We start from the raw sequence: 144,179 nt of genomic DNA, 5'->3' as shown, positions 1-144,179 counted from the left end.
GGTGACATAAATGAAAATATGTTATTGTCTAGGAGCTTAAACGTAAATGAATTACTAAATAGGAATATCTACACAATATCATAACCGAGCCTACCAGAATTACTGACCACACCAGTAGTTTATTGGATCCTATTATTATCAGTGAAGATATAAAAGTCATCGACAGTGGTGTAATTGATTTTGATAGTAAAATTAGCGACCATAGGGGAACTTACATTGAAATAGACATTTATTTGCGAACAAAATTAGCATATAAAAGAGACATTTCATGTTTTAAAAACGGTGACTATGATAAACTAAATTCGCTTATTGAAAATACTTGCTGGAATGAATTATTTAGTCAAAATTCAAATGTTGATGAAGCATGTAATCTGTTCTATAAATACTTGAATAAATATGTTAAAATATGCATTCCAACCAAAGTAGTAACCATTCGTACAAAGGACAAACCTTGGTAAGATTTCAGTTTAAGACGAGGATCCAGGAAAAGAGATAGATTAAGAAAGAAGGCTAGAAAAAAAAAAAAAGTCATAAGGAAAACGACATTCGGGCCTATAGAAATCAGAGGAACAAAGTAAATAACATGAAATGTCACGCTAAAGAACATTTTTACTCAAACCTCGATGAATTGCTATCAGAATTGCATGCAGAAAACAAACCCTCTTACTGGAAAGTTTTACGTTATGTTGTGAAGAACTCTGACTCAGCTTACAACATAGCCGCTCTTAAAAAAGTATGATACGGACGAACACCCGACACTTTTTACTGATATTGAGAAACTGAATAAATATCTATATCTGATGTCTATGATACAAGAACAACTTGCCCGACTCCACATTTCGTACAGAGACAGAGATGAACAACATAGTCACATCTAAAATGGAAATTGAAGACATAATACAATGTTTGCCTCTGAACAAAGCCTCTGGACCGGACAAGATTTGTCATAAATTATTAAAGAAAACTGTATATTCTATAAGTGAAGCATTGTGTTTACTGTTCAATATGTCCCTACAATCAAGTATATTTCCATCAGTGTGGAAAAAAGCAAACGTTATGCCACTATTTAAGAAAGGTGATCACACTATCGTTTCTAATTATAGACCGATATCACTCATTAGCTGTTAAGGAAAATTGTTTGAGAGAGTAGTGTTCAAACATTTATATAATTACTTTCATGAGAACAAATTGTTGTATAAGAACCAATCTGGGTTTCAGGCTGGTCACTCAACTGTCCATCAACTAATAGATCTTTACCACCAAATTTGTACAGCGCTAGATAACAAGAAAACTATTGTATTGTATTCTGTGATATATCAAAAGCCTTTGATCGTGTATGGCACAGTGGGCTTGTGTACAAATTAGAGAGGTATGGTATAAAAGGCCAATTGTTAAAATGGATTACCAGTTACGTAAGTAATCGTAGCCAAAGCGTACCAAGATAAATGAAGGCTGGCGTGCCACAGGGGTCCGTGCTTGGTCCTTTACTCTTTATTGATTATGTAAATGACATTGCTGATAAATTAGACTGTATGACAAGACTGTTTGCCGACGATACATCGATTGGCATGTCATCCAATGATAACTGTGTACTGGAACGTTCCTTAAGCACAAATTTAGCAATCTTAAGTGAATGGGCGAAACTTTGGCTCATAACTTACAATCCCGAAAAGACTAAATCGGTTCTATTCTCTCGCAAAGACAGCAATGGAGGTCTAAAACTATATTTCAACGGAAAAGAAATCAGCTCTGTAAACAGTCATAGGCACTTGGGTGTTATACTTGAAGCCAGTGGCAAATGGTATTGTCATATAGATACCATAATTAAAACAACTTCCAAGATGATTTACTCAATGAGAAAACTCAAACATCTACTTCACAGAAATACTATTAACAATATATATAAAATGTTCATAAGACCACACTTTGAATACGCATGTGAGGTTTGGGATGGTTGCACCGAAGAACAAAGTGAGAAATTAGAACAATTACAATGAGAAGCTGCACGCATTGTAACTGGTCTACCTAAATATACCCCCAGGCATTCATTATATTACAAAACCGGTTGGGAACCCTTAGTTGAACGTAGAAAGAAACGTAAACTTTGTCTTTTCTTCAAAATTAATCATAACATGGCTCCTTCCTATCTAACAGATATTCTACCCAAAACCGTTGCTGCAAAAAACTCATACAGTCTCAGAAACTCTGAAAACATCAGTGTTCCTCTCACAAGACTAAGACATTCGTGTGAATCCTTTTACCCATCGTCTATCCGATTGTGGAACTCTATTCCGTTATCAGATCGAAATTCTACGATTTCTTGTTTCAAAAATTCGTTACAAAAGCACCACCCAACGTCACCTGCGTACTTCGCTTATGGAAAAAGAAAATATAATATCTTACACACAAAACTGAGATACATGTGCAGTCAATTGAATTATGATTTATATAGAATTGGTATAAAAGATCACGCGAACTGTACATGTTCGAATACATGTGAAAATGCATATCATTATCTCGTGGAATGTACATTGTTTAGTCATCAGCGTGAAATTATGTTAAACAGCCTTAGAAATATTGTTCATAACATAACTGTTGAAGTACATTTACTGTTATACGACAATGCAGATCACGTTGTTACAGAAAATGAAGCTATATTTAAGGCAGTACAACATTATATACATGTATGTACAGCTAAAAGATTTGTGTAAAGAACTGTTCATTCAACAATGTATATATATTATATCTATCTATCTATCTATCTATCTATCTATCTATCTATCTATCTATCTATCTATCTATCTATCTATCTATCTATCTATCTATCTATCTATATATATATATCTCTCTCTCTCATCTATAGTGTTGTATGCATATTAAATTTGAAATTGTTAATTTTTTGTAAATACCAGGGAGAGGGCATTCTAAGTTGGAAGAACTTGTCCCCCCATCCCGTTCACTCCTTGTGAATGAATATGTTTAAATCAAAATCAAGGGTAGCACCATAAGTAATAGTGTGGTATCACGGTGGTACTCTCCTGTTATCGCCCCCTGGACAATGTGTTACGGCGTTCTGTCCACTACAGACCGCCTCCGTGGTCTAGTGGTAGAGCGTCCGCCCGGAGAGCGGAAGGTCCGGGGTTTAAAGATGGTAAAAGATGGTACTTGTTGTTACCCTGTCTGGCGCTCGGCATTAAGGGGCTAACACAAGGACTGGTCGGCTCGGAGTCAGTATACTGTGTCTGAGTGGGGTATTCATGTTAAACTGCGGCATGGTATCTCAGTGGGCTAGCACTATAAATCGGCTTCAGTCCGGACCAGTACAAGCAGCCACAAACACACACACGTGCATGCACGTCTCTATATAAGTGCAATAATCTTGGACGCGACGTTAAACCCAATTTCACCTCACCTCACCTGTCCACTACAACACCTTTCATGTTATACCAAGGTAGTCTGGATTGAACCCGAATTCATCTCAGGGTATTGAACGTGACCATCGCCTGTTCCCAAAGTGCTACCATGGCTATACAGTTGGTTGGGATGCAATGGGACGATCGGTCATACGTGGGATGTTATGGAGCACGCGTGTAGCGACCAGAAGTGGGATACGACCAGAACTGGGATAAACAGTCCACAATTTCGTAAAACCCCATTTACTGCGGTAATGCTTTCGGTTAGCTCTAAAATGTATGGCGATATATATGCGGAATATGGTTTAGTCTATGCTATTTTGGGGGACAATACTGAATATGAATATGACCCACATTAAATTCTTCACTATAAATTGGAAACATCTTGAGTGTTTTGTTATTTTGTACTTGTCAAATATTCACACGCCTTTAAGTGCGACAATTCACATTCATGCACAAATGCCACTGTATATGTACGATATTTCTTTTCATAAAGTATGTTACTTGTTTGAGGTAGCTTAGTTCAGTAGTTAGATGTTGCTTCGTGGAACAGATGTTGTGAGCTTATCTTGCAAGGGGAGCTGTCGATTGGTTTCTTCCTCCATTGTGAACTGCATTCGTGGGTTTTGGGATTTCAGATGGTCCAATAGAGTTCTGGGGTCATTGTTGGGATGTAGGATGACAAAGGTGTCATCAACTTTGCGGAACCAGCAGAGGGGAGTTATTGGGGATGTTTCCAGGGCTTTTTCTTCAAGGTGGGTCATAAATATCTCGGTGATCAAGGGTGATAGTGGGGATCCCATTGGGAGGCCGTGGGTTTGTTGATAGAAGTATCTCTCCAGGTAAAGTATGTTGAGCTGATACAGGAGTGTATGAGTCGGGTGATGCTGTCAGTTGTTAGGAGGGTGTCTAGGGATGGGAAGATTTCTAACTACTGAACTAAGCCACCTCAAACAAGTATTTAGACAGAATAACCTCTATCATGAGCAACTGGTTCAACAGACGATAAAGAACACCACCAAGAAATCTCAGAAATCCCCACCCCAACAGTCTGCACCCTTTTTGATCAGCCTCCCCTACTTTGGAACAGTTAGCGACAGAGAAGTCATACCATTCAGAACACAATTTAAGCCACAGGGAAACCACCATCCAGCCACAAGCTAGAACCACCACGAGCAGTGTACAACATTCCATGCAATTGTGGACAAGCTTACATAGGAGAAACATCTAGGCCCCTCAAAACCCGAATAAAAGAACATCAAAGCTCAGTCTCAAAAGATGACTCTAAATCAGCTCTATCAGACCACATCCGTGACAACCCAAGCCACAGCATTCAGTGGGAGAGAGTCACAACCCTCGCCACCAACCTCAAAGACTTCAAGATCAGGAAACAAGAAGCCATCAACATCAAAGAATCCAGCCGTCAATCAACCGTGACCAAGGCTATTACATACCCCCTGGCGTACCATCAACTCATCAAAGACCCCAATCAGCCATAATCCCGTTGTTTATATTACTGGCTTCATCCTTTGTTTATGTCACTGACTTCACCGATGATTGCCATCACTACCCTTGTGTGTACATAACAGGTTTCTCTACTACAGTATAACAATATCTACTCTACTGTATAAACATTGCCTCCTACTTGTATATATACTTGCCAACCACATTCTGTAAATCTACCAAAGAATAATAAACTACCTAAATGAACACCAAATTAAAAATCTTAAACAAAACTGCAAACTAAACTTAAAATACCCAAAATAGACACAACACTAGCTAGCCAAATAAATAAACAAACCGACCCAAACATAGCTAAAACTACCACACTAGCATACATACACGAAAATTGGCCAAATTGGTGTCAAATTTACACGGACGGATCCTCAGATTCGACCTCCAAACACACAGGTTTCGGAGTCCATACCACACAACCAACTAAAACCACACAATCCTCCCGACTGCCAAACAACCAATCAATATTCACGGCAGAACTAATGGGCATGGCCTCAGCTCTCCATAATCAAGAATCCAAAAACCACAAAAAAATCCTTATACTTACCGATTCCCTAAGTGGACTGCAAGCCCTCCAAAACAAAAATACCCAAAACCGACCTAAATTAATAAATCAAATACTTAAAAGCTCCAACGACCTAACTAAGGCAGGCAAACAAATAACCTTCTTGTGGATACCCGCCCACGTAGGAATATACGGTAATGAAAACGCCGATAAAGCAGCTAAACTATCCCTCAAAATCCAAGAAATAAGCTTAAACTTACCCATCTCAAAATCAGAAATTAAAAGTGTAAACAAGCAAAAAATCACAAAAAATGGCATAACCTATATCTAAACTCAAATAGCCAAATCAAAAAGTGCTCAGCAAACCACTAACCAAACCAAAAATTCTCCATCCATCAAAAAAAATCGACAGAGTAATCACTAAACTTCAAACAGGACACACCAACCTAAATAACCACCTAAAATTAAAAAAACCCAAACACTACAGGTAACTGCCCACACTGCAAACAACCAGAAACCCCAGAACACGCACTCATCCACTGCACACACTATCTAACACATCGAACCGCATTACAAACCACCCTCAATCTAAACAAGGCTCTCACTCTAGAAGCAATACTAAACCCACAAAATAAACTAGAAAACTTCAAGGCCTTAGGCGTATTCTTAATAAAAACGGAACTAATAAAACGCATCTAAAAATACAATAATCTACCAAATCAAAATCACATAAACAAACAAACATCCACCATACCCAGCTCCCTTAGTTCTCCTCCCCAACCCCATCGGCATCTATTCCAAATCTCAAAATTCCCAAATTCTAGAGAGCAACCCCTAAACCCCCCTCTTGGGTTGCACAGACCACTTTCGCCCCTTTCGGAAACACATTAAATGGCCTGGCCGGGCCCGTATGCGAAATACGCATCAGTCGGAAAGCGCACGTTAAATCTCCAGAGTAAGAAAGTAAGTAAGTAACTTGCTTGATAACGGTGTTTGAAGAGATTTGTCGCTTTATTTAATTATATTTTTTTAATATGAAAAGGGTTTTGTCGCTTTCATTTTGCCGTCTCACATCTCACAACCTTCACGTTAAACTCCCTCAAAGCCATGCTTAAGTTACAAATGCAATGCGGCGATAAAGTAATGGTTAACGACTACGCAACATACACAGGACACTGCAGTGTACTGTAGGTGGTAGCGGTCAGTGCAGAGCATTCCATTTAAGAAGCAGAATGACATAAATAAGCCGTATTACACTTCAAAGCTATGGACATCGCATAGTTATGAAAATGCTAAAAGATTAATGTAATAATGAACTGCTTCAGGAATTTAAGTTTAGGTAATATGGAAAAATGTAAGAGATTGATTTTATAGTGTCTTTTTAGTTTCTAGTGTTTTCATATATGATACACTGTCACAAACAAACAGTCCGTATTTATTTTTAAATATATATTTGAACGCACTGAGAACAATTTGCGGTGCAGGTCGCTGTAACAGTCATGACAAAAAGTATAATGAAACGAAACCAATTTTATCGCAAGTATTTCGCCTGAATATCTAAATGAAGTTTTTCCTTTTCTTGTCTCAGCAAAACAGTAATTTTATTAACCTGAGATATACATGTAGATCTAATGTCCAGACAATCAACTCTAAGCCCCAGAGATATGTTAAACCGTTTCTACCTGTCACAGAGTGACTTAACTGCACTCTGGACAACGCAATGTTAAAGAATTGTAGCTTCTGAACAACATCCCTTTTGTACAGTATTGAGAACATATCGTTTAGGAAATCTGGACTATTTAACATGATGTAATCCATGCGTAACAGCGGTCAGTTAAACCATTGTCTAACACAGCATTTCACATTATGACATTTATAGCCTTAATCCATTTTCCCCCGGCCGTGTCTGTATTCACATCCATAAGCCCCATGGCCAGGGCAACGCCATTGTCTCTTTGTCTGTCTATTGTTGTCCAATAGTGTATATATATGTTTACATCTTTACTGTTAGTCAGTCTGGTATTCCAACAGCACCTGTATGTACAGCCGCGAGTAGGATACGCCTGCTTGCTGGACTTCACTTGTAGTTGTTGAGTTGGAATCTCCGCTCGACATATTTCTATTAGTAATTGTATTTGTTTGTATTATTGCCGACTAAAGAAGTTTGGACTCAACGTATTCTTCGTCTTCAATCTGAGCTTATTTCCCCGTCAACATACGCGTTGACATACCCAATACGATAAGCTTGTGGAACGCTATGCACGGGAAGTGTATTGACGATTGGTCACGAAGAAAATTTATAATCATTTCCCCTAGCTTAAACAACACACTTGCACTTCGGTACTATTCTTGTTACCTTATTCATTGTTGCCACAGGCTCTGTTGTAGCGAGTGAAACGCTGATAAATCTAACTGACATGTATGGGGGATATAAGACTGCTTATGTTGTTATCATTTTGAAGGTGCTAAACATTTTCCATTTACATACAAATACTAAGCAAATATCAGAAATAATATGCATTTTTACACCCATGGTTATAATCTGAAAATGATTTTCAATCGTGACTCAACTCATATTGAAATATTTAAATCAGTGCTCTACTTTAAATAATGAGAACTAACTTTTTTATATTAAATGTTGATATTTTGCAGATTCCATTAAGTAAACTTACGGTATTCGATCTAACCATATGCATTTAGTTATGTTTAGAGTTAACATGGTCATTTTACCAGCTCTAAGCCAAATGATGCATACATTTTAAATGTTCGTCACATAGGCCATGGAGTAAGCACAGAGACGAGGTTAACGTGGGTGGAACGTCGGGGGAAAATTAATAGCCATGACCAAGCCCTGTGAATATTTCAAAATATGCTTGTCGTTTGTTAGACTTTATCGCAGTATAAAAGGGACCCAAACACTTGCTCATATCTTAATATCCGAAAAACGCTTGCTGAAAACATTGTATACCTTACATATACACTTGATCAAAATATTGAAGAGTAATGAAGTAACAATTTCGTAGCAAACGTATGTTGTGTAAAATAGATAGTTGTCAACGGTATGTTTGCAAATTAATCTTTGCATATCCCAGGAATTGGCGTTGTTTCAGTTTTGACATTTAATCTCGCTCTGAAGGCATAGACGTGCAGAATGAATGGAATCTCTGTGAGGTTGTGAGTATTATCATCTGTTAGGGTGTACGTTTAGCATTTCGAATCACCAACCCTCCAGAATGGAAACTTCATGCATGTTTTGATACTTATCTTTTTAGGGGAAAGGGGTTGTGGCTGAAAATTATTTAACAAGGACATTTCTTAGGAATATGGAAATTGTTTTGTCGCTTTTATTTACAAGTTGAAGCAAACAGATGTAACAAAATAAAAGATGATGAAAGGATGTGTAATTTATGCAAGCAACATGACTTTGATGATGAGTATCAATATTTAAAACAAAGTGATTTCTTGGAAGGGAAAAGAATGTCGTTAACCATGGAAACATTTAAAATAGCCAGGAATATAACAAGAGCTTTAAACGTAGATTGTGTAGACATCTTAAGACCAGAAAACCACACACCTATTGTTTACAGGATGCACACTTTACATGCAGGTGATATGGAGACACAAGTATATTAATGACACTAAAATGAGTGCAGAATTAGTTTATATTCAAAGTATAATTTGACTTTGATCTTGTCAGAGAAAAAAGTACGTTGGTAAGGAAAATTATCACGCACGCCAGACTTAAATTTTCCTTCAAAACACCTACGCTAACACACCACCTAACACATATAGTACGGTCCAAACCATGAATCTGCCTATTTCCTGTTTCCTATTTTCTATTCGAGGACGTCGTGAAATTGTCTTGTCGAAAGTCCAACCCAAGCTATAGATTAGATCATTCACGATATCGAATTACACTACAATTGACTGATACTGAATACACCAAACTGCTGAAAAAGTAAGGAAGCTGAATTGCAATATACCAAATACATGGGCAGTGATAGCATAAACGTATTTAACTTAAATGGAAAACTGTCTTGGGAAACACTTTAACCGATGTTAAAAGTACAAGTATTAAATCGTAATATCACAAAATGAAAAGGAAAGAAATCAACAAATTTTAGCACAAATTTTGCTAATGAACCTGAACTACATGCTAATTGCTCATTTAGATGCAAATAATACCAAACATAGATATAACAAAAACTAAATAAGATGACGTCACTAATACGAATATCGAGGGTTTTATCATTTGATCAAAGGGCAATGGACTGAAAATTGGAGAAACCAACTAAACATATTTTTGCCCATTGAGAGAAAGACGTTTTTAAACAAAGCACTGTTGAAACTTGAAACCAAAAACGGGACAACTGTATCAAAAACAAAATAATTCATCAACCAAGTACAAATGTATTAAGATATTACCAATATCACGAGGATTTGGAACATTTGGTACACCTAAGCCTAATACAGATTAACATAATAGCAAAGAGGGAGAATTAACCCATAATGAAGTACCAAACGCCCTCAAACATAAAGGAAATGAAAATGTCCCGGACCATCGGGTTATTCTGTCGAATTCTCTTGGAAAGACGTTAAAATTTACTTTAGCATAACAAAAACAGGGACATATTAGATCTTTGCCTCAAAGCGTTGAACCAAAACACTTTCTCAAAAATTGGTAATCATTTACAATTCAGGGTTGTAGTCAACAAACAAGCTCTCACTATTTCATGCAAATTGAGTGAGTGTTGGGTGCTACCGGGAGGACAGTACATGCTCATCCTTTTTCGCTAACTCTTAGTGCCATTCATATATTTTTCACATATAATTCACCGCTTTATTGCTTTTTACGCCAATTATTTTGTTTGTTTGTTGTTTAACGCCGCACTCAGCAATATCCCAGCTATATGACGGTCTGTAAATAATCAAGTCTGGACCAGACAATCCAGTGATTGATATCAAGCGCATCGATCCAAGCAATTGGGATACGATGACATGCATGAACCAAGTCAGCGAGCCTTACCACCCGTTGGTGGCATCTTACGACAAGCATAGTCGCCATTTACGACAAACATGGCTTGCTGAAAACGGTCATGGCTACCCCTTTACGACAATGGAATCTGTTTCGGCGGATAAGGGAGACTGGTTATTCTCCGGCGTTGACCTTTGTATAACCATGAATAATTAACTTCACTCTTCGACATCCTGTTGGAAGTCACACTTTTCAGATCATAACAACGCCAATACATGCCGGGCACAAGAAACGGTTCTCATGAACGGCACATATGATCATGTTAGTTCAGGTTCGAGCGGGAAATCTCGCTATTTAGATCATTACAATGCTAAGACTAACTGCGGTTGTCCAAGAAACGGTTCTCACGACCTGCATGTATGAACATGTTAATTCTGGTTCAAGTATATTATGACTGGATAAATGTTTCATGTTATAATGAGACTATAAAGTCGGTAGGACTGCCATTAAGATTTGTATACATTTTGCATTTACAAGTGGGCAGAGACGAAAAGGCTGGGTGTGGTTTGAAATGGCAATTCATTTAACAAGAGAAACCACATCTTCTTAAAAAGACATTATTCTCTGGACAAAGTGACGTCTTTATATTAGTCATGGGCATGTGACAGTCCCAATAGAAAATCAAATTCGTTGTATCTAAAGATTTGACACCAGATCATGTAACCGGATCCTTCAGTGAATGTGCCTTTGAGATCATATGACTTTAAAGTGCTATTTGGTACATTACAAAGAGTTTTGAAATGCTTTCAAAAGCGACTGTCGTCAACTACACGGATACATGCCGCGCCGAAGGCAACCGATCCACGGCAACAGCGTCGTGACTCACAGTATTATTAGATTTTTTGAGAATCAGCCTTTATATGTTGAATGAGGTTTTTGTTTTTGCTACTCGTCCTTACAGTCTCAGTCTCCTCTTATATTAAATCTTAGTAGGTATCTGTTTCCCTGATATTTCATGTTCCTATGTATGTAATGGAGCAAAGGAAGATTGCAAGATAGACACAATTTTATGGATAACAACTTCTTTAATACTGTAAAAAGCGACGTTTCGGTATAGATCCTTATACCTTTGTCAAGCAAGACTGAATGAGGGACATAGTGCAGAATATATATAGCAAGTGGAGGATTAACAGTAGAGGATTAACAACAAGGGCATACATGAGGGGGATAACACAGGTAGGTGTGACAACAAGGATGATGCTATCACAACACGATGGACAGAAAACACATAGCTAGAAGCCAATGGGGCATGAAGCCAATAAACAGGTGATTATTGTTTGATGAGTTCATAGTAGGCGGATGGGATGAAATAGCCTTGATCTCTGTTGATTGATGGGTTGTGGCGGCGAATGTGGACTGCTTCTGTTAGTTTTCTTTTGGTGAAATCAGTATTAAAGAAGTTGTTATCCATAAAATTGTGTCTATCTTGTCATCCGCCAACTTCTAAGTAATGCCTATCAAACAAGTTATAGGAAGATTGGTCTTATACTTTGATAAGTTAAGCAAGAACTTTAGACATGGCAATTAAAACATAATCTATGTGTCATAATCCCCAGGCTCCAACTAAAACAAAACACATAGCTCATAGGAGCTGAATACATTTTGTTCCCATTCAACTACTGCAGGGTCTGCCTTGATAAAGAGCTCATTGTCTTAGTGAATCATGATAGACTCACAATATGTGCATTGTAGCGTACGTGGCATTCTACTGGGGAATTACGGGGAAATATTTTACTCATTAAGACCTCTTCTTAATGACGAATACATACACATCCACTCGATAATTAATGTATGTGACACAATTATATTCTCAGTTAGTTCTGACCGTTATTCACCATCAAAGAAATATAGGTTGTGATATTTAAAGTTTAAATTTGTCATTCAAAGTCGGTATGGAACGTTTTTTGTACAGGTGCGTTGGCTATTTAAACTCAGTATGGAGCATTAGTCATTACCAACATAACATAAGGTGTGTTATATTCGTTCTTAAAACCTATTGGGTGTAATTTTCCAAGTTTCTGCACATGAATTTACATTGCCTATACTAAAGTCTTGTTATGCTGCATCATAAGAACATATGGTCCTGTGCGTCTGCCGCCTAATACATTAATATATGCCACACACGTTAAAACCTCACAGTGATTAATTATTGATTATATTCCGTATAGTCATAGTGTTACATAAGGAGAAAACATTTCCCGCGCGTCGGTCGAGATATTTGTCCCACACAGGAGACACCGTCCCTAAACAGTACATTATGCAGTAGCCTTACATAACAGTCATGCCTTTGCACTGGGAGAGCGGTATTCTAATACATGCATTAGTAACCTAACGCCAATATTAACGAATTGTTCTACTATATTCTTCAGCTTTATATTCAGTGAGAAGTGATTACAGTTACAGACTGAGATTATATTACGATGTCACTATGGCATGACGTCACAATGCAATACAGTTACATTCCATCGAGCCGTATGATTAATTTGTGAATTTCATTATATATGTGCTACTGTACACAAGTGAATCTCACCATATATCTACAAAATATGTGAGACTCACGCCGAATCAATTTATAGCATCTTCTGAGTAATATATTTGCCAGTAACGTCTCTACAGACGAGTGTACCGACGTCAAGGTGAACGTTACATCAATCATTGTGTCATGGAAGAAGATCGGTTCGGGGGCGGCAGCGTTATGGTATGGGGTGCGATTACAGCAAGACAGAGGCCCCTTTTTTTAGTGGTAGAGGGAAATCTCAATGGACAGCGCTACCGCAACAAGATCATCGGCCCTGTTGTTCTACCGTTTTTGCGTCGTCGTGGTTGGTTGGCTGGTTGGTTGGTTTGTTTGTTGTTTAACGCAGCACTCAGCAATATTCCAGCTATATGACGGCGGTGCATCGTCGTCGTCATGACCCAGGCATTACCTTTCAACATGACAACGCCCGGCCTCATATTGTTCGACTTGTTCAGGATTCTCGTCAACAAAACAACGTGAATGTCATCTCCTGGCCGGCTGGCTCCCCTGATCTCTCACCAATCGAGCACACGTGGGATGAGATGGATCGGCGCCTTCGACGTCAACCACGTGTTCCACAGACACTCCAGGAACTTCGAAACATGCTCCAGCAGATGTGGACAGATATCCCACAGGACTTTGTACGACGCCTGGCCCATTCCATGAGACGAAGATGTGTTGCTTGCATCGCAACCAGAGGTGGACACACACGCTATTGATTTGTAAATTGACATTTTGGCATGTTCATGTTTTTTTTAATGAAATCACGCATCTTATGAAGTCAGTATGGCAAATTAAACCATTTGAACACTTACAGGAGTCTTTCATCTGTTGCAAACCGAAATTGTTTCAGATTTGGTAAAAATAATAATTTTGCATTAAATCTTATTCAATGTCACAGGAACTTTGATTGTTCAGTATACATCAATACATATGACGTCCTCACAAAGAATTGTAGTGACATATACTTATACGGTAGCTTTTGTTCAGTATACATCATTACATATGACGTCCTCACAAAGAGTTGTATTGACATATACTTATACAGTAGCTTTTTTCAAGACATGGACACATCTGAGTCATCTGTCAAAGCATGAACCAAGGCAATCCACCTCTCTAGCAAAACAGTTCAGTGAACCATTATTTCTTACGGTGTTCTTTTTTTCTATTTTGAATATGTCACTGGCAATTTTGATGTAAACGTCGAGAGACAAGCTATGTTTCTTTATGCATGAATGCATCTTTTGGCCAGAAACAAAATGTGCTTCAAAGGATAATTGCTGGAATTATTGAAACAAAATAAAATCTCATGGAATGTTCCAGTAAGGGAAATACTACTTGCTAAATGTAGGTAGAGAGAACATTTTCAATTTTTACCCAGAATGGGGTTACAGGTTCACATTCAATATACACATGAAATAGTCTTTCTTGTTCATACTCACAATAAGAGCATACATCCTTATCTACACCTTTCATGTTCAACAGCTCTCTTTAGTATAAATAACCCAAACAATGAATCGAATTTAATGAATTTAACAATGCACATGTATTTGGTATTATAAACCGCTAGTTTGGCACAGATATGTGTCGGGTACTTTCAGGCACTGAAATTATTTCCTACGGGTCTGCATGAACAAGTGTTAGGTTTACTACCAAGGACCATCAGAAATATACCCATATAGGTATACACTATATACAACGTATGGTCACATGTATGATCAATAAATAGAGGATTCATCACGAGTGTTTTTTAATATGGGAAATATCAAGCGAGTCTTAGTTAATCGGTATTTGCCGAGCCTTTGGCGAGGCAAATACCGATAAACGGGACGAGGTTGATATCTCCCATATTAAAAAACACGAGTGATGAATTCTATTTATCATTTTCACACTTTTGCTTCCAAATTAAGGAATAATTGCATTAAACATTAACATCAGCAACTTGTCGAAATCTTACGTATAGATCGTGCGTAGTGATACATGTTTTCCATAGCCATGTAAACCAAAATAAACAATTCGCTGAGAAAAAAAGTTCCTCGGATTATTTTAAACAAAATACTTGAACAGACTTCTGCAGAATAATTGAAACTTTAATAACCGTAACAACAACGATTCTGTGTAATCTGATTATATCTCCGGTGTTACTTCACTTATAATATATAGTTTCAAATCAAACCGCTCGCTCTTCCGGTTATCTAACTTGCATATCTAATTTGCATACTTATGTCATTGGGGTATGACATACATGTTTTTATGTCATAAGCTTATGTCATGGATAAATGCTTAAGTTAAATGATAAATATTGATATCTCATACTGATGTCATTCATTAAAAAATGTTCAGTGGCTTGGAATTTGTTTCTCTCTGGCTGTATTTCCATAACAAGTACACTCTGTCGATAAAGAGTATCACAATAATTACTGGTATACGGTAACTTCACCACAACAAGCACGAGGTATAAGCTTCACGAGGATTTATAAAACAATGACTGGCCAGCGAGCCTGTATAGTTGATGTAAATGTTGTGCCCTTTGAGATTTCAAAAATTGACTGTATGTCTGCTCAAACTATGCCTTTACCAACAAACAAACCAAAGTAAGATATTATATTCTCTAGCAATAACATCAGATCATGTGTTACAGTATCAGAACCCTTCATTGTTAGTATCAAACTTCAAAATCATATACTGAGTCAAATTAAAAACTTCACATTTTTAAAAGTAATTCCATATATGATACACAACGGACACATGTATCAGAGAAGGTAAATTTTAATCATTAATGTCCAAAGAAGGATTTTAATTAACGGTGGTAACCATAATTTGTTCCAAGCACCAAGCACGGTATTCGGTAATAACATCAACAGTTTAAATCATAAGTCCCAAGCACTAGAATCTGATGGCACACAAGTTCAGTAGCGTGTATGACCACCATGTGTGTTGACAACTGCCACACAACGCCTCCTCATGGACCTTGTGATGCTTGTGAACACATGATTGGGAAGACGACGCCAGTGTTGCTGCAAAATGGTGCCAAGATCTTGCAAATTCGGTGGTTGGTTCTGGAGAGTACGCAGACTTCTGCCAAGAGCATCCCAGACGTGTTCGAAGGGACTGAGGCCATTGTCTTGCTTGAGAACGGTATAATATCGTTCTGAGTGTATATTTTATATCCGATATACATACTTTCATTTTTAATGGTAAAGTAGACACAACTTCTTTAATACTGTAAAGGCGACGTTTCGGTATAGATCCTTATGCCGTTGTCAAGCAAGTCTTGTCAAGCAAGTCCTTATGCCGTTGTCAATCAAGTCTTGCTAGTAAGCTTACTTACTTACTTATATTGGAGATTTTACGTGCGCTTTCCGACTGCAGCGTATTTCGCACACGGGCCCGGCCAAGCCATTTAATCCGAAAAGGGGAAAAAGTTGTTTGGCAATCCAGTAGGGGTGTTTTAGTGGTTGCTTATATAGAATTTTGGAAATTTTGAAATTTTGAAAAAATGCCAAGAGGGTTTGGGGGACGAACTAAGGGACCTGAGTATGGAAGTTTGTTAGTTTGATTATGTGGTCTGGTTTTGGTAGTTTATTGGGGTTTTAAATGCGATTTATTAGTCCTGTTTTGATTAAGTATATGCCTAAGGCTTTGGATTTTTCTATTTTATGTTGTGGGTTTAGGATTGCTTCTAGAGTAAGAGCCTTATTTAGATTTAGGGTGGTTTGTAGTGTAGTTCGGTGTGTTAGGTAGTGGGTGCAGTGTATGAGTGCGTGTTCTGGGGTTTCTTGTTGTTTGCAATGTGGGCAGGTTCCTGTTGCGTGTTTTCTTATTATTTTGAGGTGGTTATTTAGGTTTGTATGTCCTGTTTGGAGTTTAGTAATTACTCTGTCGATTTTTTTGGACGGATGTAGAATTTTTGGTTTGGTTAGGTTTTTTTGAGAACCTTTTTGATTTGGCTATTTGAGTTTTGATATAGGTTATGCCATTTTTTGGTGATTTTTTGTTTGTTAACACTTTTAATTTCTGATTTGGAGATGGGTAGGTTTAAGCTTATTTCTGGGATTTTAAGGGATAGTTTAGCTGCTTTATCGGCGTTTTCATTGCCGTATATTCCTACGTGGGCGGGGATCCAAATGAATACTATTTGTTTGCCTGCCTTAGTTAAATCGTTTGAGCTTTTTAGTATCTGATTTATTAGTTCAGGGCGGTTTTTGGTGTTTTTATTTTGGAGGGCTTGTAGTCCACTGAGCGAGTCGGTAAGTATTAGGATTTTTTGTTGTTTTTAGATTGTTGATTATGAAGGGCTGAGGCCATGCCCATTAGTTCGGCCGTGAATATTGATTGATTGATGCTAGTAAGCTGATAGGTCAGGTAGATATATACCAATGCAAAAATAACAACAATAACAGTTCAACAATTAAGCAGACATCTAATTTCCTTTAATTAAACCAATACTAAGAACTAACCAATTTGTAACAGTTACAAACAATGTGAGAAGCGATCATAGGCTTCTTTACACCTTAATTATTAAGTAAGATTTATTTACTAAACAAGATTTACTTGCACATTCCAAACAACTAAGGATTAACAGAATGACCAAGTCAAACAAGAGTTGTGAGAAGTTGTCATAGGTTGTAAAAACTTCACTTTGAACCTCTATGCCGCTTGGTCTAGATTAGAGCTTGGATTAGTTAACAGCCTGAGATGGACAATGCCCATTCATATAATAGGGGTGTGGCAATTAAGCATTTGAATTATTGTAGGCGAAATGAGGTGTAGGCGAAATGAGGGCAAGCCGAACGGACATCTATTGTCTAAATTATGTCTCGCGGCATGCTTTTACAACCTAAGTGAGTTGATATCAATTATTAAGCAAGTTTGCGCACTATAACTGCATTATCATACTTCTGGTCGAGGTGATATGAGTGATAATATAGTAAAAAATCTCTTAAAATTAACAGTATTAACCCATTGCATTCATATTCTGCTCTCAAGTTTGAAATGTTATTTACTATCAGTAGCAAAGAAGAAATCTTACGGTTCCATTAATTGTAGATTTTAAAGGCATTATCCCACTTCTGGTCGAGGCGATATGAGTGACAATATAGTAAAAACTCTCTTAAAATTAACAGCATTGACCCATTGCATTCAGATTCTGCTTACAAGTGCGAAATGTTATTTACTATCATCAGCCAAGAACAAATATTAGGATTCCCTTAATTGTAGATTTTAAAAGCAAAATCCCATTTCTGGTCGAGGCGATATGAGTGATAATATAGTAAAGAAATCTCTTAACAGTATTGACCCATTGCATTCAGATTCTGCTCACAAGTTTGTAATATAATTTACTATCATCAGCAGCTAAGAAGAAATCTTAAGATTCCATTAATTGTAGATTTTAAAGGTATTATCCCACTTCTGGTCGAGGCGATATGAGTGATAATATAGTAATAAATCTATTTAAAAAAGCCTTTAAAATCTACAATTAATGGAATCTTAAGATTTTCTTTTGGCTGCTGATAGAAAATAACATTTCAAACTTGTGAGCAGAATCTGACTGGAATGGGTTAATATGTCTAATTTTAAGAGAATTTTTTACTATTATTCATATCACCTTGATCAGAAACGGGATATCAAAATCTGCAATTAATGAAATCTTAAGATTTCATCTTGGCTGATGAATCCCATTTCAAACTTTGTGAGCAGAATCTAAATGCTATGGGTCAATATTTCTAATTTTAAGAGATTTTTGACTAAAGTACTGTCGGAAATGCTAGAAAACTGTTTTTTGCCAGTTACAAAAAAGCGATATAATTTTTCACAGACCGTTGTTATTGAAATATCGAGTAGCTACCGATCACCCTACCTGTGGTTTAAAGTATTTCGGTCACAATGAGTCCTATCGACAAGTTTACAGGAGACAAATTCGAACGAAAACAGGAAGTTTACATTTGTTTGAAGGCCAATGATGGCAGTCTGAAACGGACTATAGAAATATGCGCACGTGACTCCGTTATAATGATAATAATGTAGTCTTCATAAAACATCTAATCCACACACAAAATTCATTTTGAGAAAATTCTAGATGTGCATCTTCTAAAATGACAAAACGACGCTGCGTTAGTTTTGTTAACATTGATCTTGATGCATGTTAAATTACACTTGCATAGCCATAACCATGGAACACGATATGGAGTCTGTACTGGGAAATGTATACAAGTTCTTTACGCTTTAGAGAGATAGAGGGAAACCATTTATTAATTTAGATTGGGTGAATTACCGAACTGCCCAAGCTATTGGGTTTTTAATTCATACCATAAAGTTTACGGTATGATAAATAAAACAAAACAGGTATAGGGGTGGTCTCAAAAAGGAAACTGGGGCGTAAAAGGATATTAGACAGCTTTGACACAGGGTGATTAGGCATAAAGTGTACAAGCTTCATGGGCAGAAGGTAACCCTGACTTATAGTAGCATTTGGGAGGAATTAAGATACAATTAACGTTAACTGCACTAACCAGTGCTCTCCTAGAGATGGGATTCGATACGCTGCGCGCTGCGATGACCGAGCACTTTTCAGAGGTAAATATTCCATCCTGTCTATGAGGTCACATTATCTCCGAACCATTTATAACTATCACAATTAGGGCGTCCAGATAATTTATCTTGATGAATCATTCCACTGACTACATGTGGCTATCGACAGATGGACAAAAAGCACCCATAATCCATCAGGTAAAGGTAATTGGGTCACTGTTTTGCACGAGACGACCCATGATATGGGGCTTATTGATGGATGTGTGCTAGTTTTCGAGGCGAAAAAGAAAACTGGTGATTTTCATAAGGAAGTAAAAGGAGGTGATGTGTTCATAGACTGGTTGGAACTTCAGCTATTGCCCATTTTAAACAACGTCAGTGTCATTGTCATATATAACGCCAGTTAATATAACGTCCGGGAATCAGATACTGTCGCCCAAACCATGATTAGTCTGAAGGCGACCATACAGGAATATATGACAGACCATATGAAACCAAAGTTCAACTCATGGAGAAAATTCGGCTGAATAAGAACCTTGTCAAGTACAGGACATATGTGCTGTCGGCACAACACGGTTATGTTGTGAGCTCAGCCCTGTTGTGCCCATCTTGGCTAAGTGTAACGAGTTCGTAGCAAGACATAACACAACAATCAAAAGTACAGATTCATATTCATTATCAGCAGGTAAATGCTACCTCCAGAAACCATATGCAGAACAACAAATACTCCCGGATTCCAAAACCGCATCCTTCCAATGATCATCCCGTTTCATAGCTCTAACTATTCCACCATGTTTCCAAGCAAATATAATGCAATACATATCCTAAATTGCTACCCCATCAATGCATGTCAATTAAGTACAATAACAGCAATATTTTGAGACCACCCCCAACTCGGTGACATTTGCACCTGGGAGAATGCACGGGACGGTGTGAGGTCATTACCTCTGGACAGGTGTTAGGTAATTACCTCATGTTATAGGCCATTTCATACATGGATGACAACACACGAATATCTTCTAAGTTGATCACCATTTTACCTCTCATAATTCTATTGAATGGTTCTGTACATTTTATCTATGTCAGGTTGTATAAAGCTGTTTTATGTATGTACAGGAGTGAGACGTTAATAAACTATTGTCTGTCTGTCTGTCTTTAAAAATACATTTTAAGGGTAATCACAGTGTCAGGACAGGCTACATTAGGACAATTTGCCTTATTTTGATATATGCTCTTTTTATAGTCCTATGACTCGTATTTATGAAATGAAGCCAGAAAAGCAGTATTTAAAATGATTAATCATGTCCCCTCGACCAGAAATGAGACAATGCCTTTAAAATCTACAATCAATTGAATCTTTAGATTTCTTCTTGGCTGATGATAGTAAATAACATTTCAAACTTGTGAGCAGAGATCTAAATGCTATGGGTCAATATTTCTAATTTTAAGAGATTTTTTACAATATTATTACTCATATACCCTCGACCAGAAATGGGATATCACCTATAAAATCTACAATTAATGAAATCTTAAGTTTTTTTTCCTGGCTGATGATAGTAAACAACATTTAAAACATGTGAGCAAAGCCTGAACGCTATGAGACAATATTTTTAATTTTAAGAGAATTTTGACTATATTATATATATTATTCATATCACCTTGACCAGAAATTGGATATCACCTATAAAATCTACAATTAATGAAATCTTAAAATTTCTTCTTGGCTGATTATAGTAAACAACATTTAAAACCTGAGAGCAAAGCCTGAACGCTATGAGACAATATTTCTTATTTTAAGACAATTTTGACTATATTATCTTTTTCAACACCAGTCAACCAGAAGTGTTTACTGCTGGGACACCGAGTTCCCAGTGACTCTTGTGTGATAGATGAAGCCAACATTTATCAAAGAAAATATCTGCTTGTAAAATATCTTTGCTACTACATGTTATACACCATTTGAAGGGTCTGATCCTATGGTTCATAAATAAGGTTATGTTTTTCACATTATTTAAAATAATGCATTTACAACTTAATTAAGTTCGTTGTAAATATAAAATGTAAGCTAACACGTTGTTAACATCCAGATTAAGGACCAAGGAAGCGAAAACTTGACGATTTTCGGCAAATATAAGATTTAATAAAATCCACTTACCTATTTCTGTTTTATTTTCATTGTTTACGTAATTGGAAAATCATTTTAAAAATAATTATAAATAGTATCTGTCATCACCCATTTCCCCATAACAGCGGCTGTCCGCTCAGTAATATGAAGAAATAACCTCGTTTTCGAAACTTCGTATGAATAACACGTTCATCGAAGAATGGCATATGACACATCGCTGGAAAATTTATTATTAAAGAGGAAATCACGATATATATTAAAAATATGGAACTTCGTGAATATATCGTGCTAGGTTACGAGCTGTGACAAAGATTTTTCATGCATATATTTTTGCATTAAACATCCTGTCCGAGCCGAGAATTCAAGGCGACGAAAGCCCAGATGTCATTTGACTTCATCTACACGCTCGAGACATCGCCTGTTTTTTTGCCCATAGTTATAACAAGCGATTTCATTGGATTAAAATTGGTTTCTAAAGACGCTTTCTTGCCGAAATCTGCTACAAGGTTCGTGATTGGTCAAATTTGAGCACGTGACCTAAGGCAGCCAATCAAATTACAGCTGATACCAAGTTCGTTTTTGATAATTTTCAGTAGTTGACGAAAGCTTTTTGTTAAATTGTGTTATTCTGAACGTTTTAAGCAGGAAATCACGATATATATTAAAAATATGGAACTTCGTGAATGTATCGTGCTAGGTTACGAGCTGTGACAAAGATTTTTCATGCATATATTTTTGCATTAAACATCCTGTCCGAGCCGAGAATTCAAGGCGACGAAAGCCGAGATGTCATTTGACTTACATTACACGCGATCGCACGAAAAGATGGAAATAATAACTTAGATGTAAGTTTGATTACTTTTTGATATATTTTTGTTGATTTTATTTATTACTTTGTATAATATATTTAAAGATTTGTTTAAAACGTCTTTATTTTGCTCTTTGATGTTCGATGTGGACCCGTTGTCGAAAATTGTGTCCGAGAATTTTATTTTCAATAACATTGCGGGAATTAGTGAATAATTCTTTAATTTATCGATAATAAATATACCGGCCTACGGTGTCTGGGGACTCAATGCTTCTTGGTGTTGAAAGATATATTAATTAAGCCTATTATTCATATCACCTTGACCAGAAATGGGATATCAGCCATAAAATCTACACTTAATGGAATCTTAAGATTTCTTCTTGGCTGATGATAGTTAATAACATTCCAAACTTGTGAGCGGAGATCTAAATGCTATCCTGAGTCAATATTTCTAATTTTACAAGATTTTTGACAATGTTATTATTCATATCGCCTCGACCAGAAATGTGATAACGCCTGTAAAATCTACAGTTTATAGAATCTTAAGATTTTCTTTTGGCTGCTGATAGTAAATAACATTTCAAACTTGTGAACAGAATCTGAATGCTATGGGTCAATATTTCTAATTTTAAGCGATTTCTTACAATATTATTACTCATATCCTTTCGACCAGAAATGGGATATCACCTATAAAATCTACAGTCAATGAAATCTTAAGATTTTTTCCTGGCTGATGATAGTAAACAACATTTAAAACCTGTGAGCAAAGCCTGAACGCTATGAGACAATATTTCTAATTTTAAGAGATTTTTGACAATATTATTACTCATATCCCCTCGACCAGAATCGGCATAAATGTAATACTTTCAAGAATGAAAAAAATCTTGATAGTATTGTTTTCTGATGATTGTAATTCACATTTCCAACCTTTGCGAAACACGTACTTTGATAATAAGCTTTGCATATGAAACAACATAGTTTTAACAAATGCTTCGTCCACTTCACAACTGTAATAGGCTAACTGATCATCATGGATGAACTGACTGCACAATGTATGACATTGTGCCAGATCTGTACCTGCCTTGATGGAAACCACAGAAAATAAGTAAAAAGTAAAGGTATAATCACTTACCTTGACGTTCTCGCTTAAAAGCTTCAGCCACTTGGCAACCCGTGAAGATTCCGGGGTAGAATAGGCCTTCAGCAACCCATGCATGCCGTAAAAGGTGACTATGCTTCTCGTAAAAGGCGACTAACGGGATCGGGTGGTCAGGCTCGCTGACTTGGTTTGATGCATGTCATCGATCCCAATTGCGTGGATCGATGATCATGATATTAATCACTGGATTGTCTGGTCCAGACTCGATTATTTACAGACCACCGTCATACAGCTGGAATATTGCTGAGTGCGCCAGTGCAAGCCATGCACGGGTAGCTCCGCTAGAAACCAACAGCAAGTAACAAAAAAGAGGCGCCTAGCTGTTATAGTTGCTACATTTCGTTTTCAACTATCTAGAGAACGTTCTGAGATCATGGGCGTGTCGGTGGAGGTATGGCGAGCACGTATTGGCACTTTCACCCACCCGCGTGGGTACCGACAAGTCGGCCATATTGAGACGCGGTATACACCAGGGACGAGATGGACGCCCGGTAATGTGTTGGGCTATCGGCTCTTAGCTACATTATTGGTCACCTACACAGTCTTTATTCTTGGAAACTCAGCAAACCAAGTGCAAACATTGTTACTGCTGTCAGGAGATATTGAAGAAAATCCCGGACCTGCTAAGGTAGATATTATTGCGGTTAAGGATGAGATTTTACATGAACTTCGTTTAGTGCGAGGCGAGTTAGCGAGAGACATTAGAGACGTGAAGTCAGACACAAGGAGGCTTAATGAGACTGTTCTTTCAATTAAGCATGACATAGAGGATGTTAAAGCTAGGCAAGATATATTTCGTTTGGATTTGGATGCTGTAGCTTAGAGAATTTCCAATGTGGAGGGGGACGACACGAGATCAATATCAGGTCAAGCATTATCAGCCGAAGTAAGTGATAGAATTGAAAAGCTGGAGAATTCCTTGGATAAATTGGAGCAATATAGCCGAAAACAGAATGTGCTAATCTATGGAATCTCCCAAAAATCCGGAGAAACTTTACACCAACTGAAAGAAGAGGTGTGTGAGGTATTTAATGACCATGCCCGTGACAGTGACAGTGACTGTAAGTTCACACCAAGCGATATTGTGAATACTCACCGTCTTAGATCAAGTACAGTAAATCGCCCCAGTCCGGTTATTGTTCGTTTCACGTCGTTAGACTTGAAAATCAGGGCGATTGCGCTCCGTCCAAAGCTTAAAGAGAATGGTTACGGAATCGCAAATGACTTGACTATAGCTCAACGGAAGACGCTACAGGAGCTACGACGTAACAATAAGCGCGGATATTACAAGAAAGGGGTTCTTGTGGTTGAACATATGCAGACTACAGATAGACGTCATGAGTCTCCACCAGGCCACCCAGACACAGACCAGGCGACTTCAAAGACTCCGCCCAGGGCGGGTGTGCCAGCTAGTGTCCGAAACCCACAGAATGAAGATGATTCTCGCAGATAGGGGTGTGGCCAAGGCCGTAACTGTAACTCTAATACCAGACTAACCACTTCTTTTGTATTCTGGAACATTGCTGGACTACAATCGAAGCTCCACGATACTGACTTTATCTCATTCATACACCAATTTGATGTTATCAGTTTATGTGAAACATGGTCATCCCATAGTGATAGTCAACTATGTTTCCCCGGATATATTACTCACTCCATCCCAGCAGAGCAAATATCATTTTTTGGGCGACTGTCAGGTGGTCTGGTTGTTTTGATAAAACAACACCTAGTCCAATATGTGAAAGGTTGTGTGACCGGTCCCAACGGAATTTTCATCGTACTGGACAAGCGCTTATTTTGTTTGGGAAAGGACACCATTGTAGCTTGTGTATATGTCCATCCTGAGGGCTCAACCTGGTATAAATCGGCTACAACGAAGTGTGGTATAAGTTTATTCTTTGAATCACTACTTGACGTGTTACAAAGATTTGGAGACTGTAGTATTTTGATTGGTGGCGACCTTAACTCTAGAACTGGCACAGATCCCGACGGAATTGAATGTGACATTGCCGAAAGGCTTGGGATTGATGATTTTTCGGACATTTATGATAATATTGATATTAAGAGATATTCGTGTGATTCAAAAGTTAATAATTTTGGTAAAGTGCTATTGAATGTTTGTAGTGCTTTAAATTTATATATTTGTAATGGCCGATGTGGTTCGGACGCTGGGAAAGGAGACTTTACATTTATAAGTCATATTGGGCAGAGTGTTGTTGATTATATCATAACAGGCCCTGACTTGTTTACATCATGTGACCGCTTCGATGTCCTATCTAGGTCAGATTCAGATCATCTGCCTGTTGCGTGTTCATTTGTGTCACGTGATATGGCTTCTGTGGGTGCTAGCTTATGTAATGCACGAGATGTGCGTGACAACTACCGTTATGTGTGGAATGAAGATAAAGTGGCAACATTTAGAGATGTATTACTTTCTGACAAGTCAGCTTCAGTGTTTGATCAGTGTAATGAACATATTTTATCTGGAAAATTTGATGATGCTGTAACTTTATTCTCAGATTTATTAGGTAATGCAGCAGAATGTATGCGTAAGTTTTGCCCATCTGCTTGGTTAGTCGATAAGCAACCTTGGTTTGATAAAGAGTGTGAATTTCTTAGATTTGAAAAGCAAAGACTGCTTAAAGTTTATAGACTACTTGGGGATCATTTGGCACTTTCAAACTATCTACATGCAAGAAATAAATATACAAATATACTCCATAACAAAAGAAAAGCCTACCAAGATAAAATTCTTAGTAATATGGTGACAGGTATACACAACAGCAAAATATTTTGGTCACAATTGAAGCTACTCTCTGGTGAGGGAAGGAGACGCTCTCCTAATATAGAATTAGGAGATTGGTATCAGCACTTTAAGAACTTATTTGGTGAATACTCTTCTTCAGAGGTTGAGGAGAATTTAGTTTTTGACGATGTTAATTTTGACGAAACAACTCAGAGTATTCTTGATTCCCCTATTTCACAGGATGAAGTGCTTGATGCGATTACAGGATTGAAAAATAATAAAGCTGCGGGAGATGATGGACTGATAGCAGAAATGTTTAAGTCTTCTCCTGATGTTCTGGTTCCTTTTTTGACATTCTTCTTTAATGCTATATTTAATTCTGCATATTTTCCCTCATCTTGGGCTGTTGGCCACATTGTTCCCATATATAAGAAAGGCGATGCCAATTCTCCCACTAATTATAGGGGTATCACTATTTTAAGTGTATTCAGTAAACTTTATATTTCTATTTTAAACAGAAGACTTCAGTTTTGGTCGGAATCTTATGATAAACTAGTAGAGTCTCAGGCTGGTTTTAGGAGTGGATATTCCACAACTGATAATATTTTTGTTTTATATTCAGTAATAGAGAAATATTTGGCTAAGAAACGAGGTGTGATTTATGCCTTGTTTGTTGATTTTGCCAAAGCCTTTGATTCCATAGATAGATCTAAATTGCGTATGGTACTATACAAAAATGGTATTTCTCCGAAAATGTTCTGTTGTATACAGTCAATTTATAAACAAGTTTTGGCATTGGTCAAATACAATAACTCATTTTCTGATATGTTTAGCTGCAGTAAGGGAGTTCGTCAAGGATGTGTCCTTAGTCCCATTTTGTTTGCCTTGTTCATAAATGATCTTGCCATAGATATTGAATCCAGTTGCGCACATGGTATCCAATTTCATCCAGATGTAGTTCAATTGTTTTTATTACTTTTCGCAGATGATGTCATTCTCATAGCAGATACTGTTTATGGTCTCCAGAAAAGAATCAATGTGTTAGAATGTTATTGTAAAGATTATTCATTAACAGTCAATATTGATAAAACTAAAGTAGTAGTTTTTAAAAATGAGAGTGTTCTTTCAAAATATGAAAAATGGGTTTATGATGGAAAATCGTTGGAATGTGTAACTACATATAAATACCTTGGTGTATTATTTTTTCGAAATCTATCTTGGAGTGCACATATATCTAATGTTGTTAAACAAGCTAAAAAGGTTTTGTTTAAGCTTTTGAAGTCCCTACAGCTAATTAAACCTACTCCTATGAATATTTTCTTTAAAATTTTTGATGCTAAAGTTGTGCCAGTACTTCTTTACGGTGCAGAAGTTTGGGGTTTATCTTTATCGTTTTGCGAGGAGATTGAAGTTGTTCATACACTTGCTTGTAAACGTATTTTAGGAGTTAAGTCAGCAACTTCCAATCATGTTGTGCGTGGAGAGTGTGGGAGATACCCTTTGTATATCTATGCTTTCAAAAGATGCTTGAATTATTGGTGTAAGATTTTAAAGATGCCCGATTCGCGTTATCCACGAAAAAGTTACAATATGCTTGTGCAGCAGGCCATAGCAGGTAAGACTAATTGGGCCTCTAGAGTTAAATTACTTTTGTACGCCTATGGCTTTGGCTATGTATGGGAAAATCAGCATCTTGTTATTTCTATTTCATTTATTGATGAATTCATACACAGATTAAAATGCTCTTATGAACAAGATTGGCATTTTGCTTTGACCAATAGCCCCAAGTATTCATCATATCTTTGTTATAAATTTAGGTTTAGCAGGGAATTTTATTTATCGGTTATTACAATCAATAAGTTTCGCGTTGCACTGGCACGTTTTAGAGCTAGCTCCCACTCGCTCCACATAGAAACCGGGAGATATTTTGGTATCCCAAGACAGCGAAGGTTATGTATGGTTTGTAAAACAGGCTATGTTGAGTCTGAATACCATTTTGTATTGGTTTGTGAAAAATATTATGCTCTCCGAGTGACATATATTCCTCAAAAATATTATGTAAATCCATCAATAGAACAATTTTACATACTTATGTCGTCTCTGCATCAGTCAACAATTAGAAGTCTGGCTTGTTATATTTACCACGCTTTTAAGTTAAGGAATTCATTTTTGCAGAAGTAATATTCTTTATCTATGAATGCCTTGCTGTTGTGTATTTAGGTGTACACAGTTGTTTTTTTATACATGTCTGGTGAACCGAATTGTACTATGGGCCGCTGGCCCACTCATGTACTGAATAAACAGATTAAACACAAACAACAAACCAACCAATCAGCCACTTGGCCTTCAACCAAGGACCGGACGACAATTTTGATCAAGTTGTGAAGGGAGGATAACTCTTACTGTTGCTTTGTCTTGCAAATTTTAATGTCAATGATGACAGAGCATGAGATAACAAGTTCAATTCTCTATTAGTAATGGTTTTATGAAATATATGTTATTTGTCTTAAGTTGGTAATTTTGAAGCCTTTCTAATTATTTCAATCATATTAAATGATATTATTTAGATTCCATATGTATCAGAGACCATAAAATATTTAATGGTCTCTCCATATATATGAGGACATTTTGCTGGCAAAATGGTTATGAAAGCTGCAATGTATATATGTCAATAAGCTACCAGGAATGGTTCAATGAATTTCACCGTTAACTCTCTCACATTCCGCATCTGCTATGCCTTGAAGCAGTAACAAGCACCACCAACATTTAAAAAAAAAAAATAGTTGCTTTTATTATCATGTACACAATAATCAAATGGAGTGGTTTTTAATAATTGTTACCACAAAATTCTTGCATAATAGTGATAATAATATTTACAAAAAATTACTTTGGGACTTGATAATACAAATAAAAATACACGCATCAGTCGCCAGGGGGCTGTGAGGTATTGGGGCTTAGAAATCCCTTGAATAGTACAAATGTAATTGTACCCCTTTTAACTCTGTTGTATATCATATTCTCTGTTTGGTGTTTAATGACACACTCAGTAATATTCAAAATAATAGTATAATAATATTACTGTACGTACCCTCCTACATATATAGTGTGAACATCATCGCCTTTTGTACAATGTCATGAGTGTATACTCCTAGATATTTTCCTCCTGTGTTACTGTGTATGAGAAGAATAATTAAAATAATCTTGAAAAATAGCATAACACAAACATCCTAGGAACTTGTATTATTACACTTATATCCCAACCAATGAGTGGCATAACATCTTTAAAATATATAAATTAGAGAATAATTTCATTTTCATTTGGCTTTTGCTATTTCATAGGAAAACACTGTGTTCAGAAGTGGCCAAGAAAGCTATTTAACAGAAACTTTACTCTATTATTAAACATGTCACCACCTCACGAAGTTTATGATATGATAGACAATCAAATAATACATTTGGGAGTGATATCATGGTTAGAAATTAAACATGGCAATGGGTAGTAATTACAGATAATAAGCAACACGACCATTCTTATAGGAATTACATTTTGTCATTTGCGATCTGTATAAAAAGAAGAAATTGTATTCCGCTTTAGTTCCGCATTACCACTTTTATGCGCTGCTATATTTAGCTACAAATGACGGATATCTAGTCAGTAGCACTGCCATTCGTGACCAACTCGTGTTATTCCGGGACAAGCCGAATAGCGACTCGTGCCCTTCTCATGGCCATTTTTGCGACCGGGTTCCGTCTTAGCGCAAACGGGCATATCTAAAACAATTGACAACTCGTTGCGCAATGGTTCACGTATATTTCCCCATATATTATATATATTTCAGATGCAATTTAAAGCACATCTGGACATGCCGAATTATACAGTATGATTGAACACATTTAACTGTGTCTTGGGTATATTTTTAGATGCAAGACATATGTAAAAATAAAATTATTTCTGAGGGACTCTTTGACGAAGAACTTGAAATCATACGCGCATTCTGATTGGTTTGTCGTATTTTCGCACATAACATTCATCGATAGGGGGACGAGTCTTCTTGCAGGTTACGGAAAGGGGCGAGTGGTGACGAATGTAGCACTGCCACTGGCGCACTTTGCAGAACGGAGTAAAAATAAAAAACTCAAGAAGTGCAGATGATTTTGCTCTTATTAAATGTTTGTCAATTAAACACATGGTTGCATGTGACAGATATAATTCTCTAAAGTGTTTATCCCAGTTCTGGTCGTATCCCACTTCTGGTCGCTACACACGTCTACATTCGTGTTGTACAAGTGACTGGTCACCTGACAAGTCTTCTTCATGTTTAATGTCACTCGTAAACACCTTTATCACCAATGCCTCAGTTCAGTTACACAAATCAATTCTCTTGAGATAGGTGTTACTAATCGAGGTTCACAAAAGCAACGCTATCGTCAATTACACAGGAAAATGAGGTTATCAGTAACAGATAGAATAGGTATATATACGAACGACAAGTAGTCACACATCCACTGTGTAATATATTTTATTATTACTTGCCCGTGAAGAGATCACCTGTTTAATAAACATACAGCTGTATTACACATTGTGTAATACCAAAACGCGTGCTTATGTACTCCCAGAACACGTTTCACGAACATATAGAAGAAGAAGAAGAAAAATAGTTTATTTAAGTGTCCAGCGGTGTATACATACAATAGTGAGTGAGTGAGTGAGTATGGTTTTACGCCGCTTTTAGCAATATTCCAGCAATATCACGGCGGGGGACACCAGAAATGGGCTTCACACATTGTACCCATGTCGGGAATCGAACCCGGGTCTTCGACGTGACGAGCGAACGCTTTAACCACTAGGCTACCCGACAGCCCCGTATACATAAAATAACATCAATTTATACAGGGGGTAAAATATATTGAAAGCTCTCAACACCCCTTGGCTTATTCAATGACATTGCGTGTGGAGATGATAAATCACTGAGAGGAGCTGATGCACACACGATGACCCCAGCAACCTTGTTGCTAGGCTGACGTCACATGGCATTGTTTCGCCGATGGATCTTGCAACAAAATTCCACAAATTACGTCATCGGGTATTGTGACGTGATTGTAAACTTTGCGGTGCAAGGCCCCGTTCCACAAGGCGATCGAATGAAGCGCAACGACAGTCGTCAGTCTAAGTTAAAGTATGTGCGTTGCGATAGTCTTAGCCCTACGATAATTTTGTGAATTCTAAAGGTGGACCGTTGTATGGTATTAAATTCATCCGTTTCAACTTTTGACGTGTTTGAAGTATTATTCTGTTAAACTCAATTGGACGATGCCGTGGATCGTGTAGGTGCCAGCCTATTCATACTCAACAGTATAATTCTAAAAAAACGTTATAAATGGCAAGTAATAAATAAAATAATAAACTCGCTCCCGTGTAAAACCGATTTCGCTCGTCAGATACCAGAACTATTCACTCGTTTCATAAAATTGGTATTAAACGGGAGCTCGTTTAGTATTCTATATTTATCACCAATGCCTCAGTTCAGTTACACAAAACAATCCTCTTGAGATAGGTGTTACTAATCGAGGCTCACAAAAGCAACGTTTTCGTCAATTACACAGGAAAATGAGATTATCAGTAACAGGTAGAATAGGCATATATACGAACGACAAGTAGTCACACATCCTATGTGGTTAAATCATATTAAACTTATGTTCATTGACTCAGGTCTTGTTTTTTTGTATGGGTTGGTCGTGAACTCAGCGAGTGATCCCCCATTTTGAGGGTTTATACAATAATATTATAAATGATGACTTGCCTATCTGTACGAATTCAACCCTGCGGTGCTTGCCTGAAAATCGAGCTTGAAAACAAAGGCATTAAATAGAGGTTCCGTGACACTGGTTCGTTTTGGTTTTAACAATGTGTGTGTGTGTGTGTGTGTGTGTGTGTGTGTGTGTGTGTGTGTGTGTGTGTGTGTGTTAAAAACAAAACGAGACCCAGACCATCCTCTCATAATGTTTCCGCAATTTATATTTCCAATGTTGCCTGTACACTTGCAAAAGGACTCAGCAACGCCCCTGACTCACGGTATCGTAGACTATTATTTTGATGACAGGTTAAAGCTAAATGCATATATATAAGCTACTCCATGAAACCTAGGGCTTTTGTGTGTGTGTGTGTGTGTGTGTGTGTGTGTGTGCGCGCGTGCGTGCGTGCGTGCGTGCGTGCGTGCGTGCGTGCGTGCGACAATACTGGCAACTAATTATGCCCTTGGTTTCATGGAGTAGCTTGTATATAGTGCATTAGCTCGAAATATACATGAATTTTGTCTATGGAGGAACTTTGAACTGACTGAAAACTGTTCGTGGTATTGATGTGAAGAATGAAGTGTTTTTTAAACACTATTTTGACCATTGTCGGTTAATCATTGTACTCAATATTTCCTGTGCACAACTGTTTTGTTCATCGTAAAGGTAGTATAAATTAGGAAGTTTTATTAAAACAAGAGGAAATATTACTGAATAATATTACTGAATTTAAATAAGAATAGTTGCTCCTAAAAGGAGGTACATATTATAAATAATTTAAGAAGTGACCCGCACAGTAATTAGTTAAAAACAAGCAGTGACCATAAATATATATTTCAATATGGGTGCTGTGGTGGCCATATTGAATATCTGATTCGAGCAAACTCAGGTGTTATTATTGCTGGAGATAAGCATGTGAAATCAACGTCACTGATCCGCTGGTTTCTGAGGAGCTGCATATGAAGACATGTTTTGATCATGGTCAAAATGCAAATGTCAAGCAAAAGTCAAAATGTGAAATATCGCGAAATAAAAACATATATTTTAAGCCCCACTACTATCTAGGCAATGTCAGCACAATTTGAAAGAAAACGGCTGAGTAAGAAGGTTTAGTTTTCAGCAACGTCGATGTGCAAATGTATCAAGGTAAACATATTTTAGCCCAACGACTGACTAAACACCCTCTTGAAGACGATCAGGGGTCATCATGGGTAAACACAAGCATGTGACATGACAGCTCTGTTGTTCCAGTCCATTGATCTAGGGAGCAGTTGTTTACGCGGACATAAGGTCACATGACTTTGAGGTCAGGTGAGCTGAAAAGGCATAACAAATATAAGGTATTTGTTACCTACTTATGTGCATGTGTTTTATAGTGGATGATAAACATATACATAAGGAAAGTATACTCTAATGTTTAATGATGGCTTAAAATTTGACGGTGATGTATTTGTTGGGGTATTACTGTTGTGTTTTGTGTAAAGTTGGCAATGCTTCGGTGATTTTTTTTAGCTTAGTAAGGTGTTGATTACGTTTGAAATGTTTTGCTCATACTTTCTTTGTGGGCAGTTTATAGTTCTCCTTTTGTGAAGAGGCTGGTGTGTAAGGCAGTCGGTGTGAAGGAATTGCCTACAACCAGGAAAGAACCGCAGTTGTCATCTTTTATCATCCAAAACTGGCTCCCACAGGAGATATCGCTTGGATGAGATCAAGCGATATCTACACTGTAGATATCGCTGCAATGAAATTACATCACAATGCTTTGCAGACCATTGTGACATCACTGGTTACCATGACGTCACAATCAAATGACATCACTAATAGCTCTGCTACTGAAGCTGTTAGCAGTACTTTTTACACTGAAGACACTGCTTATTACTGTCTACAAATTGAAAAAGTTGGAAGAATGATGTTGGATGATAAAAAGAATCTCACCCTCGTGTCTTTTGACATCAACTATATCAACACGAGTTGATAAAAGTGGAAAAATTCCGAGGCTTGCCGAGGATTTTTGCCACTTTTATCAACTCGTGTTGATATATTTGATATAAAAAGACACGAGGGTGAGATTCTCTATATAATTGCCGCAAAACATTCATAGAAAATAATATCATTGGTGACACGTCTAACGGCTAAATGCTTGTGTGGTTTGTTTTCTATTTGGACACAGGGTTCTCAACTAATGCAGCCCCGCCTGTGGTATGTAAAAAAATGAACAATACATTACAACACATTATATGCAACATTTTATTTATGCAGCATTTAGCCGTTAGACGTGTCACCAATGATATTATTTTCTATGAATCAAATGACATCACTAATAGCTCTGCTACTGAAGCTGTTAGCAGTACTTTTTACACTGAAGACACTGCTAATTACTGTCTACAAATTGAAAAAGTTGGAAGAATGATGTTGGATGATAAAAAAAATCTCACCCTCGTGTCTTTTGACATCAAATATATCAACACGAGTTGATAAAAGTGGAAAAATTCCGAGGCTTGCCGAGGATTTTTGCCACTTTTATCAACTCGTGTTGATATATTTGATATCAAAAGAGACTCGGGGGAGATTCTCTATATAATTGCCGCAAAACATTCATAGAAAATAATATCATTGGTGACACGTCTAACGGCTAAATGCTTGTGTGGTTTGTTTTCTATTTGGACACAGGGTTCTCAACTAATGCAGCCCCGCCTGTGGTATGTAAAAAAATGAACAATACATTACAACACATTATATGCAACATTTTATTTATGCAGCATTTAGCCGTTAGACGTGTCACCAATGATATTATTTTCTATGAATCAAATGACATCACTAATAGCTCTGCTACTGAAGCTGTTAGCAGTACTTTTTACACTGAAGACACTGCTAATTACTGTCTACAAATTGAAAAAGTTGGAAGAATGATGTTGGATGATAAAAAAAATCTCACCCTCGTGTCTTTTGACATCAAATATATCAACACGAGTTGATAAAAGTGGAAAAATTCCGAGGCTTGCCGAGGATTTTTGCCACTTTTATCAACTCGTGTTGATATATTTGATATCAAAAGAGACTCGGGGGAGATTCTCTATATAATTGCCGCAAAACATTCATAGAAAATAATATCATTGGTGACACGTCTAACGGCTAAATGCTTGTGTGGTTTGTTTTCTATTTGGACACAGGGTTCTCAACTAATGCAGCCCCGCCTGTGGTATGTAAAAAAATGAACAATACATTACAACACATTATATGCAACATTTTATTTATTTCATATGATATATAATTAAATCAATATTCAATTCAAGTTTAAACATGATCATTTCTACAAAGACAGAAGTGTACAGGAAGATATGGATTGATAAAGAAAAAATGTCTATGTTTATAAATTGTGAATGTACTAACGGCGATTGAACGAGTTGAATTAGTCTACCATTTAATTAGGGGTATGAATACAAGTATATATTTCTCAGTACATGTCACTCATGATTAAATGTCGCATCCCTTCCTTTCTATAAAATGATAAAAAGGAAACCCTCAAACAGAAACAATGGGTGTCAAAAATCTTTCGAAATGTTAAAAAAGAAATGGCGAAATTTGATTAAATGTTTTTTTCACGCCCAATATAAGTCATCTAGGTGTCAAAAATAGCATGAATATATATATGAATGTGTAACTAACTTAAAAGAAAAAATGTTCTTCGCCTAAGCCCTAATTATTGTGGATATTTTCATTCGGGATCACATCCATCTCTCCTCGGAGGTTTTCTTCCATCATCTGTAAAAAGGCAACACCATGCCAATTCAAGAAAATTCCTAATTATTGGTTAAAGGTACAGGTGTATATTAGGTACGCATCAATTTATCTTCAGGGGCGCTCCGATAATATAATTATGCTTTCATACAAATCTGTTGAAATCTGTTAGTATTATGATGACATGAAGATAATATTTAATCACGTCATCGTCATCATTATAAAAGGACGTGTTCAATTTGTTTCCAGGGGCATTATTATTAACACCGCATTTTATAGACATATTTCCTGTATCCGTTCATGTAGTTGTTTTCACAGTGTAATCTTGTTGCTATATTTGAGCTTGTTTCGGCAGATTATCGAATAAACTGATGTTTTGAATTTAGTGAATATATCTTCACGGTGCTAAGGACACATTGGCTGTGCAGAGTTAAGTCCCTTAGGTGTGCCAACAACATGATCCCTAATTGTGTTTCTAGGTTTGTCAGCACCATACCTGTGCTCGTAGCTTTCACAAAAGTGGTTAACGTCTCGAAGACCTGCACAATCTCGAGCTTTCCACCCACACCCAGCTTACATGCCGTGATTTGATTGAAATACTTTCAAAACGGCATCAAATCCCAACTCACTCACTCACTCGCAATGCTTAGAGGTATGATGGAACGGTAGTTCACAGTCGTCTAAGAGGGTGTGTAGGGTTGCGTCTTTTAGGGTTTCCAAGATTCATCCTTATTAATATCATCTTTGTTTGTCAGCACAATACCCGCGCTCACAGATCTCAACAAAGGTGTAAATGACAAGGACTTGCCACACTGATTTATCTGTTACCCATTCACTTTCAAAGTATCAATACTTTTTAATAACAACAGAGTGTTCCTTCACATCAGGCTCGGCAGCATTTGGATAGTTGCTGGTATCAAATTTCGTACGAATCATTTAATAAACTGGAGAGGGGTGGATAGTTTTCGTTCGACACAGAATATATTTTCGGTCACTGCCTCAAAACATACATTTTTTTCTCTGACAGGAGGAGAGATGTTTTTAAGGACGCATTGTTTTCACGGCATCCAAGACCAAAGCGAACAAAATGTTGGAAAAAGCGAGGCAATGTTATCTTTTTACAGTATTTTCTCAAATTCCCCACTCCACCTGCTTCAGAATATCAAATAGTCTGTCCGATAGTAGATATGACGGCAACAACGCTCATACCTTTTTCTGATTTAGGAAGGCGTCTCGTTTCGCCCTCACGTAGCAGAGCTTTGTGAAGGCGGCTTCTGTAGTCATGTTCCAACCTTGGACGACTCCCAACTCTTTGAGGCCCTGGTTAGCGAAAACAAGCAATTTGGCTGTGCAATGTAATTAGTCAGATATTCTCTCTCTCTCTCTCTCTCTCTCTCTCTCTCTCTCTCTCTCTCTCTCTCTCTCTCTCTCTCTCTCGGTTGCAGTGAGAAGCTGTTATTCAAGGGGATAGTTCATTGAGATTGGTAAGTCAAAGTATATTCAGAGCTCGCTTATTTCATCATCAAATATTCTGTACTCCGTGGACGTTTTGAGTCTGTATGAAAGTGAGGTGTTCAAAGATTGGCCTTTTTCGTAGTGTTTTTTAAAGTGTCCACCACATCCCTTTGGATAGTTCTGTTCATATGTGAAGGGAGGTAACTCCAAATAAGGATATATAAAAATGTAGTATATATCTTAAAAGCGATTAAGAAATATGTTTGCGTTATTTTCAATTCAGATTGGGTGTGCATATTGTGAAAACACACAATTTATGGTTGATTCCATAACGATGTTCGATTCAGAAACAAATCTACGGAGTTTTGAAGATGTCTAAGGTTAAGTTATTCCTGAGTGGGTATGATTGTCCGCCGCTTTAACAATATCTAACCAATATTACGGCGGGAACTACAAAAATCGGCTTTACACTTTTTTGAGTCGAATCCGGGTATTCGGCCTCACGAGCGAACTCTTTAATCAATAGGCCACCCTACCGCCTCGCATGTTCTTGACCTCCCTGTTAATCGAGCAAGATACAACGTTGGCTAACTTCAGTGAACAATTCTGACCTTGGACGCCGCGTAGGCTGACGTCACTGACCCCTTCAGACACTGAGTCACGTTGACAAAAAGGCGTTTTGTATCTTCTGTTCCTTCTTCGTCTATCAATGCATCGACGACCTTGTTATCGACATTGCCGGTCCCAAATGTCAGCAGTACCACGCCACGTAAGTCCTTCACGGTGTTCTTCACCTGCAACATCAATATACAAATGAACAAAACACAGAATATATATTGCTTACAGTGATTTAGATATATGGATTTCAACTTCTGTATTAGCGGCTACGACCGGTCGGGTAGCCAAGTGGTTAAAGCATCCGCTCGTCACGCCGAAGACCCGGTTTCTATTCCACCTGCCTGAAGCCCATTTCTGGTGTCTACCGCCGTGATATTGCTGGAATAATACTAAAAGCGGCGTAAAACCTTACTGACTCATAATGCTCCGCTTCAACACTCATGCATGTTACTCCAACATCCTCAACATGATATATGGTTGAAGCTGCTGTATATTTAAAGTTTTAAGGCCTTGTCAGCATCCCAATCGACAGTAGATATAAAGACGAACCCGTGAACTTTCACATGACTTTCTATGGGATAAGTGGGGAGTTATGCTATAAATGTTACAGAATAAGTATTTCTTCGAGAAGCAAAAAAAACTCTGATGATCGAGAAAAGCATACACTTAGATTACATTTGTTCACGTTGCCGTGTGCTTGAGTCCACACGGACCCAATTTGTGCTTTGTGAAATATATGTCGGTGTACCAATCATTATGTTGTCGTGCATCTATATTAATTAAATCACAGCCATCAGAACTTTGTCGATAGTATCTCCCATAGTTTTATATAGGCTCACTGCTGCACTGGCTAAGGTGAGGTGAGGTGAAATTGGGTTTAACGTCGCGTCCAAGATTATTGCACTTATATAGCGACGTGCATGCACGTGTATGTGTGTGTGTGGCTGCTTGTACTAGTCCGGACTGATGCCGATTTATAGTGCTAGCTCACTGAGATACCATGCCGCAGTTTAACATGAATACCCCACTCAGACACAGTATACTGACTCCGAGCCGACCAGTCCTTGTTTTAGCCCCTTAATGCCGAGCGCCAGACAGGGTAACAACAAGTACAATCTTTTAACGTCTTTTTGTATGACGCGGCCCGGGATCGAACCCCGGACCTTCCGCTCTCCGGGCGGACGCTCTACCACAAGACCACGGAGGCGGTCTGCACTGGCTAAGAAATGTTATTAATAGGGAGCTACTTGGTAAGATGATGTTAAACCATGTTTAATTATTTTGTTACTCGCAAAAACAGAAGCAGCCTCTCCAGAAATCATGACACGCGATCCCGCTTTTCAAGTGTGACAACATAGCTTCTCTTGGCCAATGACAAGCAAGTATGGTTTTACGCCGCTTTTAGCAATATTCGAGCAATATCACGGCGGGGGATATGGGCCAGAAATGGGCTTCGCACAATTTACCCATGTCGGGAATCGAACCCGGGTCTTCGGCGTGACGAGCGAACGCTTTAACAACTAGCCTACCCGACCGCCCCTGGCCTATGACATGTCTACTACATCCTCATGGGAGATTACACCTCCTGTTTAATCACATTACTTCCGGTTTGGAATCATATGTCCAATGACATTTTTGAAAAACACATGTTTAATGCAAAGCAACTATAAAAAAGAAGTCCCATGTTATAGCTATACTATTAGGAAAGTAATACGTACTTTCGGTTCAAGGACTTCACTTCCGTTTTGGAGAAACGCATGTCTAATTATAACAGAAACTCCCGTCCTTCAGGATAGTGCGTACCAACCTTCAGCCCACCATAGTAAATACCTCTTGAGCTATCACACATGCATTGTTTTAGTGACTGACCTTGAGAGTATATTTGAACTTTAATTTCCAAAACCAAAAGCGATATTCCAAAGTGGAATTCGATGTGACAATTAAACAAAGCATAAGAAAGTAGTTTCTACTGGTGATATCATACGATTTTTCACTTATGATACATGAATATTTATATAATATAACCAGAACATGAATTACATTTGCAGAAATCAGTAATAAAAGACACATTTAGTGCAGTATGGTCTATTTACATGTAGGTTCCAACGTCCAAACCAAAAACACAACGAAAACACAATGTTTTCAGGCAATGATCTCGAGGAAGATCTTTCTGTAAAGGTGCCTAAAAAGGTTACGTTTCAAACACAAAGTGCGGCGGCAGTCTGAATTAAACCTTAGAGGCTACAGAGGTAAGGTAACTACTGGGGGTTCCATGGTCGTTTCGCATTTGTGACCAACTCGTGTTATTCCGGGACCAGCCGTATAGCGACTCGTGCCCCTCTCGTGGCCATTTTTGCGACCGGGTTCCGTCTTAGCGCAAACGGGCAAACCTAAAACAATTGTCAACTCGTTGCGTAATGGTTCACATATATTTCCCATATATTATATATATTTCAGATGCAATTAAAAGCACATCGGGACATGCGGATTTATACAATATGATTGACCACATTTAACTGTGTCTTGGGTATATTTTTAGATGCAAGACATATGTAAAATCATAAATTGTTTCTGAGGGATTCTTTGTTGAAGAACTTGAAATCATACGCGCATTCTGATTGGTTTGTCGTATTTCGCACATAACATTCATCGATAGGGGGACGAGTCTTCTTGCAGGTTACGGAAAGGGGCGAGTGGTGACGAATGGGTCGTTTCGCTGCGATAGTTTGGTGAAACGAGACAAGTGCACTACATTATTTAAATTTAAGAATGTCATTTCAATACGTGCCTGTTGCGGTGTCATCCCTGGGAAGATAACTAAAAGACCCACATCATTCTTGGGGAGCATCTTCTGAACACGCAGAGGACCTTCTGGCTTCTTCAAGACCAACTTTTCCTCAACTGGAGTAGATGAGTGAGTTGATGGGAGGGAGGGAGCGAGTGAAAGACTGACACAAATACGTATAAGAGTAATGTATACCGATTCCAGCAGCAGCTACATCTGCATCACAACTTATCCTCATTTATCCAGTCACTCTTTTCTTATAATACCTTGGACAAATTGGCTACCATAGCATTGTTTTGAATCAGATACAAAACAAAAGACGCAACCAAATAGCCGTCAAATCAATTTACAATAAGGATTGCGAGATATTGCGGGTGGGTGGGTACCAAGAGAGTTTCACACAATGTATGTGGTGAGTCCAGGAGTTGGGATTCCATGAGTTAAGCATTGGAGAAAACACGCTCACGAGGTTTTGGTAGACAGAGCATGCCCCGGGGAGAGGGAAAAACCAAGGGGGCAAAGCCCCCGCGGTTTTTCCCGACCCCCAGGGCATGCTCTGTCTACCAAAACCGAGGGAAAGTGTTTTTCCATGCTTATAAACCGAAAAAAGAAAATTACAAAACAACATTTATCAACATTTTTATGTTTCAAACATACTTTCCATGAACCTTAGGAAACGCACGTAAAATATCTGTTGCTGGCGTATGGATCTTGAAAAGGACATTCTAAAAACCAGTGCGGCTAATCAACACCTCTGTAGCCTCGTGGTACACTCACTGGGCTACAGATATGAAGGTTGCGAGTTCGATCCTCGGGAATATAAAGAAAAGATTTGTCATTTGATTTTACATTTCATTACATGTTACAATCTGAACGGAAGTTATATTAATAAAATACCCAGGACATTATATGAAATCCCAGTGTAATCCAGTGTCACAACGGCGGGCATGTTGGGCGAGTCGTAGGCGTCAAAGTCCACACAGTCCATCTTGACAACACGGCTAGCACGGAAGGCTTTCTTGTTGAAACACAGCAGCACCTGACAGAAGGACGGACGATATATGGTATGAGTGAGTGAGTAAGTTGTGTTTGACGCTGCTTTTAGCCGTATGTTCTTTACAACCCTCCAAAATAACAACATCTTAATCTACTCTTCTGTATAAATAAAGGTTCCTACCTATATGATATGATATAATAACACCGCTTATTAGTGCTGCGTAGTGTACCCCCTCAAAACAATGGTGTTTTCCTTAAAGGGGAAGTGTACACGCAAAAATCACTTTCTTTCTTTTTCTAAACAAAACGCAATTTTAGAATTAGTTAGTATCTGTGTTTGAAAATATACACTAATTTCTTTCACAGTGAAAGTAGGAAGCTCACAATTGTGTGAAAATGATATGCCGTTATGAGGCCTTCGTTTTTCGAGCTAAACAGGCCTGAGTTATCCCCCTTAGATTATGACGTAATTGGTGCCAATTCAACTGGGTCCCTGTCTATTCTGAACGCAAAAGATATCAAGTACCAGTTTTCGGTAAAACAACATGGCCTACGACACACTCCGGCGCAGTGGTGACTCAGCATTACACTATGCTGGCTGGCATCTGAGACGCTAGAATCACACACCTATACCTACACCACGTGAAGCGGCTCTAACAAAGCATGATGACGTCATAATGTTTATCAATTGGCACCAATGACGTCATATTGCAAGGGGCATAAGCCATGGTGTTTTTGTTATGGAAATAGAACGCTTGGTAAATGTGAAAAATATAAATCGTTTTAATGCAAAACATATGTTAATTAATTGTGATATTTTTATATTTTTGTCTATGACACTTCTAGGTTAACACTTTTATTGTGGAAAAAGTACAAGAAAATTAGGTTCATTTCCGTGTGAACTTGCCCTTTAAATCAACACTTAGATGATATCAATGTTTATTCAGAATGCTGAGTAGATGTCATGAAACTGGAAGTCCTCACCCCAGCAAAGGTAACTCATCGGATTTCTTTATCATGTTGGGGGGCGATTCGCTGTGCAGAGTTGCGTCCCTTGGGCACGCCAGAAACCTATGATTGTGGGTTCGAATCCCGGTTCGCCCCGATTATGTTTCTAGGTTTGTCAGCACCATACCCGTGCTCGTGGGTTTCACCAAAGTGGTAAACGTCTGAGACCTACATCACTTCGGGCTTTCCTCCCACATTAAGCTGACACGCCGCGATATAACTGGAATACTGTTAAAAGCGGCGTTAAACCCAACTCACTCACTCACTCACTCTTTATCATGTTATTGTTAATGTTATTTCTTATGTTTGAATGACATATTGTTCTCAATAAACCGTAATGTGGAAATAGATAGTTGTTTGTTTTTATATTCAAGTTGCGAGTTCCGTTGCTTTCAAAGTGTGCAGTGAGGCCGTCTTACCCACAGTCATTTCTGAGACATTAATGCAAAGTTCAAGTAATTAAGTCCACTCCCAATTTTGCATTTGATAAACTCTAGCGTCAATTTCATAATTAACAGTACATGATATTCAAAAGAAGTTAAAGAACAACCGATTCTTTCAAATGACAATGGTAAGTTATGAGAGAAAGCGATAGAGCGAAAAAGCAAAAAAGCGAGAAAGCGATAGAGCGATATTTCCCGTACATTTGACATTAGAGCGTACATTTTTTCTTTTGGTTGATATTCAGTGATCCATTCCTATAATATTCACCGCTATTTTGCCTCTTATACCAAGACAAAAGTATACTTAAAATATACATAAAATATTAGAATGATAGCTGATTTAACATATGTTATAGATGATCATAGTGATGCACTTCATATTGTTATCAACGTTAACTGTGTAGCCACACTAAGTAGGATGTCTCTCTATATGTTTAGTTTACTCCAGTAAACATATCACATGTGTTAACACCATTGTCACAGCGATGGGGACAGTGAGGTAACCTGGTAACGACGTAAAACCATACTCACTCACTGACAGCGGTGTTTATCCAATTACTATGTGCAAATACATATACTTATAGATTTGCACAAGACAAGACACACAATACAAGTTGATCATAAATCAAATGTCAGAAGGAATATTTACGGACAGCAGTACGACACACTGTAACATACAATTCCACTAAAAACCGTTTAAAGAACACCCGCACTTATAAGATTGTATTTTGCAATTCAATCAGCCATGAATGGTTAATCATACTCTTCTTAACTTCTTTTGAAAATTATAAAAAAAAATAACCTGATTTATTTAGAGCGTGTTGCCATGACCCTCCACGCGCTTTCGGCCTGATGGTCACGTGAAACTAAATTGGGCTAAATCAATCAATTGTATTTTACGCAGAAATCCGTGGGTTGTTTTAAAATCACCTAAGTCTGTACAGTTAAATTAAATTTAAATAGATAGTGAGAAATTGTAAGATACCCTCCCAATTGAAACAGATAACACATGCGACCCCAAAAGTGGTCAAGAGAGGATATTGCTTTACCGTGAGAAAGCTATAGAGCGAGAAAGCGATGCCCACCCCCCCCCCCCCCCCCCCCCCCCCCCCCCCCCACCCACACACACACACACCACCTCGGCCACCATAGCAGCGCCTAGTATATCCGTCAAACCGGGAACTGAGATAGTCCTACCTCGGGAATGTCGAGCGTTGAAACGATGAGGGAACAGAGGAGGTTCCCCGGTCCGTCGCTCCGGGCGTCGAAGATAGAAATCTGTCAAAACGAGGTGATATATCTTAATTTGAAACACATCCTCTACTCGCTAAAATAACAAAAACAATTATCATTGAACTTAAAAAACACCCTTTGTATAATATTTGTACACTATATTGACCCAAGGCTCTGCGATGGCAAATATGAGGACCCCTCTGATAACAGACATGATGAACTCTGATGACATATATGATGATCTTCTGATGATATATACGTATATGATGATGGACTGATGACATATTATGATCTTCTGATAACAAATACTGGTATGAAGATCTCGTGATTATATATGAAGATCTCCTGATAATATATATGAAGATCTCCTGATAACATACATGTAGGATGATCCTCTGATGACATGAATGGTGACCTTCTGATAACATATATGAAGATCTTCTGATAACATATATGAAGATCTCCTGATAACCTACAAGTAGGGTGATCCTATGATGACATAAATGGTGATCTTCTGATAACATATAAGATGATCGTCTGATAACGCATACATGAAGGTCCGGGGTTCGATCCTCGGCCGCGTCATACCAAAAAGACGTTAAAAGATGGTGCTTGTTGTTACCCTGTCTGGCGCTCGACATAAAGGGGCTAAAACAAGGACTGGTCGCCTCGGAGTCAGTGATGATGCTTTGATGACAGAAACATGTAGGATGTAGTGTGGTGACATATATGATGAAACCGGATGACATATATGATGAAACCAGATGATATATATGATGGAACCTGATGACATGATATATGATAACACTTTGAAGATAAATATAAACATTTCTGATGACATATACGAGGACCCGTCCGATGACAAATATGAGAACCTGTCCTACGAAACAAAGAATTAATATACGATTGTATTTACATTGTAACTATGGCAGGTAATGGTTAAAGTTGTCTGTCCAATTCAATACAATTTGAGAAAACTAATAAGGTTATGTCAGGATGTGATCTTTATCTGATGATTATAGCTAGTGAAACTTCAGCGACTAAATATCTTTTGCAATCCAAACATTGCACTCTGTGTGGATGCTCTGTAACCAACCTGTGCCCCAGTGAAGACGACTGGCTTTCCGAGGTTCTCCAGCATGAAGGACAGGGCAGAGCTTGCGTAGGCCATTGTGTCTGTTCCCATGACAACCACGAAGCCAGTGTATTCGTTGTAATTGTCCTATAACATTGACAATGTCAACATAAATAAGCTGATGTCGTTTTACGCCGCTTTAAGAAATATTCATGCAAGTTGGGAACACCAATGTTTTGTTATTGATGATTTGTTGTTTGTCTGTTTGTTGTGTATTTGTTGTTTAACGTCGCACTCAGCAATATTCCAGCTATATAACGTCGGTTTGTAAATAATCGAGCATTCCAGTGATTAACATCATGAGCATAGATCCACGCAATTGGGATACGATGACATGCATCAACCAAGTCAGCGAGCCTGACCACCCGATCCCGTTAGTCGCATCTTTCGGCAAGAATAGTCACCTTTTACGGCAACCATGGGTTGCCGAAGACCTATCCTACCCCGGATCTTCACGAGACTTGTTATTGATGAATACCGTCTTGTTTTAAATCCGTTATGGGGCGGCGGTGGGTCAGGGGGGAAGCCGATTTTCAACATTTCACGTATGGCGATCTAAAGGTAAACATATCATATTCAGTGTATTAAGCGTTCTGCTCCAAAAAGCGCCCCTTGACCAACTTCCAGATCAATATGAAAGTACCCTGTATAAGCACTCCATTCTAACAGTCCATACTTTCTTGTATCTTCGAGAGAAAACAGCCCGGCAGAAGGTGTATAGTATCGCCCAGGAACTATCATCGACGTTTGAACTAAGTTTTTTAAATATTGCTCGATTTCTGAAAAAGACAAATGTAACTTGTTGTGTATACCTTTAATAGGCACCGGGGCCGTCGGGTAGCCTAGTTGTTAAAGCGTTCGTCCGTCACGCCGAAGACCCGGGTTCGATTCCCGACATGGGTACAATGTGTGAAGCTCATTTCTGGTGTTCCCCGCCACGGTATTGGTGGAATATTGCTAAAAGCGGCGTAAAACCAAAGTCACTCACTTTAATAGGCGCCCCCTTTGTCAATGTTCTAAATGCCCGGCCCGGCCACAAATTACGGCAATACGGTACATGTATTACCTTTATACATTCAGCGATCTCCTCCCATTCACGTTGATTCATCTTTGATGAGTCAATAAGACGCTCAAACTCAAAAACATCGAGATCGAGCGTCAAACTGTCGTTGTTAATCTTTGTCTCTCTGAAATTGTGATTAAACATGCTTCGGTCTTATTATATGTTTATCGGTTTTATACCATCCTACACCATTAATTATACGTTACATTGATCAAGGATTCGATATTAAGATATCGTTAAAAACACATACCATTATGAAAATCCGACACATTGACGCTTTCAAAAGTATTAATAATGGACGAATTGTGTTAACAAGGATACAAATGAGTCGAATTAAGTTAACAATGAGTTCAATCGGTGTCATGATACGTGTAGACATACCTTTATCTATTTGCCAAAAAAAACCCACGCGTTCTGAGCAAATAAAACTGTTCTCGCCCATGATTTCGACAATTGGCTATTTTTTAACAATGTTATAAATTAGTTGAATGAAGTTAAAATGAGTTGAATTATGTGTCATGATACTTGTAGAAACGTTAATGTATCTTCAAAAGAAAAAGATGACTCAGGTAAAGTTTGAATTTTGTAAATACCTTTGCCCGAGACTGGTCACAGCGCGGAGTGTTTCAAGAATTAAAATGGGACGTGTTACTGTTATTTCATGGCCAGATTCGCTCGAACTACATGTATGACATACCCGTGCCCGTGGCGTTCCCTGGCTTGACCAGAACGGTTGATTCATTGGTACAAAATCTGCATGTTTGCATACCCTAACTTGTGTCTTCCGCCGTGATATTGCTGGAATATTGATAGACCGGCGTAGATAATGCACACTTTGTTAAGGTAGTCAATTTTTAAATTCCTTCCACATCAAAAAAGCATGCCGGAATTTTGGTGATATTGGCCCCAGATTTTGTTGATTTGTTTGTTGTTTAACGCCACACTCAGCAATATTCTGGCTGTATGACGGCGGTCTGTAAATAATCGAGTCTGGCCAAGACAATCCAGTGATTAATATCATGAGCATCGACCTACGCAATTGGGATACGATGACATGCATCAACCAAGTCAGCGAGCCTGACCACTCGATCCCGTTAGCCGCCTCTTAAGACAAGCATAGTCGCCTTTTACTACAAGGATTGGTTACTGAGGACCTATTCAAACCCGGACCTTAGAGTGGCATTAGAAGCCCAAGTAACCGTTGTATCGAACTGATCAAAAACCCTACCGAATGTTGAGTAGTACAAGTAGTTTTCAGTACCTTGTTCTTAACTTTGTCATTGGCATGACATCTCTGCTTGGCTTCTCAATGACTTTGAGGGGCACGACCCTGCTGAGTTCTTCGCTGACCTTCAATCGTTCTGCTGACGTTAAACCTAGTACATAAATGTAACGGAGAGTAAGTCCTAGATCTGACAAATCGTAAGTAAACATAAACAAATGCAAAGGCCTGTTTGTTTGTGGAACTGCATACATTCTACAACAAATACATGTCATTCTGGTAACAGGACACTGACACCATACAATGGATATTTCTGGGAACATATATATGTAACACGATATCATTTCAGACAGGCGTTACTGATTTTACTTCTAGCCATCTCTATAATCAGGCAACAAACCTTCTTTGTTTACGAATTAGAAGTTTCGAGTGTGTTCAATACCTGTAAATTACACACAAAACCGAACACCTCAGCTACGGCTTTTGGGAGACAAACACACATACAGTTCGGTCATCGCTTCACAACATACATTCTTTTGCTCTGAATCCAGTAACCGAACCTTGTTTCACAACCCATTCTTTTCATTACACGCATTGTGTCTAACAAACAATATTTTGTTTTATAAAAGACTACGGAAATTATTTTTCCAGTATATTCTGGGGCAAATTATTAAAGAAGTGTATGATATTTCCATCAGGGGAATATGGAAAATAAATAAATAAAATATATCGCTGCATTTGCAAGTGGGATTATTACCAACATGGATGCTTTTGACGAAACTACATGTACATGGCCAAAGTTATGTAGCACAAAACAGTCTGTTCCTCCAAACGCTAAAAACTCTTTTGTCCTCAGGTTTTACCCACACATTCAATCGTTCACTGGACATGCTGTCAGTTCTTACAAAATAGGTGGATAATCAAAATATATTTCTTTGGCCCTACTTTCAAAGACCAAATGTTATGTTTTGTTTGTTTGTTGTTTAACGCCGCACTCAGCAATATAGTGGTCTGTAAATAATCGAGTCTGGACAAGACAATCTAGTGAAAAAAATCATGATCATCGATCCACGCAAATGGGATACGATGGCGTGCATCAAGAACATCAGCGAGCCTCACCAAGTCATTCCGTTAGTCGCCTCTGAAGACAAACAAGGGTTCCTGAAGACCAGTTCTCACCCGGATCTTCACGGGGTTTTTATGTTCTGTAGGGCCGAGTGCAAAACCTTTCTGAACAAAAATCCCAACCCCAAGACGAACAAAATTCCCTGCCCCAAGAAATTAACAAGAAACGAACTGACACAGTTCGCATACTATTGTGAAATATATCCGTCATGCTTATATTGACTTGCATTTGATACAACTTGGTAAAGCGGCTTTCCCCAATCAACGAAAACACAAATAATTAGGAATATTCATACACCTCACTATTTAAAAAATAAAGTAAAAAAATTGAGTTAACGCTGAGAATGTTGTGATAATTATGTTTCTATATTTCTCTTCTTTTCTAGATTTGTCTTGCTGCAAGAATTGCAAATGTGCATTCTTGTAAGTCTACGGAAGAAGGCAATCTTGGATGCGATAGCTTGTACCTAATTCTGTTAATGAAAATTATAATGTGTTAAACTGGAAACTTGGTAAATTTGATGCAAATCCAGTGGAAAGTGTAAAAATATCAAATCTATCCAAGTCGTGTTTCTAACAGACATATAGATTCAACCATACGCTTCAGTCATTTCTTCAATGGTGAAACTCAAATATACTCAAAGTCAAAATAGTTTATCATTAGACCTTTTTTTCAAACATGCTTCAGACGTGTGGGATAATTGTGGTGTACAGTATGCACACAAACGGGAACCACTGCAACTTGAACCAGAGCGAAGAGTACCAATATGTATATCGAGAGAGTGTGTATCACGAAACTAAATGGCAACAGGTATTTTATCGAGACGAATTAATTGTACCTGAACATTCTAGAAAAAAATAATTCTGCTTCATATTGCAAATATTTGGGCTCATAAATTTAAGTACTCACCCAACCCCAATCCCCCCCACCCCCCAAGACGAACAAAATTCCCTGCCCCGAGAAATTAACAAGAAACGAACTGACACAGTTCGCATACTAATGTGAAATATATCCGTCATGCTTATATTGACTTGCATTTGATACAACTTGGTAAAGCAGCTTTCCCCAATCAACGAAAACACACAAAAATTAGGAATATTCATACACCTCAATATCTAAAAAATTAAAAAAAAAATTTGAGTTAACGCTGAGAATGTTGTGAAAATTACATTTCTATATTTCTCTTCTTTTTTAGATTTGTCTTGCTGTAGGAATTGCAAATGTGCATTCTTGTAAGTCTACGGAAGAAGGCAATCTTGGATGCGATAGCTTGTACCTAATTCTGTTAATGAAAATTATAATGTGTTAAACTGGAAACTTGGTAAATTTGATGCAAATCCAGTGGAAAGTGTAAAAATATCAAATCTATCCAAGTCGTGTTTCTAACAGACATATAGATTCAACCATACGCTTCAGTCATTTCTTCAATGGTGAAACTCAAATATACTCAAAGTAAAAATAGTTTATCATCAGACCTCTTTTTCAAACATGCTTCAGACGTGTGGGATAATTGTGGTGTACAGTATGCACACAAACGGGAACCACTGCAACTTGAACCAGAGCGAAGAGTACCAATATGTATATCGAGAGAGTGTGTATCACGAAACTAAATGGCAACAGGTATTTTATCGAGACGAATTAATTGTACCTGAACATTCTAGAAAATAATAATTCTGCTTCATATTGCAAATATTTTGGCTCATAAATTTAAGTACTCACCCAACCCCAATCCCCCCCACCCCCCAAGACGAACAAAATTCCCTGCCCCGAGAAATTAACAAGAAACGAACTGACACAGTTCGCATACTATTGTGAAATATATCCGTCATGCTTATATTGACTTGAATTTGATACAACTTGGTAAAGCGGCTTTCCCCAATCAACGAAAACACACAAAAAATAGGAATATTCATACACCTCACTATTAAAAAAAAAAAAAAAAAAATGAGTTAACGCTGAGAACGTTGTGATCATTACATTTCTATATTTCTCTTCTTTTTTAGATTTGTCTTGCTGTAGGAATTGCAAATGTGCATTCTTGTAAGTCTACGGAAGAAGGCAATCTTGGATGCGATAGCTTGTACCTAATTCTGTTAATGAAAATTATAATGTGTTAAACTGGAAACTTGGTAAATTTGATGCAAATCCAGTGGAAAGTGTAAAAATATCAAATCTATCCAAGTCGTGTTTCTAACAGACATATAGATTCAACCATACGCTTCAGTCATTTCTTCAATGGTGAAACTCAAATATACTCCAAGTCAAAAAAGTTTATCATTAGACCTTTTTTTCAAACATGCTTCAGACGTGTGGGATAATTGTGGTGTACAGTATGCACACGGGAACCACTGCAACTTGAACCAGAGCGAAGAGTACCAATATGTATATCGAGAGAGTGTGTATCACGAAACTAAATGGCAACAGGTATTTTATCGAGACGAATTAATTGTACCTGAACATTCTAGAAAATAATAATTCTGCTTCATATTGCAAATATTTTGGCTCATAAATTTAAGTACTCACCCAACCCCAATCCCCCCCAGCCCCCAAGACGAACAAAATTCCCTGCCCCGAGAATTTAACAAGAAACGAACTGACACAGTTCGCATACTATTGTGAAATATATCCGTCATGCTTATATTGACTTGCATTTGATACAACTTGGTAAAGCGGCTTTCCCCAATCAACGAAAACACAAAAAATAGGAATATTCATACACCTCACTATTTAAAAAAAGAAAGAAAAAAAATTGAGTTAACGCAGAGAATGTTGTGATAATTACATTTCTATATTTCTCTTCTTTTCTAGATTTGTCTTGCTGTAGGAACTGCAAATGTGCATTCTTGTAAGTCTACGATAGAAGGCAATCTTGGATGCGATAGCTTGTACCTAATTCTGTTAATGAAAATTATAATGTGTTAAACTGGAAACTTGGTAAATTTGATGCAAATCCAGTGGAAAGTGTAAAAATATCAAATCTACCCAAGTCGTGTTTCTAACGGTGTCCTCCCAAAACTTCTACATGCCAAAACTTCTACAGCTTAAAACAACAAAGTTTATGGTCCACTGCACCACTAATCTCCTGGCTATTACCTGTTGGGCATTGATTGGAACAGTCCAATTAATTAAGTGTACAACATACAACAAAACAAAACAATTTGAAGACAATGAAGACAATTTACTCATATAGCACTGGTATAAATAAATAGTACACACACTTTTTGCACTAGACTACTTTCTAATTTAATGTAAGCACTGGTATAAATAAATAGTACACACACAAATTTAATGTGACAACTGGCCTCACTCTGTCACATACAGCACTAAAATTACTATATTTCAAGTCTCTTAACCAAGTTTGAGAAGATGACTAACAGCATCAAGGAACTCGATAGGGGTTTTCTGTCCTTGAGTCAACATGTCCTTAAGACGTCTCAGGCGATTTTCAGTCTCTCTATAAACTCGCTTCCTGCTGGGTGGGGCGGCACCAAAGTCTAACTGTGCGATTTTTGTCCTGTCTGCACACTCAATCTTCTTAATCACTTCTACAAATCGGTAGATATTCGGGTGGCGGTGGGGTAAGGATCTGTATAGACGATGGTGAAATCCCTCAAGATTGTTGTTGGTGCGAGGGCCGGCTGTCTGGTGGTGATTCCACAAAGGTATTGGAAACCGAGCATCATCGTCAACCCAGTTGATGACCATATAGTCATTGAAGTCTTCAGCTCTCGGAACTGGTGGAGTTGCCTGCATAGCATCCAACCAGGTGTCCTGGACATCAAGTAAGGGCAGGAGGGCAAGTACAGCAGCTCTTCTGATCCATTGTTGTACTGCAGGATCTTCCTTGTACTGTACTGCTAATCCAAGATCCTGTGTCTTCCGCCAGATCGCCTGACAATAATGAAAAAAACAACCTTTGACGTCGGCATTCGGGAACTCTGTGTTGACAGCACGAATGGCAGCCTTCTCAAAATCCGTCTGGACAGTGGCAGGAGCGAGGGGACGGTTGAATCTCTGTTGGACTTCTGTTTTGAGTCGGCTGAACAGTCTGGTGTAAGTTGTGGTCTGTCTGTCAGGCGGGAGGGCGAAGACAAGTGGGTACATACAGGAACCACTTCTTGCATGTATCATGTATACTTGGTTCCACAGATCTGGGCAAGATGTAAATGTTCCGTCCATGTATACAGTGTCTGCAGACTGCAAAGCTTGGAGTTGGTCATGGGTAGAAAATACAACAATCTTGTTGGCATCTCCATCAGTGAAAAGCAGGAATGGTCGGCTGTCTGTTGTTTCAGTCCAGTATCCTTCAAGTTGGACTTCAGCTCTTGTCTGTGGGAGTGCTGGGATGTTCTTCCGCCTGTGTCGGTACAAGGCACTGCTCATGGATGGGAACGATGGCAGCAGCTGTGGCTGGTCTTCTGTAGCTACCTCATCGTTGTACAGGGTACGCATCGACGTGGTTTCTTCTCTGGCCCTCTTCCTCATGGTACTGATGAATCTTACTCTACTGCTGTCTTCAGGTGGATGGGTGTGATCAGAGACATTTCTGATGAAGTCACCTACAGTGGTGCATCTGCCCTTACAAGTGGAGTCTACACACTTCCAGTGAATGCATGTCTGTCTGACAACATTCTTGTTATAACGATAGCCATCTAGGAATACCTGCACAGTACCCTTCTGTGACATGACATACTCCACTTTCCTGATACCAGCCATAGTGATAAATTGTCATCGTAGTAGTATTATAGATTTTACGACCGCTTCAGCCGATGGCTATTTCGCAGTCGGGGCCAGACGGGTTTAGCAGTAATAAATAATAGTGGGTAATACATAAGTAATCGGCTGGCCCAAAAAAATGTAAGTTTAGGGGGGTTAAAGAAGAAAGAAATATAGTAAAGGGGTGTGAAGGGAAAAGAAGTTTAGCAGTAGTAATGTAGAGCTGAGAGAAACCTAATCTAAGGGAAGTAACTAGTGCAGAGACTTGATATAATATAAAATCAGTTAAGCTGATATGCTAGGTAATAATATGTATTATAAATGAAAAATAACAGTGGGGAAGGTGAAAAACCTATCATAAAAAGTGTGGGCTTACTGGCTGGGGTAGGGAGTCAGGAGAGGGGGGGTGGGTATAGGCCGTGCGCGTGGGAGCTGAGCTTGGGTTGGTGGCTGGTTGAACGGTAATAGTTGTTAGAGTATGGATATGGGCGAATTTGTCGCGCGGACGTCGGAGAAGTCGGTCCGCGCTGAGAATTTGGATCCCGATCCTAAATTGTAAATGTGTGGGTTTTAGGCATAGCGTTTATGCTGTACTTTGTTGGGATTTTCCTAAAGTTTGCTTATTAGATTTGTAGTTTTAAGGAATGTAGCTATATGGGTAAATTTAGTGGTATGGTTAAAGGGATCTAGAAGGAGTTGGATGTTGTTTTTGAGCTGTGGGGGGAGAGAGTTGTAAAGTTGTGTTTGTTGTTGTTTATATTGTGAACAGTGGTTGAATATATGGTCTAGTGTTTCAGGTGTATTGCAGTGAATGCAGTTTGGATGTGGGTGTCTTTTTTGTTTGTAGAGTGTCTCGTTTAGATTAGTTTGGCCTCTTAACATTCTATTAATGACTTTATCTGCTAAAATGGACTTTGTGAAGTTTCGACACTTAGTGACTGGTTTATTAAAGAGGGATTTTGTCAAGATTGACTTACAATTTTGAATATTAATTTTGAAATTTTGAGATAATGTGTTTCTTTTGATTAATGATTTTATCTCGGCTTTACTGGTGGTGAATTTAATACTTGGTGATGGTTGGGTGGTGGCTAATTTTGCTGCTGTGTCTGCTAATTGGTTGCCTGTTATGCCAGTGTGTGCAGGTGCCCATAAGAGAGATATTGTTTTGTTTGATTGTATGAGTTTTGTGTGAATGTCTATGATATTGTTGATAATGTCTTGCCTTGATTTCGATTGTTTGTTATGAATTTGGGTTAGTGCACCTAGTGAGTCAGAAATTATAAGGAAGTTAGTGTCATTGGATATTTTTATATAGTGATATGCACATTGTATAGCAAGTAATTCTGCTGTGGTGGTATGTGTGTAGTTGGTGTAGTGGAAGTTTGTGGTGATTGGTGTAGGTTGTGTGATCTGTAGGCCTAGTCCTGTTATGTCATTGTTGGTCTGTGATGCATCGGTATAGATATGGGTGTGGTTGGGCCAGTTTTGATGTATGTAGTTATTAGATATTTCCTTTTTATCAAGATTTTTAGGGTCAGGATGTGAGATGAATGTTTTGTGGAGTGAGAGGTCTGTTTCAGGGGGGGGTTTGTCATTTATGTATATATTTTGGGGGCTTATGTGTTTGATGTTTTCTAACTGATGTATTCTTAGGAGTTTGTAGAGATGTGTAAGATAGGGGGCTAGGGTATGATTGTTTTTGAATTTCTTTAAGGTTGCAGGTCTAAGGTTGTTGTATTTGGTGATAATTTGTTTAAGGATGGGGTTTTGTTGGGCCCCAGCCCAGTAATTGAGAATGGTTTGGTTGCGGCGGAGTTGAATGGAGGTGGTTCCTGATAGAAGCTGAAGGGTATTTAGGGCTGTACCGGTTCTCGTACCCAGGGCTATCTTTAAAGCTTTATATTGAATAGAGTTTAGTTTGTTATTAAGAGTTTCTGAGATGGAGCTGAGGACCGGGGCAGCATAGTCAATCTTAGATTGAATTAGTGACTTGTATATATTAAGCAGTGTTTGTTTGTCAGCGCCCCAATCAGTGCCGCTGATGGCTCTCATTAAATTTAAGTCTTTTTGACATGATGTGACCAAATTATGAATATGGGGGGCCCATGTTAGGTGCTGGTCAAAAGTAATTCCCAGAAATTTGGCTTCCTTTTTGAATGAAATGGTTTGATCGTTAAGGGTGAGTTTGGGTGTGCAATTTGGCTTATGTCTATTTTTGAAAAGTAGGCCGATGGTTTTATTAGTATTAATTTGGAATCCCCACTGGGTTGCCCAGAGTTCTATGTGATTCAGAAGGGGTTGAATTCTTTTTTGGATCTCTTTTATAGATGTTGACGACGTCCAGAAGGAAATGTCATCTGCGAATTTTGCAGTAGTTGTTTTTTTAATTTTAGGTGGGAAAATGTCGTCAATCATAAAATTAAAAAGTGTTGGTGAGATTATACTGCCCTGTGGGGTACCATTGTCTAAAGGATGTGGGTCAGATAGGGTGTTGTTGGTTTTAACTGTGATGTTTCTGTCTGTTAAGAAAGAGTGTATGAAATTTAGGATTCTACCATCTATGGCTTTTGCTTTAAGTTTTTGGATTAGGCCATGATGCCAAACCATATCAAATGCTTTACTAAAATCTATGAAAATGGCCACAGTATATTGTTTTTGGGCGAGTGCTGTTTTAACGTCATGTTCTAAATGTAAAACGTGGTCTAAAGTTTGTCGGTTTGACATAAAACCACTCTGGTCCTCATTAAGTAGTTTTTGGGAAGAAATTTGGAATTTTAGTCTATTGTTTATGACGGATTCCATTATTTTACAAATATGGGAGGTTAACGAGATAGGGCGGTAGGAATCCGGTTCTTTGGGGGGTTTACCTGGTTTGAGAACCGGTACTACCAAAGCTGTTTTCCAGGCATGGGGGAGGGAGCCTGAGGTCCAAATTTGATTGAATAATTGGAGAAGAAGTTTTTGAATTTTAGGGGGAAGGTGGTTTAGGATAGTATAGCTAATATTGTCTGTGCCTGTGGCTGGGGCTGTATTTTTGTTATTGATGGCTGTTTGTAGTTCATGTATGTTTATTATTTTATTGTATGACATGCTTGTGAGGGGTGGTCTAGGGGAATAAGTGGGGTAATTTTTAATAGTGTCTTGCATAATGGGGGTGTGGTTGGCGGAGCTGCTAGTGGCCGAAAAGTGAGCAGCCATGGCGTTAGCCTTTTCTCTATCTGTATTTAGATTAGGGAAAGATGGGGCTGAGAAGGTTTTTGAAGTGCCCTTTATGGCTTTAAGTTTTTTCCATAGAATTTTGGTATTTTGTTTCCCCATTTTCAAGGAACTGGTAAAAGTTTGCCAATGTTTTCTTTTGGCTGCTCTTATAAGTTGTTTAGTTGAGTTTCTGAACTGTTTTGCCAAGGGGAGTTTGGTTATGTCCCGCTTGGCTTTATTAAGTGCCTTTTTCCTAAGTTTTCTAGAATTATCTATTTCTGAGCTCCACCAGGGGACAGTGATATGGTGCGGTGAAGTTTTGACTGTTGGAATGCATTGGAGGGCTATATTGTGAATTTTGTTTGTGAAGTTTGTATTGAAGATGTCGTTGTCAATGTTGTGTATATTTTGTATGTTTATTTGATTGCAGAGTATGTGGAATGTTTTCCAGTCAGCCTTTTTAAGATTGAACTTGGGTTGCTGGGAGGAGTTATCTAATGGGGTAGCAGTTTGGGATTTGGATAGGGGGGGGGTTGGGGTGGGTAGGGATAGTGAAATTTTGATGGGCGTGTGGTCACTGCCCCAGGTGTCCGAATGGGCCTCCCAGCAGAGTTTAGGATGGAGATGGGTGGTAGTGAAGGTGAGGTCGATTGCTGAGGGGGAATGTAGGTGGCTTGTGGGGTATCTGGTAGGTTGATTTTCATTTAGGCAAATAAGGTTGTTTGATTCTGACCATTCTTGAATTAATTTTCCGAATTTATCTATATAGTTTTTTGTGCCCCACAGTGGGTGGTGAGCATTGAAATCGCCTAGAAAAATGGTGTTAGGTTCAATGAATTTTGATAAGACATTAAGGTCTTCAGCCGAGAAAGGTGTTATTTTGCTATGATAGACATTTATAATACTGATTTTAGTTTGGTGTATAGTTGTTTTGATGGCCAGGCATTCCAGGTTTGGAGTAGGAATATCTATTATGTCATAGTCAAGATGGTTTTTGATGAAAATGCCCAGGCCGCCATGTGGTGGTCCTGGGCAGTTAATGGGTCGGGGTCTATCTTTTCGAATGAGAAAATAGCCTGGAATTTTGAAGGTCCTTTTGGGGGATAGTTTAGTTTCTTGGACTGCGATTAATAGTGGAGAAATTTTTTTTTGAAGGGCGATGAGGGCCTTGAGCTCATGCCCATTGGTGGCGATCCCGTTGCAATTCCACTGTATGAACACCATTAGTTGGTTTTAGAATGAGGGGGAAGTTAAATGGATGGTGTTCCGGGGCTAATTTAGAATAATATGGACAGGGTTTCATTTAAGGGTCCTTAAGGCTGCCTGGAATTGTTGTAGGGTTTTTTGATATATGTTTGCTTGGTGGGCTAGGGAGTGGAGTTTCTTGGTAGTGGGGTTTCTGAGAAGAATGGCTGCTGATATAAATTCTATGATTTTGTGTGTATTTGAGTGAAGTTTTTTGGGTGTGACTATAACTTGAGGGGTTGTTTTGAGTGTTTGGAGTTTGTGGGAGAGTAGTTGTTTCCGTGTAGTGTTGATCCTGTAGTTGATTTGTTTGTTTTTATGTTGAGGTTGGTTTGATGGGATTGGAATGGCTGATCTAGCTGGGTGGAGGGGTTTGGGAAGGGACAGGTCTGGTTGGGGCTGTATGGGAAGGGATGGGACAGAGGGGGGGGCTGTTTGAATGGAGAGGAGGGACGGGATGGGGGGTTTAGGGGAGGGGCTAGGGTCCTGGGTAAGAGGGGTTGTACGGGGAGGTTGGTGTGGGGCTGGGGGCAGGTGGGGTTGGGGGGTGAGTAACAGGGCCAATTTGGGAGCTGTTTGGGGTTGGGGCCTGTGGGAGGGGTGTGGGTAAGGTTGGGGGAGGGGGGTAGAGGAGGGTGGTGGGGAGAGGGAGGATGTGGGGACGGGGTTGGGTAGTAGAGGGGGGGGTGGTGCTTGGGAGGGGTTGTGATTCCTGAAGAGTTGTTTTCGTTTTCTCCCTTGGGGGCGGGGCGGGGGGGGTAGGGTTTCTGGGAGGGAGCTAGACAGTGAGTCAGTTGTAGAGTCAAGGTCGATGAAGTCAGGGATGGAGTTGTATATTGGAATTGTAGCTGGTTTGGGTAGTTGGGCTTTAGTAATGTGTTTGTTGAGCTTAAGGATGTGTGACTGTTTAATCGGGCAGGTGTTTTGGGTAGCTGTGTGTCCCTCTGTCTTACAGTGTATGCAATATGCGGCCCATGTGCATTCTGTGGCTTCATGTCTATATGAGCCACACTTTTGGCACATGGGTGGCTGTCTGCATGTGGATGTTGGGTGGGTGAATGAATGGCATATGGAGCATTGGGGGGGGGTTTTCCTAACTGGGTTGACTTTGAATGTAAGTGTGCCGAAAGTAATGTGTGTGGGGAGTTCAGTTGATTTAAATGTAAGAAATATTGTTTGAGTTGTTGTCCTGCCCGGGATGGGTGTACGGTTGTTTATGCTTTTAAAGTGTATGATCTTTGGTTGGGTGTGAAGTTTGTTTGCCATGTTGATGTAATCTTGGATGTCTTCTAGTGTATCCCTGTAATCTATGTAGATGACCCCTTGTATTTGTGTAAACCATTTAGGCACCTGCCATGTGATGTTGAGTCCGTCTATGAGTGGTTGTTTGCTGGCATGTATGAGTGTTTCATGGTTGGGAAATGTAAGTTTGTATCCCCTGCCGCATTTGTTTATGTATTTGTATGTAATGTTTGCTTTGTGCAGGCAGAGGGCGAATTTGTTGGTCGAGAAAGTGTCGTTTAAGGGTGTGGATGTTGTAGAGAATGCGAGTAGAATGTGTTTGGATAGTGTGGTTGTTTGTGGGGGGGTTTGTTGGGAGCAGGATTTTTTGGTAGTTTGTTCTATTTCAGGGGGTGAATGGGAGGGGCGTTTTGTTTGTTTGGGTGATGGATGTCTGTTATCTGAAGGGGGTTGTATGGCCTGGCTTGGGGTTTGGGGTTGTTGTATTATAATATGGGGTTCAACGTGTTGATGGGAGGGGGGTTGGTGGTTTGTAGTGGTAGGGTTTGGGGTGGGGGGAGAGGGGGATGTACCTGACGGGGGTGGGGGGAGGATAAGGTTTAGTTCTTCCAGGTCGAGGCCGAAATCAAAGGGGATTGGGTTTGTGGAGTGTGTTGGGGTGAGACCTGGAAAGTGTTGTTTGCTGTTTATGGGTGTGGTGAAAAGGGAGGTTGAATGAGGGGATGGACAAGGGGGGGAGTCCATGTTGTAAGTGGTACGGTATGGGGGTTGTGGGGGGGGGGGGGGGGGGGGGTGATGGCGATATGTAGTCTGGGGAAGTGTAGTACAATAATAACAAAAGAAATTCAGAAATACAGATAATAGGGTGAAAATAAGCATGCAGTAAAGGGAGGAGGGGATAAGGTATAGATACTTATCGGTGAAAAGATGCACTTTTCTGATGGATTGGTGTGATTTGAGGGCTGAGAGCCGAGTAGAAGTCCTAGCCCAGTGGCCGGCTTGGCCGGGGGGCGAGCGTGGCGTTCGCTAGGGGGCCTTTAGGGAGTTGAGGTTCGAAATCCCTTGGTTTTGACACTGTTCAAAATCCCGGTATTTGGTTGGAAGGCGTTGGTAGTTAAGATGCGACAAAATGGCGTCCGATCATTATGCCGGAAGTAAACAAACTCGGTGGTGTGTGGTGGTGTGTGAAAATTGTCATCATGATGGACTCTAGTTATATACTATAGTGTTAATCCACAATAAATTGAGTAAACCCAATTTAAGGTTCAAACTTCTCTCAGCCCGACAACTTGTAAGTTGCTTTTCCTACATACACATGAAACCTTTTGATCTTTAACAGTGTATAATTGTGATTTCCTTAACCAGTTAATTGCATTGTAAGTGACGGGTCTTTTTATTATAATCTTCTTTATCTCCAAATAAGTTGTTTTCATTAGGTACATATGTAACTATTTAATCTTCCCAAAGTACCCTTCTTTGCCTTTCTAAAACAACATCGTAAAGAAGCTAATGAGCCTTCTTAATTACAGGAGGACTATACCATTATAACAATAGGTAAACTCAATCAGCCATGACAACTCTCTGTAGATGTTTTGGCATGTAGAAGTTTTGGCATGTAGAAGTTTTGGGAGTGAACCGTTTCTAACAGACATATAGATTCAACCATACGCTTCAGTCATTTCTTCAATGGTGAAACTCAAATATACTCAAAGTCAAAAAAGTTTATCATTAGACCTTTTTTTCAAACATGCTTCAGACGTGTGGGATAATTGTGGTGTACAGTATGCACACAAACGGGAACCACTGCAACTTGAACCAGAGCGAAGAGTACCAATATGTATATCGAGAGAGTGTGTATCACGAAACTAAATGGCAACAGGTATTTTATCGAGACGAATTAATTGTACCTGAACATTCTAGAAAATAATAATTCTGCTTCATATTGCAAATATTTGGGCTCATAAATTTAAGTACTCACCCAACCCCAATCCCCCCCACCCCCCAAGACGAACAAAATTCCCTGCCCCGAGAAATTAACAAGAAACGAACTGACACAGTTCGCATACTATTGTGAAATATATCCGTCATGCTTATATTGACTTGCATTTGATACAACTTGGTAAAGCGGCTTTCCCCAATCAACGAAAACACACAAAAAATAGGAATATTCATACACCTCACTATTTAAAAAAAGAAAGAAAAAAATTGAGTTAACGCTGAGAATGTTGTGATAATTACGTTTCTATATTTCTCTTCTTTTCTAGATTTGTCTTGCTGTAGGAATTGCAAATGCGCATTCTTGTAAGTCTACGATAGAAGGCAATCTTGGATGCGATAGCTTGTACCTAATTCTGTTAATGAAAATTATAATGTGTTAAACTGGAAACTTGGTAAATTTGATGCAAATCCAGTGGAAAGTGTAAAAATATCAAATCTATCCAAGTCGTGTTTCTAACAGACATATAGATTCAACCATACGCTTCAGTCATTTCTTCAATGGTGAAACTCAAATATACTCAAAGTAAAAAAAGTTTATCATTCGACCTTTTTTCAAACATGCTTCAGACGTGTGGGATAATTGTGGTGTACAGTATGCACACAAACGGGAACCACTGCAACTTGAACCAGAGCGAAGAGTACCAATATGTATATCGAGAGAGTGTGTATCACGAAACTAAATGGCAACAGGTATTTTATCGAGACGAATTAATTGTACCTGAACATTCTAGAAAATAATAATTCTGCTTCATATTGCAAATATTTTGGCTCATAAATTTAAGTACTCACCCAACCCCAATCCCCCCCACCCCCCAAGACGAACAAAATTCCCTGCCCCGAGAAATTAACAAGAAACGAACTGACACAGTTCGCATACTATTGTGAAATATATCCGTCATGCTTATATTGACTTGCATTTGATACAACTTGGTAAAGCGGCTTTCCCCAATCAACGAAAACACACAAAAAATAGGAATATTCATACACCTCACTATTTAAAAAAAGAAAGAAAAAAAATTGAGTTAACGCTGAGAATGTTGTGATAATTACGTTTCTATAATTCTCTTCTTTTCTAGATTTGTCTTGCTGTAGGAATTGCAAATGTGCATTCTTGTAAGTCTACAGAAGAAGGCAATCTTTGATGCGATAGCTTGTACCTAATTCTGTTAATGAAAATTATAATGTGTTAAACTGGAAACTTGGTAAATTTGATGCAAATCCAGTGGAAAGTGTAAAAATATCAAATCTATCCAAGTCGTGTTTCTAACAGACATATAGATTCAACCATACGCTTCAGTCATTTCTTCAATGGTGAAACTCAAATATACTCCAAGTAAAAATAGTTTATCATCAGACCTCTTTTTCAAACATGCTTCAGACGTGTGGGATAATTGTGGTGTACAGTATGCACACAAACGGGAACCACAGCAACTTGAACCAGAGCGAAGAGTACCAATATGTATATCGAGAGAGTGTGTATCACGAAACTAAATGGCAACAGGTATTTTATCGAGACGAATTAATTGTACCTGAACATTCTAGAAAAAAATAATTCTGCTTCATATTGCAAATATTTGGGCTCATAAATTTAAGTACTCACCCACCCCCCCCCCCCCCCCCTCAGAATAATATTACGTCATTCTAATTTGGGAGCAAAGCCCAAAATGACGCAAGGCCATGGAGTGGACAAACCATGTATACCCCGTTTTGAAAGAAACTGGGGGAGAAAAAATAGCATGAACAAAAAAATATCAACATCCGTTATTTTGAAAAAGTTATACTAAAGTCAAATAAAATGCCCTTTACTCAAAATGTAAGCATCGCATACACAACATATAAATTTTGAGAAATTCTTAAGTTTTTTGACTGGTTCCTGTGAACATTATTTACGTTATGTCTGAAAACTGATATAATAATAAAACCTCATACCGTTTTCCCCGTCAATCATTCCGAATGTCCCTCCTGTATATATAACTAAGGTTCTGGACTCCATGCCTGGCCGTACTGCTCCCTGACGAGTTACTGTCTGACTGTGTGCTGGTGAACACACTTTTTAAACCGAAAGTAAATCTATTCCTGGGGAATTTCTCGTAAGCGCTATTTGAAACGTCCTGTCCAGTAGGTATTTGTTCAGAATGCTTCCTTTCGGTGTATTACCAAACTCCTTCACATGCCCCGACCTATCACAGTCCGCTCCACACCTCCATATTCTCCCTCCATCTCCACATCCACCGCCATGAATTAAAACCACTCAACCCTCACACATCAACCCCAACTCTCCACATACGAAACAATCTCGTACCTCCACATCTACACCCACCCAGCTTTCCATATCCCCCAGGCCACAATCACCTCAACCCACCCTACACATTTCACCCTCAGCTTTCCATATCCCCCAGACCACAATCACCTCAACCCACCCTACACATTTCACCCTCAGCTTTCCATATCCCCCAGACCACAATCACCTCAACCCACCCTTCACATTTCACCCTCAGCTTTCCATATCCCCCAGGCCACAATCACCTCAACCCACCCTACATATTTCACCCTCAGCTTTCCATATCCCCCAGACCACAATCACCTCAACCCACCCTACACATTTCACCCTCAGCTTTCCATATCCCCCAGACCACAATCACCTCAACCAACCCTACACATTTCACCCTCAGCTTTCCATATCCCCCAGACCACAATCACCTCAACCCACCCTACACATTTCACCCTCAGCTTTCCATATCCCCCAGACAACGATCACCTCAACCCACCCTACACATTTCACCCTCAGCTTTCCATATCCCCCAGACCACAATCACCTCAACCAACCCTACACATTTCACCCTCAGCTTTCCATATCCCCCAGACCACAATCACCTCAACCAACCCTACAAATTTCACCCTCAGCTTTCCATATCCCCCAGACCACAATCACCTCAACCAACCCTACACATTTCACCCTCAGCTTTCCATATCCCCCAGACCACAATCACCTCCACCAACCCTCCACATTTCACCCTCAGCTTTCCATATCCCCCAGACCACAATCACCTCCACCCACCCTACACATTCACTCTCACCATTCCACATCCACCCATCCCACCCCACCACAACCATCATATCAATCCCATCATCTTCACCCACCCCAACCACCCACATCCATTCCTACATATCCACCCTCACCATTCCACATCCACCCATCCCATCCCACCACAGTCATTACATCCACCCCATCACCTTCACCTCATCCCACCACAACCACCCACATCCATTCCTACATATCCACCCTCACCATTCCACATCCATCAATCCAACCCCACCACACCCATCACATCCACCCCATCATCCTCACCCCACCCCACCACAACCATCCAAATCCATTCCTACATATCCACCCTCACCATTCCACATCCACCTATCCCACCCCACCATGTTCACCCCACCCCACCACAACCACCCAATTCCATTCCAACATATCCACCCTCACCATTCCACATCCACCCATCCCATCCCACCATCGTCATCACATCCACCCCATCACCTTCACCTCACCCAACCACAACCACCCAAATCCATTCCTACATATCCACCCTCCCCATTCCACATCCACCCTCACCATAACACCCACCCGACCCCACCTCATCCATCCCAGCCAGCATCCCTTCACCCCCGTTTAATCCACCAGTGCAATTGGGTCGGCGTATATCGACGTATATCATCACCCTTGTCATAAGTCTGTTTCGGTGCAACAGGACCAGAGTGATATTTAATCCTTTCCCCTGCCAGCATGAATTCAGAATTCTCGAGGAATTGTAACGTCAGCGTAAAAGCAATTTCTCGCGCTTTTATCGCCCTACGTCACTGATACCGTGCTTGACACACTTATAAGTGTCTTTATGTTATCAGTATTTGTTTGAATGTTTGTGTGAGCGATTTTTTTTTTTTGCATTATTTTTTTTTTTTAAATTTCTCATTTTCCAATCCAGTTTTGCCTTTTTATTTAGCACAAATAATTCCAATTTTATATCTTGCAAGACCATCCACCATGTACAGCTGTGGTTCCGTATTCCGCCATCCCTTTCTCGTTTATATCGTCTTTTCTACAACCTTGGGGCTACGGATCATCACAAAGAAAGTTTTCGAATACAAATCGAGAACCAAATCCTTTAGGGTCTTTGTAAAACAAGTTGGCGGTCCATTTGTTTCAGATCTGGAATCCTTTTTCAAAGATCATTTTCGATGCAATGGAGCATACTTATTTCGAGGTATGATATTATTGGAGAGACTGGTGTGTAGATTTTATTAATATCATGTATTCATTGTGTCCACTAATCTACTCTAGATCAGATACAGAAGAACCTTGACCAGGTATGCTACAGTTTAGCTAAAAAAAATATATTTGTCACGTTTCTATCCTGAATGGTTTTAACTCAAATAACTGTGAACTGCTTTCATTAATAATGCTGAAAATATATCAAAATTGAGGTTGCTGGGGTATTTATAATTTGACAGAGATCTAACGAACAGTAGTAAGCTTAGAACACACATGAAATTTAAGAATACTCTTTCTGTACCCTTGTGTACACACTAAGTTTTATGTATTCATTGTCTTATTGTGTCTGATAAGCCTTATGGCTGGACGTTACTTTTAAATTAAATGTCATTTTTTTCTATTTACACAGCTAATGTTATAAACCATTTTTCTCTCTTATTATTCGTGGGTCTCAAAGTAGTATTTTTGCAAATTGTGAAGATGGTGTTTATCTCACTGCAGATAGACACGATCAGAAGTTTACAGACTGAAACATATTCTAAGAATTTGTGCTTAGCGGTGAAATTTGAAAGTTATGACATTAAGAAATGTGTGTGTAACGAGCTGGACACGAAATTGTTTTTGGGGTGTGGTCAGTTTTATTTTATAAAAAAATGTGTATACTTTTTCAGTTCTTTGTCATAGAGCATACATTTCAGATATATTACTTAAAGGCGAAACGGGCATTATTAGCTGTACTTTGGATGCGAAGATCTCCAGCTGGTATTTGATTTCTTATATGATTGTGAAAATTGGGACTTAAACATGAGTGAAGACAAAGAAACTTGTAAACGGTTTTTTTGTACAACTATCAACTGATGTTATCCGAAGAGATCTTGAGAGATATACACTTATATTTCGCATTTATACGCTGTGTTAGATATTGGTTTAAACTGTTCGACTTGTCCTCCACACGCTGAAATCATTTAACATGTTATTACATGCACCAGAGAGGGGTAAAATTAACTGGGTTTCAAAATAATATATGTTGATTTGTCGACTTGTGAAAAACTCAAATTGTTCCCCTTTTCCCCTCGGAAACATCTTAAGGCTCAATATGAGCAAGACTGGCATCGTGCAATTTTGGGTGGTTCTAAAACACTACACACATAAATGTTTCAAATAAATGTTTAGGTTTGAAAAGTGCGTCAAAGTGATTTCACTTGATACGTTTAGGATAGCCTTGATATGACATATATCATAATTTAATAATTGACACAGGTAGATATTAGGGCATTGTCAGAAAGGCCCGATTATGTCTATATTGCTATTGGGGATGTCCAATGCAATTCCCTATTTTGACTTGAAAAGGTTTTTTTTTACTCTGAATCTTTATGCATAGATCTAAAGTTATAATATGAAAGAGGTGAGACTTTAACCACAACCCCAAATTTGGCTTAAATACTCACCATTTGACTGTATTTAAGTAACATACATACCCACTCATACAGTTAAACCCGGCTTTAAATCCGTCACAAACAGAGTTTACAACCACTGCAGACGCTAGGAAATATACTTAAACAATGGTCATGTTTACATAGTTACTAAGTTCAATATGTGCACAGACAGTACTAAGATTATTAGTTTGTTTCAAAATTAATATGGCAATGTGTTTTGGTCTCATGATAAGTACAATCATGTATGTGACAGGGGATATTATTGATAACAACTCATTTATTATACATAGATGTAGTAAATATGGCTTGATAAGTAGAATAGCAGTCAGTGTGGTTGTAAACGCACTACTGACTAAGGCGTCACTTCTCAATAATTGACAGACAATTAAAACCAGGGAAACCCTCAAATAAGCCTGTTTCATAACCACCCCATCTCCCTAAACCCATACAATCTGCAAAGGTATGGAAACAACTATTAATAAAAGTTTCCATTTGAGAATGTATTTTAAGGACCAAAGCGGCTTTCCGCCAAACCGGCAACCTTTAGACCACATTTTACTTATGTAACAAGGAGTAAAAACAGTCCAAACCCAAAACAATACACATTGACCATATAACTTCAGTTGAGCATTTGACATTGCTTGGCATAATGGCTTTTTACAACAAACCAACTCCAAAACAAGGCCATAGAGGGAAAAATTCGTAATTTCATACATTCATTTTTAACAGACAAAAATATAAAAGTAACATCAAACTTCTTGTGTGTTTTGTATGTACGCATTCATTGTCTTATTGTGTCTCATAAGCCTTATGACTGGACGTTACTTTTTAATGATATATCAATGTTTGTATAAACACAACTTATATTACGTATATAATGACACTTAAATAAGTTATTTTTCTCTCTCATTATTTGTAGGTCTCAACGTAGTATTTTTGCAAAACAGATGCGTGACAAATATACTTCAGATGCAGATCTTCACATGAGTACCTCATGTCTGAATAATAATCACAGCTTGTTTACAAATGAAGGTAATCTTCAATTGAACTCAAACCCTTGTTACATTCACAGCCAAACGCAGTAGTAACTGAGTGCCTTGAATCAATTTTTCTGAAGCTGTGAAACTGTCTCCCTCTGCTGATATTATTGATTTGAGAGTGAACTATGACATCAGGGCTGTAAATTGGTATCGTATAGAGACATGCAGACGACATTTGAAGTGCTTTTTTTTCTTTCAGCTACGTGAGTACCAATCCTCAGAACGTTTTCCACGTGATCCAAATCATCGTCGAGTCACATGAAACATCATGCGACGACATTTGAAGTGCTTTTTTTTATCAGCTACGTGAATATCAATCCTCGGAACGTTTTCCACGTGATCAAAATCATCGTCTAGTCACATGCAACATCATATGACAGATAAATGCTCGCACTCAGACTAACCTGACAGGCATCTGAAATATTTTGTAATCTGTTTTGTTGATCATTGAATAGAAATTGTTTATAACCAGGTAAATGCAACACGTTAAAAAACAATTGCATGTCTATTCTTTCACAGTTCCTCAGAAAGGCTCCTCCTGGGCCCAGTCAATTCATAATCATGTATTATAGGAAGTAAGTTAAATGTATGTTTATATTTTATAAAATAATAACAAGACAACAACACTCGATTTCTTTTCTGTTTCGTGTTTCTTCTACATCAAAGTGTATGCTTTATGGTGAATGTGGTAGATGGCCATTATATAGTTACTCTCAGATTAGATTGGTTTAAAATTCTTCATGTGTATAAAATTAGCTTATTACATGCTCTCACATATAGATAACATTGGCAAGAAAACATGGACATCGCGTATAAGACATATTTTATTTTCTAATCGTTTTGGTTTTATATGGCTATGTCAGTCAGTTGTAAATGTAAATATGTTTCTCCAAGAATGTCAAGACTTTAATTTAGCCAGATATGTATACTCTGGAAATAAATTAACGCCCCCCCCAAAAAAACCCCGGAAAAGTAAAATATAATCGTAACTAGTGTTATCGACATGCGTACAAAATTAATACCAACAATGAATTGGTCATTTCTGCATGGATTGGGATTGATTTGTTTGGGTAGAATGAGGTACTGCAGAAATATGGTGAAACGATGGAAAAATCGCGAAATCACAACCGCGCTGAATCGACGTGCTACATCACGTGTTGGGCTATAATAGCGTTGGGTTTCATTTGTATTCCTTCACAATCTTACAGCAAGTTAACATCGAAAACATGCCACGATTGAAGACCAACGCAACAACGCCACTGGCCGACTGCAAATAGGAGAATCATCTTCAGCTGTAGCCAGATTTTTTCACGCATCACCAGGCACCATTACAAAACTGTGGAACAGTTATAAGACACACGGGACAACAGATCCGGTCCGGTCGACCACATATCACTACCAGAGCACATGACAGATTCATACGGCTACGTCACTTACGTGAAAGAACCACCACGACCACCTCTACAACTACGACAAACACCAGGATTGCGAAGGATATCAGCCCAGACAGCCTGGAACCGTTTGTGCGCGAGACGGCCAGTTCGAGGTGTCATTTTGACGAACCTGCATCATCGGCTGCGACGTCAGCGGTGTCAAGGTCACAGAGTATGTCCACAAACGCGATGGCGACAAGTCTGGTTGTCGCGGGGAACAAGAAAATGCATACAGGAAGTTGACAGATTTGCTGCTGGTAGTGTGGTGATGTGGGCAGCCATCTCCAACACCGGTAAAACAGATTTGTTGAACGTTCTTGCAAGTTTAACGGTACAACTTTACCGTTAACACGGATGAGATTCTTCGGCCACACGTCCTTCCCATTATGCAACAAGCAAAAGTCATTTTCCAAGACAACGACCGCCAAGACAACATCCAGGTCCTGACATTGCCCTCCAACATTAATGGGTTGCACTGGATCAACAACCACAGAACCTCCAACAGTTGGCACAAGCACTGCAGGCAGAGTGGGCGAGCATTTCACAGACCACAATTCGGGATCTCATTGCGTTCATGGAACGACAATGCCAGTCAGTTTATGACTCTAATGGTGGCCTTGCAAGATATTGAGGAGAGATGGCCTTCACTTAAAAATCTACTGTTCTTTATGGAACCTGCGTCAATGACAGTGCTGTGCTCCAATGTTGATACTACCACCTGTTGATTATTTATTTCAAATACTACGGAAAACTTAAGAAAATATTTACTTAAATATCGACTTCGTTTACTAGACCTATTGGTATATAAATATCTATCTTCGCGTCAAACAAAATGGCGGCGCCCAGTGAAGACGATCTGATCGATAATCAAGATCTATTTTGCTATAAAACTTTGCGAATTGCATCAAATTACGTGAGCACCTTGATTATAAACATGAAAAGATTTGGAAAATGTCTGGATACGGCATGTCGATGGTTCACATGCTTTGCAAATCCTGCCATCGACCGAAATCTGCATACAGTTTACGAACCAGATGTCGTTTTCGTGACACGTTTTTGATTGGACTCTAGTCCAGCCAAAATATAACACTATAATCCCAGACTAGTTCGGCAAGGATGGAAACTGGACTTATATAGCCAGTTAACTCCCTTGCCTCGTGAAGATGATACCAAATTAATTGAATCCACTCCTAAACCTAAATATCCTAAGGCTTCTTTGGTGCTTCACATATCTATCCATTCGAAAATGTTCACAATTCGACATAAATTCAAATTTAAAAGAGATATACATTCTTTACTGTGACTATCACTTGAAGATTATTGACGGTTTTGCATGGCGCATTATATAACCCTTTTAACATAGATACAAACATGTTCTCATCACCCAAATGCTGTGTAATCCCTATATCATACTGAAAACAGATGTTTTACGTGATTTGCACAGTTTGCATATCTGTCATATGTAACATCCATGATGTTGTTAATGATGTAAATTTATCTGATGTTGAGCGAGATATTTTAGAATCGGAAATTGAAGTCGCTGAAATACACGATGCCATTAATACACTTAAATCAGGTAATTATCCAGGCCCCGATGATGTCCTAGCTGAAATGTTAAAAAGTTCAAAACATATCAGTACTCCCTTTTTGCACAAATGTTTTAACGAAATATTCAGAAAGGGTATATTCCCAAATGCATGGTCTAGATCTGTCATTGTGCCTGTATTTAAAAAGGGAGACGTGACCAACCCCGATAACTATAGAGCAATTTCTCTAACAAGCATCTTAGGTAAACTGTTTGCAATAATTCTAAACAATCGTCTTACTACCTGGGCTAATGTTTTTGACAAAATCACACCAACTCAAACTGGCTTTAGAAAATCATATTCACCTGCTGATAATATTCTCTCACTTTATGCTATTGTTCGGAGATATCTCGGATGCCGAAAACGAAAACTTTATATTGCCTTTGTAGATTTAAAAAAAAGCTTTCGACACTGTTGACCGATATAAACTTTGGGATTGTCTTAGGGCGGCTGGTGTTGGTGGGAAAATGTTTACCATTTTAAAATCAATGTATGAAAATGTAAAATCTTGTGTACGACATAATAGTGGAGTCACCGATTATTTTGACTGTCCCATGGGAGTTAAACAAGGTTGTATCTCTCCTATTTTCATTCTTCATTAATGAGCTTTCCTTTGATGTTCAACAAAACGGTAAACACGGAGTGCAATTATACCCTGACCTTTATGAAATACTTATATTACTGTTTGCCGATGACGTGATTCTAATCTCTGACTCTATTATCGGACTTCAGAAACAAATTGATATACTATACAGTTACACTGTTACATGGAAGCTATCTGTTAACTTGGAAAAAACTAATATTATCGTATTTAGAAGAGGAGGTCCTCTTGCATCGAGAGAGAAATGGTTCCTTAATAACCAACCTATAAATGTTACAAACATGTATAAATACATCGGTGTTGTTTTACCGTTTAACCTTAATCTTCAACATCTAGTTAACGATCTCGCCCTACGAGCAAAAAAGGTCCTAATAAATCTATTTGTCGTTCTAGATAAATTGCGTGTTATCTCACCTACTATTTTCTTCAAAATGTTTGATGCTCAAGTTCAACCAATCTTATTATATGGATCAGAGGTCTGGGGTTTTGAAACCTATCACAATATTGAAAAGGTACACTTAACCGCATGTAAAAGATTTCTAAATGTTTCTAAATCGGCTCCAAATCATATGGTCTATGGCGAATGTGGTAGATACCCGTTATATATTTGTTCATATTTACGTTTACTCAGATGCTGGCTCAAAATAACAGAGATGTCACGGGAACGAATCCCAAGAAAATACTACGAAATGCTTGTTTATCGTGATAGTGTTGGTTACGTAACCTGGGCATCAAACGTTAAGCATTTACTCTTCTCTCACGGGTTTGGATATGTTTGGCTTAATCAAAGCGTTGGAGACAAAATGTATTTTCTTAGCTCTTTTAAGCAGGTAGCAATTGATATGTTTACTCAAAACTGGAGGTCGTCACTAGATAAAACTTCTATAAAACCTTTATATAAGGACATGGCTCCATTATGACAGGCTCCGCCATCATGCCTGATAGCGGAGCTTCAAATTAAGACAAGAGATATTATTGGATGAAATGGTCGCGGATGTGGAGGTACTGGTGGACTACGGCAATGAGCTTAACCCCTGTTAAGCAGCCCCAACTGCAGCAACCGCTGCCCTGCAACAACCGTTGCCAAGCAACCCATGTTGCTTACCGATGCAGCATCCGCTGCCCCGCAACTACCGTTGCCAAGCAACCCATGTTGCTTACCAATGCAGCGCGTGCTGCCCTGCAACTACCGTTGCCAAGCAACCCATGTTGCTTACCAATGCAGCGCCCGCTGCCCTGCAACTACCGTTGCCAAGCAACCCATGTTGCTATGCAACTATCGCTGCCAGGCAAGTACCATTGCCAAACCATGAGCGAGGGCAACTATTGTTGCAAAGCTGACCATCCGCTGTAAAGCGGACACTAAGCCATCTGCTGTAAAGCAGAATGGATAAATTGGTTCCTGCTGTAAACGGGTAACCCTATCCTAAATAATTTATAATTTGGGATGTATCCCAAGACGCCAAATGTAACTTGTAATGCAGTCCACCAGCACCCCGCCCATCCGCAACATTTTATTCATGACAACATCATTATGTACAAACATTATGCTCCAGTAAAATTCCACCAATTGACAACTGCAAAGCTTGAATAACTTGGAATTAAGGATAACAGGGTGGGTGGGTGGATGCAACGAACTATAGATGAATGCGCGAATATAACTATGTGTCACGCTGATGTCACGCTACAACAGGTCATAGAAAATATAAACAAACGCTCCTTTACCGGACGTGCCAAGAGCGGATCTAAGCCAGAGACGATGGCACCATGCAAAACGGCACGTAGCCGCACGGAATGAAGATATTTCGCTGTAATAATATTAGCAACTGTGCCAAGCCTATAAAACCTTTAAATATTGTCTAACACCAGAGGTTTACCTGTACACTATAACAGACAGAAAAATTAGAGACACATTTATTAAACTTAGGCTAAGGTTAAATGATTTGATGTGCAACAGGGGTCGCTTCTCCTCTATTCCTTAGGATATGCGTTTTTGTCCATTCTGCGAAAAACATATTGAAAACGAATTACACTTTTTGTTTATATGTCCAATTTACGACAACCTAAGATTGCAATATATGCCTGATATCACTACGAACCACTATTCCATGAACAAAACATCATCCTTTAATGGTATCCCTAGTAAAATTTAACATCTATCAAAGCCTACGAGTGCGTAGTAAATTACTTAGTACACCGGATATGTCCAGAAATAATTAGTTGTTTGAAACTTTCGCATCTAGATCAGGAGTATCTACATTTCATTTTGTTTGTTTGTTTCTACTAGAAATGCATATACATTTAAAGTGTCAAATTGTCTTGACATGATGAGTATATTACTGATAGATCCTTTTGTATTGAACGTCGCGCTATGGCTGAAAGCCTTTGCGACGTAAAACTTCATATTTCCATTCAATTCCTTTTGTATTCCTTTTGTATTTTATACTACTACTGCTGCCACTGTGGTTATTACCACTGTTATTACAATACCTCTATTACATGTCAAGCATCATATTAGTTATCCAATAATTATATAATGTGCTGTACAGCTGTAAATTATATTGTCTGTATGTGTATATGGGCCAATCGCCTTTCATACAATAAAGATTGATTGATTGATGTAGATTTCAGCTTGAAATAACACTGGTTTGGGTATTTTCTTAAACTTAATCTAATTTATCCTATCCAATATTTAATAAATCTTACAAAATATACTTATAAGGTGGATATCAAAGGCGACAGTATTGGGGAATCGGACATACAACGCCTAATAAAAATAAATACTGTGCACTTTTTCAAAACTATCTCTCTGGTCAAATAGCCCTCTTCTATCAAAGATACTTAATGCAACTTGGGGAATGTCAAATTTCTTTATGCTCATTTTTCCTTTACAGTTTGTTCAGATATTTTATATAACAGACACTTGTCCAAGTAATCTTGATTGTCACCATCAATCCCATGATTGTACAGTATTTACAACCTCAAACTGAAAGATATTCATTTCTAAAAACTGTTATGTTAGTTTAATCTGTATTAAATTCCATATCCATTCATAACAAATCAAACATATTTTGCATTTTTTCAGATACAAAATGCAACTTGAAAATATTTATTAGTATATAAATGCAGTACTAATTCGTTACTAAAAGTGTGAAAATGTATCAGGCTTAATACGCATCCTTGTCTGACATATGGTTTGTCATTATTACACACAACCGATTCCTTTTATTTGACTATATCTGCGATATAGAATACATTATGTTATTATAATAAAATAAACAATATTTTCTGTATTTACCATGACGAAAACCATTCTAAATTTCATATAATTTATTAAAATAAAATTAGTAAAGAATTAATAACATTAATAAAACATCACTGACATCATAACGTAAAAACTGGTATCATGAAAATACTTAATTAATTATGTAAATAAATGGGTAATACATGTAAAGGCTTGCCATAGCCCCTTGCGAGACTGAGGACAAGACCGTATGTCTTATCGGACTGCGCAACGATAAACACAAAATGTCATGTCGTAGAAACCTTGCCACGTTGCAATTTATAGCTCAGGTTTCTGAGGAACACACTATCGCTCTCAACTAAGAGACCAGACCAGGCCTCAGCGCTACGTTTATCGAGAGGTATGCCTGTTGTACACGCGCGTGTAGTTCAACTCGTCAAAACGAAATGCGCGGCTAATAATAGACAAATCCCAGTCAAATCATAACAATTCCATACATTTGTGTCTGAATAAATATTACCCAAAAGCGAACGCCCTATTCTGGGACAAAATTTTCAGTATTTTATGCTCTAAGCCTTACAGTTCGTACTGTAACATGTTTTATAAATGTACAAATATATACGGAATAGTTCTAGATCATTCAATGTTAACACATTTAAAGCCATTGATTTTCTTATCTGTACTGTTAGTGAGGTGACGATTGAGATCATCTGTGGTTTGATTTAGTCTCTTTAGACATCGTGGTAATTTATCACACTACCCTAAACTAATAAATTACATGCACGTTTGTAAAATCCGTTTGACTAGGTACTAGAACGGACATATACATACATTTTCTTCATACGCATTCTCGCAATCACAAATATAGCTGACAAACGATAGCCGAACTTTCTTTTCAGAACACAGGCCATTTTGTTTTACTCTGATCCCTATTTTTCCTTTTTCTAGAGACAAACGTTGCTATCAAAAGTGGTACTTCATCTGAGAGGAAAACAGATATACTGGTTGGCTCACTTCTTTACACAATATTTTCTGTTAACTATCGGATTTAGATAATTTCTATCAAAGGGGAATCTTGACTTAATATAAGCTTTTCCATTATATCATATATCGTCGAATTCTCATACAAATGATTAAATATATGGAAAAATACATTTTTACAGCTTGGGGATATTCGAAGCCAGTGGCATTGATGCTGGCTCGCTTTAATCTATTCAACGTTTTTTTCAGAATGTATTCTTTGTAGCCACCCTACACATTATAAAAAAAAGAGCTTTGCAACATTTTGCCACATTTTATATGGGGCGCGAACGGGCGACTGGGAAAGGGACAACAACAGAATCTTCATATTGCCTTGTATATAGCGTGTGCGTAAATCAGCGCCGCAAGCCCGTACAACTAGTTTAATACAATTATCATTTGTATATTCAAGCCACTGATTGGTCACTATATATGTATGACTCCTACTGGTCACTCTGGTCATTATTATATAATAGAAACATTCTTGTGTATTTCACACATCAATGAAACGGGAGGCTTACGTTGGTCTGGGAAAGTGACAACTACAGACTCTTCGTATTGCCTTTTTTGGTGTGTGTAAAAATCCTCATAGGCTACTCCTACAATGGGTATAATACGATGCCTTTTTCTATTCGGTCCACTGACATGCCACTCTTAGACAATATTATGAAAAAAGAGCATTGAGTATGTTTCATGTTATTTTATACCGGACGCGAACATTGGTCTGGGAAAGGGAAAACTACACACTGTTCATATTGGCAGGCATAGGTTGTGGTAAAATCATCGCCACTATACCACATAAATAGTATGATACAAATATTATTGTGTACGGGCTCGGGCATTGGGCTGGTAAAGGGACAACTACAGACTTTTCAGATTGCCTTGCATATATATATATATATATATATATATATATATATATATATATATATATATATATATATGTATATGTATATGTATATATATATATATATATGATTGTCTCAAACCATATATATATATATATATATATATATGGTTTGAGACAATCATTGCCTTTACCCCAACCAAGACTATTTCTTTTCTAATATCTGTTAGTTGGCGTAAATATAAAAAGAAACAAAAAATTGTATTATACCACATTATCATATTATGATACCAATATCAATTACAGACTTTTCATATTGCTTGTCTATTGCGTGTAGGAAGTAATCGTCGCTACCTCCACAGCTGTCGTAATATATTTATTATTTTTACTATGTACGACTCCGACTGGTCACTCTACAGATTATTAAATAACAGAAACATCCCTGTGTGTTTTCCAATATCAATTAAACAGGAGACGAACACTGGTCGCGGAAAGGGACAACTAGAGGCTGTTCATATTGCTTGTCTATTGAGTGTAGGAAGTAATCGTCGCTACCTCAACAGCTGTTGTAATATATTTATTGTTTTTACTATGTATGACTCCAACTGGTCACTCTACACATTATTATATAACAGAAACATCCCTGTGTGTTTTCCGATATAAATTATACGGGAGACGAACACTGGTCGCGGAAAGGGACAACTACAGACTTTTCATATTGCCTGTAAGTAGCGTGTAGGTAGATAATCGTCGCTACCTCCACAAATGTTGAAATATATTTCTTATTTTTATTATGTATGACTCCTACTGGACCGTCTACCCATTATTATATGAAAGAAACATCTCTGTGTGTTTTCCAATATCAGTTAAATGGGAAACGAACACTGGTCGCGGAAAGGGACAGCTACAGACTTTTCATATTACTTGTATATAGCGTGTGGGTAAATAATCGTCGCGAACCCCACAGCTGTTGTAATATATTTATTATTTTTACTGTGTACGAGTCCTACTGGTCACTCTACACATTATTATATAAAAGAAACATCCCTGTGTATTTTTCATTGTCAATTAAACAGGAGACGGACAGTTGTCGCGGAAAGGGACAACTACAGACTTTTCATATTACTTGTATATAGCATGTGGGTAAATAATCGTCGCTACCCCAACAGCGATTGTAAAATATTTATTATTTTTACTATGTATGACTCCTACTGGACCGTCTACACATTATTATATAAAAGACACATCGCTGTGTGTTTTCCAATATCAATTAAACAGGAGACGGACAGTTGTCGCGGAAAGGGACAACTACAGACTTTTCATATTGTTTGCATATAGCATGTGGGTAAATAATCGTCGCTTCCCCCACAGCGATTGTAATATATTTATTATTTTTACTATGTATAACTCCTACTGGACCGTCTACACATTATTATATGAACGAAACATCCTTGTGTGTTTTCCAATATCAGTTAAATGGGAGACGAACACTCGTCGCGGAAAGGGAAAACTACAGACGTTTCATATTAATAATAATAATAATGTGTAGAGTGACCAGTAGGAGTCGTACATAGTAAAAATAATAAATATATTACAACAGCTGTAGGGTTAGCGACGATTATTTACCCACACGCTATATACAAGTAATATGAAAAGTCTGTAGCTGTCCCGTTCCGCAACCAGTGTTCGTTTCCCATTTAACTGATATTGGAAAAGACACAGAGATGTTTCTTTCATATAATAATGGGTAGACGGTCCAGTAGGAGTCATACAGGCTCGCTGAATTGAAGCATGTCATCAATCCCAATTGTGTGGATTGTTGCTAATGATATCAATGACAAGAATAGGTTTTTGAAGACCTAATCTACCCCGGGTCTTCACGGGTCTGATAAGTTTGTGTGAAGAATTACAGTGTAAACGAACTGCTGGACATAGAGCACCATATTGTGTTTACAGGCTGTTGTCAGGGATTCCGTAAATTCAGATCAACAACCCACGCAAAATACTGGACTCAACCCATGCCACTTCACTCAATATATTTTTGTAATACAAAAGAGTTGGCGTTTTATTTAGTCGTGGTAGAAGTGAGATTTAATATTTGAAACCTCATGCTGCGCTTTTGGTTCCAAATTCAATTTAGCATGGTTAAATCTACAGGTAACATTGAAAACACAGTATGTTAATGTCCTTAATATGATGCGCTGCCCTTTTCAAGCTTTTAGATCAGGGGTATAAAAATATTTCTAAGTTCAAAACATGAAACAAGATACCGGTATATTTTCTGAGAAATTCCACTCATCAAACTTTGCACTGGACCTCCTCTATTTTAGTATGGAAACTGTTCCCTAAATTTCAAAAGAATGCATGCAGTGCTTAAAATGTTTAAGTAGAAAAAATATAAGTAACCCAATGAAAAACAGCTGTATTTTTTTCAGAAAATCCAAAAATTGAAATCAAACCTCACACAGCACCTGTCCTATTGATACACAAAGTTTGAGGAGAATCTATGTTGTAGTTTTCAAGTTATAAGTCACACTAGAAAATGGCCTCGGAAAGATTAAATCCCCGACCTTTTATGGTTAAGAAACCATTAATTTCAAGTCGGGCTCATGAAAATAACATTAAGGTTGCCTGACTTAATTTTCTTGTGAACTATAACACATTATTCAGTTGACAAATATGAAACGAGAATATCCTGTTAAAATTGTCACAAGCTAGAGCTTAATAGCTGAGTTCTGATATTAAGGATGTACTGTAATATTTGTCATGCTTGTTATGATCCATTGTTGTAGTTCTGCAAGTGACAGAGACCAAATTGATTTTGACTGTATTTCTAACAAAATAAACATTCACTGAAACTTGAATACCAGATTTTATTCCTTGTATTTGGAAGTGTAAAAGTGCATTAACAGTTTGCAGTTATCGAGGCATTTATTTTGTGATATATTTGCAGTAGGGCTGGGACGAGTTAAAATTTACTACCCGGTTACCCGGTTACCCGATCCCCTATTACCCGGGGACCCGCTGCAAGTCTCAAGAGTAGGGAACAAAATGTCAGATTGGTAATTGTTTTACCGCAGCCCTGGCTGAAGCTATTCAGATACATGTATCAAACAATCAGATCATTCGTACACTGAAGTTGACTGAAGCCTTATCTTTACTCAAACATTTACAAGTCAAAAGGAATAAGCATCGTCAGAAAATAATGTTAACATTAGCGACTTGTAGTGTAACCACTGAGCTATAGTATGTTTTTGTCTTTAAACAATATATAACGTGACTAACCACGGGTCTGGGTGGTCCTGTGGGTACCCGGGTCCTACTCAGGACCCACAAGACTCGAGTACCCGAGTCACCCGTCCCAGCCCTAATTTGCAGTGTTAAATGGTAGTGTTTTCTATTTTGGAAACAGAACACAAACTCAACATATGAGTGTTAGAACATAGAGACTTTCAACACATCCTTTTGTCTAAAATTGTGCATGATACACAAAAAATAATAACGGGTGGTATAAAATGATTTCACAAGGTTTGGTTGAAAAGTTCAGTGCCGCTTATTGTTAATGGCTAAAATGACAATACATGAGCAAACTCGATTATTTACAGACCGCCGTCATTTAGTTGAAATATTGGTATAATATAATATGTATTTTCCGATACTAAAAGATATGTCTTGAGCTATATCGATTTTAACCATACTTGGGGGCAAACAAATTTTGCATTCGCACTGTTGACACAACCACAATAAAACCGACCATAACCCACCTTAGAGACTTCCCGGAAGTTATAGTAAGCGATCTGTACGTTAATATAACAACAAGCCGACCTTCGACAGTAAACAAATGCGTAAACAGATCCGTCATGACAGTAGCACTGAGCGCAAGTAATTAATGGGAAGAGTCGCCTCCCTTGCAAGAGGTATACCACTCGATAAACGTAGCGCTGTGGCCTGGTCTGGGAAAGGGACGTTTCCTGACGCGACCGAGTAACTGTCTTTCCCAGGAAATGTTAAGCGACCGAGAAACTGTCTCTCCCGGGAAATGTTAAATTTTTTTTTAAGTGCACAGGTTTGTCTGATGCAATCGGTAATATTAAAAATAGACGACGTGTGAGTGGGACGTTAGTTTTCCAGTCAACTTCAGGCGAGTCGACACGAACATGAGCACCGGTGAGTAAAACCATACAACTTCGTATCAACATTCTCAGGATTTACTCAGTGATATTCTGGGATCGGGTGGTCAGGCGCGCTAACATGGTTGATGCAAACCATCGTATCCGACTTGTGGATTGTCTGGTTAAGACTCGATTATTACAGACCGGCGTCATACAACTGGAATTGCGACGTTAAATCCAACAAAACGAAACTACTGATTTAAATTGAGTTTGGTTTAACGCCGCTTTTAACTGTATTTCAGTTATATCCCAGCATACGTGTCAGCTGAAGGGGTGTAAGGCCAGGGTGACGCAGGGCGTGGGGTGTATAGTGCTGACGCAAACACTGACAAAACCGTACGTTTTGGGATTGTTATTTCAGGAGACATCTACACGTCAGAGAAGAGGGGGGACGACAAAGGAGGGGATGGTACAAAGGAGAAGCCCTTCAAGACAGTTCTCCAGGTAGACTTGATATAAATTTGAATTATTTTCAGATAATTTGAAAGTTAGTGAGTGAATAAGGTTGATAATGTATTTTGTGGGAGGAGAGCCCGACGTGATACAAGTCACTGGACAAAATATCATCCATTCCAAAAAATCCAAAACATGAAATACCACCATTCCAATTGGAAATATGACCATTCCAATATTTGGCAAGGTCATATTTCCAAGCTTGGATTTTTTTTGGATTTGTTTGGATTTGTTTGGATTTGTTTGGAAATGTTTGGATACAACATGTCATAATCATATCTGTTAAACGTTGTACAGCTTTTGACCTGATGTCATATTAGTAATCACATGAAAGAAAATAATTAAGAGTATTTTGGCACTATGTACCACGAAAAGACCAAATCATGAGCAAATTTAACTAAAAGAATTTTTGTCATTTAAAGTGGCTACTCTTTATATTTAATTTCTTATCTTCCTTGTCTATAATCATATGACATTGACTATTAACTTTGAACAATTAAACAAATATTTTGTTTTCCCATACCGACTTACGGTTGTCGTAGAACAAAGACCGTTTCGAGAATATAGTGGGCCTCATTATTATAATTTGAACTAATATACATATGTACATAATAGTACTAGGTATAAATGAATTTTGATAAGTGTTCGTACAAGAATATGAACTTCGAATTATCTCGGAATTATGCGCAACACATAGGGCTGGACATTTTATAATTGTTCTGGAACTATCTGACGGTAATTCAAAACAGGGAACAAGATTTCGTCAAATGAATCATTGAGCCAGGAATGCAACGATTTAAATGCTGACAAAATGAATAAACATATCTGGAACAGAGTAGACTGTTCATGCGGACAATTATATGCTACGTCTATTGCCAATGAAGTTTATCACCCCATGTTATTGCATTTGTTTCATATAAAAGATAGAAGCCAAATAAATGGGACAATTAGTTGTTATGAATTAGCTTTACCTATGTGATATATCACGCAACTAAATGTGAATATGTTTATCAAATAATCAATTACAGTAATTAACCTAGTGTCCACAATTTAATTACGTATTGGGGTACAATATATAATACACATATACACGGAATGATTTCTTATTTTGTCAATTTAATCATAACCCAAATCATACAAATCAAAATGTGAAAGTAATGACTAACTTTACGATGAAGGGTATAAATACTCAATTGTATCTATTAATCCTAATAGTATAACAATAAACCCTGTGTATATACTGAGCATATTTAGATACATCCGGATCTACGACCGCAGCCATATAATCAATCAAGGAAAGTATATTAGATTGAATTACAAATGTGCTATCACTAAAACAAAATTTTCCGTTATCCACGTAAGCCTTAACCTGGGAGAAATAAAGTTCTGTTCTGTTCTGAAGACGCCGTCATGATTAGTTGGCGCCAGTCTAGACTGTCCAATCAACGTGAATATACAAACCGTGATGTTACTTGACCAGTTGATGACACCTGTCAAACTCAAAGTGCCCCTGGTCCCCCACCCACCATGTGTAATACTTTAGCGTACTTGATTGTTTAATTTGCAGTTATATCACTGTTAGGCTGAGTGATGAGAGAATACATTTTGTTGTTTTTTATACGATCGTTTCCATTTTCAACGTGGTAACCTTACAAGAGACTAACTTTTTTATCATGATGAAATGAAACATATTAAAATAATCAGAGGGACTGACGATCGCATTTTTCGCATAAATGTCATGCTCGCATTAATTTCATGATTTACTGAAGATAGATTTGAACATTTCTGAGCAACGATCATGTTTGGGTAAGGGAAGTAATCTTGTCTCCGCTTGCAATTGGATTCAGTTCCGAGATCGCAGCTTGACTGTTCGGTACGGCCGAAAGATCACGGGGCCTCATTTGTCTGTATTCTGCTTATGAGCCGGGATGCGCATGAAACACGGGTGTCAAAACGAATATATTAACCAATTATACGTACGGTCAATAAGCCAGTCCAAGAGACAATACCCTGGTGCTACCACCTTTAGGTGTAATTACGTCGCATGCCCCTGGTTCACGGTTCGTCTGATCTCCCGTCATAAAACCACGATGTTTATTTACCTGGAGCCTCCGACAGCGCCGACTTCCTGTGTACATGTACGTACATGGCAATAAATGGTTTGACAGTTGTTTGACGGAATCAATCAATAATTATTGACACGGTGATGTAATTAAAATTTGTCACTATTCACAACTCCTATTTTTTTTTTCTATTGTTCAGCTGTATTTTCGAACAGTTTTATATGTATAAAAAATCTTCTCTTGTATTTATAAACCAAACCTAAAAACATTATATAAGAACAATTGTGTTTTTAAACCGTAAGTTTTCTATTAAAACAACCATGCAAGTAAGATTTCAACCGTAATATTACTTTAGTCACTCCACAGATTACACATCTTATATCCTGCAAACGCAGCGAATGTAATGCTACTACGTCACAGCTGCCTCGGTAATTAAGGGCTGGAATGTTCTAGTGAAGGCAGTTAGAGCAGACGAATTTCCCCCCTCGCTGTATAAAGGCGGTCGCTAACCATATATGTGTATTTTTCGTGTTTTGGGCTTGATTTGATTGTCCTTTGCTGAAAACAAATGTTCAATTGTGAAAGCAAACCCTTTCCCCATGAACGTAAAAGACAGCTGACTTTGTTTTTGTCTGAAATATCAACGTTGGAGTCGTTTATATATTCGGAAATCCATATTATGGTTAATATTTATAATATAATATGGACAATGGTAAAATTCATTATCACAGTTTAAGTGCTATTCACAAATGTATGTAAATCTACTTCGTAATGAATGAAGCATGGCAATAAATGTATGCATCTGATTCTTCATTTGTTCTATATTCTTTGACGAGAATGAGTTTCGTTAATGATGATTACTCTCACAGATTTTTTGATAAGAGGATAGGACTTTAACTGGAGAATAGTTATGAAAATATATATAAAAGTATAGGCGGTCTGTGCACATGTGGTGAAACTGATACCTCATTGATTTGCTAATCGGGACTTGGAAATCATAGTATGTCATTAAATTGATTTTAGAATATATGGTTTTGACTGTAGTACGTCCTGACATCATAATATTATGTTGTAAACAACTTATCTTATCTTATGTTAAGTAAAACAATGATTGATAACTTCCTGAATTCCAATTGTTCAATGAACAGAATTATTCACAGCTCTGGCGTGAGACAACAATAAATTAGATGTCACCAAAGATTGTCCATTTTATGATCTTAGGCACATGTCGGCGCACTTACATGTGAGCCGTCTAGACGACTGTCTGTTTTGTAATTAAATGGCAGCTGCCATCCAGCCGAATACTTAATCTTGAGACCTATTAGTTGTCTCAGCACTACACAATCAGCAATCTAAAAAACAACAAAAAATCCTCATCCTAACCGACTCCCTCAGTGGACTACAAGCCCTCAAAAATAAAAACACTAAAAACCACCCCAAACTAATAAATCAAATACTCAATAGCTCAAACAACTTAACTAGGGCAGGTAAACAAATAGAGTTCATTTGGACCCCCGCCCACGTAGGACTCTTTGGAAATGAAAAGGCAGATAAAGCAGCAACATTATCCCTTACACTCCCAGAAATAAGCTTAAACTTACCCAGCTCAAAATCAGAAATCAAAAGTCTCACTAAACAAAAAATCAACAAAAAATGGCAAAATATATACCAAAACTTAAATAGCCAAATCAGGAAAGTAATCAAAAAACCCCTAAATAAACCAAAAATACTACACCCATCCAAAAAAATCGACAGAATAATTACTAAACTACAAACAGGCCACACCAAACTAAATAATCACCGTAAAAAGCTAATCTACACACAACAGGAAACTGCCCACACTACAAACAACAAGAAACACCAGAACACGTACTCATTCACTGCACACACTACCAAACACACCGAACAACACTACAGACCACCCTAAATCTTAAAACCACACTTACACTAGAATCAATCCTAAATCCACAAAATAAATTAGAAAAATTCAAAGCCTTTGGTTTATACCTAATTAAAACAGGACTAATTAGTCGCATTTAAACCCCAAATAAAATATTAAAACCAAAACTACCTTATCTAACAACAACCCAACACACACAGCTCCCTTAGTTCGTCACCCACCCACTCTTGGCATTCTTTCAAAATCTCAAAATTTCAAAATTACTATATAAGCAACCCCTAAAGCCCCCCCCCTCCACTAGCCAAACCTAAAATCCTACACCCCTCTAAAAATAATTGACAGATTAATTACAAAACTCCAAACAGGACACACGAACCTAAATAACCACCTAAAACAACTTAAAAGACACACCACAGGCAACTGCCCCCACTGCAAACAACCCGAAACCACAGAACACGCACTCATCCACTGCACCCACTACCAAACACACAGAACCACACTACAAACCACCCTCAATCTAAATAAGGTTCCTACTCTAGATGAAATACTAAACCCTCAAAATAAACTAGAAAACTTCAAGGCCCTAAGCGTATTCCTAATCTAAACAGACCTAATTAAGCGCATCTAAAAACTAATTAATCTACCAATCCAAAATCCAATAAACATACAAACACCCACCTCACCCGGCTCCCTTAGTTCCCTCCTCCACCCACCTCGGCATTAATTCCAAATTTAAAAATTCCAAAAATTCAATATAAGCAACCCCTAATAGCCCCCTCTTGGGGTTGCACACACCACTTTCACCCTTTTCGGAATACACTAAATGGTCCGGCCAGGCCCGTGTGCGAAATACGCTACAGTCGGAAAGCGCACGTTAAATCTTCTATATCAGTCAGTCAGCCCCCCCTCCTGGGTTGCACAAACACACTTTTCCCCTTTTTGGAAACACATTAAATGGCCTGGCCGGGCCCGTGTGCGACATAAGCACGTTAAATCTCCAATATAAGTAAGTAAGTAAGTGTCTTTTCGAGTCAAGTGTGGGTCTCTCTCACACCTTAGGGAGAATGCGACTGTAAAAGCCCCTCGCTAGACAGACAAGTAGTGAATGTTTGGGATAAATTTATTATTTATTATATATAGTTTAAACTCAATAAATAATTCATTGTCTTTTTATTGTTCAAATAACTGATAAAACATATTTTAACTTGTTCCTTCTAACCATATTTCCAAACAATTCCAAACCATTTCAAGTCATTCCAAACATATCCTGTGTTGGAAATATGTTTGGAAATGTTGCCATTCCAATTTTGGATTTTCTGGAAAGATCGATCCTTCCAAGCTTTGGAAAGTTTGGAGTGAGCGATCTTTCCAAAGCATTCCAACGTCCATTCGAAATTGGAATGGACGCTATTTGGTCTTGTTAGTGTTAGACATTACTGTCGTTTATTATCAGACCGCCGTCATATAGCTGGAATGTCGCTCAGTGCGGCGTCACACACACACACACACACACACACACACACACACACACACACACACACACACACACACACACACACACGCATGTCTCAGGTAAGTTAAGTTAATTTAGTCTGTTGTATACAATAAAGAGATGATTATTACCATCGTGTGACAAATGTTCGCATAATATCATTTTATTACGAACATATAATATAATAATATTAATATTATTTTATTAATAATATTTAATATTACTTATATTTACTAACACACTCTGCTTATGATCTCTATGCATCTATATGTAAGCATGTTTGTACCAGATAATAGTCATGTTAATATTTCAGGCTATGCGCCATGTCGGAGGAGAGCCGTTCCCCACGATACACGTGGACGCGCGAGACGAGACGAAATCGACTGAGGTGAATATACTCATACTTATTTACAATCTCATTAAAATCATATCTTAGTTCTCGCTACCGCTAAAGCTATGTTTAGCGGCAGCGAGAAGATCTGATTTTAATGAGATTGATTTATTTATAGATATGATGTTTAACAAAACAATTTTTCTCGTAAATATGAGATAATACAGCTTAATCTACAACGATTATAAAGACACACATACTGTTCAACATGGATACTGATGCTAACTAACAAAAATGGGTACAACTGACAGACACTTCAGTTCCTTAGGATATTAACAAACACACCACATGATAAAAAGGTATGTATAAACAGAATGCAGATCTTAAATAAATATGTGTCATTTCAGGCTTATGACGTCATTTCCAAGTCTCAGTACAAAAAGTGTTTGAAACTTTGGCAGAAGGAGCAAAGCAGCGCAGAAAGCAGATCGACCAGAGAGGTACAGTATTGCTATTGGGCAAATATTAACTCGATTATTAATACTGTATGTTACTAGCACTTAATAGAGACACAGTAAAAAAACTAAAATTGATAAAAAACCAACAACAAGCAAGTAAGATCTAAATTTTTCAGGCAAACATACCCCATCTGACTACGTAGTGCAGAATGTCATCAAATAATTATAAAACAATGGTTAAACTTGCCATTTTACACCAATGTTTCAAAGTAATAAATCAACAAAAGCGAATGTAATTACGTGTACAGTGACTGCTGAGCAAATCTGCAATAAATATTAACTGACCAGGTTTTGAGAAAATCCCTCGAACCTCAGAAACAACTTCCTCGGGCGACACTTGTGTGTTGGGTTGTTGTTAATTATTCAGACATTACCTTGCAAAGCGGTATCTATACTGTAGCATGTGACAAAACACTCGTTGTGCTTGGGAACAGCAGTGTCACCTGCTGCGTCTTCAATTCGTCACCACTCACAACGTATATTTCCGTGACCTTCAAGAAGGCATTGCTATTCGGCAAGTCCAGGAATGGCACGGGTTGGTGGCGAATGTGGATTTTCCGTGAATCTGGAAAAACCCAAATCAGACTGCATTCGCCCCCACCAGCATATTGCCACACACAACACGACGGCATCTTATCCGGTCTAATGAGACACGAGCAGACAATGGCTCGTTCACATCCGCACTGGGTCACCCATTCGTGACCAACTCGTGTTATTCCGGGACATATCTTCTTGCAGGTTACGGAAAGGGGCGAGTGGTGACGAATGTCGTGCCCCATCCGTGGCCATTTTTGCGACCGGGTTCCGCCTTAGCGCAAAGGGGCACACCCAAAACAATTGTCGGGAGTAGTGCACTTTACCGGGCGCATTTTTTCAGATCCAATTAGCGCTGTGGGGGCTCGAACGCGCTTCGCCGGCTCACCGGCTCTGCTAATTAATGCGTTAATTAGCCTACGCTCTACCACTGGACCACAGGCGCTATCACATGTATTCAGTGCTCGTTTAACAGGTCATTAGAATCCCCATTGACATGCATGCGTAATTCAGTAAACAATGAATTGCGCATGCGTGTGACGTCACTGCCCGCTCTCCCATTCATCTTTTCTTGAAACCACACCCGCAATTGTTTATGTCAACATGACCGACCAATGGGATTAACTGGATTATCGCTTGAAAAGGTAAGAATTTATGGCTAACCCTTGCCCAAACCCACTGACCCTAATGACCGAAAAGGGGTTTTGGATCGTAAAGACGTGTAAGTTTCCCTAAGACCGAAAACGGGTGTTGGATCGTAAAGTTGTGTAAGTTTCCCTAAGACCTAGAACGGGTGTTTGATCGTAAAGATGTGTAAGTTTCCCTAGACCGAGAACGGGTGTTTGATTGTAAAGATGTGTAAGTTTCCCTAAGACCGAAAACGGGTGTTGGATCGTGAAGCGAGAGTCACCAGAGCGTGAGGCACGGTAACGGTATAACGAGACAGCGGTGGCACTATAGCGCGGTAATTGAGCGGATGGTAGAGCTCGGGCTGCGCCCGGTAAACTGCATTGTTGCCCAATTGTCAATTCGTTGCGTAATGGTTCACATATATTTCCCCATATATTATATATATTTCAGATGGAATTTAAAGCACATCGGGACGTGCGGAAATATACAGTATGAATGAACACATTTAACTGTGTCTTGGGTATATTTTTAGATGCAAGACATATGTAAAATCAAAAAAAAATTTCTGAGGGATTCTTTGACGAAGTACTTGAAATCATACGCGCATTCTGATTGGTTTGTCGTATTTTCGCACATAACATTCATCGATAGGGGGACGAGTCTTCTTGCAGGTTACGGAAAGGGGCGAGTGGTGACGAATGTGGGTCACCGTGCATTCGTGAACAATTCGTCCCATTCCGCTGCAAGCGGATGTCCTTGTTGTATGTCACGGAAACATGCGAGTGGTGACGAACGAATGCGTGGGGTGTTCTGATCCAGCTCAAAATTGAAATTCAGGTACCTGATTAAGGGATTAGGGCTGGGGGATTATAGTCTGGTAGAATGCCCTACTTATAAGGTTAAGATCACGGTGATGGTCTGTGTCAAAGCATGTTTGTCATTTTCAAAAAGTCATATGTCATATTCTTCTGCATCACATGTGATGAGAACCTGATATCAGTAACATGTCACGGTTACTTACGTTCAATGAATAGTATACCTATATTTTCATTCTCTTTTTTGACAATCTCATTAAAATCAGATCTTAGTTCTCGCTACCGCTAAACAAAGATCTGATGACATCCCTTTATGGGTCATGTCAGACCGACCTTGCGCGAACTTTGACCGACCAATGGAATGACCAATCAGAAGGCAGCTTTCTCGTGCTTTCCGGCACTAATTTCAAATTTGCGTCTTCGCCTCGAAACGTATTTTGACAAATTCTCTATTACAAATTTGAAACCTGAACAAAAGAATATTCTTGAATGACTAATAGATGGTCTAGATTGTATGGATGCAGTCGTTAAACACGAGTTATAGTTTTCGAGGCTGCATGATCAGAAATCACATTCCGACTGTCACTTTCATAATCTGGTAAGCGATGCTCCGATTAGTCGGATGAAAGGTCGTTCTGACGTGACCTGTAATAGAATGTCCTCAGATCTTTGTTTAGCGGTAGCGAGAACTGAGGTCTAATTTTAATGAGATTGCTTTTTTGAATTCCACATGTGGACATCATATTTTTAATTATTTGTTTCAAGAATTTTCGGGAAAGATTTATTCCTTAGACAACGAAAGAAATATTTATTCCTAAAGTTGTTCCTAAGAAACCGTTTTCCCTAACCGGAAGTGTTGTCATTAAACTGGATGTACATGTAACTTTCCTATATATAACGTTAGATGCATGGGACTTTCAGTTTTAATGTAGTGTTGCATTAGACACATGTTTCCCCAAACCGGTAGTGATGTCATTAAACATGAAGTGCAAATAATTTCTTATAATTATGCAGTCAGAGGCAGGGGACTTTCTGTTTTAGAGTAACTTGAAACTCCTTTGAAGGTGTTGCTTCTGGTCTTGTAAGTACTTGAAAATGAATATTTAGTTCGAACCAACAATCATGTTCTGGCATGCCGGAATGCACAGCGACTCTAGTGTGTTGAACTGATGGTTTGACTGTGTTGCAGGCGGAGGACGCGATGCGGACGGAAAGGAACCTGGCAGAAGCCAGAAAGGTGACAATAAAGATGGATGCCAGTCTTCCAAAGCCGAAACAAGTGAGTTAGATCACCGACTAGGTGCCCAGTTCCAAATACCGATACTTCACCACTTTGATAGCAAGAGCATAATGTCAGTTCTTGGCTAAACCCTCGGAGAATACGGTTTGATGTACCCCTCGTATGGGCCTACAACTGGTATTACCGCAATTTGAAAACAGACTGAGATTGAGATGCGAAACTTTTGTTTGTCCCCACATTGCCAAACGAAAATTTGTTTAACGTTTAATCTCTTTGCATCATCTACTTGTAATGTCAACGTTGTTAAAGATTACGCAATACCGTTTCGCTTTAAGGAGTTTGAACTGCTGAGATTATAGAGATCGACGAAATATCTTTTGACATGTCGGCCAGGGATTTGCTTTTAAAATAAACAAAATATATTCCCGAGAAACTGGAAAAAATTGTTTGTTGTCACATTTTACTGAAAATTTTGTTTGCTTAACATGTTGGATATCTTGCAAAAAATCTGCCCTAAAAATGGTTTGAGCACAGGCAAATTATATTTTCAAGCAATGACCTGTCTCAAACAAAACTCAGTCTATGTCATAGGCTTAAACTATTCGTTGCCCCAGCTGTCGAAGATACTGATGCTCTCCCATGTGTTATCTGCATGCACCGTGCTGTTGTCTTCCCTTGTGTATTCCAGTCTGTCTTTGCAGATACGGATAAGAGAGGCTACTCAAAACCGCAATAAAAGGGTCAAAGTTCAAGGATGGGTACATCGCTTGAGGAGGCAAGGTATTATGTGAACAGTGGAAAACAAGATGATTGTATATGATTATCGTAAGGTTCAACTCATTGGCAGAACTTCAGTGTCGGTGGATAGTATCTTTTGTTGTTTAACGCTGCACTCAGCAATATTCCAGCTACATGACGGCGGTCTGTAAATAATCGTGATTGACATCATGAGCATTGATCCACGCGAGCCTGATCACTAGATCCTGTTAGTCGCCTCTTACGACAAGCATGGATTGCTGAAGACCTATTCTACCCCCGATCTTCACGGGTCTGGATATTGAGAACGTTGAGTAAAATGTGTGTAAATAATTAACACTTGTTGCATCTGATAGAATGTGGTGTTAGGTGAGGTGTGGTGAGGTGAGGTGAAGTAAGGTGAAATGGGGTTAAATGATGTGTTCAAGATCATTGCCTTTATACAGCAACGTGCCGGGGATCGAACCACTAACCCGTCCCTCACAGGCCTGGCGCTCTACCGCTAGACCAACCTGACAGAACGTATTTACGAACAGAAAACAATTTGTTCCATTTCAGGAAAGAACTTGATGTTTGTGGTGTTGCGAGATGGAAGTGGGTTCTTGCAGTGCGTGCTACATGACGTACAGGTAAGTACGGCGTACCAGTTAGTGTGGTTTACAGGTGGGTGGACGTACTGCCTACATGACCTACAGGTAAGTTACTAGTTGGTGTGGTATAAAGGTGAAAAGACGTACTGCCTACATGACGTACAGGTGAGTTACTAGTTAGTGTGGTATATAGGTGAAAAGACGTACTGCCTACATGACGTACAGGTGAGTTACTAGTTAGTGTGGTATATAGGTGAAAAGACGTACTGCCAACATGACGTACAGGTATGTTAGTAGTTGGTGTGGTATAAAGGTGAAAAGACGTACTGCCTACATGACGTACAGGTGAGTTACTAGTTAGTGTGGTATATAGGTGAAAAGACGTACTGCCTACATGACGTACAGGTGAGTTACTAGTTAGTGTGGTATAAAGGTGAAAAAACGTACTGCCAACATGACGTACAGGTATGTTAGTAGTTAGTGTGGTTTACAGGTGGGTGGACGTACTGCCTACATGACGTACATGTAAGTTACTAGTTGGTGTGGTATAAAGGTGAAAAGACGTACTGCCTACATGACGTACAGGTGAGTTACTAGTTAGTGTGGTATAAAGGTGAAAAGACGTACTGCCAACATGACGTACAGGTATGTTAGTAGTTGGTGTGGTATATAGGTGAAAAGACGTACTGCCTACATGACGTACAGGTGAGTTACTAGTTAGTGTCACACTGTGTGGTATAGAGGTGAAAAGACGTACTGCCAACATGACGTACAGGTGAGTTACTAGTTAGTGTGGTATAAAGGTGAAAAGACGTACTGCCAACATGACCTACAGGTATGTTAGTAGTTGGTGTGGTATAAAGGTGAAAAGACGTACTGCCTACATGACGTACAGGTGAGTTACTAGTTAGTGTGGTATATAGGTGAAAAGACGTACTGCCTACATGACGTACAGGTGAGTTACTAGTTAGTGTGGTATATAGGTGAAAAGACGTACTGCCTACATGACGTACAGGTGAGTTACTAGTTAGTGTGGTATATAGGTGAAAAGACGTACTGCCTACATGACGTACAGGTGAGTTACTAGTTAGTGTGGTATATAGGTGAAAAGACGTACTGCCTACATGATGTACAGGTGAGTTACTAGTTAGTGTGGTATATAGGTGAAAAGACGTACTGCCAACATGACGTACAGGTATGTTAGAAGTTGGTGTGGTATAAAGGTGAAAAGACGTACTGCCTACATGACGTACATGTAAGTTACTAGCTAGTGTCACACTGTGTGGTATAAAGGTGAAAAGCAGTCAGGAACTATTGAGTAATATTGGTGGTAAACATGGTCTTAAGTTAAGCATACATGGTGCAATGGCTTGTTTAACTGCTACTAGTCATGGTACATTTAAAACCTTGCGTACGTACAGATAAGCATGACGTACCCGTAGACATGCCGCACAGGTAAGCAATACTCAATCACCGAAACCGAGAAGCATGGCGTGCCCGTAGACATGCCGCACAGGTAAGCATGACGTACAGGTAAGCAATACTCAATCACCGATACCGATAAGCATGCCGTCCCCATAGACATGATGCACAGGTAAGCATGACGTACAGGTAAGCAATACTCAATCACCGATACCGATAAGCATGACGTTCCCGTAGACATGCCGGACAGGTAAGCATGCCGTGCAGGTAAGCAATACTCAATCACCGATACCGATAAGCATGACGTTCCCGTAGACATGCCGCACAGATAAGCATGACGTGCAGGTAAGCAATAGTCAATCATCGATACCGATAAGCATGACGTGCCCATAGGCATGCCGCACGGGTAAGCATGACGTACAGGTAAGCAATACTCGATCAATACCTGAGACACCAGACTCCATACACTGTGCGCATGTCATGATAATCATGTTCCGGTAAACAGAACATACTGGTGAAAAAGTGGTATTGGTTTGATTGACGTGCTGATGTATAAACGAATGTGAGAAGGCATGCGTGTTTATTATATGACGTGTATTTCTAGTGTCAGACCTACGAGGCATTGACTTTGGCGACAGAGGCTACCGTTGCTGTGTACGGCGTCATCAAAGAGTTGCCACCTGGAAAGACTGTAAGCATCAAGGGGTACAACTCCACCCATCCTTCATTTTCATGTTACAGATGTAATACAATAACACATGCACACATGCACATGCACACACACGCACACACCGCTTGTCTCTGTTTACTAAACGATCACATCACCTATCAGAGTGCTAGGGCATCCCTGTTGTCGATGACAATTAACACTCTCAATTTGAAGCCTTTCATCACTGTGGTTGAGTGAAAAAGATGAAAACTGGTGATATTGTTGTGTTATCATGATGTAGAGGAATGATATTTTTGACTCGCTTGCTTCCGTAGTGAAGGCAACGTTAAGTGTTCATACACACAAGCATATAAATGATAAGACATCGTGGTCCACACAAGCCACATATCTATTGGTGTTCCCGTTGCAGGCACCTGACAGCCATGAACTTGATGCAGACTATTGGGAGCTGATTGGAACATCCCCGGCAGGGGGCGCTGACAACCTACTGAATGAGGTATGACAACAGACTCTGCTCATAATGTACACTCTTAATCAAACTGAGGTTATACAATATATACTGTAACAAACAAATGAAATAAATCTTTCATAATACCATAGTAAATCTGAAAAATCCTTTGTTTTTGTAACTTCTTTTGAGTAGAATATACCGTATAGTAATATTTACCGATATTCGAGATATATTTGCAGCATAAAAGAAATAGTTTTCAATATTTTTAAAATCAAAGTACCGACAACATCTGTTGAAATACAAATAAAACACAATCATAGCTTTTTCTCTCATTTGTATTGGGATAGGCTTGTCGGTCACATGTTTATCATGAATTTATCTTGTGTTTTTATTATTCATATATTTAATGTGTATAATGTGTGTTATTTATATATGTTTGTTATATGTGTTAATAATATGTTATATGTTTACTGTGTGTTTGTTATTTGTTAATTAAATGTTTTATGTGTTAAATTTCTTTTATGTGTTTATTTCTTTTTTGTTTTTTTATGTGTTTATTTATGTGTTTATTATTTTGTTTATTATTTTTTCACTGTGTAGTGATTATGTGTTTAATAGTGTTATTTATGTGTTTATTAGTGTTTATTGTGTGTTTCTCGCAGGAGGCCCACGTGGACGTGCAGCTGGACAACAGGCATATGATGCTGAGAGGGGAAAACGTGAGTTATACTAATTGGGAATTTATTAACCTTTTGGTTGATATCACACACACACACACACACACACACACACACACACACACACACACACACACACACACACACACACACACACACACACACACACCTAACACACACACACACACACACACACACACACACCTAACACACACACACACACACACCTAACACACACACACACACACACACACACTCCCTTGACCAACTGAATGTCCTGCAAAAAAAGTACTTTGGCTCCTCTTATCTCTTTTAACCAGTGACCCCTACTCCCAACACGAACCACACACATACACATACTTCATCTGTTTCAACACCATTTGCTGTTGTGTTAAGTGTGCACTATTTCAGTTACTCGGCACTATGTTTCAGACGTCTCGGGTGATGAAGATGCGCTCTATCATCATGCAGTGTTTCAGGGACCACTACCAAGATCGGGGCTACTTTGAGGTTGGTAGATCACTGCAGAATCTCAGTGATTATGTTACTTATCGTGTTGCGGACAGACCTGCACAATGAGATCGGCATTCAGTCACAGACAAGATTCATTTCACTGGGAACGTGGAGATTTTACAAACGCTTCCAGCAGTACGGATTTCGCACTCTGTGCCGTGAAGCCCCCATGTCAGTCATCCTATCCTGAACGCAGCAGGTCGTTGCTCGTCGTCTTGACTTCATGTGATACAGGATGCTGTGATATAGATGTCTGACCTCTCACTCTTACACTCCTGTGGGTGAGAATCCCATTTGAGAGTTCGTGATAGGTTAATCCATGGTGATGACCTAAGGTCAGAATATGACGGTCTACTTTCCTGATTATAATTCATTGATATATTTCTCGTGCTTCTGTCGAATACACCTTCGTCTGATTTTAGAGCGTTTAATACTTGTTCTTTGATCTTATCTAGTTAAATTTTTTAGCAATCGCCTTTATAATCCACAGACATGGCTAAAAACGTTTTTTTGTGGAGGGTCACGCAAGGTGTGAGTAAGCAGTAAACCGGTTGACGTCACTCATGTGTTATGTATTAGTGCGCCACTGCGATCATTATGTAGCGGCCATAAATGTTCGAGTCCCATGATGGGATTCGAACCAAGGACCTTCTGATCAGAGGTCGGACGCATTGACCACATGACCAAAGAGGTTAATCACGTCAGCAAACTGACAAGGTAAGGATGTCATCTGTGGGACGACTCCACGCCCTGCTGCATACTCCCCCGTCAACAGAAGGCACGTCCCGGCCGCATAGTAGGGTACTGAGGCTTATTTTGCTCAAAATTAATATGAACGTGCTCAGCCCCACATTGGGCGCCAATGTAGCGACAATAAAATGTCCGAGTCCCGTGATGGGATTCGAACCACGGACCTTCTGATCAGAGGTCGGACGCCTTGTCCACATGACCAAAAAGATGAACCCCGTCAGCAAGCTGACAAGGTAAGGATGTCATCTGTGGGACGACTCCACGCCCTGCTACAATGAGAAAAAACAAAATGTGCATCGATTCGCTCGTTAGATTCGTTTTGAAACTGGGGCGGTCGGGTAGCCTAGTGGTTAAAGCGTTGGCTCGTCACGCCGAAGACCCGGGTTCGATTCCCGACATGGGTACAATGTGTGAAGCCCATTTCTGGTGTCCCCCGCCGTGATATTGCTGGAATATTGCTAAAAGCGGCGTAAAACCATACTCACTCACTCACTCACTCGTTTTGAAACTACTCTTGAAACTAAGATAAATGGTATCTGACAGACACTCGTTTAATAATATCTATCTATTTATCATGCTCCAAATTGGGCCTCCAGCGCTGTATGCCAGTCGTATAAGGCAACTTAATGGATCGGTTAGTCAGTGTTGGTGATTTGGTTGAATGCGAGTCATCAACACCCCGCCATCGTGGATCCCTGCTTATAATATCAATCACTGGTTTGTCTTGTCTCGATTAATGAATGGACGCCGCCATATAGCTGTCATGTGTACTAGTGCGGTGTTCAACAACAAACAAACAAGCTTCTTTGTGGTATTACAGGTGACTCCCCCGACCCTGGTACAGACGCAGGTGGAGGGAGGGTCGACGCTTTTCAAGATCCCCTACTTCGGGGAGGAGGTGCGTGCTGTACAGGCTTGTAAACTTGTTTTTACCTGATGAGACTGAAACTTTCTGATTGTACCGAGAAATGAAAACAAGCATCAAAAGTGTCTTTTGTCATTGTATTAGATGTGCAGATGTGTCTGACTTTGTCACTGCATTAGATGTACATATGTGTCTGACTTTGTCATTGTATTAGATGTACAGATGTGTCTGACTTTGTCATTGTATTAGATGTACAGATGTGTCTGACTTTGTCATTGCATTAGATGTACAGATTTGTCTGACTTTGTCATTGCATTAGATGTACAGATGTGTCTGACTTTGTCATTGCATTAGATGTACAGATTTGTCTGACTTTGTCATTGCATTAGATGTACATATGTGTCTGACTTTGTCATTGTATTAGATGTACAGATGTGTCTGACTTTGTCATTGTATTAGATGTACAGATGTGTCTGACTTTGTCATTGCATTAGATGTACAGATTTGTCTGACTTTGTCATTGCATTAGATGTACAGATGTGTCTGACTTTGTCATTGCATTAGATGTACAGATGTGTCTGACTTTGTCATTGCATTAGATGTACATATGTGTCTGACTTTGTCATTGCATTAGATGTACAGATGTGTCTGACTTTGTCATTGTATTAGATGTACAGATGTGTCTGACTTTGTCATTGTATTAGATGTACAGATGTGTCTGACTTTGTCATTGCATTAGATGTACAGATGTGTCTGACTTTGTCATTGCATTAGATGTACAGATGTGTCTGACTTTGTCATTGTTATACAGAAGATTATATTTTATCAACTCTTCTGCAGTACTTTTATAGCCACCCTACTATTTGCCTGTAGGAATCTCAGGATTAGATTGACCTGATGCAAAGAATAAATCACCCACAGACCAAGTTCTGAATGACAACCAATTTGACCTAATGACCTATGTTTAACAGTGTACAACTTGTATACACCGTTCCAAACAGGCGATGATGTAATGTCATTAAAATGGGTATATGTTTACTTCAGGAGAGTAAATCTTTTTATATTGAAAAAATGTACCAAAATGAGGTAAACCTGAATATAATAAACAAAGGAAATTATGCACAAAATATTTCTTATCTCTGTCGGGCAAAGACTGACACTGCATTGTTCTCCAGGCTTACCTGACCCAGAGTTCCCAGTTATATCTGGAGACATGTCTGCCATCTCTCGGGGACGTCTTCTGTATCGCCCAGTCCTACAGGGCAGAGAACTCCAAGACAAGGCGCCACCTAGCGGAGTGAGTACCAGCTGAGTGTGAGAGTCCAATCATATTCAGCCATCGCTGCACCAGATTTTTACCACAGTGACCTTTTTATGCGAGTGTATCTTACAACGCACCCCTTACCCGAGGCATATCCACATGCCTTTTGTCTTCCTAAGTATTTACAGCACCAAGTCATCATAATAATATATTGTTTCCACATTTCCAGATACACACACATAGAGGGTGAATGTTCCTTTATCGACTTCGATGGCTTGCTTGACCGACTGGAAGACTTGGTGTGCGATGTCGTGGACAGAGTGATGAAGGGCCCTCACGGTCAGATTGTATACGAACTGAACCCAGTAAGTAGCTGACGTTCATATGTCAATAGGTTCATGCTTGACAGACCGCCTCCGTGGTCTTGTGGTAGAGCGTCCGCCCGGAGAGCGGAAGGTCCAGGGTTCGATCCCGGGCCGCGTCATACAAAAAATTGTACTTGTTGTTACCCTGTCTGGCGCTCGGCATTAAGGGGCTAAAACAAGGACTGGTCGGCTCGGAGTCAGTATACTGTGTCTGAGTGGGGTATTCATGTTAAACTGCGGCATGGTATCTCAGTGAGCTAGCACTATAAATCGGCATCAGTCCGGACTAGTACAAGCAGCCACACACACACATACACGTGCATGCACGTCGCTATATAAGTGCAATAATCTTGGACGCGACGTTAAACCCAATTTCACCTCACCTCACCTCATGCTTGACACAACGTAAATGAACGTTTCTGTTCAGTAAGCGCTGTCCCTTAACTTCTCAACATAGAATACAAGCTACATGTGTTTTTTCATTCGTAAAGGACTTCAAGCCGCCAAAGAAGCCATTCCGGAGAATGCAGTACACTGAGGCTCTAACGTACCTCAAGGAACACGACATCAAGAAGGAAGACGGCAGCTTCTATGAGTTCGGAGATGTACGTAACACACATCATTACGTTCGTCTTCGTCTGAAAGCAATCAGAATATTTCAAGGAAGGTATTTAATAAATGCACGAAACAGGGATATAGCAGAGACTTCTTTGTCGTAAGTTTGAACATTTTCACAAGGTACTATGTTCTTTCCACAGGAATCCCAAGTCCTGATTTAATATCGAAAAGTCATTCTTTTTAGTGTCAAACACCGCTCACTATGGTAGTTTCATGGAGAGGGGTGTTTGACAATAAAACCAACTACCCCTCTCTGCGGCACTTCCATTCCTCAGTGTTGAAAACAGGCATACCTCTCTGTTGACAACAGGCAAACCTCAAATATCGACAAGCATGACTCTGTGTTGTCAAAATAGTGTTATACATTTTTAAGTGTGTGTGAATCGGGAACCTGAGCTGCGTACAGAGAGGTATTTATTGTATAAACGGGTTGGGCTGGTGGTGTCTTTGTGCAGAGTTACGCCCCTTACCTGCCAGGATCCGCTGGTTAGATGTATCGATTAAAATTTTTGGTTTGCCGGAACCTTGGTGGAAATTTGGGTTTCCATCAAAGTTGTGGTGATAAAAGTGGCTTTCCTCGACATTTAACTGAGATGCAATAATATAACTGAAATATTGTTCAAAGTTGAGTTAACCCTACTCACCCACTTCATACACGCAACATACCAGGATTTTTCTCCGTAGTATTTCCAGTGCAAGCTATAACCCTTGATGGGGCGGTCGGGTAGCCTTGTGGTTAAAGCGTTCGCTCGTCACGCCGAAGACCCGGGTTCGATTCCCGACATGGGTAAAATGTGTGAAGCCCATTTCTGGTGTCCCCTGCCGTGATATTGCTGGAATATTGCTAAAAGCGGCGTAAAACCATACTCACTCACTCACTCACTATAACCCTTGATCATCTGGTACCCTCTAACCATCCATATTTTAATTAAAAGGAAGCGAGGTAGCCCAGTGGTCCAAGCTATTCTGAGTTCTGTGTGTGGAGTTACACCGATGCTAAAACACTAAATCCGTGTACACCCCCTTTCTCCCATGTTTAGGATATCCCAGAAGCACCCGAGAGGAAGATGACAGACCAGATTAACGAGCCCATCTTCCTGTGTCGCTTCCCAGCTGAGATAAAATCCTTCTACATGCTGCGAAGCCAGGGCGACCCCAGACTCACAGACTCGGTAAGGCCACAGCGGGCGGTAGGGTGGCCAAGTAGTTCAGTCGTTCGCCAGTCACACCGGACACTGTTTCGATTCTAACAGCTGCAGTGATGTGATTGCAGCGAAATGCATTGTCTGAAAGAAATATGTTTCCAGTCATATTTGTGTTTATTTCTTGTTTAAAAAGTTCAGGATTGATTGGGTAAACCAGGTGAGCTGTCAAACTCACCAAAGCTTCCCCACTTAAAAGAGACCTGTTTAATAAATAACATTCCGTCAGCTTATCATGCCATCGGCTGCAAGTGAAATTCGGGCATCAGGAACCTGCATATCTTACGAACGCCTTACACTACTACTTTACTCTTTACCTTTACTCAGGTTGACCTCCTGATGCCCAATGTAGGGGAGATAATCGGTGGGTCCATGAGGATATCCGGTCAGGATGAGCTGGAGGCTGGGTTCAAGAGAGAGGGCATTGACGTCACCCCCTACTACTGGTACATTGACCAGGTGAGACAGCACTCTGGTATTAAGCAATCTATCATCACAGTAATGTAATTGCCTCAGCAATTGGTGAGGAACTTTGGAATGTTTGCTGACCTCACGTGCTGAAAGTTGTATTACAATCAAGATCTTTCTGGTCAGAGCCGAAATTTTCGGCGAATAGCACTGGGGTAAATATGTTCTCAGCACACTGCTGGTCGTACGCGACAACAACATTAGATCGTGTGGTCAGACTGGGTGAAGTGTTTTGATTCCGTGTCATCGTTCCCCGATTGCCTGGATCGTTGCTTAACTTTCATTCACGGGTTTTCCTGATCCAGATTTGATTATTTACAGTAACTCATATGCATCTGTTTCAGAGGAAATACGGAACCTGCCCCCATGGGGGTTACGGTCTGGGTCTGGAGAGATTCCTGTGTTGGCTGCTGAACAGATATCACATCCGGGAAGTCTGTCTGTATCCCAGATTCGTCGGCAGGTGCAGACCTTGAGCGAAGTGACACTGGAGCACAGAAATATGGAGGACACGTTTTACTGCATTCTGTTTGTTTGTGGCAAGTTTGTGTCATTCTGGTAATCAAGACACTGTTTGTAATTTTTAACAGCTTCCTTGATGTTTACATCGGGAAAATACCACCCATTATATTCTTATACATCTCAGACTATTGGTCATCGCTCGCATTTTCCTGGTAACCTACTCGACAAGGCGTCGGTGATTAATTAGTATTTCATTTCAGGAAGGTTTTGATTTTTCCGTTGTTAAATCTTAATCACTTTGATTAAAAAGTGGGTTATTAAAATATCGGCCTAATTTCATAATTTTATTGTGTGTTCAGTCAAGTCTTCCGAATTATCTCAATGAATGCACATCAAATATTTAATCCTTTTTTATACTTTAACTTTATATGTGGTTAAAAACATGTTAGAATATGAAACAAATTAATTTCTTATCAATAGATACTTGCTTAATATACATATATTGCAAAAACAATTGATTAACGCTTTGATTGCTTGGGCTGTGTCAGAATCTGTTTAAACACTGCGGTGTTAAATTATCGCCAGGCGCTCTCAATACAAGTGTTGCCTACATAATGTATTGTGACCCTATTGAATAAACAATAAACATGTTTATATCACAATCAATCTGTGTTTGTTTGTGTGTTTCTGTCAGGTGATAATGGATCGGTCATTTATTACATATGGTGATTGACCTTCACCCCTCCCCAAATCCCTAACACAACAACCCCCTTCACCATGTCCCGGGTTGGATCATTGTTCTCGCCATTGTTTGGTTTCTGGTTTCCCGATTATCTTTCATTTATAACGAGTCGTCGCCGAAACGTTGCTGTGAATTGTGGGCAACAATGTACAGTAACATTCACTCACTCTGAGATGATGGCTCATCGTTCTCTGTATGAAGTGAAAAATAAAAATCGGGCGGTCAGCCTCGGCGACTTGGTGGATGAGTCGTGGGTCATTGCTCAAAATACCAATCACAAGTTTTTTTGGTCCAGACTTGATTATTTACATACTGCAGTCACGTAGCCGGGGAGTGCCCCGTTAACAAACTTGCGCCCTATTACTATCAGGTCTACATTTTACTGCGATAGGATTCTCCGTGTGTAGGGCTTGGTATTGCCTTTCTTGGAACATAAGAATGTTAAAAGATTATTGCCTCTATGTAATACTCCATGCATTCAGTAACTATGTGTGGCTTCCTTGTCTGCCGATGGTAGTAAAATATCTGATTTTAACTTCTTAATGGTTCACTCTCACTGTAGCCAATGTAACAGTAAGGAAGGTCGTAACTGGTTATACGTGATCCCACTAACAGTTATAACGGCATATATAGAGATGAAAATGTTTTTAATCCTTTCTTGAAACATAAGAATATTCAAAGATTATTGCCTCTATGTAATACTCCATGCATTCAGTAACTATTTATGGATTCCTTGTCTGCTGAATCGGGGTTTACTGCACACAATCTTTTGTTCTTGAACCGTCGATCGGTGAAGAGGGGCACGCGTCCGAGACATGGCTCTTTAAAGCTAGTGTATGACTGCCTGAATGTGAGTGAATGAATTTGGTTTTACGCCGCTTTTAGCAATATTCCAGCAGCGGGGGACACCAGAAACAGGTTTCACACATTGTACCCATGTGGGGAATCGAACATGGGTCTTTGGCGTGACGAGCGAACGCTTTAACCACAAGGCTACCCCACCGCCCCCATGAGTGCCTAAAAAAGGTCACATGCAGGTGTGACTGCCTGTCAGTTATCAAATGACATCAAATGTAAAAAAAATAATTAAACGCTTAAATATGGAGAGAAATGTGTGAAATTTACGCGAAAATTAGCCGATTTTGTACAGCGAATTACGTAAGTGGTTTTTTTTCAGAAACATAATTTAAGTATCTTTTTAAAGCTTATTCATGTGTGCCATCTCTTTGAAATATGTCTACTCTTTGGTAACTAAGGTGTCACGCCCTGGGAAGGAGCTTGTTCGGTTTAAAGTCAAATGGAGACCACTCAATCAACTCAATCAAGCATATGTTTATCTCTGTGTTTTGTGGTGAGCAGAACACACGCTGATTGATCACTAGCGATTTCAGTTTCATTCGGGTCCACCCGGCGTTTTCCGTTACCTTCATACAACATAGATACGAACTTAGGATAAGATCTATAGATGAACAACTTCTTCATTAAAATTAGGACCGTCGTTTCGGTGTAGGTTCCAACACCGCTACCAAGCAAGTGAAACATAGATGCGACTCTTTGGATTTGAGAATCCGTGTCGTTGATGGTCAAAGGGAAGTAACTGTATATAATGTTTACCATTTTCTGAACAGATTTACCTCCCTTTGGGACAAGGGATATAATTCTTGATTTGTTGTACGCGGTAAGCTCCCTTTGATTGATGACGGTGTGTGAAGTTTTTAAGTGAAGACACTGTGCGGAGTTAACGCAAGGGAGTGAATTCTTGCACAAACACGATTGCCTCCCTTTGACCATAAACCGCTTAGTTGCCGCACTGCTATCGGAAGAGTAACGGAGGTGACACGGATTGGAAAGGAGCGTTTTCGGTTCCAGGTCAAAGGGAGACAACCCAATCAACGGTTGCGTGCACTCTTCTCAATATTTTGTAGTTATGATTTGGAGAATAGATTCCGAGGGACACGGTTATGGTTTCACGGGTCAACAAAGCTTAATTCGTTACCTGAATGCTGCATCTTGACTCACCAATTGGAGAATCAGTGCCGTTGATGGTCAAAGGGAAGTAACTGTATACAATGTTTACCATTTGCTAAACAGATTTACCCTCCATTTGGGACAAGGGACATAACTCTTGATTTGTTGTACGCGATTACCCCCCTTCGAGAGAGGGCATACGCCGTGTGAGAAGTTTAGAGACTGACACTGATTACCTCCCTTTGACCATAAACAAAACCGCTACCGCTATCGTGCGTTGAGCTTTAATTCGCGTAAATGAACATGCTGAGCGGAAATCCCAATGAATTGAAGTAGATGGCTTAACATGGGGGGGGGGGGGGGGGGGGGGGGGGTCATGCAGAAAGGAAAACATGACATATCATATTCCACTGTAATTAAATTCTGTATTTCCTCCAAAATTGCCTTCAACATTAAAGTTTGGATTTGGCTTGAGATCAATTAATCTTGACTTGAGAGCTTGATTTTAGATTGAATATCTTGAGACTGCGTGAGAGCTGGAAGGTCTGTGAGTACAATATGTGAAGCCAAATTCTTGACCTCCCAGCCGCAATATGCCTTGAAAATTGCTGAAGCGATGTAAAACCTAGTCTGTGTCCTAGACACCAAAGAAAATTATGATTCCAACTCAAGTCAAGAATGATTTGGCAAGTCTAGATTGCTCTGACACTGAATTTAAGCATTGTTCTGGGCTCTATTCGGATTGTATTTATTTTATTTTGTCGATAACTTTATTTTTACCCTGTAAACTCACTAACTCGCTGTACTGAATATGATCTTTTGTATATTTCCATGTTCCATTCCAAATAAATAACCCACATTAAATTCTTCACTATAAATTGGAAACATCTTCAGTTATTATTATTATTTTGTTATTTTGTACTTGACAAATATTCACACGCCTTTCTGTGCGGCAATTCACATTTATGCACAAATGTCACTGTGTCTGAACGATATTACTTTTAACAAATTATGTTATAATTAGATCAATAATTAAAATCAAGGATGTGTTTCTACATCACATTTTGGTCACAATAGTGTATAGAATGTAATGGAATCGGACATATTACAAAAGTAAAAGCGGTAACTCGAGAGGTTTCTGAAATACATGTATTTCGGATGGTGGCCGTAGAATAAAAGAGCCTCGACACATTATGCATTCCATTTAGTTTTTGTTTTGTTTGTAACTGTAAACAATTTTCCGTATTCTGTTGTTTGTGGCCCAATTTAACGTGCGGTCTCCTCCAATCCCACGATGTGGATAGAAATGCAAAACATGTATCCTCATTAATTTATTTAATGTAACTGTGCTAAAGGGAATCCTTGTAATTCACACATGAGTACATGTGAGAAATCATATTTATATAATTTCAAAACAATTATTTCACTTGCCTCTTCATTTTGACAAGCTCTTTCCACTTCATTTAATTATTTCGATGGGTTAATTGTGTATGGTTTGCCAGAAGATTGAGGCGAAATTTACACAAGATGAAGTGTTTTATAATTCTTTTTACAAAGTTACGGGGAAGTACACAGGTACATCGGACATAAAATATACATTACTCAGAATGAAACGCGGGGTGTTGTATATTAGACATGTTATATACATCATTATAAATGAAAGACGCGGGGGAGTATGTATATCGGATATAAACTATACATCACTCAGAACGATAGATAACGATAGAGGGTTTGTATCGGATGTATTATATTATACATACTTCAGAATGCTGTAGATGCAGACCAATGTAAGCTTTGAAACATGCTAAGAAGTATCCAAGCTGGATATTGACGATTGTTTCAGAATGGCATTCTACCCACATATACAAGTTAGTGGTAACCTCAAATACCTCCTTAACTTAACCCTATCACAAATACACGATGCAGGTAATGCAAGCTCAGAAGTTTGGTGTGCACATTTATAATAAATGTATAAATATAAATGTATAACTAACAGATATAAGCGGTAAGACGGATATGACTGCTCATGCATGCATGCATGCACCAGTGAACCAGTGAACCAGACCTAACAGAAAGGAATATATAGTTCCTCCATAGTGTTTTAGGAACCAGACAGCTTCAATTTGAAATAAAGGAAAGATATATTGAAGCAAGTCGAAATAATATATTTATATATTTAGTCTAAAATCACGATGATCCATGGACAGTGCATTGTGTATGTCTATGTTGGGCATTGCTTAAAACATACCCACCGCTTCGCTTGTCATGTGAGGCGACAATCGATGGTTGGTTGGTTGTTTAACGCCGCATTGAGCAATATTCCAGCTATATGACGGCGGTCTGTAAATAATCGACTCTGGACCAGACAATCCAGTGATAGACATCATGAGCATCGATCCATGCAATTGGGATACGATGACATGCATCAACCAAGTCAGTGAGCCAGACCACCCGATCCCGTTAGTCGCCTTTCACGAGAAGCATAGTCGCCTTTTAGGGCAAGCATGGGTTGCTTGGAGCGAATTCTAATGGTCTGCCAGGTAGTTACTGTTTCCATGTGTTGGCGAATGACTGATTTGATTGGCTGTTTGTCCCGGCTGCGATACCCTGACTTGTACCCGTCTGAAAAATCTGCGTCGTGTTACATCCGTCGCAGTGTTACTTGGACATCAAAATATGATGAGATGTACAGTGTGTGTTATAAACATTTATGTGATTCACTGAGGTCGACAGTGTTCACGACCAAATGAATTATTCACTTTCACAAAACGTGTCAAACTGAATTCATCACCAAGTGACAACGCAGTGTCATTATTTCTAGATTTGAAGGTCCGTTGTTTCTAAAGAAAATCGTATATAGTTTTCAATACCCCTGAACATATTTGAACAGTATAATTATTATTTTAAAGGAAAGATTTTGTGAATATTTTATGTCTGTTTCAGTTACATCTGTGAGCGGACACATCAATCAATGTGTGACAATCAGAGGCAAGTTTCTCCAAATAAATATGAGTGAGTGAGTGAGTGAGTTCAGTTTAACGCCGCTTTTAACAGTATTCTAGTTATATCGCGGCGTGTCAGCTTAATGTGGGAGGAAAGCCCGAAGTGATGCAGGTCTCAGACGTTTACCACTTCGGTGAAACCCGAGAGCACGGGTATGGTGCTGACAAACCTAGAAACATAACTGGGGCGAACCGGGATTCGAACCCACAATCATAGGTTCCAAATAAATATGAACACGTATTTTTTAATAAAAGCAACAAAGCCCTTTCCATATTCCATATCCAAGAATTCATCGCATTGTACGATTCCGACTATATCATGAACATGTGTTTATGAATCATTATCAAATATCAACTCATACACAAAGGAAGTGAAATGTTGAAATCAGTTTTCGCTTTATATGAGGTCCTTTCATTAAACGGGGCGGTCGGGTAGCCTAGTGGTTACAGCGTTCGCTCGTCACGCCGAAGACCCGGGTTCGATTCCCGACATGGGTTCAATGCGTGAAGCCCATTTCTGGTGTCCCCCGCCGTGAAATTGCTGGAATATTGCTAACAGCGGCGTAAAACCATACTCACTCACTTACTTTCATTATACATAACAGCATCAAGTTCATAACTGCATATCACAAAAGATGACGTTATTGATATTTTTTTAATTTACTGCAGATCATTGAGTATAATATTTCCACTGAATTTGGATGCATGAAACGCGTGTGTTCAGTATGTGCACTAGTAGCACTGGAACTGACACTCATGTCTTGTGAGGAAGTTATTACAGTTGCCCCCACAGCCTCCGTAGGTGAAAGGTCTGCACGTCCCGGAGAACTGGTCATAGAACCAACGGGGGAAGTTGGCATAGCAATGTCCTGAATCTGGTAGTTGTCTACAGAGGTCATAGCCTGGAAGAAGGCAACAGTATGATACAATACGCTCAATCCAACACGTCATCAACTTTCGAGTGAGTGAGTTGGGTTTAACGCCACCTTTAACATATTCCAGTTATATCGCGGCGTGTCAGCTTAAGGTGGGCAGGAAAGCTCGAAGTGATGCAGGTCTCAGATGTTTACCATTTCGGTGAAACCCACTAGGACGGGTATGGTGCTGACAAACCTAGAAACATAATCGGGGCGAACCGGGATTCGAACCCACAATCATAGGTTTCTGGCGTGCCCAAGGGACGCAACTCTGCACAGCGAATCGCGGCGCCTTAGACGACTGGGCACCCAATCAACTTTCGAACATTAAAGGAATTAAACATAATTCAACCATACTAGATTCTGCTTGGTCGGGTTTCAAATCACCTAAGTAATCACCTGTGACTGAAACAGCCAATATTTTGTTTACAAATATTACATAATGAAGTATTAAGGTTACTACAATATTTCAATACTATAAGTATGTGTGGCAATACATTTTGGGCAGAAACATACCAACAATTGACTAAAATGGCGTTTATCAAGTTATGAACTCGAATTGTTGTGTCATTCTGTGTACGACTGTGGCGTTCACACGCTCCTTGTCTCTCCTATATAAGAGAAAGCTAAATTAAGAAAGCAATATTTGAGCATGTAAAGATTTTTTCATGTTCAAAGGTTATTATCGGTGTTTCAGACTGACAACCCACATTCGTGACCAACTCGTGTTATTCCGGGACAAGCCGAATAGTGCCCTTCTCATGGCCATTTTTGCGACCGGGTTCCGTCTTAGCGCAAACGGGCATATCTAAAGCAATTGACAATTCGTTGCGCAATGGTTCACGTATATTTCCCCATATATTATATATATTTCAGATGCAATTTAAAGCACATCTGGACATGCGGAATTATACAGTATGATTGAACACATTTAACTGTGTCTTGGGTATATATTTAGATGCAAGACATATGTAAAAACAAAAATTATTTCTGAGGGATTCTTTGACGAAGAACTTGAAATCATACGCGCATTCTGATTGGTTTGTCGTATTTTCGCACATAACATTCATCGATAGGGGGACGAGTCTTCTTGCAGGTTACGGAAAGGGGCGAGTGGTGACGAATGAGGGGGGCGAGTCTTCTTGCAGGTTACGGAAAGGGGCGAGTGGTGGCGAATGTGACAACCCACTGAAAACATTGGACGCAACCCATGCTGCTTCACTTACTGTCTTCGCTGACCCCAAAGAGTGTTTGTTATGTGTTTTCAATGTAGAGCTACACTTTCCGTTCCAAATATAATGAGGTTAAATCTACAGGAAACCCCTTTACCACCTCAAGCCTGATTCGGTGATTTTGACTTTAACAAGAGAAACACCCACACAAAACACATGTATTCCTTCAATTGGCACTGTCTTTTGGGTGCATATGCAATGGCACTTACTCAAAAACAACAGGGTGCTTGAAATATCCACAACAATATATTGGCTCGGCAGTTATGCTGACCCTGAATGCTTCGCTCAGTGGTATTGAGAATTTAGAAGCCCCCCTTCCCCCCCCCACACACGCGCAGATTGGCTGATGAGAAATTTCATCTGACTATCTCTTATGAAGAGGTTGTCAGATCGTCACGCAGAAAAGAGTAGTATCCGAGTAATAGATCCAATTTTAAAGAAATTGGGTTAATAATCCGATTAAGTATGAGAAGTAAGTTTACAGATGTATTAACTATCAATGTGCATGACATTATATTTTAGTATGAACAGATTCTGTGTGCCCCCCGCCGTAATATTGCTGGAATATTGTTAAAAGCGGCGTAAAACCATACTCACTCACTCTGTTGAACTGGGATCAAAATTTCTTCTTGGGCATGCACTGTCACTATTGCACAAAGGAGGGGTCGCCAAAGTAGGAATATTCATTTTGGGAGGGTGATGTATTTGTAAACGCATGAATGAAATAAGAATACTCAACAGAGAGTGAGTTAGTTTTGTTTAAAGCCGATTTTAACAAAATGTCATGTTCGTCACTGCGAGTGTGTTAAATGTAGCCCGGAGTGGTGCAGGTCAAAGACGTTTATAAAGTTTGGTGAAACTCACGGGGGAGGGTATGTTGATGACAAACATAGAAACATAATCAGGGTGATCCTAGGATTCGATCATAGCCGTGGCTACAAGACGCAGGTCAATAGAGCAAATTGCGGCGCCTAAGACGACCTGGTAATTCGTACCACCACCACCCTCAGGCTCTATCAGGAACATTGAGGATGTTTCTATATTTGTATCATGCATGCTTCTATGATAGTTTGACAGATTTCAGGTGAAATAATGGGAGATTCGTGTTCAGGATTCAAATTAACATGGAACTACATTTGACATTAGGAAAAGTACGACATATATTGATAGTGTAACAAATAAGTCATATAATTTCAGTGAAAAGGCATTGCGTAGAGAAACAAAGTCTTGGAATTTGATACATGGCATACGAAGCGATAAATTTCTTGTTGGATTCTCAGTGTATTCTGACTGTTCCATCCCCTGTGGGTTCTTGGTCAAAATAGGTTCCCTGCCCCAAATGTCTATCTCAGAGAACGGCTGAAGTTTTGTGCTGACTGCCCCGTGAAACAAATAATAAACAAAGACTTTGTCGACCAATCAAAACAGTTTGGGATGGTGGTAGATATAACTGATATTTTGGGTCGAGGTCTTTCAAACGTACAACCGCGTTGATGGTAAACGTCGAGTCCAGAGAATAACCAGTCTTTATGACCTACCGAAACAGTGAGTGAGTGTGGTTTTACGCCACTTTTAGCAATATTCCAGCAACATCACAGCGGGGGACACCAGAAATGGGCTTCACACGTTGTACCCATGTCGGGAATCGAACCCGGGTATTCGGCGTGACGAGCGAACGCTTTAACCACTAGGCTACCCGACCGCCCCACATACCGAAACAGTGAGTGAGTGTGGTTTTACGCCACTTTTAGCAATATTCCAGAAATATCACAGCGGGGGACACCAGAAATGGGCTTCACACATTGTACCCATGTCGGTAATCAAACCCGGGTATTCGGCGTGACGAGCGAACGCTTTAACCACTAGGCTACCCGACCGCCCCACATACCGAAACAAATTGCTTTGGTCGTAAAAAGCAAAACAGCGGTGAAAATTATATGAATGGATCATTGAAAATCAGTGATGACACCAGGTCTTCGCGGAAAGAGTATGCATGTCCTGCTGTACCGGTATCAACCGGTAATACTTTATACAGTAAACTACGTTTATAACGAACACGCTTATATCGAACTGACGGATATAACGAACTTACTTTTTTGTCCCTAAAATTTGCTGCAGTTATGCTGTATATATGCTTATAACGAACTACGGTTATAACGAACTAAAATTAGTGGTCTCTTTGGGTTCGTTATAACCGTAGTTTACTGTAGTACAATTCTTGAAGTAACACTTACCTCCACATGCAGCGCGACATTCATGCAGGGTGTAAAAGTTGTTCGCATTTCCATGGCAACCTCCATATATGAACTTCTTGCAGGCACCAGTCTTGTAGTCGAAGTAGTACCGAGGCATCGCAGCATAACACGGTCCTACGACTTTAGGAAGATGACATACGTTCTTGGGAACAATGGCAGAGGCAGGAAGAAGAAGCCCCATCAAGAGGACCACCAGACTTGTAGCGCGGACTGACATGTTGCTGCGGAGAGAGTGAGTGCGTGAGAGAGTGAGTGGGTGAGTGAGTGAGTGAGTGAGTGAGTGAGTGAGTGAGTGAGTAAGTGAGTGAGTGAGTGAGTGAGTGAGTGGGCGGGTGAGCGAGTGAGTGAGCGAGTGAGCTAGTGAGTGAGGTGAGTGAGGTGGGTGAGTGAGTGAGTGAGTGAGTGAGTGAGTGGGTGAGTGAGTGAGTGAGTGAGTGAGTGAGTGAGTGAGTGAGTTTAGTGAGTGAGTTGGGTTTAAAGCCGCTTTGAAAGTATTCTACTTGTATTGCCGCTTAATGTGGGAGGAAAGCCCGAAGTGATGCATGTCTTTGACGTTAACCACATGGGCGAGCACGAGTATGGAGTTGACAAACTTAAAAAACATAATCTTGCTGACCTGGGATTCGAACCCACCATCATAGGTTTTCTGGCGTGCCCAAGGGATTCTGCTGAAGGTGAGTGAGTGAGTGAGTGAGTGAGTGAGTGAGTGAGTGAGTGAGTAAGTATGATTTTACGCCGCTTTTAGCAATATTCCAGCAATATCACGGCGGGGGACACCAAAAATGGGCTTCACACATTGTATCCATGTCGGTAATTGAACCCGGGTCTTCGGCGTGACGAGTGAACGCTTTAACCACTAGGCTACCCGACCGCCCTTCTGCTGAAGGAAGTAGCTTTGTAGTTGTATGTTGTGTCTAAATTAACCGTACATTGGCATATCAGCGTCTTACGGAAGCCTTTTAGGGCCATTTTTTTTCTCTTTCTCGATACTATCTTGAAATTTCAAGATACTAAGTTGAAATTTCAAGATACTAAGTTGAAATTTCAAGATACTTTCTTGAAATTTCAAGATACAGAAGATGAAATTTCAAGATATTAAGTTGAAATTTCAAGATACTAAGTTGAAATTTCAACTAAGTATCTTGAAATTTCAACTTCTGTATCTTGAAATTTCAAGATAGTATCTTAAGTTGAAATTTCAAGGTACTAAGTTGAAATTCCAAGATACTATCTTGAAATTTCAACTTAGTATCTTGAAATTTTAAGATAGTATCTTGAAATTTCAACTTAGTATCTTGAAATTTCAACTTAGTTTCTTGAAATTTCAACTTAGTATCGCTTCCGTAGAAAAGGCAATATTTAGAAATACTTACTTATAATTTCTCAAGTGTCGTGTGACTCTTCTGTTCATGGACTCAACATTTATAGTCGGCCTTGATTAGACAACGCATGATTGATTGCACATGCTATGTTACAGCTGTTGGGTGAGACAGAGTTCTGTAACATATTAATCATTGTTGCTGTCTGGATGAGCATTAACAAATTAGGCCGAAGTTTGATGTTGTGCAAGGTACGTGCAGGTCGCATATGGCGAGTAGTCTGTCGCTAGTTGTACATGACCCTGCAGCCAGTACCGGCTTCTACCGCTGGGGACGTTCAGTGTGTTTGTCATTTGTGTCTGATTTATAGCTGGGGAAGAGAAAAATGAATATATTTTTTTAAAATACCTGAAAAACGTAGGGAGTGAATACATGTTGTTTTACGCCATCGTCAGCTGTATCCAACTGCATCACCACGATCTGTAAATAAACGCATCTTTCATGAAAGCACGAATAACGGTCCATGACATCTGGGTACGATGATCGCAATCTGCCATATTATTGAGTTTAACCACCCGACCCCTGGTACTGGGAACCTATTGTGATATATTTGGGACCTATTGTGATATACCGAGGACCTATTGTGATATACTGGGGACCTATTGTGATGTACTGGGGACCTATTGTGATATATTTGGGACCTATTGTGATATACCGAGGACCTATTGTGATGTATTGGGGACCTATTAAGATGTACTGGGGACCTATTGTGATGTATTGGGGACCTATTAAGATATACTGGGGATCTATTGTGATATACTGGGGACCTATTTCGATATACTGGGGACCTTTTGTGATATACTGGAGACCTATTGTGATATACTGGGGACTTATTCGGATATGATTGGGACCTACTGTGATGTACTGGGGACCTATTGAGATATACTGGAGACCTATTGTGATATACTGGGGATCTATTGTGATGAACTGGGGACCAAATTGTGGTTAAATTGGGACCTATTGTGATATACGGAGACCTATTGTGATGAACTTGAGACCTATTGTGATATACTGGGGACGTATTGTGATATACTTGGGACGTACTGTGATGTACTGGGGACCTATTGTGATATACTAGGGATCTATTGTGATGTATTGGAGACCTATTGTGATATACTGATGACCTATTGTGATATACTGGAGACCTATTGTGATATACTGGGACCTATTGTGATGTATTGGAGACCTATTGTGATATACTGAGGACCTATTGTGATATACTGGAGACCTATTGTGATATACTGGGGACCTATTGTGATGTACTGGGTGTGTGATATACTGGAGACCTATTGTGATATACTGGGGACCTTTTGTGATGAACTGGAGACCTATTGTGATATACTGGGGACCTATTGTGATATACTGGAGACCTATTGTGATGTACTTGAGACCTATTGTGATGTACTGGAGACCAATTTTAATATACTGGAGACCTATTGTGATGTACTTGAGACCTATTGTGATGTACTGGAGACCTATTGTGATGTACTGGGGACCTATTGTGATGTACTGGGGACCTATTGTGATGTACTGGGGACGTATTATGATATAATGGGACCTATTGTGATATACTGGGGACCTATTGTGATATACTGGGGACCTATTTTGATATACCGGGGACCTTTTGTGATATACTGGAGACCTGTTGTTATATACTGGGGACCTACTGTGATGTACTTGGGACCTATTGTGATATACTGGAGACCTATTGTGATATACTGGGGATCTATTGTATTGAACTGGGAACTTATTGTGGTGAACTTGGGACCTATTGTGATATACGGAGACCTATTGTGATTAACTTGAGACCTATTATGATATACTGTGGACCTATTGTGATGTACTGGGGACCTGTTGTGATGAACTGTGGACATATTGTGATATACTAGGGATCTATTGTGATACACTGGGGATCTATTTGGATATACTGGGGACCTATTGTGATGTAGTGGAGACCTATTGTGATGTACTGGGGATCTATTGTGATATACTGGGGACCTATTGTGATGTTCTGGGGACCTATTGCGATATAATGGGGATCTATTGTGATATAATGGGGACCTATTGTGATGTACTGGCCATGGAGACCACCACTTCTCAAGACAAGTTACAGAACATTCGGATTCACGCATGTCACCAATGTGTTCTGGTTGTTACAATACAATACATACAAACATGCAGATAACTATTTTCAAGAATATCCATTCTGTGAATAGTAACTCAAACTGTCACAAATATGAACAAAGAAATATCCAAAATCATTTCAGGAACCATTCCACACTGTAACATTGTTTTGTGTTCCTGGAAATAATAGCAATCCTATGCTCAATGTCCAAGTCGCCAGGAAAATGTCCGATATCAACATACACATCAAGTTATCCATGTTCACTGGCAGTTTTAAACCTAGCAGAAATATTACACATTACCTTTGGTTAAACTTTCAACTCTCGTTCCAGTCATAAGACGCAGGATTCCATCGCAAGTAACAGTGACGCAGGCGGAATTTTTATGTTAGAACTTGGAGCGTGGCTTGGTTACAATGACTAAAACTGTGAAATTACAGCTTCAAATATGCTACAATATAATTAACTTGTTATCAAATAGTTCCATGAAGTTATTTGACACGGATGATTTGTTTGGTGAACGGCTTATTTACTTTCAAACGATAAATAAACAAATGCAAAGTTTACCGTTTGATATCCGTAACCATTTTGATGTCTTTGGCAACTTTTAAGTGAAAATGATAAATAGAATACACGCGTCCCGTATTACCTCGCCACTCGTGATGAATCATCTAAGCATCAATCATGCTGTTTTCGATAAAAAATATTCAAATACGGATGCTTCAAACATATTAACATTTACCTACACTACAAAGCAAAAGTCTTTACTTTATTTCGCAAAATTTCTGCGGGAACAATTTCTGCGCGGTGACTACGCAGAACGTTTGTAAAACGGCTTTTACAGTATCAAAAGTCATTTACATTCTTTGTTATCTTGTTGGAAGCTTTCATTTTACTTAAAGGGGCACTGATCTAACGCAATTCCCCGGGACTGGTTGTTGCCTTTGTTATTGTTTTTTTCCCAGTGAGTACCCGGATGTATAGCAGAAATCTAGACTAGTTCGCGACCTCTGTTGCGCCTTTCGTAGGCGCATTAGTCACTTTTCTGTGTAGTAATAAGGGCGTATGGTCACATTGATCAACAAAATGAAATACAGTTTTCGAGATAATAAGGAAATGTAGGTATCTTTGTGGGTAGCATCGGTAATGGTGACGAAGTTTTGATAAGTCACTTGCTTGGTAATTTTGCGATTTTCGTTTACACTATTTTGACTTGCAACACAAAGTAAATATTTCACCTGAGCATTGCTTTTTTTATAGTGTGTATATTTTTTTACTGTCAAATGTGTAACAAATTTATTAAACGTCTAAATATTCAGTTATTTTACAAAGTGACTGAAAAACATTTCCATCTGTATTATTATGATAACGAATTCCAAACATTTTGATGTGTAATGTCATCACCAAGAGACTGAAAATTTACGTTGAAAAGTACATTTCTATGTTGTTTGGCTTCTAATCCTAAATAATAATCTGTTGTGATGTTTGTAGGCCCTTTTGATCGTCTTAATCAATCTGGGCAGATTTTTTAGTCAAAATGACTGAAATATTTACACATTTTATAAATTGCCTGAGAGAATCACATTTTACAAATTGACTGTAATATATACACGCTTACAAAGGAAAAGACCTGTGAAAACAACGTCTGTCGCGCATTGAAGAATTTCCCAACCAAGACGTAGAGAAACAAGAACGAATCCGTTCAAATGAAGGAAAACAAAATGCAAATTTCATAATTACAACCTACAAAATTTATGTGTATAAATATTAGGTAGCTTCCTTGTTCGAGGAATGTATCCGTGAATATCCACACAAAGCAACAATATCCCACTCGTCTGCAGCTGTACAAAGAAAATTATTCGATGTCACGTGTCTCAGTAACAATCAAATATCTGTATATCTATAAGATATATATCGTTTCGGGATATTATAACCCGTGTTCGTTTCTCAACTGATCACTTGGATTGTTTCAGGTGTTTTACATAGGTGTCAAGTCTCAGTGGTCGGCTGAGAAAGCCCACGTGACAACTATTTTCATAACGTCCACGGTTCCTAAAAAATCCATTGAGTTATAGATAACAATGATCCATTAATCAACGTATCATCAGTTAACCCTTTGAACAAAGTATGTTGTTTTTACATCGGCACTTCACGCCATGATATGAGTGTATTCCCTTTGTTTTAGTAAACCTAGACATGTAAACACTCACTCTTGACATATCCACTGTGCAAGATAACAGTGATTAATCAATCAACGTATTTTCTGTTAATCCTTTGATGACTAGGAACGATCCGTTCATTTACAAAAAAAAGTAAATCAACTGATCATTCATCTCTTGCTGGGCTGCCACGTACATATTACATAACACACATTTCAACTCACTTCAAACCTGGATTTAGATTGAACAATTAGCCCAGACACAATAAATGCCAAATGGGAACCTCTGTCAGGTTATCTAAGTGGCGCTACCACTAATTGTACCTGTAATAAATTCATTAACTGAGCATCAAGTGAATGACGACAAATACACAAGTGTAGGGTTATACGAGAAAACGTGGATGACAACTAGGGAGTAGTAATCGTATTATCGACGCAAGCCGAAATCCGAAAATGCTTTTACTGCATGGATACCTTTTTTTAGTATTAAACTATAACCATCTGGGGGTATTTCCAAATGACGATATCCGAAGAGCTCCGCTGTTCTTTTTGTCTGTTTGTTTAGGCTGAAGAAATTAATTAACATGCGCCCTTTGTCGAAATCTTTATAGATCACGGTTAACCAATCAGTGTTCAAAAATGCGTAAAACAAATATTGCCTCCAAGTTTATTTAGCTGTCCTTGCAGACGGTAGCCCAGTCTCTGGTCACGCTCAGTTGCGTTGCGTATCATCCGGGTACTCACGGGGAAATAAACAATAACAAAGGCAACAACCAGTCCGGGGAATTGCGTTAGATCAGTGCACTCATCCATAAATTTGTTTTGATAGTAGATGAGGACAGGCCTGTAAAACACTCCGGGAGCTGTTGCGCAGGATCTGCGAAACTAATTGCCCTTTTATGGGACCAATTAGTTTTATGACCCCGGGCGTCGGCACAAGCGTTGTGTTGGAAGTCATACATGCACATCCAAAATGCTCACTATTCATAATACCACACCATTAAAGTGAGGTGAAATTGAGTTTAACGTCGCGTCCAAGATTATTGCACTTACATAGCGACGTGCATGCACGTGTGTGTGTGGCTGCTTGTACTAGTCCGGACTGATGCCGATGTATAGTGCTAGCTCACTGAGATACCATGCCGCAGTTTAACATGAATACCCCACTCAGACACAGTATACTGAGCCGACCAGTCCTTGTTTTAGCCCCTTAATGCCGAGCGCCAGACAGGGTAACAACAAGTACCATCTTTTAACGTCTTTTGGTATGACGCGGGCCGGGGATCGAACCCCGGACCTTCCGCTCTCCGGGCGGACGCTCTACCACTAGACCACGGAGGCGGTCACACCATTTAAGTACTCCTTGAAATAAGACGAGTTCTACGGATGAACAACTTCTTTATTACAATTAGTGCGACGTTTCGGTGTAGATCCTAAAACCTTTATCAAGCAAGTGATGGATAGGGCCAAACAACATAGGTATATATACACTTATTGACATCTAAGTTGTTACAGTGACTAGTTGATGGACACAGAGAGGTGATTAAGCTAATTGGAAGCCAGTGGATGACTAATGAACACAGAGTATACTAGCAGAGTAAACAAGCAGACTGATGGAGACGATGGAAGCCACTGTATTAATTGGATGGACAAAGGGATAATGAACACAGAGTATACTAGCAGAGTAAACAAGCAGACTGATGGAGATGATGGAAGCCACTATATTAATTGGATGGACTCCTTGAAACTTTAAAATGAATTAAAATGTTAAGTACAATAGATTGAACGAGAACAAATAATGAAGATAATACAGATCTTTCAATTATTGTCTCTTTTATCAGCCGCTACGTTTGTATTGTGTGCATTGCACAAAGAAGGATTTTCTCCGTCGTCCTTGCAGATTTAGACTCGCAATGTGTTCATTCGAATTAGCAACGAAAATAAATTGATTATCATGAATATATATTATGCAGTTAAAAGTTATACATATACATGTACACTATAAGTGTATTCACTTTAAAGTCGAATACGACCTTCGACCTTCGACCTTCGCGAGCGAGTTGAATGATCCAGGCCAATTGGAACGAAATGTAGAAAGGATTACAAGTTTTGGTAAAATGCATGTAGGTTTGTTAAAATATGATTATAAGTAAGTGATTATGGTTTTACCCCGCTTTTAGCAATATTCCCAGCAATATCAGTGCGGGGGACACCAGAAATGGGCTTCACACATTGTACCCATTTCGGGAATCGAACCCGGGTCTTCGGCGTGACGAGCGAACGCTTTAACCACTAGGCTACCCGACTGCCCCAAATATGATTATAAAACGATTTCTTTTCTATTCCTTTCATTCAAAATGTCTTCGGAAATTAAATTATGCTTGAGAAGAAGAGCTGACTTGATGGATAATGTGACGTTAGCCAGCTGAGTCTGTACATGTGCACACACATAGCACGACTACAGCATACATGTTGGCTCTTTTATTCAAGCAGTAATATACAGGAACGGCGATGTAACAATTCTGTGTACTAATTACATGTTTGGATGTTATCAGTTCTGCGTTCTGAGACACAATTAAGTAAGTATCTACCACAATTAAAATACATGTAGATAATAAAGTAAATAATTGCTATTGTATATTGCGCCAATTATTCGATAGGGTGAGGATCGTAACATGTATGACGAGACGAATCAACTATTCATACCCGTTGAAAAAACTGCCAGATTCTATTACCAGTCCTGTTACATGAAAATTAACTAGCAGATAAATTAGAGAAAGTGACTACATGTAAATAAAAGCTGTCAATAAACTGCCAATTATATCAATAGGAGGCAACCCGATTTAGTTTTTTTTGTTTTGTTTAACGCCGCACTCAGCAATATTATAGCCATATGACGGCGGTCTGTAAATAATCGAGTTTGGACCAGACCATCCAGTGATTGACAGCATGAGCATCGATCCACGCAATTGGGATCGATGACATGCATCAACCACGTCGCGATCGGCGAGCCTGGCCACCCGATCCCGTTAGTCGCCTTTTACGACAAGCATAGTCGCATTTTACGGCAAGTATGGGTTGCTGAAGACCTATTCTAACCCAGAATCTACCCGGGTCCGGAAATCGAAGATCGGGGCAGTACGAAGAGGGGAATGTCCGAGTTACGAGGATATTCCCCCACTTAAAACACATCCCTACTTTTACACTTTGACAAAATATTCTGTTGTGGAAAATATTTGAAAAATAAACCAGAACTCTTTGTTGTCTGTATTTATACTGCGTGAGTCGCCCTTGCGTGATGCACGAGGAATGCGTTCTCTGTCGCTGTTGCACGTGCGCCAAGCTCCGTCGCGAGCTGGCTTTTACAATGCATGGTACACGGCTCTTCATAATTTCGTTGGGTCCTAAACTAGTATTTATCAATCGCTTGCACATTGTTAATACATCCTTGCGGGAATAATAGGAAATATATGTATATATTTGGGGCTTTAAAAAATTATGCAAAAATTATGAAAATATTTAATAGTTAATCTCACACCACACCATTTGCCGCCGTAGCTGAAGTTGACAATTACACGTACTCAAATCAAACGATCCGGGTTTCGAACCCCGCTGGCGACACATGTTTTCGGAAAAAAATGAATTTTTTCACTTGTCAATAAATGTAAAAAATAGTTCCGTCAATTCCAAGTGGAAATTAATTCAAATGTTGGTTCAAGATAATGTACAGTTGACAAACAACTCTCCATTCCTGAAAAATAATGGAGCGTTCAAACAATAGAATGACGCCACAGATGTGTTTTAATGCATACTCCCAATGTTAGAATGTGATATGTACTGTAGCATCGTACGAGCGTATTTGTATGTGTGTATGGGCATGTGTCTATGCATGTGCATGTGCGTATGTTAAGGGACCATTACACCAAACGGCGATCGCTCTGCGCTCCTTCTGCGTCCTAAAATTTGACTAGAGCGCAGTGGGGTCGCCATACTCAAGAAAACTCTCTTTTGGTGTAATCGCTCCTACGACCGTTCTGCCTTCCTTCTGCAACTAAATATGTTACTTTTGTCAATGTCCCTGCGTTCCCTGAACGACCTAGGCGTTCACTGTGCGATATCTCTGCGCTCCCTCTGCGTCTCCTCTGCGTTCCCTCTGCCTCCGTTCTGCCTCCCTTGAGCGACTTACATCGACGGCGATTTCACTGCGACTGTTTTAAGCAGGTTCAAAACTTTTCAGCGACAGTGGCGCTCTTGGCGATGGCTAAGCGTTCCCTCTGCCTCCCTTGTGCGCTCTACGCGACCGTTCTGCGACCCCTCTGCCTTCAACGCCGACCTGGCAAAACTTAAGAACGCAGAACGGTCGCAGAAAGGTCGCCGTCCGGTGTAATGGGGGTATTAGTGCATGCGATGACGTATGTATGTAGAATGAAATTTTCAAGACATTATTTGAGTTCTTTGCGGATTATATAGCTTAGTCATATATGTTGTTACCTTGTGTGTTGATGAACATGGGTCACCGTGTGTGTATATTTATTGAACAGGTCCGTACAGTACTGCACGAGTAACTGTGAAAGCCCAGGCCCACACACCTTGTAGGAGTTTCACATTACATAGAGAGAATCTCACCCGAGGGTCTTTTGATATCAAATATATCAACACGAGTTGATAAAAGTGGGAAAAGTCCGAGGCTTGCCGAGGATTTTTGCCACTTTTATCAACGAGTGTTGATATATTTGATATCAAAAGACCCGAGGGTGAGATTTTGTTTATCATCCAACATCATTCTTTCAACTTTTTCAATTTGTAGACAGTAATTAGCAGTGTCTTCAGTGTAAAAAGTACTGCTAACAGGTTCAGTAGCAGAGCCATTAGTGATGTCATTTGATTGTGACGTCATGGTAACCAGTGATGTCACAATGGTCCGCAAAGCATTGTGATGTAATTTCATTGCAGCGATATCTACAGTGTAGATATCGCTTGATCTCATCCAAGCGATATCTCCTGTGGGAGCCAGTTTTGGATGATGAATCCTGTTTGCAGATAAGTGATTTCCACTTCTGCAAAAATGACCTTCGTTTATTTCAAATTTATGACAGACAACGGATGCACAACTGCAGCATTTAATTTTTTTTTTATATAGTTTCATATTATTTCAGACAGCTGCTGCCCCAAAGCGACAGCAGTATATTGCCCCTTAAGACTAGGATTTATATTTGCCCATGGCCACTTCAGACCACGTTGCCGCAAGACAACACATGTTTAATGTTATATATTACTAAATTATGCCCAGTGAGCTGACACTTGCAGAGCGGCGAGTAGCGGCGAGTAGCGGCGAGTAGTGTCCAGTTTAATCCAAGTATCTTGTTTGGCGCTCTGAGTTTGCTGTTGTGGATGCTTACTTTAAAATAGCCACTTGATTTGTGCTCATGTCAATTGTAAATTATCAGTATATTGAGTTCAGAAGATTTTCTGTCTTTCCAATTTGGTCACATTATAATATAATAAGCTGTTCAGCTTTCCTCAAAAGCGTGATGAAGTGTATTGATGTCCAACATCCCCTATGCTTTGGGTGAAGATCATGTGCCGTTGTGGTTTGCGTGAAGATCGTGTTCCATTATGCTTTCGGGTGAAGATCATGTGCCTCTATGCGTTTGTGATTATGCCATGGTGATGCGTTAATGTTTATATCTTGAACCAACATGTTTTTTTGGATGTCACATGCTAAGCTATTGGTCACAACTGCAAGTTTTAAATGAAGATCACCACTGCATATTTGGTATGAAGATCACCACCGCATGCTTTATATGAAGATCACCACCGCATGTTTTACAATCGTACAATTGTACAATCGCCTGTGCTTTTGGCAGAGATTTGTTAGGAATAGTGGAAGTGTTCTGTCGCTTCTTTTTAAATGAAGATCACCACATCATCGAATTATCTCTTGGGCCATTGGTTTTCTATTTAAATAAATATTGAATAATTCTATACACATTTGTACATCTTTAGTTAAATGTTCCTTCCTTGGATTCGACACCGACAGCATCACTGATGTCGGGGGGCACGGGTGGCCCAGTCGTCTAAGGCGCCGCGATTCGCTGTGCAGAGTTGCGTCCCTTGGGCACGCCAGAAACCTATGATTGTGGGTTCGAATCCCGGTTCGCCCCGATTATGTTTCTAGGTTTGTCAGCACCATACCCGTGCTCGTGGGTTTCACCGAAGTGGTAAACGTCTTAGACCTGCATCACTTCGGGCTTTCCTCCCACATTAAGCTGACACGCCGCGATATAACTGGAATACTGTTAAAAGCGGCGTTAAACCCAACTCACTCACTCACTCACTCATCACTGATGTCAATATGTTGTAGTAATGCCACTTAATTTCAAATTTATTCCAGACAACTGATGGCCCACTCGGAAATATTGGAACCGTGTTGTTTTAAATATATTCCAGACAACTGTTTGTTTCTTGTTTAACGCCGTACTCGGCAATATTGCAGTAGTATATCCGTGGCTCCAGACAATTGGTGTCAAATGAACTGCGACTGTAATCACTCTATTCAATAGCATATGTCTTTCTACACAGCTGATGACTGCTGCAGCAATAATGACCAATTGTGATTTGCAATGTAGCATTATAGTTACAGATAAAGATCGACCCATTTGGTTAGTACAATCCCTACCGGGTATATGTGGTGTCATTGATTTGTGTCCTTCATTAGCAATCAGTTGATCGAGGTTTGTCTAAGAATCGAGAAAGTTATAATCTCCGACTTCGCATAGATTAATCAATTATAACAGTTAATCCATATATTAAATATTTGATTAACAGTTCTACTACACGTACAAGACATTATAAATTATCATCGAAATACGCTGAAATTTCTAATCAGCATGTGAATAAGAGAAAGTGACTTCTAATCTCTATTAATCAAAACGGTTAATAAACTCAAAGTCATATCCATCTGAGACACCCTAAGAAACTATGTTACTAAGTTTTATTCATTATTATATATACTACTATTTAAAATACGTTAGCGTCACGTTTTTAAGAGGGTAGGGTATGGACACAAGAATTATATGCTTTGTGTGTGCACGTAATAATGGTATCTTTGTTCTCAGCTTGATAATACTACACACAGGTGGTATAACTGAACTTGTAATGTGTAGATGGAAGCGTACATATACGCTTCCATCTACACATTACAAGTTCAGTTATACCATGTAGCATGAACAGCACTTGCTATTCGTCAGTGTACAGATCAAAACAGTCAAGCAAGTTTGTGTGGTCCAAAATTGACAATTTTATTAGGATATCAACAAAAACGAAATGATGTATTAAATCATATTCTAACTGTAACAAAGCAAAACATATTCAAATCAAACATTTCCGACTCCATACCAAATTTCCCATACATCAAACAAGAAATAACCGATTCATATTACATGGACAGAAATATATCATATTCACAATGTAAATACACACAGTTCATGACATTTTGGTCTCTCTGTCACCACCTATTCGTTTAAAACCACGAACTTGCACAATCCAACAATATGACACTGGAATAGTTTTTGTTTACTATCATCTATAGATATACTTTGTAACTTGTATGTATTTAAGATTGCATGTGAACTATATTCTGTAAAAATATTGTTTGTGTACTCCCAAAAGAAATAAAAAAAAGAAGAAGTTTGTGTGGTCTATGCAATAAACTATCCTTGGTAACCGCTGATGCTCAGGCAAGTTAATATTTTTTTAATCAAAATCTAGTTTCATTTGTTTCCACCATTCTTTCTATAAGCTTTTATGCATGTGTATGTTGCTTAATCGTATGACAGTGACTGATTTCAACATGTTTGGGTATTCCAAAATCTTCTGTATCATAAAACACGTTAGTGTTTCTCCTTCCGAATCTAACGTTATGACATTTCAGATCATAAACATCATCTAATACATCATAGATGATGTCAAGACATATTTGATTTGATTTTATTGTCTGTGGCCAATGCATATTTGCACAAACAGGACCGTTAGCAGACGTAAGGAATGTAACATCCAGTTGATCTTCCAGTTATCTTAGGGGCGGTCGGGTAGCCTAGTGGTTAAAGCGTTTGCTCGTCACGCCAAAGACTCGGGTTCGTTTCCCGACATGGGTACAATGTGTGAAGCCCATTTCTGGTGTCCCCCGCCGTGATATTGCTGGATTATTGCTATAAGCGGCGTAAAACCATACTCACTGATTCACTAACTCCAGTTATCTTACTTACTCTTACTCAAATAAGAGGACTGCATACGACATTTGTCGTATTTTAAATTTTTTTTTTTACAATTAATATTTTAAAAAAGACAGTTAAACGACATTTGTGACAGGGAGGATTGTATGGTAGCTGTAGCAGACAGATCAACCGCCGTTGTCGACGAGTGGTTATTTGAACGGCAGTGGCCTTGTAGAATGTTACTATTCTTTGATGATTTCTGCGGCCACTGACGGACGTAATTCAAACTCCTTCCTTCTGATACCAATCATAGTTATTTGTGTGCCGATCGATAACATTACTTTACTGACAGGGTGGGGAAGTGTGGTGGCAGTTCACGCGAAACGGAGGACACTGTCTGTATATGCTTGTTTTTGTTTCGCAAATACATAAATGTATTTCTTTCAAACATCATGACACAAAATTTAACCCATTTTAACCTAATTCAACGATTTTATAGCGATATTGCAATAGGCTTCCGTGATACAACCTCAATAATGCAGGGACAAACGACTCACAATTTGTTAGGAGTGAATGAAAGACAAGGCTTAAGGTCCATTTTGAATTTGCATGTTAGTAATTCAATCATAATCACTGATATTTGAATATGCATGGTGCGCCCCAGGGGTATGTGGGCGACTTAATCTCCTAATCTTTTTGAGTCTCTCTTGATTGAACATAATTCGCAACGATATTAACCCCAACTATACTCGCCACTAATACCACCAAAAGCCGCGATCAGATGACAGTTTGTAACACACAGAAGCCCACGGGGGCGTGTAGTTCTGCAAGTGACTCAGAAGACAGCAGCAGGACAGTATAAAATGGAAATATTAATCAATCGGGCTTTCCCAGGGGTGGTTAAGATATACAAATTGAATTAATTCGAGTTATATGATTGCAAGCAGGTGTCTTACTCTATGTAAAGCTGTGCATACTAGATGTACTTGAGTTTTTTAACCAATAGTAAAAAGTGGTGTCCAGCGCATTTGACTCTGACTACTTAGACACTGGACCCGTTAAGATCCGGGGTAGAATAGGTCTTCAGCAACCCATTCTTGCCGTAAAAGGCGACTATGTTTGTCGTAAAAGGCGACTAACGGGACCGGGTGATCAGGCTCGCTGACTTAGTTAATGCATGTCATCGTATCCCAATTGTGTGGATCGATGCTCATGATATTAATCACTGGATTGTCTGGTCCAGACTCGATTATTCACAGATCGCCGTCATATAGCTGGAATATAAATGAGTGCGGTGTTAAACAACAAACAAACACCATAGACATTATAATTTTAAAATGATTAAGTTATATTAAGTCTCATGTTACTGAAACTCTTAACAACAGAAACGTCCAACCTTAGGGTTTTATAAGGAAGTGAGTTTATGGATGTCAGATTCTATATTGTAAGGAACACAACGTTTCGGAGTTTACGCTAACTCCGGATCATTCGGCTGATGAAGGAATAGATATATACTCCGAAACGTTGTCTTCCTCATTATAAGGAGGTTAACATCCATAACTCTCTTCCCTATGTGTATCACTCCTAAATGCCATTCAAAGACTTAGGTTTATGTCGATCATACTTTTGGTGAAGCGAAATGAAGTTTAACGTCGCATTTAAAATTGCGCTATTGTAGCGATGTGCATGCACGTGCGTATACACGGGAGATATAGTGCGTAGAATTGGATGTTCGTAGAATTGGATGTTCGTAGAATTGGATGTTCGCAGATTTGGATGTATGTAGAATTGGATGTTCGTAGATATGGATGTAGGTAGAATTAGATGTTCGTAGAATTGGATGTATGTAGAATTGGATGTTCGTAGAATTGGATGTAGGTAGAATTAGATGTTCGTAGATATAGATGTAGGTAGAACTGGATGTTGACCCCACGATCCGGGAAGCAGTATTTTGGACTGTTCCATGTCTTTGTGTTGGCCATTAGAAAAAGGCACAACAATGTTTAAACTAAACCTCACCTCCCGATTTTTTTTATAAATTCTCTTTTTTTTCTGGCTATGCTTACCATTCCAAGAATATGTATGTGCGTGCTCACCTGTGTATATACCATACACGTTTCTGTTTAAACTTCAAAACCTCATTGGCATTTGTCATTGTAGCCGCTCTACAAAAATACACCACTACCCCTAACGTTGTGGAATTGTTGGCAAAAGTAATATTCGTTAAATGCGATAACGTCCACCTATTCTTGAAGCACAGTGGATCGCGACAAATCATAGAAGGTTCAGATGTCATGTCGTTGTAAACACCTTGGGGCTATACACCTTCATTTTCCCTGCCAATTAGTGAAATCAGTTGACATTTCAAAATTCATATTATAACTGATGATATTTTATAATAGTTCATATATTTATGGACAACTGTATGGGACATTCCCGCGATCTCGCATTTTCGCGATGTCGAATTTGTAAACGAACTAAATATGCCAAAAGTGCGAGAATGCGAGAACGCGAGTTTTGGCCAAAATCTCGCATTCTCGTGTTTTTTTGAACATATGAATTTTTGTCAAAAGTCCTCAACACGAGAATGCAACATTTGGACATGATAAAAAATCTCGCAATCTCGATCAAATCAAGCCACGAAAACATTGCCGACATTTCATCTTCTCGCGTTCTCACGTTCTCGCGTTTTTGACGCTGTCTGTGCACATGCGTAATATCATAAGGTCAAGGAGCATGCGCACTTCATTAGTCCTGTGGTAATGCTTATTTCAACTCTTCATTTTCCAAAAAGCATTTAGCAATATTATTACGACTTAACTTGAAAATGCTTTGTAGTTTAAACATCTCCCGTTGTTACAGTTTCGTGTGAACTTCAAATCAAAACCATCATCATGCTCAAAATAATTTTACAAAAAACATTTGGTACATGGATGTCTTTTGATAGTGAAAATAATGAAGTGTCCGAGAGCTGGAATAACAATATCACCGTCAGTTATAGAAACAGTCACAGACCAGTAACTTTCCCCATGAGGTAATAGTATACACGGTTAAGATATTCATTAAAACACAATTCCCACAAACCAATTGTGATCGTTCAGCTAAAACGAGCTGGTCCGATGTTTCACACGACACTATATTCGCAACATAAGGCCATGAAAGATAATTGCGAAAAGAAGCAATCTGCAGGGTTGCTGTACCTCTCAACACTGTGGGTCGATTTCATATGGCAGCCCAGACAGCGAATGGGACTTCTCCGAGAAAGCGCTGCCTAGTCAAACCCACCCAGAATTTTTCGGAGAATGCGAAGACTCCCCAACACTGCAGCCTTCTGCATTACCCAGATTGTCAGAAGGGCTGTATTCCTGGTAGTAAACCCGTGTACTCTCCCGATGTCAGTCAAAGACTGGGAGGTACCAAACTAAAGGCACCGAGAACAATGGGGAGTCGGAAAAAGCGTGGCATTTCGAAAGCGAGGTCCGCATATTTGCCATGTTTTTCCTCAATCTTGTCAATCACATAACTGTCAAAAGGGACAGAATATTCAATGATATAAATGATATCATTGGAATTATCAAAATGGACAAGATCAGGTTTGTTGGCCTGGATAGGTCTAAGGCTGTGTACGGGCCTCAAAGAATTTTGTATTTATCATTTTTCATGACGCCTACTACATATTCTAGGTCGTACGATGGATAGACCTCTGTGTCAAAACCACAAGCATGGCAAAGACGGAAATAAAATGATCGAGCCATTCCATCTTGTCGCTCAGGATACAGTGTTTGTGTCAAAGCTGGGAATCCACTGACAATGTGTTGGACAGTCTAATTAAATTCACTGCATATTATACTTTACATATTTCCAATTTGATGCAAAATCACACATTGACGGTTCTTGAACCGGTCTTCATTGACACACTGCACATACACTCAATGCAGTGGTCGTTCAGATAGCCTTCGGGGGCACGGATGGCCCACTCGTCTAAGGCGCTGCGATTCGCTGCGTCCCTTGGGCATTGCCAGAAACCTATGATTGTGGGTTCGAATCCCGGTTCGCCCCAATTATGTTTCTAGGTTTGTCAGCAGCATACCCGTGCTCGTGGGTTTTAACGAAGTGGTAAACGTCTGAGACCTGCATTACTTCGGGCTTTCCTCCCACATTAAATTGACACGCCGTGATATAACTGGAATAATGTTAAAAGCGGCGTTAAACCAATCTCACTCACTCACTCAGATAGCCTTCCCCTGAGTCTTGGCCGATTTGATACAGCAAAGTTAACACTGACATTGAGATAATGTACCACATCCTTGGCTTGTTAAAGAAAATGCCATGTTTTCATCATGAGTATTGACTTGATTCCAAAGACGACAAATAAAGGTGTGCGAAATCGTATGATATTATTTTATCATGAAGAGCCTCCACGTTAATCAAAACACGCCCTCCTTTATAACTGGTAAATATAAGCGATTGAGGGAAGAGCGAGGGTGGTCGGATCTATTGTCTGACACGTTTCCTTCTGTGAGTTTGTCAGTACCGGGATTTTCTTGTTTCGTCCAACACCAAAAGAATACGAAAGGACGGGTACAGCGTAAGTATTTGTGGCTTTTACATTATTGCGAGCGTTCAGCTCTGAACTCCAGATTTTCTAAAGTCTACATTAATTTTGTATTCTGCCCGAAGTTTTTCCTTGATATGGGATTCTGGAGTTTGTCCCTAACCTGCATCCCTAAGTACGTATATACCCGACCTTCGACGAGATGGTCAATAACTCCTCCCCCAAGTAAACTGACTGATCTTCCCTCTTCTATCTTGCCACGTTTCTGATGAAGAATGTTGCTTTTGTCGAGTCTAAAGGACATGCCGATATCATTGGAAAAGGATTCGACAAGAGAATCTGCATTTTAGTTTGGATCCTCCATTGGCAATAGGTTCAAGGTCTTCCATGTAAAGAGTGAGTGAGTGAGTTTGATTTTACGCCGCTTTTAGCAATATTCCAGCAATATCACAGCGGGGGACACCAGAAATGGGCTTCACACATTGTACCCATGTCGTGAATCGAACCCGGATCTTCGGCGTGACGAGCGAACGCCTTAACCACTAGGCTACCCGACCGCCCCTCCATGTAAAGAAGGTGAGTAAGGGGTGATGGGGATCTATGCCGGGGAGGTCCAGGATGACAACCTTCCTCTTTGCTGAGCAAAAAGCTTAAAGGATTTAGTGACAAACAGAAAAGCAAAGGACTGAAAGAATCGCCCTGAAGTAATCCTCTTCTAATAGAAATGGGTTCCGAAGTCACCCCCTGCCCCTGCGAATACATGTCAAGTTGAGTTAACCAGCAATTCATTAAAGACTTGAGTAAAACAAGTAGTCACTCGGGGAGGTCGATATATATTCCAGTGACTTCAAAATCCATTCGTGATTTGGATAACGTGTGCGCTTTGTTGTCTTTCGTGAACATTTATCTTTGTATATTAGCGATAAAACAATTTTTTAAATATCGCAAATGAACTGAAATGTAAATTCATTGTGTTTTATATTGAGAGAGTATTGTTCTTAGTGGTGATTATTTCATTTATTTTAATTAACATCTTCATCAACTCTAAGGTTATTATAAAAAATGAATATTAAACTGACATGGTCCTAAAAATAACAACTTCAATTTCATCATCATCCATTATATATCCATCATAAATCATAACAATCGATAATCATCATCATCATCATTCGACAATGTAATTCGTCATTAGCATCCATCATTATCAACTATCGCCTTCATATAGCTGGAATATTGCTGAGTTCGGCGTTAAACAACAAACAAACAAAACATTATCATCTGTAATCCCTAATGATGATTATGAATAATATTATTATTTATATGTTATTCATTTTTATGGTGTGCAAGTAACAATACATATTTTTGCCCATATTTTACTTGATCTGACATTTTAACAAAACTTTTATGGATAACAATTTCTGGTTTATTGCATATAGTTATATGCAATATACGTTTTGGTGTTAACTCACCTACTTCTAGAATGCCAATCAAACAGTTAGATTTGACATAATTAATTGCAGTAGTCGGGAAAATGTTTATTAAATTCTATACGCGAATTCTGATTGGCTGCCGCTGTTTCGACTCAAACCGTCATATGTAACCATTGAAAAATGCGAGATCGGAACGCTTGACTAATGTTGCGATCTTGTCTTCTAGCCTTCTTGTGCTTTCGTGCCATTTGCCCTCACAGTTACCTGTAAGTATTTAAAAAAAACGCGAGAATGCGAGAATGCGAGATCGCGACACTTCACCAATGTGTCGATCTCGAGCTTTTCTTCCAATTACCAATTCAGTCACCTGGAGCCGGGGTGTGGGTGGTGGGGGGTGGGAAGGTGTGTGTGTGTGGGGGGTGGTGGTGGGGGTGGGGGGGTTGGGGGGTGGTGGGGGGGTTTGGGGTGCCCAAGGCGTCTCAAGCGCCGCAATTTTCTGTGCAGAGTTGCGTCCCTTGGGCACGCAAGAAACCTATGATTGTGAGTTCGAATCCCGGTTGGCCCCGATTGTTTCTAAGTTTGTCAGCAGCTTACTCGTGCTCGTGGGTTTCACCGAAGTGGTAAACGTCTGAGACCTGCATCACATCGGGCTTTCCCCCCACATTAAGCTAACACGCCGTGATATAACTGGAATACTGTTAAAAGCGGCGTTAAACACAACTCACTCACTCACTCTGGAGCCGGGGGCACGTCGCAACTCGCTTTGTAAAGTTGCGTCCCAGAGGCGCTCTAGAAACCTTTGATGGTGGGTTTCATCCCATATCAAGCTGACAAGCCTTGATAAAACTGAAATAACTGACTTTGATTCCTTTTTTATATATATGGGAGCCGGGAGGCATTTAATTTTACATTTATTTTTTTTTCTAATCGATCTATTTAAGGCATCTGCGTACAATTACTGCATCATGCGTGTTCAGTAGGGTTACGTATGGGGTGTATTTCATCAAGTACAGATAGTAGCAACACAGATATTAAAGATATTTCTTGTCTCTAGGAACTTGGAGCAGTAGAATAGTGTGGGGCGGGATGTTTTGTTGACAGACTCCCGATGAAAATCTATTTAGTAATTTTGGGGGGCCTAAAGTAGCGAATTTTGTATGGCCTAAAGTAGCGAATATGGTATCGTGTAAAACATCGAACAAACTCATTTTAGCCGAGAACTACAGGTTAGTCAGTTTGAATTTTGTTTTAATGAATATCTAGCAGTGAATTATATTACCTCTTGTGAAGCTCAGTGGCCTGTGATGATTTCTATAACTGACGGTGCAGCGTGAATATCGGCAATACTGTAACAACGGGAGAAGACTACGTATACATAAGAGTTTTGGGGAGTAAATTACATAGAAAATGAAGAGCATGATAGTCCACACGACTAATAACGTGAGCATGCGCCTTGACCTTATGATATGACGCATGCGCTCGGGCTGCGTCTCAAAGCGAGAACGCGAGGACATGAAATGTCGCACTCTCGCGTTCTGGCGATTTCGTGTTTTTGTGGCCTGATTGGAGAGGTCGAGATAGCGAAATTTTACATGTCCAAATGTCCCATTCTTGTGTTGTCGACCTTTGACAAAAGGTGCTATGGTCGCGTGAATGCGAGATCTCGCATACTCGAACTTTTGGCATATTTAGCTCGTTTGATCGTTGGAGATCGCGAGATTTCGAGATCGCGAGACTGACCCATTCAGTATTCCATATACATTGGAGTAAATAAATATTCAGAATGTATCGTTTCACAGATGTAGAAACAAAGTAAATAAAAGCAACAAAACCCTTTTCATATTCATAACAACTCTCCGCCGAAAGGGATTGTACAATTCCGACTATATCGAGATCATAAGCACGAATCACATGTCATAGTCCTAATAGAAACAATATTTCACTGGTAGAATTGGTATTTGATTGGTAGAATTCAGTACTGATGTTTGAGTAACTTTATTTACCCTATATACATTATACACTGATTAAAAAAACCGTACACTAAAAGTATGGTGGTCGGTACCTGTGCTGATGATGCATCATGTGTGCTGCTGAGACAGGTCTGTGGTGGGTTCCACCTGTCTGTAGTTAACGGTAGTAGGTGGCGTTGACGCAAGTGATAACGGGCGATAACCCTTTCTTGACGTAACGACTTTACACGTCCTTGGGCAGTCCTGCTCACTGTTTGTGAGTGAGTGAGTGAGTGAGTGAGTATGGTTTTACGGCGCTTTTAGCAATATTCCAGCAATATCACGGCGGGGGACACCAGAAATGGGCTTCACACATTGTACCCATGTCGGGATTCGAACCCGGGACTTCGGCGTGACGAGCGAACGCTTTAACCACTAGGCTACCCGACCGCCCCGCTCACTGTTTGTCACTACTGGTGTTGCCGCCATACCAGCTTCAATCATGCCTCATACTCGACGACGAGCGTTTATGCCTAATCCGGGCATGGTGCACTCCGTGTCAATCAAAGAGCCATTCGTCATCACTCGCCCCTTTCCGTGACCTGCAAGAAGACTCGTCCCCCTATCGATGAATGTTATGTGCGAAAATACGACAAACCAATCAGAATGCGCGTATGATTTCGAGTTCTTTGTCAAATAATCCCTCAGAAATAATTTTTAATTTTACATACGTCTTGCATCTAAAATTATACCAAAGACACATTTAAATGTGTTCAATCATACTGTATAATTCCGCACGTCCCGATGTGCTTAAAAATGGCATCTGAAATATATATAATATATGGGGAAATATATGTGAACCATTACGCAACGAGTTGACAATTGTTTTAGATATGCCCGTTTGCGCTAAGACGGATCCCGGTCGCAAAAATGGCCACGAGAGGGGCACGAGTCGCTATTCGGCTTGTCCCGGAATAACACGAGTTGGTCACGAATGTCAAAGAGCCTACGGACAGTTGCTGCCACGTTTTGCTATTTTGGGTACCTTCAACAGTCCATGTTCCACATTAAAATCGTGCATGTTGTTTTCAGCACGTGCTCAGAATGACACGTTATCGCCTGTCTGTCTCATGGATATGAAGATTCTATCTGTTCAGTGTTTGAATTCAAAAACGATGAGTGGAACGTTTTCAGACATTGTATTGAGTGAATTTTGTTGTGCAAAAAAATAACTGTTATTGGATTTTATTGAGATCGGAAGTTGCAGCATGAGATATGCGTTTCTTTTAGAAATCAGTATGTATATTTGTTACCCTGTTAAAATCTGTGATATCGACATCAGTTGGCCTGTTACCATGTTACAAATATACGTGTGCCTGTTAGAACCTGTTGTCAATATGTGTTAGCCCGTTACAATGATAATCTGTGATGTGAATATAAGTTGGCCTGTTATAATCTGTGATGTGAATATGAGTTGGCTTGTTATACCATGTCAATACAAACTGGCCTATTAGAATCTGTGATATGAATATTATATCCTGTTAGAATCTGTGATTTGAATATGAAGGCCTGTTAGAATCTGTGATATGAATATGATGCCTTTTTAGAATCTGTGATATGAATATAAGTTGGCCTGTAAAAACATGACAATACAAACTGACCTGTTAGAATCTCTGATATGAATATGATGGCCTCTTTGAATCTTTGATATAAATATGATGGCCTGTTAGAATCTGTGATATGAATATGATGGCCTATTAGAATCTGTGATATGAATATAAGTTGGCCTGTTAGAATCTGTGATATGAATATGATGGCCTGTTACAATCTGTGATATGAATATGATGGCCTTTTTAAAAAAATGTGATATAAATATGATGGCCTGTTAGAATCTGTGATATGAATATAATGGCCTGTTAGAATCTGTGATATGAATATGATGGCCTGTTAGAATCTGTGATATGAATATGATGGCCTATTAGAATCTGTGATATAAATATGATGGCCTGTTAGAATCTGTGATATGAATATGATGGCCTGTTAGAATCTGTGATATAAATATGATGGCCTGTTAGAATCTGTGATATGAATATAATGGCCTGTTAGAATCTGTGATATGAATATGATGGCCTATTGGATCTGTGATATAAATATGATGGCCTGTTAGAATCTGTGATATGAATATGATGGCCTATACGAATCTGTGATATGAATATGATGGCTTGTTAGAATCTGTGATATGAATATGATGGCCTGTTAGAATCTGTGATATGAATATGATGGCCTATTAGAATCTGTGATATAAATATGATAGCCTGTTACAATCTGTGATATGAATATGATGGCCTGTTAGAATCTGTGATATAAATATGATGGCCTGTTAGAATCTGTGATATGAATATAATGGCCTGTTAGAATCTGTGATATGAATATGATGGCCTATTGGATCTGTGATATAAATATGATGGCCTGTTAGAATCTGTGATATGAATATGATGGCCTATACGAATCTGTGATATGAATATGATGGCTTGTTAGAATCTGTGATATAAATATGATGGCCTGTTAGAATCTGTGATATGAATATGATGGCCTGTTAGAATCTGTGATATGAATATGATGGCCTGTTAGAATCTGTGATATAAATATGATGGCCTGTTAGAATCTGTGATATGAATATGATGGCCTGTTAGAATCTGATATAAATATAAATCGGCTTGTCAGAACCTGTTGTCAATATATGTTAGCCCGTTACAATGATTATCTATGATATGAATATAAGTTGGCCTGTTATACCATGTCAATACAAACTTACCTGTTATAATCTGTGATGTGAATATAAATTGGCAAGTTAGAATCTGTGATGAGAATATAAGTTGGCCTGTTATACCATGTCAATACAAACTAGCCTGTTATAATCTGTGATGTGAATATAAGTTGGCAAGTTAGAATCTGTGATGTGAATATAAGTTGGCCTGTTATACCATGTCAATACAAACTAGCCTGTTAGAATCTGTTGTATGAAAATTATGTCCTGTTAGAATCTGTGATTTGAATATGTTTGCCCCTCAGAACCTCTTATCATTGTAAGTTTGTCTGTTAGAATCTGTGATATTAATATAAATCGGCTTGTCAGAACCTCTTATCAATATAAGTTTGTCTGTTAGAATCTGTGATATTAATATAAATCGGCTTGTCAGAACCTCTTATCAATATAAGTTTGTCTGTTAGAATCTGTGATATGAATATAAATCGGCTTGTCAGAACCTCTTATCAATATAAGTTTGTCTGTTAGAATCTGTGATATTAATATAAATCGGCTTGTCAGAACCTCTTATCAATATATGTTGTCCACTTAGGACCAATTTACATCATACGTTGGTCTGTTAGAATCTGTGTAATCAATATGGGTTGGTCTGTTACAATTGTGATATTAATATACGTTGGTGTTTTAGTATCTGTATTTTTAATATACGTTGGTATGATAGAATATGTGATGAGAATATAAGTTAGCCTGTTAGAACCTGAGATATGTGTATACGTTGGCCTGTAATGTAAACAGATGGAAATAAGGCATATGTATATATATTCAGAATGTCCATTAGGAGTTTCGGTGCAGTATTGGTGCCAAATTGCCCATGTTTGTCGACTGGTGAGTGGTTACAATGTGTGATCTGGATGGTTGTGCAATACTATTCATCTTCTGCGCTGTAATATCCACAAGTAAAAATGGACTGTCATGTATTTTTTCGGTCTAAGTAGAAGGCGCTTTATAGAGATTGGTTAGAAGCTGGTCGGGGGCACTTAGTGAGTGAGTGAGTATGGTTTTACGCCGCTTTTAGCGATATTCCAGCAATATCACGGCGGGGGACACCAGAAATGGGCTTCACACATTGTACCCATGTCGGGAATCGAACCCGGGTCTTCGGCGTGACGAGCGAACGCTTAAACCACTAGGCTACCCGACCGCCCCTGGGGGCACTTAGTGGAATAGGACCCTTAATACGACGAATACGGCATATGTATAGCACTGAAACAGTATGCAGCTGCTCTGGTACTGTTGATATAGAGTGTTTACAGTTGAGGATAGACAGTATGTATCTAGCTGTGTACACAGTAGCATCATAATGACTATTCATATCATGTGTGACATGTACATAGTCATCGAGTGCTCCTTTTCGGAAGCACGTGATGCCATCAATGTTTGACAGTGATTCATAAACACATACTTATAGTCGGAATCGAGCAATGGCGATTTTATTAATATAAAAGGGGTTTTGTCGCTTTTATTTTGTTTGTTTTGCGAGATGCGTTCAATAAACATAAAGGAATTCCATTTTGACCACGTGTTATTAGAGGTCTTACGTTCGTGACTCGATGACTGTCTTTAAGAACAACATTACTATCCGCAGCAACGTCTCTCATGACCTTTGAATGTCTTCGTTAGGTAATTATACAACTGACTTGGTCGCATATCGATCTGCAAAACGTTAAGTTTTTATTTTGACTCTAAAACTTCAGCCTTCTTCAGACATTAAAACAATTAGCTCAGCATGTATACTTCACCTTCCATTGGTTTAGGGACCAGCCATTTTACCTTCTTTCTGTCGTCGGGAATGTTTTTTAGTCTCCCACTTGTTTTTAAACTAAATTGGTTTAAAGTTATATTCGTACCTTCACAGTATAAAAAAGACAATCGTTGAACGTTTCAAGTATGTAGCGTTCTTACGAACCAGTGTATATGGATTTCTGATGAGCGTTGTTTGTTGAATTGGTGTTGTTTGTTGTGTTGAAGCGGTGTTTGTTGTGTTGGAGCGGTGTTGCTTGTTGTGTTGAAGCGGTGTTTGTTGTGTTGGAGCGGTGTTGCTTGTTGTGGTGAAGCAGTGTTGTTTGTTGTGAAGAAATGGCGTTTTTTGCTGTGTTGATCCGGTGTTGTTGTTTTGAAGCGGTGTTGTTTGTTGTGAAGAAATTGCATTCTTTGCTGTGTCGATGCGGTGTTGTTTACTGTGTTGAAGCCATGTTGATTGTTGTGTTGAAGAGGTGTTGTTTGTTGTGAAGAAGCTGCGTTCTTTGCTGTGTCGATGCGGTGTTGTTTGCTGTGTCGATGTGATGTTATTTGTTGTGTTGAAGCGCTGTTGTTTGTTGTGTTGAAGCCATGTTGTTTATTGTGTTGAAGCGGTGTTGTTTGCTGTGTTGAAGCGGTGTTGTTTGTTGTGAATAAGCTGCGTTCTTTGCTGTGTCGATGCGGTGTTGTTTGCTGTGTCGATGTGATGTTATTTGTTGTGTTGAAGCGCTGTTGATTGTTGTGTTGAAGCCATGTTGTTTGTTGTGTTGAAGCGGTGTTGTTTGTTGTGAATAAGCTGCGTTCTTTGCTGTGTCGATGCGGTGTTGTTTGCTGTGTCGATGTGATGTTATTTGTTGTGTTTAAGCGCTGTTGATTGTTGTGTTGAAGCCATGTTGTTTGTTGTGTTGAAGCGGTGTTGTTTGTTGTGAATAAGCTGCGTTCTTTGCTGTGTCGATGCGGTGTTGTTTGCTGTGTCGATGTGATGTTGTTTGTTGTGTAGAACTCGTGTTTTCTGTTGTATTGAAACGATGTTTGTTGTGTTGAAGTGGTATTGTTTGTTGTGTTTATTTATCAATTCTGCCGAATGAAGTAAAAAAACCATATTGCCTAGCCCGCCACCCCGCCCCGACCTCTGTGTTGTAAAAAAACATATTGCCTAGCCCGTCACCCCGCCCCGACCTCTGTGTTGTAAAAAAACATATTGCCTAGCCCGTCACCCCGCCCCGACCTCTGTGTTGTAAAAAAACATATTGCCTAGCCCGTCACCCCGCCCCGACCTCTGTGTTGTAAAAAAACATATTGCCTAGCCCGTCACCCCGCCCCGACCTCTGTGTTGTAAAAAAACATATTGCCTAGCACGCCACCCCGCCCCGACATCTGTGTTGTAAAAAAAACTATTGCCTAGCACGCCACCCCGCCCCGACCTCTGTGTTGCAAAAAAACCCCTATTGCCTAGCCCGCCACCTCGCCCCGACCTCTGTGTTGTAAAAAAACATATTGCCTAGCACGCCACCCCGCCCCGACATCTGCGTTAAAAAAAACCTATTGCCTAGCCCGCCACCCCGCCCCGACCTCTGTGTTGTAAAAAAACATATTGCCTAGCCCGCCACCCCGCCTCGACCTCTGTGTTAAAAAAAACCCTATTGCCTAGCATGCCACCCCGCCCCGACCTCTGTGTTAAAAAAACCCTATTGCCTAGCCTGCCACCTCGCCCCGACCTCTGTGTTGTAAAAAAACCTATTGCCTAGCCCGCCACCCCGCCCCGACCTCTGTGTTGTAAAAAAACCTATTGCCTAGCCCGCCACCTCGCCCCGCCCTCTGTGTTGTAAAAAAACATATTGCCGAGCCCACCACCCCGCCCCGACCTCTGTGTTGTAAAAAAACATATTGTCTAGCCCGCCACCCCGCCCCGACCTCTGTGTTGTAAAAAAAAAAATTGCCTAGCCCGCCCCGACCTCTGTGTTGTAAAAAAACATATTGCCTAGCCCGCCACCTCGCCCCGACCTCTGTGTTGTAAAAAACATATTTCTTTATGAACACATGCTTATAATTAGGTCGGCATCATACAATGGACGCTGCTTTTAGTAGATATTTCTAATGTGTTCTTTCCCTTTTTTTTAAATGTTGTTTTATTTACTTCTAAGCAGCAGAATCTGCTAAGTTAAAGTTGACATATCTTTCTGAAAATCAATAAACGTCCAGCCCATTATACTGACTCCCACCCGACCAGTCCTGGCCGTGTCATTGGATGGTCTGGTCAAGATTCGTTTGTTTACAGACTGCCCTGGTTTGGCAGGAATATTAGTTAGGCAACAAAGGCACAGTTTATAAACACTGATATTTTCATGAAAATTGGACCGCCTCCGTGGTCTAGTGGTAGAGCGTCCGCCCGGAGAGTGGAAGGTCCGGGGTTCGATCCCCGGCCGCGTCATTCCAAAAGACGTTTAGAGATGGTACTTGTTGTTACCCTGTCTGGCGCTCGGCATCAAGGGGCTAAAACAAGGACTGATCGGCTCGGAGTCAGTATACTGTGTCTGAGTGGGGTATGTATGTTAAACTGCGGCATGGTATCTCAGTGTGCTAGCACTATAAATCGGCATCAGTCCGGACTAGTACAAGCAGCCACACACACACACACACACGTGCATGCACGTCGCTATATAAGTGCAATAATCTTGGACGCGACGTTAAACCCCAATTTGACAAATTGACAATTTGGCAAATGTTAATGGGATTTGAAGACCCCTTCTAGCCTAGGTCTTATAATATGACATTACATGAGAACAGCTGTCTTGAATAAGATTAGCAGAAACGCACAACATATGAAGTAAGGATTCTTTTACTTTCAAGAGCGCGGCAAGTTGGGATGTACGTTTGAGACGATGTTTTTTTCGTACTTTTGTGACACAAAATAATTTCCAAAATCCAAACTGTCCGTACCAGTGTGGTAAGTCTTCAGCTAGTACCTGTTTCCATCAACACCAGGAAGCAAGGAGGCTCTTCAGAGATATCGCCATCACAATGTGTCGTCACAGACTGATGGATATGTCAATCACAACATTAATTTCCGAGTGGAGACAAAACTCATGCTAAACACTTAGCATGTAGGTCGTATCTAGTGCTGGCTTGACCATTGCGAAGATGTAATTCAGTACTGAAAAAACCCTGAACCAATTGTGTGTGAGTGGGGTTACCGCCTTGTCAACATTATTTCAGTTATACCACCCCGTGTCCGCTTAATGAGAGGAAAATTCCATAGAGACGTAGGTTTATCATATCAAGGTGATGACAAAAGACACATCATAATTTTTGATCGTGTGTTCGCTCGCATCATCAGCTGATCCTGGCACAACCAAGGGACGCAACTCTTCACATGGAATTGAGGCACCTACGATCACCCTGCCCACAAAGGTATACATGTACACGATGTCATAACATTTTAAAACCAATATACAGTGAAACCCGGTTAACCCTTCCATTGATATTGCACAGGTAATGAATCTTTGGTGCGGAGTAATGTCCCTTTGTTGCCATCGCCCTTCCTAAAAGCAGTGATCCCTGGTAAGAGTGAGTGAGTATGGTTTTACGCCACTTTTAGCAATATTCCAGCAATATCACGGCGGGGGACACCAGAAATGGGCTTCACACATTGTACCCATGTGAGGAATCGAACCCGGGTCTTCGGCGTGACGAGCGAACGCTTTAACCACTAGGCTACCCCACCGCCCCTCCCCGGTAAGAACGGTGTCCGGGTTACCAAAGGTCCGCGCTAACGGGTTCGCAACAGAACAAGAATCTAATTCCGATGGATGTACCATGTTAGGAGTTCAGGTACAATATATGATTGCATGACATTACATAAATAAGGGACCGTGAAGATTCCGGGATAGAACAGGTCTTCAGCAACCCATGCTTGCCGTAAAAGGTGACTATGCTTGTCGTAAAAGGCGACTAACGGGATCGGTTGGTCTGGCTCGCTGACTTGGTTGATGCATGTCATCGATCCCAATTGCGTGGATCGATGCTCATGATATCAATCACTGGATTGTCTGTTCCAGACTGGATTATTTACAGACCGCCGTCATATAGCTGGAATATTGCTGAGTGCGGCGTTCAACAACAAACCAACGAACATATATAAGGAATTATAAGAAGGTGATACGTGTCTTTCCTCTCAACTCAATTTATCAAATGCGATATATTTTCAAATGCCTGTGTCAACAGGTCAGTATTTGTTGTTTTTTATGCCGAATAGTCGTAAACACGCAAGAAAACAAGTAGAACTCTGGCAGATGTCTGATGCATGTGTCACATTCAGTCATTAACATGTCCTTGACAGTATCCCATAAGGATTGGTTGTTGACGTTTATGGAATTGCTATAAAAATACTTTTTATCTCGAACCTGAATCATCAGCTGGAATTTTCTGTTCAAGTCTTTTTAAATTCGTTTAACTGACGGGCGTTTTGATGACAGTAATATGAATTTAATGAACAATTGACCTTTCTTTAGTAGAAACTTTCGAATCACTCCGATATGACAGTCACGAGGCAATTGACATTTTCCTTAAATAGACGACTGTTTTAAAGATCTTAGATAGTTTATGAAAAACGTTATTTTTTACATAAACTTGAGGAACAATGACAGTCTGACGTTGTAAAAATAACAAAATTCCAAGCCTCATTTTTAATACTTGCCTGGAATAAGTTACGATCCATACCTAACTTCACAACCTCATTGAATGGCATTCTGATATGAGCATATGCGAATCCTTTGTTGGCGAAAATAGGCGTTAAAGTCCACGTGTAACTGCTGAAATAGTGATCACGTGAAGATTCCGGGTTAGGCCAGTTTCACACAGTGCCGATCATGGCTCCCGTTTGAGATCAGACAGCGCTACGACACGAAAAGTGAAAAAGTCGGATTACTATCCTCAATGATCTGGAATGTCCTATCATTGTCTGAACGCAGTCGTATACGTTAGTAACAGAATCCTAAGGATCGGGAAGGTCCAGAGAGGTCGGCCAAGCACTCACGACAGTATGGTGCGTCCCGTAACATTCGGGAAACACAGCCGATTTTGTCTGGTCGGATTACAATGTCGTGACAGATTCTGATGTGTCTGATCAAAATCGTAACAATATCCTGTGTTGTCTGGACGGTGTCCTGTGGATCGAGATAATACAGTTTTGTCCTCACTCTATCCATCTTCCCGAGGCAAGGGCTTTAACTGACTAATCCTTGCTTCAGTGACGCGGTAATGAAAAGAACCCGTTAAAATGAAGAATATTTTCCCATATATACTACCAGTAGAAAGCAAGGGAACTGATAAAGTGATAGTGAAGGTGTATTGACGATAAAATCTGAAAAAATAATTGCGGGTGTGTTGAATGCATGATGGTATACTGCTGATTAACTTGCGTATGGTTGCCCTTCATATTTCCTGCGATTCCATCTGAAGAGCTACCGTTTGCGGGTGCTGGGTCTCTGCTCTGGCGTAGACTCTTCTTCCCGAAGACATGCCATGGAACTTAGCGGGCCATGCCACTCCAATGTCCGTACGCTTTCTCGTCGGAGATAATTGGTGACGACCTGTGAACGATGTGGTCTGGCATTGTCATCTTGC

At 39.4% G+C, this 144,179-nt stretch overlaps 3 protein-coding genes across 5 annotated transcripts; 1 reads left to right on the top strand and 2 right to left on the bottom strand.

Annotated features, from left to right (window-relative positions):
* Nucleotides 1–35,381: 35,381 nt before the first annotated feature.
* On the bottom strand, nucleotides 35,382–88,452 carry LOC124148733 (L-asparaginase-like). Of its 3 annotated transcripts, none has more exons than XM_046519990.2 (10): nucleotides 88,150–88,452; nucleotides 47,884–47,998; nucleotides 46,626–46,746; nucleotides 45,521–45,646; nucleotides 44,389–44,469; nucleotides 41,642–41,783; nucleotides 40,748–40,860; nucleotides 37,953–38,135; nucleotides 37,096–37,206; nucleotides 35,382–35,910 (listed from the first exon to the last, which is right to left on the bottom strand). In XM_046519990.2, the coding sequence occupies exons 2-10, from the start codon at nucleotides 47,907–47,909 to the stop codon at nucleotides 35,845–35,847; spliced, it is 969 nt and encodes a 322-aa protein (XP_046375946.2). In that variant the 5' UTR covers nucleotides 47,910–47,998; nucleotides 88,150–88,452; the 3' UTR covers nucleotides 35,382–35,844. The 3 variants fall into 3 exon arrangements, with proteins under 3 accessions (XP_046375946.2, XP_046375945.2, XP_046375944.2); XM_046519989.2 differs by lacking the exon at nucleotides 88,150–88,452 and adding an exon at nucleotides 80,611–80,724; XM_046519988.2 differs by lacking the exon at nucleotides 88,150–88,452 and adding an exon at nucleotides 63,299–63,578.
* Nucleotides 80,865–102,730, top strand: LOC124148732 (asparagine--tRNA ligase, cytoplasmic-like). Its single transcript, XM_046519987.2, has 18 exons — nucleotides 80,865–81,013; nucleotides 81,380–81,462; nucleotides 87,240–87,314; nucleotides 87,665–87,757; nucleotides 90,944–91,033; nucleotides 91,696–91,774; nucleotides 92,309–92,379; nucleotides 94,367–94,453; nucleotides 94,842–94,928; nucleotides 95,546–95,602; nucleotides 95,993–96,070; nucleotides 97,644–97,721; nucleotides 98,864–98,985; nucleotides 99,179–99,314; nucleotides 99,806–99,919; nucleotides 100,973–101,104; nucleotides 101,462–101,593; nucleotides 101,947–102,730. The coding sequence occupies exons 1-18, from the start codon at nucleotides 81,004–81,006 to the stop codon at nucleotides 102,076–102,078; spliced, it is 1,656 nt and encodes a 551-aa protein (XP_046375943.1). The 5' UTR covers nucleotides 80,865–81,003; the 3' UTR covers nucleotides 102,079–102,730.
* Nucleotides 102,731–108,417: 5,687 nt separating this feature from the next.
* On the bottom strand, nucleotides 108,418–113,638 carry LOC124148720 (BPTI/Kunitz domain-containing protein-like). The gene is made up of 3 exons (XM_046519977.1): nucleotides 113,554–113,638; nucleotides 112,160–112,401; nucleotides 108,418–108,678 (listed from the first exon to the last, which is right to left on the bottom strand). The coding sequence occupies exons 1-3, from the start codon at nucleotides 113,589–113,591 to the stop codon at nucleotides 108,509–108,511; spliced, it is 450 nt and encodes a 149-aa protein (XP_046375933.1). The 5' UTR covers nucleotides 113,592–113,638; the 3' UTR covers nucleotides 108,418–108,508.
* Nucleotides 113,639–144,179: the final 30,541 nt, after the last annotated feature.

The sequence above is a fragment of the Haliotis rufescens genome, unplaced genomic scaffold (genome assembly GCF_023055435.1).
Source record: "Haliotis rufescens isolate VD_foot unplaced genomic scaffold, xgHalRufe1.0.p SCAF_3, whole genome shotgun sequence".
Taxonomy (NCBI): Eukaryota; Metazoa; Mollusca; class Gastropoda; order Lepetellida; family Haliotidae; genus Haliotis; species Haliotis rufescens.
The sequence above is the reverse complement of the archived record's forward strand: the minus strand, read 5'-3'. Positions and strand labels throughout refer to the sequence as shown.

Coding starts and splice junctions, on each gene's coding strand:
- LOC124148733 (XM_046519988.2), bottom strand. CDS start 63,362: ATGGAGTCCAGAACCTTAGTTATATATACAGGAGGGACATTCGGAATG. Junction 46,747..47,883: donor ATGACAAAGTTAAGAACAAG/GTACTGAAAACT, acceptor TCACAATTTCAG/AGAGACAAAGATTAACAACG. Junction 45,647..46,625: donor AGATCGCTGAATGTATAAAG/GTAATACATGTA, acceptor TCAATGTTATAG/GACAATTACAACGAATACAC.
- LOC124148732 (XM_046519987.2), top strand. Junction 92,380..94,366: donor GCGTGCTACATGACGTACAG/GTAAGTACGGCG, acceptor GTGTATTTCTAG/TGTCAGACCTACGAGGCATT. Junction 101,105..101,461: donor ACCCCAGACTCACAGACTCG/GTAAGGCCACAG, acceptor ACCTTTACTCAG/GTTGACCTCCTGATGCCCAA.
- LOC124148720 (XM_046519977.1), bottom strand. CDS start 113,591: ATGAACAGAAGAGTCACACGACACTTGAGAAATTATAA. Junction 112,402..113,553: donor CGACACTTGAGAAATTATAA/GTAAGTATTTCT, acceptor CTCTCTCCGCAG/CAACATGTCAGTCCGCGCTA. Junction 108,679..112,159: donor ATGTCGCGCTGCATGTGGAG/GTAAGTGTTACT, acceptor GCCTTCTTCCAG/GCTATGACCTCTGTAGACAA.